The sequence below is a fragment of the Homo sapiens genome, chromosome 6, assembly GCF_000001405.40.
Source record: "Homo sapiens chromosome 6, GRCh38.p14 Primary Assembly".
Taxonomy (NCBI): Eukaryota; Metazoa; Chordata; class Mammalia; order Primates; family Hominidae; genus Homo; species Homo sapiens.
The window spans coordinates 47,191,810-47,335,988 of record NC_000006.12 but is presented as its reverse complement, the minus strand read 5'-3'; the positions used below and the strand labels follow the sequence as shown (position 1 = coordinate 47,335,988).

General features: G+C 40.9%; 1 protein-coding gene across 1 annotated transcript, besides 11 other annotated features; it reads left to right on the top strand.

The window, feature by feature from the left end:
- Nucleotides 25,822-26,116: an enhancer, noted in NCBI's record as "tiled region #4111; K562 Activating DNase matched - State 4:PromP". NCBI's record gives its function as "activates a minimal TATA promoter and a strong SV40 promoter by Sharpr-MPRA in K562 cells {active_cell/tissue: K562}" and the evidence as "EXISTENCE:reporter gene assay evidence [ECO:0000049][PMID:27701403]".
- Nucleotides 26,068-26,247: an enhancer, noted in NCBI's record as "active region_24659". NCBI's record gives its function as "activates an Ori minimal core promoter by ATAC-STARR-seq in GM12878 lymphoblastoid cells {active_cell/tissue: GM12878}" and the evidence as "EXISTENCE:reporter gene assay evidence [ECO:0000049][PMID:35858748]".
- On the top strand, nucleotides 26,084-104,457 carry TNFRSF21 (TNF receptor superfamily member 21). Its single transcript, NM_014452.5, has 6 exons — nucleotides 26,084-26,573; nucleotides 49,394-50,045; nucleotides 51,557-52,051; nucleotides 82,468-82,733; nucleotides 101,091-101,319; nucleotides 102,995-104,457. The coding sequence occupies exons 1-6, from the start codon at nucleotides 26,478-26,480 to the stop codon at nucleotides 103,222-103,224; spliced, it is 1,968 nt and encodes a 655-aa protein (NP_055267.1). The 5' UTR covers nucleotides 26,084-26,477; the 3' UTR covers nucleotides 103,225-104,457.
- Nucleotides 26,388-26,617: a silencer, noted in NCBI's record as "silent region_17274". NCBI's record gives its function as "represses an Ori minimal core promoter by ATAC-STARR-seq in GM12878 lymphoblastoid cells {active_cell/tissue: GM12878}" and the evidence as "EXISTENCE:reporter gene assay evidence [ECO:0000049][PMID:35858748]".
- Nucleotides 26,388-27,133: a biological region, named in NCBI's record as "H3K27ac hESC enhancer GRCh37_chr6:47276592-47277314".
- Nucleotides 26,411-27,133: an enhancer, noted in NCBI's record as "H3K27ac hESC enhancer chr6:47276592-47277314 (GRCh37/hg19 assembly coordinates)". NCBI's record gives its function as "activates a minimal SCP1, AML or CMV promoter by ChIP-STARR-seq in naive H9 embryonic stem cells {active_cell/tissue: H9 hESC(naive)}" and the evidence as "EXISTENCE:reporter gene assay evidence [ECO:0000049][PMID:30033119]".
- Nucleotides 33,753-33,852: an enhancer, noted in NCBI's record as "active region_24658". NCBI's record gives its function as "activates an Ori minimal core promoter by ATAC-STARR-seq in GM12878 lymphoblastoid cells {active_cell/tissue: GM12878}" and the evidence as "EXISTENCE:reporter gene assay evidence [ECO:0000049][PMID:35858748]".
- Nucleotides 49,555-50,754: an enhancer, noted in NCBI's record as "MED14-independent group 3 enhancer chr6:47252971-47254170 (GRCh37/hg19 assembly coordinates)". NCBI's record gives its function as "activates an origin of replication core promoter dependent on BRD2, BRD4, P300/CBP and CDK7 cofactors, and independent of MED14, by STARR-seq in HCT116 cells {active_cell/tissue: HCT116}" and the evidence as "EXISTENCE:reporter gene assay evidence [ECO:0000049][PMID:35650434]".
- Nucleotides 92,949-93,178: an enhancer, noted in NCBI's record as "active region_24657". NCBI's record gives its function as "activates an Ori minimal core promoter by ATAC-STARR-seq in GM12878 lymphoblastoid cells {active_cell/tissue: GM12878}" and the evidence as "EXISTENCE:reporter gene assay evidence [ECO:0000049][PMID:35858748]".
- Nucleotides 93,399-93,528: an enhancer, noted in NCBI's record as "active region_24656". NCBI's record gives its function as "activates an Ori minimal core promoter by ATAC-STARR-seq in GM12878 lymphoblastoid cells {active_cell/tissue: GM12878}" and the evidence as "EXISTENCE:reporter gene assay evidence [ECO:0000049][PMID:35858748]".
- Nucleotides 121,570-121,770: a silencer, noted in NCBI's record as "peak5831 fragment used in MPRA reporter construct". NCBI's record gives its function as "represses an SCP1 promoter by STARR-seq MPRAs in K562 erythroleukemia cells {active_cell/tissue: K562}" and the evidence as "EXISTENCE:reporter gene assay evidence [ECO:0000049][PMID:32103011]".
- Nucleotides 132,431-132,530: an enhancer, noted in NCBI's record as "active region_24655". NCBI's record gives its function as "activates an Ori minimal core promoter by ATAC-STARR-seq in GM12878 lymphoblastoid cells {active_cell/tissue: GM12878}" and the evidence as "EXISTENCE:reporter gene assay evidence [ECO:0000049][PMID:35858748]".

Sequence of the window (144,179 nt, the reverse complement as noted above, 5' to 3'; positions counted from 1 at the left end):
AATGTGTGTGGGGATTTTTTTTCTCACACACCAAAAGCAATTTTCCAGTGAACACTGTTAAAGCAAACTAAATATGGGCTGAGAAGGACTCCGTAATTTTATATTTGAGACCTGGTGGATGAACTGTAACCTTATTAAGATAAGCAGACAAGTTGAAAACCTAACTTAGGACTATGTGCCTGTAACAATAGCTGAGTCTTGGCCAATCCCAGAGGCCATATTTCAACCACTCGTAGACTGCTAAGTGTTCAAACTGTGTTCAAATAAAGCAAACACCAATCTGTAACCAATCCAGCTGTTTCCGTACCTCACTTCTGATTTCTGTATGTCACTTCCCTTTTTTGTTTGTAAATTTGTTCTGACCACGAGGCACGCTTGTAGTCTCTCTGAATCTGCTGAGTCTGAGGGCTGTCCTATTCGCGAATCATTCATTGCTCAATTAAACTCCTTTAAATTTAATTCAGCTGAAGTTTTTCTTTTAACACCAGCAACTGGGTGTCCTATAATTTAATTCAATAATGACACTATCTACCTGGAATTAGAGTCAGATTCCACAGGTTAAGGGCTCAGTCCCACAAAACTGCCCTCCAACTTCAGATGCCCATCACAATTAGTAGGTCACCTATACTTGTGACCAAACAGCTGTAAATCAGAATTCCTCCTCCTTGAGTTTGATTAATTTGCTAGAGAGGCTTACAGAACTCAGGGAAACAACCTACTTAATCTACGCATTTATTATAAACGATATTACAAAAGATACAGATGAAGAGCCAGATGGAAGAGATGCATACATAGGGCAAGGCGTGTGGGAAGGGACACAGAGCTTCCAGGCCATTTCTGGGTAGGAGTCTCTACCTATTCAGCCACCTGGAAGCTCTCTATACCATGGTCCCTTTGGATTTATATTGAAGCTTCATTACATAGGTGTAATTGATTACATTTCTGGTCATCGAGGATCCATTTAACCTTCAGCCCCTCTTGCGTTCTCTGAGATCAGGGAATGGGGCTTAAAGTTTCAGCCTTTAGTCATATGGTTGGTTCCCCTGGCAAACAGCCTCCATCCTGAGGCTATCCAGAAGCCCACCGAAAGTTGCCTCACTAGAACAAAAGATGCTCTTATTACCCAGGAAGTTCTAAAGGATTTAGGAGCTCTGTGTCAGACACTCGTATCACTCAGGAAATTACAAAGGTTTTAGATGCTCTGTGTCAGGAACTAGGGTCAAAGACCAAATATTAGAACAAAAGATTCTCCTAGCATCTCTATCTACAAGATAGAGCACTTCTATCAAAGCAGGAACAGAGACCAAATACATGTTTCTAACTAGATTGTGGTATTGCAAGTACCTTACCTTGGGGGAAGCTATCACTTCTCAAGATCACAGTCTTTGTATAGGACAAAGTTACCTTCCCATGAGAGTTGAAATGATCCATCCCTTCCCAAGCCCCAGTATCTGAGTCACCACCATGTAATAGGATCTTTTAGAGGATTTGCTTTTTCCTCTTATATTTGAAAAACAATTTTGCTTCCTTCTCCATTGTCTGGTTCTGTTTACATCTTATATTTTTGCCTTTTTATATAATTCACATTCTTGGCATTTGGGGTGGTAAGGAGTTCACAAGTATAGGAGGGGTCAGGGAGGAGGAGGGGTGAGAGAAGAGGGAGGAGCTTGGACAAAGAAGCTGAGAGCATAAGATCAAAAGAAGAGTAAAGAAACAAAATAGAAAAAAGAAGGGGCAGTCTGATCCCTGGGAAATCAGCTCTCACACCATTGCTGTCCATGGGAGTGGGACTCCTTGACTCCTGCCTGCTGTAGCTAAAATGACAGAGGGCTGGGGGGCTCATATTTGAGGATACGAAGGGTAAAAATGAGCCTCATGTTTTAAATGCAGTCATTAAAATGGTTAACATTAAGGACTAAAAAGGCAAAACCCAATGTTAACAATAACAATAATAAAGATAATATATAACTTTTTTTAATGGATCTCATCACTCTGGTGTTTTTTTTTTATTATTATACTTTAAGTTCTAGGGTACATGTGCACAACGTGCAGGTTTGATACATAGGTATACATGTGCCATGTTGGTTTGCTGCACCCATAAACTCGTCATTTACATTAGGTATTTCTCCTAACGTTATCCCTTCTGAGGCCCCCAAACCCTGACAGGCCCCGGTGTGTGATGTTCCCCACCCTGTGTCCAAGTGTTCCCATTGGTCAATCCCCACCTATGAGCGAGAACACGCAGTGTTTGGTTTTCTGTTCCTGTGTTAGTTTGCTGAGAATGATGGTTTCCAGCTTCATCCATGTCCCTGCAAAGGACGTGAACTCATACTTTTTTATGCCTGCATAGTATTCCATGGTGTATATGTACCACATTTTCTTAGTCCAGTCTAACATTGATGGGCATTTGGGTTGGTTCCAAGTCTTTGCTCTTGTGAATAGTGCTGCAATAAACATACATGTGCATGTCTTTACAGTAGCATGACTTATAATCCTTTGGGTATATACCCAGTAATGTGATTGCTGGGTCAAATGGTATTTCTAGCTCTAGATCCTTGAGGAATCACCACACCGTCTTCCACAATGGTTGAACTAATTTACACTCCCACCAACAGTGTAAAAGCATTCCTATTTTTCCACATCCTCTTCAGCATCTGTTGTTTCCTGACTTTTTAATGATTGCCCTTCTAACTGGCATGAGATGGTATCTCATTTTGGTTTTGATTTGCATTTCTCTGATGACCAGTGATAATGAGCATTTTGTCATGTGTCTGTTGGCTGCATAAATGTGTTCTTTTGAGAAGTGTCTGTTCATATCTTTGCCCACTTTTTGATGGGGTTGTTTTTTTCTTGTAAATTTGTTTGAATTCTTTGTAGATTCTGGATATTAGCCCTTTGTCAGATGGGTAGATTGCAAAAACTTTCTCCCATTCTATAGGTTGCCTGTTCACTTTGATGGTAGTTTCTTTTGCTGTGCAGAAGCTCTTTAGTTTAATTAGATCCCATTTGCCAATTTTGGCTTTTGTTGCATTGTTTTTGGTGTTTTAGTCATGAAGTCTTTGCCTGTGCCTATGTCCTGAATGGTATTGCCTAGGTTTTCTTCTAGGGTTCTTATGGTTTTAGGTCTAACATTTTAAGTCTTTAATCCATGTTGAATTAATTTTTATATAAGGTGTAAGGAAGGGATCCAGTTTCAGCTTTCCACATATGGCTAGCCAGTTTTCCCAGCACCATTTATTAAATAGGGAATCCTTTCCCCATTGCTTGTTTTTGTCAGGTTTGTCAAAGATCAGATGGTTGTAGATGTGTGGTGTTATTTCTGAGGCCTCTGTTCTGTTCCATTGGTCTATATATCTGTTTTGGTACCAGTACCATGCTGTTTTGGTTACTATACCCTTGTAGTATAGTTTGAAGTCAGGTAGCGTGATTTCTCCAGCTTTGTTCTTTTGACTTAGGATTGTCTTGGCAATGTGGGCTCTTTTTTGGTTCCATATGAACTTTAAAGCAGTTTTTTCCAGTTCTGTGAAGAAAGTCATTGGTAGCTTGATGGGGATGGCATTGAATCGATAAATTACCTTGGGCAGTAGGGCCATTTTCATGATATTGATTCTTCCTATCCATGAACATGGAATGTTCTTCCATTTATTTGTGTCCTCTTTTATTTTGTTGAGCAGTGTTTGTAGTTCTCCCTGAAGAGGTCCTTCACATCCCTTGTAAGTTGGATTCCTAGGTATTTTATTTTCTTTGTAGCAATTGTGAATGGGAGTTCACTCATGATTTGGCTCTCTGTTTGTCTGTTATTGGTGTATAGGAATGCTTGTGATTTTTGCACATTGATTTTGTTTCCTGAGACTTTGCTGAAGTTGCTTATCAGCTTAAGGAGATTTGGGGCTGAGATGATAGGGTTTTCTAAATATACAATCATGTCATCTGCAAACAGGGACAATTTGACTTCCTCTTTTCCTAATTGAATACCCTTTATTTCTTTCTCTTGCCTGAGTGCCCTGGCCAGAACTTCCAACACTATGTTGAATAGGAGTGGCAAAAGAGAGCATCCTTGTCTTGTGCCAGTTTTCAAAGGGAATGCTTCCAGTTTTTGCCCATTCAGTATGATATTGGCTGTGGGTTTGTGATAAATAGCTCTTACTATTTTGAGATACGTTCCATCAATACCTAGTTTATTGAGAGTTTTTAGCATGAAAGGTTGTTGGAATTTGTTGAAGGCCTTTTCTGCATCTATTGAGATAATCATGTGGTTTTTGTTGTTGGTTCTGTTTATGTGATGGATTATGTTTATTGATTTGCCTATGTTGAACCAGGCTTGCATCCCAGGAATAAAGCTGACTTGATTGTGATGGATAAGCTTTTTGATGTGCTGCTGGATTTGGTTTGCCAGTATTTTACTGAGGATTTTCACATCAATGTTCATCAGGGATATTGGTCTAAAATTCTCTTTTTTTGTTGTGTCTCTGCCAGGCTTTGGTATCAGGATGATGCTGGCCTCATAAAATGAGTTAGGGAGGATTCCCTCTTTTTCTATTGATTGGAATAGTTTCAGAAGGAATGTTACCAGCTCCTCTTTGTACCTCTGGTAGAATTCGGCTGTGAATCTGTCTCGTCCTGGACTTTTTTTGGTTGGTAGGCTATTAATTACTGCCTCAATTTCAGAGCCTGTTATTGGTCTATTCAGAGATTCAATTTCTCCCTGGTTTAGTCTTGCGAGGGTGTACGTGTCCAGGAATTTATCCATTTCTTCTAGATTTTCTAATTTATTTGCGTAGAGGTGTTTATAGTATTCTCTGATGGTAGTTTGTATTTCTGTGGGATCGGTGGTGATATCCCCTTTATCATTTTTTATTGCATCTATTTGATCCTTCTCTCTTTTTTATTAGTCTTGCTAGTGGTGTATCAATTTTATTGATCTTTTCAAAAAACCAGCTCCTGGATTCATGGATTTTTGACGGATTTTTTTGTTTCTCTATCTCTTTCAGTTCTGCTCTGATCTTAGTTATTCCTTGCCTTCTGCTAGTTTTTGAATTTGTTTGCCCTTGCTTCTCTAGTTCTTTTAATTGTGATGTTAGGGTGTTGATTTTAGATCTTTCCTGCTTTCTCATGTGGTCATTTAGTACTATAAATTTCCCTCTACACACTGCTTCAAATGTGTCCCAGAGATTTTGGTACGTTGTGTCTTTGTTCTCATTGGTTTCAAAGAACATCTTTATTTCTGCCTTCATTTTGTTATTTACCTAGTAGTCATTCAGGAGCAGGTTGTTCAGTTTCCATGTAGTTGTGTGGTTTTGAGTGAGTTTCTTAATCCTGAGGTCTAATTTGATTGCACTGTGGTCTGAGAGACAGTTTGTTGTGATTTCTGTTCTTTTATATTTGCTGAGGAGTGCTTTACTTCCAATTATGTGGTCAATTTTAGAATAAGTGCAACGTGGTGCTGAGAAGAATGTATATTCTGTTGATTTGGGGTGGAGAGTTCTGTAGATGTCTATTAGTTCTGCTTGTTGCAGAACTGAGTTCAAGCCCTGGATATCCTTGTTAACCTTCTGTCTTATTGATCTGTCTAATATTGACAGTGGGATGTTATAGTCTCCCATTATTATTGTGTGGGAGTCCAAGTCTCTTTGTAGGTCTGTAAGGACTTGCTTTATGAATCTGGGTGGTCCTTTATTGGGTGTATGTATATTTAGGATATTTGGCTCTTCTTGTTGAATTGATCCCTTTATCATTATGTAATGGCCTTCTTTGTCTCTTTTGATCTTTGTTGGTTTAAAGTCTGTTTTATCAGACACTAGGACAGCAACCTCTGTTTTTCTTTTTGCTTTCCATTTGCTTGGTAGATCTTCCTCCATCCCCTTATTTTGAGCCTATGTGTGTGTCTGCAAGTGAGATAGGTCTCCCGAATACAGCACAACAATGGGTCTTGACTCTTTATCCAATTTGCCAGTCTGTGTCTTTTAATTGGGGCATTTAGCCCATTTCCATTTAAGGTTAATATTGTTATTGTGAATTTGATCCATCATTGTGATGTTAACTGGTTATTTTGCCCATTAATTGATGCAGTTTCTTCATAGGATCAATGGTCTTCGCAATTTGGCGCGTTTTTGCAGTGGCTGGTTGTTTCTTTTCATGTTTAGTGCTTCCTTCAGGAGCTCTTGTAAGGCAGGCCTGGTGGTGACAAAATCTCTCAGCATTTGCTTGTCTGTAAAGGATTTTATTTCTCCTTCACTTATGAAGCTTAATTTGGCTGGATAGGAAATTCTGGGTTGAAAATTCTTTTCTTTAATAATGTTGAATAAGAATGTTGAATATTGGCCCCCACTCTCTTCTGGCTTGTAGGGTTTCTACCAAGAGATCCGCTGTTAGTCTGATGGGCTTCCCTTTGTTGGTAACCTGACCTTTCTCTCTGGCTGTGCTTAACATTTTTCCTTCATTTCAACCTTGATGAATCTGACAATTATGTGCCTTGGGGTTGCTCTTCTTGAGGAGTATCTTTCTGGTCTCTGTATTTCCTGAATTTGAGTGTTGGCCTGCCTTGCTAGGTTGAAGAAGTTCTCCTGGATAATATCCTGAAGAGTATTTTCCAACTTGGTTCCATTCTCCCCATCACTTTCAGGTACACCAATCAAACGTAGATTTGGTCTTTTCACATAGTCCCATATTTCTTGGAGACTTTGCTCATTTCTTTTTACTCTTTTTTCTCTAACCTTGTCATCTCGCTTTATTTCATTAATTTGATCTTCAATCACCGATGGCCTTTCTTCCACTTGATCGAATTGGCTATTAAAGCTTGTGCATGCATCACGAAGTTCTCATGCCATGGTTTTCAGCTCCATCAGGTCATTTAAGGTCTTCTCTACACTGTTTATTCTAGATAGCCATTCGTCTAACCTTTTTTCAAGGTTTTTAGCTTCCTTGTGATGGTTCAAACATGCTCCTTTAGCTTGGAGAAGTTTGTTATTACCTACCTTCTGAAGCCTACTTCTGTCAACTCGTCAAAGTCATTCTCTGTCCTGCTTTATTCCATTGCTGGCGAGGAGCTTTGATCCTTTGGAGGAGAAGAGGCACTCTGGTTTTTAGAATTTTCAGCTTTTCTGCTCTGGTTTCTCCCCATCTTTGTGGTTTTACCTACCTTTGGTCTTTCATGTTGGTGACCTACAGATGTGGTTTTGGTGTAGATTTCCTTTTTGTTGATGTTGATGCTATTCCATTTTGTTTTTTAGTTTTCCTTCTAACAGTCATGTCCCTCAGCTTCAGGTCTGTTGGAGTTTGCTGGAGGTCCACTCCAGACCCTATTTGCCTTGGTATCAGCAGTGGAGGTTGCAGAACGGCAAATATTGCAGAACAGCAAATACTGCTGCCTGATCCTTCTGCTGGAAGCTTCAGCCCAGAGGGGCACCTGCCTATATGAGGTGTCTGTTGGCCCCTACTGGGAGTTGTCTCCCAGTTAGGCTACACGGGGTTCAGGGACCCACTTGAGTAGGCAGTCTGTCCTTTCTCAGAGCTCAAACAGCATGCTGGGAGAACCACTGCTCTCTTCAGAGCTGTCAGACAGGGACGTTTAAGTTTGCAGAAGTGGTCTGCTGCCTTTTGTTCAGCTATGCCCTGCCCATTGAGGTGGAGTCTATAGAGGCAGTAGGCCTTGCTTAGCCACAGTGCCTCCACCCAGTTCGAGCTTCCCAGCCACTTTGTTTACCTACTCAAGCTTCAGCAATGACAGACACCTCTCCCCAAGCCAGGCTGCTGCCTCACAGTTTGATCTCAGACTGCTGCACTAGCAGTGAGCAAGGCTTCATGGGCATGGGACCCACCGAGTCAGGCATGGGGGAGAATCTCCTTTTCTGCCGGTTGCTAAGACCTTGGGAAAAGTGCAGTGTTTGGGCAGAATTGTCCCATTTTTCCAGGTACAGTCTGTCACAGCTTTCCTTGGCTAGGAAAGGGAAATCCCCTGACCCCTTGTGCTTCCCGGGTGAGTTGATGCCCTGCCCTGATTCAGCTTGCCCTCAGTGGGCTGCACCCACTGTCCAATCAGTCCCAATGAGATGAACCAGTTACCTCAGTTGGAAATGCAGAAATCACCATCTTCTGTGTCGATCATGCTGGGAGCTGCAGACAAGAGCTGTTCCTATTCGGCCATCTTGGGACCAATTGACCCACTCTGGTGTATTTTTAAAAAACAGTATAAGGCCAGGCACAGTGGCTCATACTTGTAATCCCAGTACTTTGGGAGATCGAGGCAGAAGGATCACTTGAGGCCAGGAGTTCAAGACCAGCCTGGGCAACATAGGGAGTCTGCATCTCTGCAAAAAATTTTAAAAATTAGCTGAGCATGGTGGCTCACGCCTGTGGTCTCACCTACTGTGGAGGCTGAAGTGGGAGTATTGCTTGGGCCCAGGAGTTTGAGGCTGAAATGAGCTGTGATTGAGCCACTGCACTCCAGCGTGGGCAGCAGAGCAAGACCCTGACTCAAAACAAAAACAAAAACAAACAAAGAAATGAAGGGTACAAATTTGCCAGCTAGGCAGACCTGGGTTCAAGTTTTTTTCCTTTTAAAAATTTATTTATTTATTTGTAGAGGCAGGGTCTCAATATGTTGACCAGACTGGTTTTCCACTCCTGGCCTCAAGTGATCCCCACACCTTGGCCTCCCAAAGTGCTAGGATTAGAGATTTGAGCCACTGCACTGAGGCTTACATATATTTATTATTAAATGACAGATAAAATTGTATGTATTTGTATTTACAACATATTTTGAAGTATGTATGTATATATATGTATATATATGTGTGTATATGTATGTGTATATATATATATTTATACACACACACACACACACATATATATATACACAGTGGAATGACTAAATCCAGCTAATGAACATGCATGACCTCACAAAGCTGTATTTTTGTGAAGAGAATACATTCACACTCAGCATTTTTCAGGAGTACCATATATTAATAACTGTAGTCATTGCGTTGTACAATTGATCTCTTGAACTTGTTCCTCCTATCTAAATGAAATTTTGTATTCTTTTACCAACATTCTCCAACCCACCCTCCCCGACAACCCAAGGCCCTGGTAACTTCTATAACTTTCTACTCATATGAGATCAACTGTTTTAGGTTCCACATATGGGTGAGATCATGCCGTATTTGTCTTTCTGGGCCTGATTTATTTACCATAATGTCCTCCAGCTTCATTTATGTTGCTGCAAATGATAAGATTTTCTTCTTTTTTATGGCTGAATAGTTTTCCATTATATGTATTTACCACATTTTCTTTATGCATTCATCCACTGATGGACACTTAGGTTGATTCCATATCTTGGCTACTGTGAATGATGCTGCAGTAAACATGGGAGGGCAGACATCTCTTCAACACACTAATTTCATTTCCTTTGGATATATACCCAGTAGTGGCATTGCTGGCTCATATAGTCATTCTATTTTTAATTTTTTAGGAAACCTCCATGCTGTTTTCCATAATGACTGTGCTAATTTACATTCCCACCAGCAGTGTGCAAGGTCTTCCTTCCCCCACAGCCTGGACAACATTTGTAATCTTTTGTCTTTTTTATGCTAGCCCTTCTAACAGGTGTAAACTGATGTCTCACTGCAGTTTTAATTTGCATTTTTCTGATGATATGTGATGTTGAGTATTTTTTTCATATAGCTGCTGGTCATTTGTATGTTTTAAGAAATGTCTGTTAAGATCTATTTGACCATTTTTAAATCAGTTGTTTGTTTTCTTGCTATTGAGTTGTTTGATTTTCTTAGATATTTTGGATATAAACCCTTATCAGATGCATAGTTTACAAATATTTTCTCCTTTTCTGTAGGTTGTTTCTTCACTCTGTTGATTGTTTCCTTGGCTGTGCAGAAGCTTTTTAGCTTGATATATCCCAATTGTCTATTTTTGCTTTTGTTGCCTTTACTTTTGAGGTCACATCCAAAAAGCTGTCACTCAGACCAATGTCATGAAAGTTTTCCCCTATGTTTTCTTCTAATAGTTACATAATTTCAGGTCTTACATTTAAATGTTTCATCCATTTGAGTCTATTTTTCCATATGATATGAGATAATAATCTAATTTTATTCTTCTGCATGTGGATATTCAATTTTCCCAACCCCATTTATTGAAAAGAGTGTTCTTTCCCCCTTGTGTGTTCTTGGTGCCTTTGTCAAAAATCAGTTGCCTGTAAATACATGGATTTATTTTTGGGCTCTCTATCCTGTTTCATTGGTCTCTGTGCCTGTTCTTGTGCCAATACCCTGCTCTTTTCATTACTATCTCTTTGTAGTGTAATTTTGAAGTCAGGTAGTGTGATGTTTCCAGCTTAGTTCTTTCTGTTCAAGATTGCTTTGGCTATTTGGGATCTTTCGTGGTTCTGTATGAATTTTAGGACTTTTTTTTGCTCTTTTAGAGAAGAAAGTCTTTGGTATTTTGAGAGGGATTGCACAGAATCTGTAGAATGCTTTGGGTAGTGCAGACATTTTAACAATATTAATTCTTCCAGTCCATAGAATATATTTTCATTTATTTATATCTTCTTCAATTTCTTTTATCAAGGTTTTATAGTTTTCAGTGTAGAGATCTTCAACCTCTTTTGTTCAACTATTCATAACTTTTCTTGTAGCTATCATAAATGGGATTGTTTTCTTGTTTTTTTTTTTTCAGGCAGTTTGCTGTTGGTGTGTAGAAATGTTGTATGTTGATTTCATATACTGCAACTTTACTGAATTCATTTATTGGTTTTAACTTTTTAATGGTGTCCTTAAAATTTTCTATATATAAGATCATGTCATCTGCAAGTGGGGCAATTTAAGTTCTTCCTTTCTAATTTGGATGCCTTTTATTTCTTTGTTTTACTTAATTGCTCTGGCCAGGACCTCCAGTACTAAGTTGAACAGAACTGGCAAGAGTGGGCCGGGCATGGTGGCTCACACCTGTCATCCCAGTACTTTGGGAGGCCAAGGCGGATGGATCATGAGGTCAGGAGATCGAGACAATCCTGGTTAACGCAGTGAAACCCCGTCTCTACTGAAAATACAAAAAATTAGCCGGACGTGGTGGCGGACGCCTGTAGTCCCAGCTACTTGGGAGGCTGAGGCAGGAGAATGGCATGAACCCAGGAGGCAGAGCTTGCAGGAAGCCGAGATCGCGCCACTGCACTCCAGCCTGGGCGACAGAGTGAGACCCTGTCTCAAACAAACAAACAAACAAACAAACAAACAAAAAAACTGGCAAGAGTGGGTATCTTTGTCTTATACTGGATCTCAGAGGAAATGCTTTCAACTTTTCCTAACTGAGTATAGTATTAGCTATGGATTTGTCATAAATGGCCTTTGTTTTTTTGAGGTACATTTCATCTATACCTAATTTGTTGAGAGTTTTTATCATAAAAGGGTGCTGAATTTTATCAAATGCCTTTCCTGCATCTATTGAAATGATCATACGGTTTTAGTCCTTCATCCTGTTAATGTGATGTATCACATTTGTTGACTTACATATGTTGAACCCTTCTTGAATCCCTGGGATGAATCCCACTTGTTCATTACATTTTTATTACTTAAATGACTCTGGATCCGTTTTTTTTTTTTTTATTGCTAATAAAGCTGTTTCTCTGTTCATTTGTCAGAGGCTTTAACTGCTCCCTTACCAATTACAAAAGCTGACAATATTGCTCAAGAGAGTAGGTATAGTACCTGTTTACCCACAGGATCTTCTACAATAACCAACAACCAACAATCTATTACTGTGAGGCAGTTCTCTGCATGTTAGTTAAAGAGATGAGCTATACAAAGCCACAAGACTTAGGTTCAAATTTTGTCCCCATCAGTGCCTTACGTTTGTCACAAAATCTCTTTAGGCCTCAATTTGCCCATCTACAAAATGGGAATGATAATACTAATAACACATATTGCAAAAGTGTGCTGTGTGGATCAAATGAGATAATGTATGTAAAGGACTTATATGGTGCCTGGTACATAGTAAATGTTTCATACATGCTGTGATTAGTAGTACTTCAAACTATAGCATCATAAAGCTTTTCCTAACTCTCATCATAAATGGAGTCAGATTTCTTCATTTGGAGTTAGCAAAAGGGAAAAACTACTCCTTTGTTTTGCAAAATGTCTAATTGAAAGGCAACGTCCATGATATCAAGACAAAGGAAGCCAAGGAACTCTGTATAACAAAGTAAAACTTTCTTCTCTAGCATATGAAGGTTTTTCTATGCAAAGTAATTTGGAATTTTCTTGGGACAGATCCCAGAAAGGTTTGGGGAAGTCCTGGATGCTGAGAAGAAGAAAGATGTAAGGAAGAATTCTATAGAGAGGGCAGGCTGGAGAAAAACTGTGAGAATCTTCAGGAGAGAGAAGGTTGTTTCTTCCAGACTCTCTTTATCAGGCAGATGGTTCTCAGAATAACGGCATCTAATCTAACTTTCTGTCGAGCCTGTGGTCTTAACCACTAGACTGCAGAGCCTCCCTCTGCTGGAAATCCAACTTCTTTTTTAGGCTTTCCCAGGTGGTCTCTCAGTTGAAATGAATCCTTACTTCATGTACACTGGTATTGCACTATTTGCATCTCATAAAATACTTAATTATTCAATCATTCTACAAATCTGTATTGCATAATCTCTGTACCAGGCTCTATGCTAGACATTCATTACAGAACATGAAAATATAAACATATTTATATACACGGCTGTCTTCCCAATATTTTTGCCAGTACCCAAAGGTAGAATTTACCTTTATACACCTTTGTATGGCACACATTGCATAGCAAGTCCTCAATAAATGTTTACTGAATTGAATGGAATCAATAATAGAGAAATATTAAAGAGAGAAATATTAAAATGAGTTTTGCTTGATAATTCCAACTGATAGAGATTCCACACAGAGAAAATGGAATAAACAAAATCATTTAGTAGAAAAATGCAAGGTATTCTCTGGGGACAATGAGATATTCATGTTTTCTGTAGCTGAGAGTGGTGGATGATGAGTTTGAAGCTATATTGTGAAGAGCCTTGAATGCTACATTGATAATTTCATACATAGTTTTTCAATCAATGGGGAGCTATTGAGGGTTCTTGAGCACTGTGAGAAATAATCAAGTCCATTACTTAGGAAGATTAATTTAGCCATGGTGTTTAAGTATCTTAGAGGAGAGGGACTAGTGAGAAGTAGCCCAGGTATAAAGCTAACGAATTTAGCTAAGCAACATTGTTAAAAATTTCAATGAGTTTGTTGCTAGAAAGAAATGGAAAGGCATATAAAGATATGAGTCTTTGTTAAAATACGGGTCTTAGCAGCAGAGTAGAGGTAGGAGGTACGAGAAAGCAAAGAAAAGGAGGAGTCAGACACAATTCTGGGAACCAGGCCTATGAGTGGGGAAGAAATGTGTTGTCACTAAAAACAAACAAACAAATAAAAAAAAAAAAAACAAAAGAGAAATAGTGACTACAAAAAGAGCTGTTGGCTTATTTAGAGCTGTGGCCTTGTTAACAGGAGAAGGGCTTCAGAGATGTTGAGTTTTTTTTTTTGATGGAGTTTCGCTCTTGTTGCCCAGGCTGGAGTGCAATGGTGCAATCTCAGCTCACCGCAACCTCCGCCTCCTGGGTTCAAGCGATTCTCCTGCCTCAGCCTCCTGAGTAGTTGAGACTACAGGCATGTGCCACCACGCCTGGCTAATTTTGTATTTTTTAGTAGAGATGGGATTTCTCCATGTTGGTCAGGCTGGTCTCGAACTCCCGACTTCAGGTGATCCACCCGCCTCGGCCTCCCAAAGTGCTGGGATTACAGGCGTGAGCCACTGTTCCCGGCTGAGATGTTGAGTTTGAGGGCCATTTCCATATTGCAGAAGTGGCACTGAGCAAACCGCTAGAAATGAAAATGGGTCTTGACTGAAAGAGCCAGAGGTGAAGAGTTGAGAGTTAAAGGAATAGAAACATTGCTGAAACTGTGATAATAAATGCGTAACCATGGAGAGAAGGCATGGAGAGAAAAGAAAGGGCTGAAAAAAGAACATCAGGGGATGTCTATATTTTTAGGGAGAAAGAAAACTGAAACAAAGAATAAGGCAGAAACAAAAAGAGAAAATTAGACATCTTAAGGTAATGCTACAGCAGTGAAAGCCAATAGATGGCAATGCATACTCAAGAGGGAAGATGGATTCAGCAGCACAAATGCTGAAGGATCTGTGCAGCAGGAGCACCGGGGACATGACGGGGTGTCGGGGGTGGAGACTGTGGTTTGATGAAAGGAAAACCAAACTCAAGAGATAAGAAAACCGACTTGGAAGAAAACAGTTACTTTTTCAAAAAGTTGGTTGCTAAAAAGAAGAGGAAAGACCAAGGAGTAACTTGAAGAGGTTGCAGGGTAAAGTGTAAGGGATCTTATATTTGTTTACATGTTTGTTTATTTATTTATTTATTTGAGATGGAGTCTCCCTCTGTCACCCAGGCTGGAGTGCAGTGGCGCAATCTTGGCTTACTGCAACCTCTGCCGCCCGGGTTCAGGTGATTCTCCTGCCTCAGCCTCCTGAGTATCTTGGATACAAGGCGTGTGCCACCATGCCCAGCTAACTTTTTTGTATTTTTAGTAGAGATGGGATTTCACCGTGTTAGCCAGGATGGTCTGGTCTCCATTTCCTGGTCTTGTGATCCACCTGCCTCGGCCTCCCAAAGTGCTGGGATTACAGGCATGAGCCACCATTCCAGGCCTACTTAGACTTGTAAAGAAGGAAGTGGAGGGGAGCTTGCATTACAGAATCATGATCATCAAGATTATCTGATGAGAGTGAAAGGGCAAAGGAGGGTGGGCAGAGGAGTTGAGAAAAACAGAAAGAAGTTGGGGCAATCAACATGCACAATGCCATGAGAAGTCAAAGACAAAAGCTTGATTGTGGCTGGGTGCAGTGGTTCATGCCTGTAATCCCAGCACTTTGGGAGGCCGAGGTGGGTGGATCACTTGAGGTCAGGAGTTGGGGATTGGCCTGGCCAATATGGTGAAACCCCATCTCTACTAAAAATACAAAAATTAGCCAGGTGTGGTGGCGTGTGCCTGTAATCCCAGCTACTCTGGAGGCTGAAGCAGGAGAATTGCTTGAACCCAGGAGGCAGAGGTTGCAGTGAGCCGAGATTGTGCCATTGCACTCCAGCCTGGGTGACAGAGCGAGATTCCGTCCCAAAAAAAAAAAAAAAACTTGATTTTCACTGAGCAGTGAGGATCAAGTTCAGTTGAATAGCATGGAGTTCTGTTAGTGTAGACAAGACTTCTTTAACAAGCCTGATGGTTCACAGAGTAAGATCTGAGAAAATAAAGGCAGGGCTATGCCAAACTGGATGAACCTTTTAAGATAGGAATGGTAGGCCACAGGGAGAGGACTTGTAGCATGGCTCTGGGGCAAGTGACTTGATAATAGAAGGGATAACTAACAGGGAAAGCAGAGAGGTAGATAGATCAGAAACCATGATGAGAATACATGTCAGCCTCAGCAGGGCTGAAGGACAGAGAAAAGGGTACAGTGTTTGGTTAGATAGGAAACATCTTAGAGTGTCAAATGGCAAAGTCATGTCTTCCTTGTTTCTGCACCTTCACTTATTTTGCTTCATTGGCTCAGAAACCCAGCTGACTTCTTCCAATACAAAATTTCCCCATATTCAAGAATAACTATTCTGCGTTTCCTAAGTACACCAACCCTCAATAATCTTTTTAAAAAATCCTTCTATACATGTATAACTTGGGTCACATATCTCGGTACTAAATTATGTGTCTGTACTGTATGCTTTCATGTATGTTAATCTCATCAATCTGGTTTTGTTGAAAGCTTCTGGAAGGCAGAGACCTTGCCTGATATTCTGCTTGCAACTCTGCCTCTTAGCACAGCACTGGGCCAAAGCAAGCCCTCGGTAACTACTTGGTGATTGAGCAGATGAAAGGAGATCGGAGAGAGATAACAAGTAAAAAGGGTGGAGATGCCAATGACTTGATAACTCCTGAACTGGACAGACAACTCCTGAACAGAAGCTAATTAAATTCCATGATCCTTTTACACTTCAAAGCATCTGCTTGGACCTCACACTCACCAAATAATTCGTTCTTCAATCTACTCTTTTCCTACTTCAAACAGCTCACAATTCTCACAACCAAGAGAAATATACCACATGATCCAATTAGTATCCTAGCACTTCAGTGACAGAAAAGGATCATAAAAGATCATTTAGTCCACATTTATCATTTTTCACACTAGGAAGCTTAAAAATCCAAGCAGATACAGTGAAGTGCAGCGACTTGTCCAAAATCACACCGCTGGTTAATGCCAGAGCCAAGACCAGAAGTCAGATCTCCTGGCTATTATAACTTTTATGACATCACATTGCATCAATATCTGAGTAAGCAATTTTTCTATTCATCTTTACCCTAAATTCTAACGTGTCTGAAGAAATTTCAAACTTTCCAACCCAATGTTTCTTCTCTAATCAGAGTAGTTTATAAAAGACTGTCCCTTTCAAAAAGGGATTCCAGAAAGGAAGTTAATTTATCAAGTAAATACTAAGGGACAAGCCCTGTGCTAGAAATTTTATAGATTTTGTCTCATTTATTCCTCATATCTCCACTATGAGATAGTTTTTAACTGCATTACGAGTGAAGAGATGCAAAAAGATTAAGATACTTGCTTAAATTTACACAGTTAATAAGTAGTATAATGGAGATTTGATCCAATACCTGGTGGCTCCCCAAGCCCACTGCCTTTTGAGTAAACTGTTAAAATTTCTTTTAGCAAGAGCAGGGAATAGTGTAGAACAAGATCTATTTTCACACCAACTCTTGCAATGAGGGACAAATGATTTAAGGTTGTGAGAAAAGCTTATGGCAAAATGAAAACATTACACATGTGGGCTCCAAAGCAGATACGGAATGGGCAATTCCAGATGAGCTCTCTTTTCCACAGTGCTTTACCTTTTGCAGCTTCTTTCCTAAGAGAAGGGAAATAAATTGCCCCACTGTTCTTGGGAGTGGGACAGAGGTATCTTATCCTCAAGGGATTGGCCATCTTAGTTTTCAAATTATTTCTTTCTTATCATCCAAGAAAGAAGGAAGCTTCTGGAACTGTGCCTGCTTTGCAATTCTATCCCCATTTTATCTTATCCAAGAGTGCCATCTTTGTAGCATGTCACCATGGAGACTTGATCAAACTCATGCTCATGCACTTAATCTTGCAATCTGTTGCTGACTGGCTGATGTTCCTTGTTAGGCCAAAGAACAGCAGGTTCTTAAATGAATTCTTTTAAAGAACCAGAACTGCTGACATATGTTTAACCCAAGTCTGGTACATAGCACTTTAGTAATACACAATATTAAATCTGTTATTGTTTGGATAGCACAACTCAGGATGCTTGAATTAAGACCTGGAAAAAGAAAAGGCACATCGTGTGTGTTAACTCTTATGCTGCTTGTCAGATTTTCCAAGTTTATTTCATTCAACAAATATTTACTGAGCTAGGTAACTATCTCAAATCTCAACTATGGAGATATGAAGATAACTAAGACACGGACTTTGACCTCAAAGAGCTCAAAGTCTGGCTGGGGACACACAGAAATAAAGTAACTATAGTATAATATCATGTATGCTATAACAGAGACACATGGAACACACAAGAGGAACAACCAGTTCCAAATGGAGGTAGAGTAGGTGAAGAGAGATCATTAGGAATGGCTTCTCAGATGCGGTGCCATTTGAGTTTGATCTAAGGGTTGATTCATGGGAAGGGAAATGAAAACAACTCCCAACAAAGGCTTGGAAGCACAACAGGAAAAAAGTAGTTAAGGAACAGAATAATCAAATGGGATTAGTGTGTAGAATTTGGGGTAGGGATCCCTGGGGATTGGCAGGCAGTGGGGATGGAAAACTAAACTGGATATAGGAAGTAAAGGCTCTATGTGCCATATTGTAGCAATGCGGAGGGTTGAATCATAAGCAGTGATCAGAATATGGGTAGTTTTATTAGGACTTTGAGCTTCAAATTAAGAATAATGACGATTCTGCTGGATTTTTGGTGGGGGACGAACATGATCAGTTTTGTATTCTGAAAAGCTCATTTTCCTTAGCATATGAAGAAGAGATTTTTGCAGGACGAAGAGGTCCAGACAACACTAGAGGCAGGAAGAACAATCATGACGTTTGGGTACTCATCTAGAAAAAAGACCTAGAGCAGAAGGGATATTGTGAAGGGGCAGGGGACAAAACTGGTAGAGATAAAATTAAATTAGAATCGATTGAGATAAAATTATCAGGTCTTGGTGACACATGGAATGAGAGGGATGATGGATAATTAAGTCTTAGCCAATGAGAAGGCTTCCCAGAAGGCACATATGACAATTCAGCTTGACCAGAACTTCAGTCACATGGCCATGCATAGCACAATTGGAAGCTGGGAAATGTAGTCTTTTTTTCTGGGGAGCCATGTGATCAGTTGAAAATAGGTATACACTTATCAGCGGGATAAGGGCAATCTCTACCACCCATATCTGTATTATAGCTGCAGTATTTTAATCATCTTTTTACTTTCTCTCCTCTGGAGACTTTGAAGATGAGACTCTTCAAGGGGAGATATTGTTATCTACAGTAGCCAATAGTGCCGGGCACACAGTAGATACATAGATACTTAGTATGCATTGCAATGAAACAATCTTGCCATTGGTTTGATATATTTCTTTTTTTCTTTTCTTTTCTTTTCTTTTCTTTTCTTTTCTTTTCTTTTCTTTTCTTTTCTTTTTTCTTTTCTTTCCTTTTCCTTTTCTCCTCCCTCCCTCCCTCTCTCTCTCTCTCTCTCTTTCTTTCTTTCCTTCTTTCCTTTTTTTTTTGACAGAGTTTCACTCTTGTCACCAGGCCGGAGTGCAGTGGCGCAATCTCGGCTCACTGCAACCTCTGCCTCCCAGGTTCAAGCGATTCTCCTGCCTCAGCCTCCTGAGCAGCTGGGATTACAGCTGCTTGCCAGGATACCTGGATAATTTTTGTATTTTTAGTAGAGATGGGGTTTCACCATGTTGGCCAGGCTGCTCTCGAACTCCTGACCTTCCAAAGTGCTGGGATTACAGGAGTGAGCCACCATGCCCAGCCTTGCTTAGACATATTTCAAGTTCTTCCGTCTGAGTTTAGCTTCAGCTAATTTATGCACCTTTTCTATACTCACACCTTTTCCTGTTGGGACCAGGCCCCCAAAATCTGGTCATAAACTGGCCCCAAAACTGGCCATAAACAAAATCTCTGCAGCACTGTAACATATTCATAATGGCCCTAACGCCCAAGCTGGAAGGTTGTGGGTTTACAGGAATAAGGGCAAGGAACACCTGGCCCGCCCAGGGCGGAAAACCGCTTAAAGGCATTCTTAAGCCACAAACAATAGCATGAGCGATCTGTGCCTTAAGGACATGCTCCTGCTACAGTTAACTAGCCCAGCCTATTCCTTTAATTCGGCCCATCCCTTCATTTCCCATAAGGAATGCTTTTAGTTAATCGAATATCTATAGAAACAATGCTAATGACTGGCTTGCTGTTAATAAATATGTGGGTAAATCTCTGTTCGGGGCTCTCAGCTCTGAAGGCTGTGAGGCCCCTGATTTCCCACTTCACACCTCTATATTTCTGTGTGTGTGTCTTTAATTCCTCTAGTGCCGCTGGGTTAGGGTCTCCCCTACGGAGCTTGTCTTGGCAAGTGGCATCCATTGTGGGGGCTTGAATCCAGGTTGAAGGGTCGCTGGAATGATGGTTGGAATGGAAAACTGAAAATGGAGGATACCTGAGTACTCTTAAAGCAATCCCCATGGTGAGTAAGAAGGGGAGCTCAGAAGTGTCAGGGTAACAATGGGACAGGTGTGGGGTCTGGTTCGTTTCACCTTGGAACTTTTTCACACTGATGATGAGGAGGAACGAGAGTATAATGAAGTAACAGAAGAGGTTACAGACCAGGTCTATGTGCCAGCTAAAGCTAAAGCGGCAAAGGAGGGAGAGGTTCAACCCTACCTTTCTGCACCCCCTCCTTATTATTTTGAAGAAAAGACCCTCCAGATCTTTCTTTTCCAGAGGACACTGGGCAAAAAGTAGTTGCCCCAGTGACTGTTAGAGCAGCGCCTTGAGCCACCACTCTTAGTTCTATTCAGGCAGGAATTCAGCCTGACAAGAGGGTGATTTAGAGGCTTGGCAGTTCCCTGTTAGAATACACCCCCCAGATCAACAGGGAAATATTATAGCTACATTTGAGCCTTTTCCTTTTAAATTCGGGAAAGCACATTTAGTTGATTATATCAAGGCCTGTGATGGTATCGGAGGTAATCTGCATAAAGCTACTCTGCTAGCACAGGCAATGGCAGGACTGAGAGTGGATAAAGGAAATACTCTATTTCCTGGACCTTGTTTTAACTGTGGGAAGCATGGTCATACTAAAAAAGAATGTAGAAAAAATCAGTGAGTCAGGCTGCCAGATATGGGAAAAAAGAAAACTGCTGATCCTGAAATATGTCCAAATTGTAAAAAAGGAAAACACTGGGTTAATCATTGTCACTCTAAGTTTGATAAAGATGGGAACGCGATTTCGGGAAACACCATGAGGGGCCCATCCCGGGCCCAGGTCTAAACCGGGGCATTTCCAGCTCAGGCCATTCCTTCACCCCCGTACAATGTCTGTCGCCTGCCACAGCCAGTAGTGCCATGGTAGATTTATGCTGCACAAAAGCTGTGAGCCTTCTGCCTGGGGAACCCCCGCAAAAGGTCCCAACAGGAGTCTGTGGACCCTTGCCAGCAGGGACGATAGGATTACTTTTAGGAAGGTCTAGTGTAGGTTTAAAAGGGGTACAAATACATACAGGAGTCATTGATTCAGATTACAATGGGGAAATTCAAATTGTTATATCTACTTCTGTTTCCTGGAAAGCAGAGCCAGGAGAGCGCATAGTGCAGCTCCTGATTGTGCCATATGTGGGAATGGGAAAAAGTGAAATTAAATGAACAGGAGGATTTGGAAGCACAAATAAACAAGGCAAAGCAGCTTATTGGGTAAATCAAATTACTGATAGACGTCCTACCTGTGAAATAACTATTCAGGGAAAGAAATTTAAAGGCTTGGTAGATACAGGAGCAGACATGTCAATCATTTCTCTACAGCACTGGCCGTCCACGTGGCCAATTCAACCCACTCAATTTAACATGGTTGGGGTTGGTAAAGCCCCTGAAGTATATCAAAGTAGTTATATTTTGCATTGTGAAGGGCCCGATGGACAACCTGGGACTATTCAACCAATTATAACTTTCTGTACCTATAAATTTATGGGGAAGAGATTTATTACAACAATGGGGAGCACAAATTCTAATTCCAGAACAATTATATAGCCCTCAAAGTCAACATATGATTCATGAAATGGGGTATGTACCCGGAACAGGACTAGAAAAAAAAATTTGCAAGGTTTAAAAAGTTCCCGCCAAAGATTAGGATATCATTTTTGATGGCAGCCATTGTTAAGCCTCCAGAACCTATACCTTTAGAATGGTTAACAGATAAGCCAATTTGGATAGAACAATGGCCGCTAAGTAAAGAGAAACTGGAGGCTTTGGAGAAATTAGTTACTGAACAATTAGAAAATGGGCACATAGCTCCAGCATTTTCTCCTTGGAATTCTCCAGTTTTCGTAATTAAGAAAAAATCAGGTAAATGGAGAATGTTAACTGACTTCAGAGCTATCAATTCAGTTATATAACCTATGGGAGCATTACAGCCAGGATTGCCTTCTCCTGCTATAATTCCAAAAAATTGGGCTTTAATAGTCATAGATTTAAAAGATTGTTTCTTTACTATCCCTTTAGCTGAGCAAGACTGTGAACAGTTTGCATTTACAATTCCTGCAGTAAACAACATGCAGCCTGTTTTCATTGTTTTACAGATGGGTCTAGTAATGGTAAATCTTCTTATTCTGGATCAAAAGGTAAAGTTTTTCAGATGCCCTATACTTCAGTTCAAAAAGCAGAGCTTGTAGCTATAATTGAGGTATTGACTGCTTTTGATATGCCTATTAATGTGATTTCTGATTCTGTTCCTATAATTGGGGCAGAATCAGGTTTACAAAAAAATTGGGGCAGAATCAGGTTTACAAAAAAAATTGGGGCAGAATAGGTTTACAAAAACCTATTTGTAAACAGGATTGGACCCAGTTAGAAAAAATGAACGTACTTGTTTAGGAAGATTGCATTGCAGAACAGGCAGAGGTGCTGCACAACGATTCCTATGGAATCATTATTAATTCGTCCCCTAAGGGGACGTTTAGCTTGAATTGCACCTCTCAGTCTGCATGCCACGGCCACACTATGTTCAGATGATCTGAACAAAACGGTCAGATGGTAGAAATGATAAGAACTACGGCAAAAGTTCCCATTACCTGGAACCATGGTGGTATAGCAGCACCTCAGCCTCAAATGATATAGCCCGCTCTAGGAGCTTAACATAAGGAATTAAAATTAAAAGAACAAATGTTTAAAGCATCGCAGGCACACCTGACCTTAATGCCAGGAACTGGAGTGCTTGAAGGAGTTACAGACAAATTAGCAGCTAGTAACCCATTACAATGGATAAAAACACTTGGAAGCTCTGTGATTTCAATGACGTTTGTGCTTTTAATCTGTGTTGTTTGTCTTTGTATAGTCTGCAGATGTGGAACCTGACTCCTGCGAGAAGTAGCTCACCATGACAAAGCTGCCTTTGCTTTTATCGATTTGCAAATCAGAGAAGGGGGACATGTTGGGAGCAGGCCCCCCAAAATCTGGCCATATACTGGCCTCAGAACTGGCCATAAACAAAATCTCTTTTGCACTGTAACATGTTCATAATGGCCCTAACGCCCAAGCTGGAAGGTTGCAGGTTTACAGGAATGAGGGCAAGGAACACCTGGCCCACCCAGGGCGGAAAACCACTTAAAGGCATTCTTAAGCCACCAACAATAGCTTGAGCGGTCTGTGCCTTAAGGACATGCTCCTGCTGCAGTTAACTAGCCCATCCTATTCCTTTAATTCAGCCCACCCTTCGTTTCCCATAAGGGATGCTTTTAGTTAATCGAATATCTATAGAAACAATGCTAATGACTGGTTTGCTGTTAATAAATATGTGGGTAAATCCCTGTTCGGGGCTCTCAGCTCTGAAAGCTGTGAGACCCCTGATTTCCCACTTCACACCTCTATATTTCTGTGTGTGTGTCTTTAATTCCTCTAGCGCCACTGGGTTAGGGTCTCCCCAACGGAGCTGGCATTTTCCTGCCAACTTTCTGTCATTCCCTCATAGATCGGCTCAGGATGTTTGTCATGCAGCAGTCATTTCTCAAAATGTGGACAATTGTTATTTTCATTATAAAGAACATGAAATTTTACTAGACCTTCTGAAAGTGTGCAGGATAAGTTAAAAAAATAATTAAGACAAGATGGTAAATCTGGTGATTTCTTTTTTTTTTTTTTTTTTTTTTTTTGAGACGGAGTCTCGCTCTGTCGCCCAGGTCGGACTGCGGACTGCAGTGGCGCAATCTCTGGTGATTTCTTCAGTATCCAGATGTATATATCAGATTTTTAACAAGAAAGATAAAATAGAAAAAAATGAAAGGTTAGGAAAGCATTAATTGGAATGTACTAAGGACGAGGAAAGAATTAGCAATGATTTTTGAGGTTGGAAAACTAGAAAAATTGTACAACATTGGCAGAAAGAGAGAAAGTCCAAAGGTAGGATGGAGGGTGGAGATAGAGTAATTTTTATGGCAAAGATGACATTGGATTAACTCATTTAGGCCTTCCTTTAAAATTTAGCTATAATTATGATTTATCAACACATATCTCCTCTTTCCTTGGAACTTTGGGAGAAACTTCCTTATGTATCATTGAATTTTTATCCTTTCCCAGAAAACAGACATGTCTAAGTTACCACATTGAAAATGTGGCAATGAATTATTTAATGGTTGCAGCATTGTTACTTCAAAATGGAAGGCATGTATACATTTCAATTCAAAGTAATAAAATTTCACACTGCATCTAGATTCAAATTATCTATAATCTATCACTCTATAGAGGGACATGTATTTAAATGTTAGTAGTAAACAGAATTGAGTAAATTTTTTCATCTCTCAAAATGTATATTAAATTTCAACTTGATATGATCAATGGAACACCAGGAATTCATGAAGTTTCAAAGTGGTCCAAGCACAAATAAACAATTTTCTTTTAGTTTTAGGAAGACAAATAGTTGAGAAGAACTTCTTATACCTGCATAGTAACCCAGACACTAAACTCTAAAGTTGCCCAACTCTTTAGAGCAAATCAATCATATATTACCACGAAAAATGTGAGTTTGGATGCAAGGAGTAAAATGGACTAAATAAAAACGTATTTGAAGCTCCTCCTCCTCTTTAATACCTATGTAACTTCTTAAAAAAAAACAACCCAACCTTATAATAGTATTGGCCAGTCATTTGAATTTTTGAAGAAAAAATTGATACAGTTATGCATGAAAACACAGCATCTATCCCTCACTCTTTCAACTTCTGAAAATAGCTAGAGAGTGGCAAGTCCAACCATCATCCTTTCCCCAAAACTCCATAATTAATGGTAATATTTTCTAGAACTCCTTTGAATTTCACTAGAGGTTATATATTGTAGCTTTTTTCCCACTCTAACATTTATAGACAATACTGACAAATGTTTGAAATAATAGATTGGAATTAACCCTCATATTAATTTTAGCTTCTACCAAAGTGTGCATAGAGCAAAGAATCAAAGGACAACATGTTAACTAATAAAGCAAATAATTGGTACCTATGACTTAGCAAGTTACCTTTATTAGCACTGGGTGTTGGATCTTGAAACTGATAGTTTAAAAAGTGTGATTCTTTTGAAATGGGACCAAAGGAGCCTAGGATAAGCCCAGCACCATAGGGCTCCCAATTGAGGGGTGTGGACTGGATGGCTGAAGAGGTAATATCAATACAGTGTGCCATGTGCTGTCAGTACCTAGATGATGGATAACACGATACCAGAAATGGTGGCCACAGTCAGGAGACTCGGCCTTCCCCCAGGTGAAACAAAGAAAAGGATAACAGCTGCTCTCTTACATTCAGAAGTGTGTGAGATACCAACATCCACGAGAATATTCCAGTTCTCCTTCTGAAGCAGAATACTACCTATTCTACCACCCACATCCTGACAAGGCCTTTGGAAATCAACTCAAAAATTTTTAGCATTATTTTTTGGGGGAAGGGTGATTAAAAAAAATCTCAGGGATAATCCGATTCAAAACTCTTGATTTTTAAATTAGGAAAATGCATCTTTTGATACATTTCAAGGAGTTCAAAAGTCCCTCCAAGACCATCCATGGACCCAACACCAATGACTCTGGGTTTTAAATCCTTTTAGTTTGGATTTCCTTAATTGCATTCATAAGCCCATATTAAAATTAAAATATAAAAAATTAAAATCTTTGCCCCATATTAAAATCACCCTGAAAACTTAAAAAACAAACAAACAACAACAACAACAAACCTCAATGCCCAGACCAGATCCTGTCCTGTTCCAATTAAATCAGAGTCTCTAGAGGTGGGACCCAAGAATCAATATATATGTTTTGAACTCTCCAGGTGATTCCACAGGGCAGCAAAGTTTGAGAAGCAACACACAGGTCTCCTTTTTCGTCACGCAGTTGATCTAAGTGCTCTGTGGTCTATTCACCATCGCTCTCTGATTTAATCATCGTGTCCGAAACAATGGAAAGGCGTATGTAGCTGAAATAATTTAGTTGGAATTATCTCGGAAAAAATAAGTAAAGTTAGATCAGGAGTGAGATGCTTTCTCAGCGCTTTCCCTGGGTCAACAGGCGCGTGCAATTTCCTCAGCGAACGCCAAGGGGCACCCTCTCCCTCCCCGCTCTACCTGGAACGCCTTCGCCTTTCCAACCGCACAAAGAGCCCGGCCTCCTCCCGGGTGACATCACAAAGGGCCGGTCCCCCGCCCCTTCGGCGCCACCACGTGTGTCCCTGCGCCCGGTGGCCACCGACTCAGTCCCTCGCCGACCAGTCTGGGCAGCGGAGGAGGGTGGTTGGCAGTGGCTGGAAGCTTCGCTATGGGAAGTCGTTCCTTTGCTCTCTCGCGCCCAGTCCTCCTCCCTGGTTCTCCTCAGCCGCTGTCGGAGGAGAGCACCCGGAGACGCGGGCTGCAGTCGCGGCGGCTTCTCCCCGCCTGGGCGGCCGCGCCGCTGGGCAGGTGCTGAGCGCCCCTAGAGCCTCCCTTGCCGCCTCCCTCCTCTGCCCGGCCGCAGCAGTGCACATGGGGTGTTGGAGGTAGATGGGCTCCCGGCCCGGGAGGCGGCGGTGGATGCGGCGCTGGGCAGAAGCAGCCGCCGATTCCAGCTGCCCCGCGCGCCCCGGGCGCCCCTGCGAGTCCCCGGTTCAGCCATGGGGACCTCTCCGAGCAGCAGCACCGCCCTCGCCTCCTGCAGCCGCATCGCCCGCCGAGCCACAGCCACGATGATCGCGGGCTCCCTTCTCCTGGTGAGCGCTTGCGTGGACCGGGGGTGGCGGCGGCGCCGGAGCAGAAGGAACCGCTCTCCGGGAGCCGGGCGGGTCACCGGGCCGGGGCTTAGGGAGGCGCGGGGCCCGGCCGACTGGGTTACGGGCACTGAGGGGTTTCCAAGGGAAGGCAACACACCAGAGGGCCTCGACTAGGTTATTTGGGGGAATCTCAGGGCTCAGCCGGGGCTGGGGAATGAAGACGAATTGTTTTCCTTGCAGTCTGGCTTTGCTGGAGGAGACGCTAGAGGTAGCCGCCCAGCTTCTGCGCATTTGAGGGCTTTTCCCCCTACTCGGCCTACCTCGCGCTCCCCACGCCCGCAGCCACAGCCCCCCACCCATCGGCCACTGCCCCTCTGCGTGGTGTGGGGCCTCGCCGCGGTGTGGGGCTCCCACGGCCGGCCGAGGCCGGCGCTTTGTTGCAGCTGCAATGTCATGTCGGGATGCTACCGCAGTGGAAGACAGTGGTACCGGTGCGCGCCGGACACCGGAGACCTCCGGGTGCTGTCGCGCGGTGCATTCCCGAGCAGGGCGCAAGCCGCCCCCTCCTCAATCCCTTTACCCTCTCTCTTCCCTCTTGGCTCGGGTGGGGTCTCAGGTTCTGTATGCCGAAATATCACCCTTAGACCCACTCTCCGGCGCCTCCAAAGCGCCGGCTTCCAGCCAGCCAGCGCGCCGGCACTGGAATGGGGGGAGGGGGAAGGAGATGTGTGTGAAGGAAGATGAATTTTCTACAGTCTTTCCGATCCCTCGTTTACCTGTGGCTAGGCAGGTGACCCTGCAGGGTGGTGCAGTCTCCCTCATCGTCTAAGCTGCATCCACATCTCGGGTCAATCATCTTGACCAAAAACTTACCCTCAACTTCCCCCAAATTCCCTCCCTTTATTTCCAAATATTGGGGTGAAGGGGCAAGTTAGGTGGAAGAAAATTTGAGATCAAACCCTTGAGCTTCCCTTGCCTATCTTTTATCACTGCAGGAGGGATGGAAATTCTTAGCTAAAAACCGAACAAAAAAACCCCCAAGAAACAAGAGCTTGTTTTCACGACAGGGCTGTGTAAGGGAAAAGCAGGCTTGCTGTCTCCTTCCCCAAAAGGGCTTAACGCCTGGCCAGCCAAGAACTGCTTAGATCTCAGGACATTGCAGTTGCTATGGCCTGGGAATTCATCCTACAGACACTCTGGTTCCTTGTGTGTGTGTTTTAAGAGGAAGAGAGAGACTAAATAAAAGTTTGTTACTGTTAGCATTTATAATGAGGCAAGTCCCAGTCTCCCTTCAGAAACTCTTTTCTGCCCACTTATTAATGGCATGGCCAAGGTTTATATCTTTGAAACAAGTGAAACAAGTGTGGTGGATGGTAAGCAGTAGTCGGGGAGTCTCTTGGGACAATGAACCTGGATTGACAGTCTTGGTGTGGAGAGAAACACATCTAGGTCCATGGGAACACTGATCCTAGTTCAGTGGAGTGAGAACTATCATCATTTCCTTTTTCACAGCTTTAGATCCACTACTATCCACTACTATGTTTCAGGTGCTTCTAACACATCTGATTATTATATGCCTCACAGAGTCCATTCCCAGATTAAATCTTAAGTCATTGTGCAATACTCCATTTATTTTACCTTTTAGCATGAGGTAGGTAATTAAACAAAGGTCTTGATGTAATCAAATGGTAGGTTGCCTTAACTAACTGAGAAAGGGCCCAGCTCCTTTTCTTGAATCATCAGGCTAGGCACCCTGGCTTATGCCTGTAATCCCAGCGTTTTGGGCGGCCAGGGTGGGAGGATTGCTTGAGTCCAGGAGTTCGAGATTTGCCTGGGCAACATAGTGAGACCCCATCTCTACAAGAAATTAGGTGGGTGTGGCGGTGGTGTGCGCCTGTATGCCCAGCAACTCAGGAGGCTGAGGTGGGAGGATGGCTTGAGCCCAGGATGTTGAGGCTGCAGTGAGCTGTGACCATGCCACGGCACTCCAGCTTGAGTGACAGAGTGAGACCCTGTCTCCAAAACCAAAATAAAAAATAAGTCATCAAACTCAACCTACCCTAAAAATTGTGCACTGGATTTGCAACTAAAGACCTGACAATTTAAGTTTGGCTACTTTGAAAAAGATAAAATTTATAATGGGGCTTAGGAGCAGTCTCAAGTTGATAACCAATACAGGATTCCTTATTCTTCTGCTAGCTATGCTAAAAAGACTTCAGGTAAATTCATGAAATGGCATGAGGTTCAGCCCTTCATCCTGAAGGGTGACTGGAGGGTGTGCCAGGAATCAGTAGAGACTATGTTATAATCCCCATCCAGGGTGGGGAGGAAATGCCTTTTGTCTTTCACATTCTTATTCTGCATGCCCAAGTCCACAGCACAGGCTTTGTTAATGTATAAAATGATGATCTCATGATACTGTTCCAAGAAGTATTTATCCCATTGGGATCCTTGGCCATGTGAACATAACGGACATCAGGTACTGGAGCCTGGGTACACGTGGCAGGGTACTCAGAACACTACTGGGGGAGGTGGGCAAGTTAGTGGCCTGCCCACGTATTACAGTTAGATTAAAAAGTAATAATCCCAGTAAAATGTTCTATTTATTATGTCTTTTAATGCTCTTCTTTCAAATATCTCCCTTTTTGTGTGATAATATTTATTGTCATCATTTTTGTGTTATGACTTTTTGTTTGTCATGACCGGCTAACTGCATGAAAAATAGCTTACTATAAGCTTATAAAAATACAAATATATAGGTACACAATATGATATAATATATACACATGTATATAGCAATTGTATATGTATAGAGAGAGCAATTGCTACATGCCAGGTGCTTTGTATACAGTATCTCATTTATTCATAGCATCTTTGTGAAGCAGGTGATATTGTCTCCTTTTTATAGTTGAGAAAATGGAAGCTCCCAGAACTTCATTGGTTTGTCCCAGGCCACACAGCTTGCACGTGATATTGCTGGGGCCAGAACCCAGGACTGCCTGGCTCTTCAGCTCATGTCCTCCCTTAGCCCTGTGCCACACTGCGTGTTTCACAAGTCCAAATTGCTTGATAATGAAATGTAACAACAGAGAAGGCTCACTGGGGAAAAGTTAAGAAGGTGGTTTGGTTTGTTACAGAACGTGAATGAGAATTACAGGAATGCCTTTGGAAGGAAGTATTCTTGCTGCTTGCACTTCTATTTCTGATGAGTGTCTGCATGATAATAGAAAGTAAAACATACACTGAAAGACAAGAGCTGGGTTCAAAAGTCTGGGGCTCAGGTGGACAAAACATTCTTGTTGCTCGACACCCAGTAAGTCTAGTGTGCATGATTGTGCTTTGTCTTCAGAATCTAAGCTTACCTTCCACCATCTTGACTTTACCAATTGTACTATTCTGCCTGAGACACTTACCCTTGCTATATCATATCTCTGTAAGGCAGAGACAAGATCCATGAGAGCTTTAGGTTTGTGCCAGTGATAAGGAATGCTCTAGAATGGCTTGCCCAGAGTGACACTACTTAGTCAGAGATGCCCCTTGCCCTCGGGGAGCTCGCTTTAACTGCATAGGTAGGATTTTGGCAGTGAGGCCCTCAGAAGAGAAGGGAGCCATAATTGGTAAAGATATGAGGTCTGAAGTTTTAGAAAACTCTTTTGCAAGCATTATGAATTCCAGATAGAGGGCTATTTGCTGTTATAGCCTGTCCAGCTGTGCGTTTGCCTAGAAAGTGCCAAGTAATAGTGTTTTTCTCTGTTACTGAAACTAGACATGTAGCTTAGTGCTACCTCCTGACCATCATTTATCAAAGTACATTACCTCGTACATTGGCAATTCACTTTGGCTGTTTGGGCAGGTGTGGAGTGGTCTGGTGGGGGCTGAAGTTCTGAATCATGTCAAGACTTGGTGGCAAATTCGAGCAGAACTTTAAATTAGAGCTGATATTATATCCAAAAGATTTTCTCTCTCCTATATATCTTAGCTCTACAATCCTAGAATGTGAAAGCTGGAAGGGAGCATAAAAAATACTGATTTAACACCCTGTATTTTTTGGTTGAGAGAAAAAAAAATACTCTACTGGGGAAGTGACTGCTTTTTCATGTTTACAAATGAAACTGCATCGAGCACCCTTTCTAAGTGAGGCACTATTCTGGGCAGTGGGAACCCAGGGATGAATTGGGATTTGGATCTTGCCATGAAGGTACAATTCGTATGGTATATAAAATGAGCATGGCCATCACCAGTGCTGGTTGGGTTTTACTCGCTCATGTGGAATCACTGGATGAATGTAGTATACTTACCTTAATACACAAAATATGATTGATGTTAAAATCTTTAAAATACCTGAAGTAACTTTGGCTCTTAGTCTGAGAATAAGAGAAAAAAAAGACTTTCAAATCTGAGAATGACATACGTTAGCCTCAGTAGAGAAAGCAACTTCTAATCAGAGGAATGGGGAGCGCAGAACCTGTGCTGGAATGCAGGAGTCCTGACCGACCCCATGAGTTATCATTACAGTCAAAATGTGTATAATGGAATTGAGCTCTGTCATCTGAACTGTTTCTGAAGGCATATGTTTGAATCTTCCCCAAGTCCAGTACAAAACAAACACACCTCTAGTGTAAATAAACTACACAAGTAAATCAAATCAGCAATAAAAAAAATTCCTCGTAAATGGGATTTAAGGACTACCTTAAGTTGGGAAGGGAAAAAAGGGAGGCTTGAAAAGGCATATATCCACCAAATTCCTGCATGACATATTTTAGTGTGGCTAAATGTAGACAAAGTCTATCAAGCAGGATATAGTAAGCACAGTTAATGCTGTATATTCTGGGGCAGTTTGAAGACAGTCCTTTTCTCCAGGTATGCTATTATTGGGTCAGAACAAATAGGTGGGAGCTTCTGGGCTGGCTCTGGCAGGTGGTCTTTGTCCTTTCTTCATTGTAGACCAGAATGTGGAGACATCACACTTTAACTTTGCAGGCAACTATATCCACGAAGATGAGAGGTGAAGCCTCTTTGGAGGCTGCATAGACAGTTTGCAAATTAATTTTGTGTTCAGCTGGTCCTTCATAAAGCATGTAAACTCTAATTGCCTTAAATAAACATCTTTTTTTTTTTTTTGGTTTTTTTTTGGTGACACGAAATGATCCGGTGCATTATCAGATCATTACTATTCAGGGGCTGGTATGAATTGAGTGACTTTTCCTTGTGCTTATTTTCCAGAAAGCACTAATATTCTGTTGGCTTTCTTTCCCCAAGCAGGCCTGGCAAATTCCGGTGATGCCAGGTCACCAGCAACTTCTTGGCAAACTCAGGTGCTTCTCTTCTGTGACAAGAAGAGCCCAGGTTATCTCAGAGCTTTGGGCATGTGTCCAGTGATCACTTGGAGCTGACTCAGTGTGGACCATTAGGCAAAGATATGTCTGTTTGACAGAATGACAATGGGAGCCATAATAGGAATCAATTTGGTTCCCAAAGTTGGATCCTCATTTAGCATTAGCAGAAGGCTGGGCCTTGTGGCTGTAGCAGCAACAGCTGCTGAGCTTTGATTATTTAGGATAGGGGCGAGATCATGAATAAATACTGGCCTTGCCCCAGTGTTTGTGTTTGTCAAATACCAAAAAATAAAATGGGAATCCTAAATTGGCTTGCATGCTGCCACCCAGCTTTCTTACCACCTTCATTTCTAGCCTGAATCCAAGAGGAGAGGAGCTTGGGTAGAGGTTATAACCCAGGAGGAACCTGGCAGATATCAGTGAGTACAGGCAGGACTGAGGGCTATACAGAGGTGGGGTTCACTGATACTTAGGCTGTTGACTCAAAGCAATAGTAAGCAATAGTGATCTCAGTGAGATCAGTGAGCAGTAGTGATCTCACTGTTCTTGAGAGGTGCTAAAGGCCACCAGAAGATTTTCTTGTCAGTATCCTGGCTTTGGAGATGACAGATGTGTGCAGTGGTGGGAAAGTTGCGCTCAGAGAGACCTCAGGCAGGTGTGGGACTGAGCAGGGTGTGGGTGGGGATCAGAACATTGCCCTGTGGCTTCATATTTAAAAATTATGCCTAAGACTTTGTGCTACACAAAAATAAAAACAAGAAAACTAAGGGGGGCACTTAGTAAGCTAAGTCATAGCAAGGCTCATTATCTAATCTTTATATACTTTTCTATTTGTTCGTCTCCTGTCAGTACTGCTGTGTGGCTCTGTTGCTTGGTGCCCTTGCAAATCTATCTGTTTTGGGAAAAGGAACATGAGCTTAATGGATTTAGGAGAGTGGAGAGGAGTGAGTCCATGAGTCCAGGAATCAAATGAGAGCAGCTGTGGATTCAATAGGGCTTCAGCTCTGAAAGCCCAGAGGGGAGGAATAAGCAAGTGGGTGTTAATATTAATCATTGATATTGCTATCACTGCCTCTTATTTATTGAGTACTTATCTTTGACATTGTGTTGAATACCTTCTGCAAATGATCTCAGTACATGTGACAAGTCTTTGAGGTAGTAGCATTAGCCCCATTTTACAGATAAGGGAATGGAGTTTGAGAAATCTTATGGTCATGCAGTTGGCAACTGCTGGAGAGAGGGTTTAAATCTAGGTCAGTGTGGCTTTGTGCACACTGCTTTTTCTGCAAGTTGTTGGTAGGAGAGAGGTCACCTTAATTTACCAGAATTTTGTTTTCTGTAAAGAGAATGACTTTACCCAAGAGTTGAACATTCTCTTTCCAGAAATTTAATGAGCAGTTCTGCTCCACGATGGTGCTTGGAAGTTTAGCTAAAACTGCTGGTTATAAACTGAGAGCAACCTGTGTGTGGATTGAAAGGGAAGGGTGTGCAGTCATTGGTAAGCATTTTCCTATGGTGTGACTCTGACGGGCAAGGGTGCCATCGCTAAGATGGAAAGATACTCCTGCAAATTGAAATGTTATAAATAGGGAATGGATCCTTTGCTTTCCTGCTACTTGGGTCATTTTGAAAAATATTTGTTTAGTGAATAACGGTGTGACATGGGTTCTGCTTAGCAATGTAGTTTCAACTCACTTATCCTGAGAACTTGAGGACCTTTTAGGGTTTTCTTTGCTGTCAGCCTAGTTATTTGTATAGGGTAAGTGCACGGGCTTGTACCATCTGTTGTTAGTATTTCCTTTTTTCACTTTTCATTTCAGGTCTCTTAGAAACTGGTTTAACTCCGTGATTTGAGGGGTGTCAGAGGTCATGTGTTTGTGTGTGGTTTATCATACTGACTGGTAGCACTCGCTTAAGTAAGCTTTTAAACATCGCTTCGTAGGTTGTAGAGACTGAGTAAACTAGGAAAAGGCAAAGGGTGAGAGGAAATTATTTAATCATTTGTCCTGGAAAACAGGTTGGAATTCTGGTCTCCCAAATAACCTTTGGGACAAGACCATTGTTTGATTTCATCCTATACACGGCCAGGTCAGCTTGCCCAGGATTAGGAGAGGTGGGGGTGTTGGGAAGGAAGAAAGAGATTCCAAGGCAAATGGTAACAGGTCCCCAGAATAATTTAGCTGGATATTTTTGTTAATCCGTTTTGCGATGCTATAAAGGAATACCCAAGACTGGGTCATTTATAAAGAAAAGAGGTTTATTTCACTCATGGTTCTGCAGGCTGTACAAGAAGCATGGATTTAGCATCTGTTTGGCTTCTAGTAAGGCCTCAGGAAGCTTTTAGTCATGGCAGAACGGAAGGGCGGCTGGTGTGTCACATGGTGAGAGAGGGAGCAAGAGAGAGGGAAGGAAGTGCTAGGCTCTTTAAGCAACCAGCTCTGGTAGGAATTAACAGAGAACTCAGTTATCACCAATGGGACAATGCCAAGCCGTTCATGACAGATCCACCTCATGACCCAAACACCTCCCGTAAGACTCCACCTCCAACATTGTGGATCACATGTCAGCATGAGATTTGGAGAGGACATACATCCTAACTATATCATGATTCAATCTTTGCTATTCTTTTATGTGTAGAAGTCCATGACTCCTCTCTCCTCTTGGGTTTAAACCTTGCAGACCTGGTCAAGGAAAAATAACAAAATAGACAAGGTTTGTGTGTGTTTCCTCATTTGAAAAGCTCAGGGCTAATATTGTTTTTCAGCTTCTCAAAGACAATATGCTCTTCATCATTGTGTTTCTGGCTCAATGTCCTGACACATAACAGTTAAGGAATAAATGATTAATGAGTTTCAGAAGGATCTTGATTTAAACTAACTGTTCATTCATTCTAGTCAAGTTAGAGGGTAGTTGGAGCTAGCATTACATCTCAGTACTTTGAACAACAACTGAAGGATAGATGAGTTATTAAGAAAGAACAATTTAAACTTATGTAAGTTGTCAGACTAGAAGAACCTAGTGGGTGTAGAATTCTCTTTATGTGTCATTTCAATTCAATTCCCTTTGTTTATAGTATTTATGTATAGTTAAAACTAATGTGTATGTACCTGCTTGTGTTCTGCTTTTCTTAGTGCAGCTATTTTCTGTTATCTTACAGAGATATATTTATATTTTATCCGTTTAATAAAATTTATGGGGCATCTATTAAATGTCAGGCATTGCTAGACTTTGGGTATATGATATGAAAAACTATTCATGGGCTTTCCTTCTTGGACGTCGTAAAAGGGGTGATGCTTAATGAGAACCAGCCTTTTAAAGAACAGAAGGAAGAGTATGCCAGGAGGAAGGAACAGTATGTGGGATGGCCCAGAGGGAGGAAACAGCCTACATGTTCAGAGAATAGAAAGATTACGGTGGTTGCTGCTCAGTGAATGGGGACAACGGATCGAGCTTGAAAAGGCAGGCAGGGGCCATATCATACAGGATCCTTTAAGGGATCAGGACATCACTCAGAGTGCAGTGGGAAGCAGGGTAATACTATGACTTGAATGCAATTAAAAAAAATAAAAACTCACTGGCAGCTCTGTGGAGAATGGATTAGAGAAGGGGAGCATAGAAGCTGGAGGCCAGTTAGCACATTTTACAGTAATTCAGGGCAGAGATGATGGTGCTAGAGCAGTGACAATGAAGATGGGGATTACTAGATAGAAATTTTGGAGAGATTTGCTGATGGCGAGATAGGAAGGAGCAGGTGATATTGAAAGCAGTGATCAAGGTTGATTCCTAGGTTCCCACATTGAGCAGTCTATGGTGGTCTGATTACTTTGAAAGGGAAGGCTTGGGGAGCAGTGGGTGAAACTGAGAGGCCTTAAGTTTGGATGCGTGTTGAGTAATTTTGAGGTGCCTGTGATTCACGTCAGTTCAAGCCTTTATGGCTGCCACTTTTTAATAGCTCTATCCCCTCCAGTCGGCACTGTGTTGAGCCATTCTATTGTTGTTGGATGCTTGGCTTGCTGTCTCTTTGGTCTTCCACTGCAAGCAGCACTAATGAAGTTGTCTCTGTATAAACCAATTGCTCTTTTTCCTTTTTGGTTGTTTCCCCAAGGTGTGTTCCTCAAAGTGGAATTGCTGGGTCAAAGGAAATAAATGAACAGTTTTATGGCTTTTGCTGCACATTGCCAGATTGTAGTCCAGAAGAACTGAATTTGCCAGACTGTAGTCCAGAAGAACTGAATTAATTTAGAATGCCACCAGCCACCTATAAATGTGCTTTCTAGCCCACAAGCCTGCCAATATTGGAGTTTATAATTTTAATTTATTTATGCTGCTTTAATATAGATATGTCAGGGTCCTTGGGTGCAAATTTGAATTTCAATAGCTCCTAGGGATATCAAACATTTATCCATAGGATGATCACCTTTGTAATTATGTACTCATGTAGCCCTCTGTCATAACTATTGAGAAGGAGTTATGTTAGCCACATTTGCATGAATTCTTTATATACATTTTTAGTTTTATTTTACATTCTACTTGTAATATTATTATATTTAATAACATAAAAGTTGAGATTTATGTTTTTATTTTTGAGACAGAGTCTCGCTCTGTCCCCCAGGCTGGTGTGTAGGTGGCGTGATCTCAGCTCACTGCAACCTCTTCCTCCCAGGTTCAAGCGATTTTCCTCCCTCAGCCTCCTGAGTAGCTGGGATTACAGCGTGCACCACCCTGCCTGGCTAATTTTTGTATTTTTAGTAGAGGCGGGGTTTCACCATGTTGGCCATGTTGGCTGGTCTCAAACTCCTGACCTCAAGTGATCCTCCTGCCTCGGCCTCCCAAAGTGTTGGGATTACAGGTGTGAGCCACTGCACCCAGCCGAGATTTATATTTTTAAACCTTTTTCTTTGTGTCTGAGAATATTTTGTGTCTGAAAATATTTTCATTTTGTTGGTGCTGTTCATTTTAACAGAAATTGATCTCTTTGCAATGAACTATTCTGATAACTTTGAATTTTCTATGTGATGTTTTAAATATTGGGTTTGTTGACTTTTCGGACTTTAGTGTCATATTTGTGGTAAGAACTACATTAGTATGTTCTGCAAGATAGTAATACTCATTGCATGAGTAAAGCGTTTTATGGTCAAATATGTTTGCGGAGTGCTAGGTTCAACTAAGTCACCATTTCTGGCAGCTGTCCTGCAGGGCCTGCTGGAGCCCTCAGTAGGTTAATATTGATTGTGCCTTTCTGAGAGAAGATTCTAATCAGGAGCACTTTCTAAACTTTTAGACCAGGGGCTGGTAAACTTTGTCTGTGAAAGGCCAGATAGTATATATCTTCAGCTTTATGGGTCATGTGGTTTCTGCTCTAACTACTTAATTCTGTGTTTGAATGGTGAGAGCAGCCCTAGGCAATACCTAAGAGGTTGGGTGTGGCTGTGTTCCAATAAAGCTTTATTTGTGGACACTACAATTTGATTGTCATATAATTGTTATATGTCACAAAATATGATTATTTGTTTGATTTTTTAAAAACTATTTAAAATGTAAAAACCATTCTTAGCTTGTGAGCAATACAGAAACAGGCAGGTGCTGGAGCTTACTCACTCTTTTTAAATTTTTATTTATTTATTTTAATTTGGGACAGGGTCTTGCTCTGTCACCCAGGCTGTAGTTCAGTCATGTGATCGCAGCTCACTGTAGCCTCAACCTCCTGGGCTCGAGTGATCCTCCTACCTCACTCAGCCTCCTGAGTAGCTGGAACACCACTATACCTGATTCCTTTTTTTTTTTTTTTTTTTTTTAATTTTTTGTAGTGACAGGGTCTGCCTATGTTGCCAGACTGGTCTCAAGCTCCTGGGCTCAAGCAATCCTCTCTCCTTGCCCTCCCATGCTCACTCTTTTAAGACCGTAGAATCATTAATATCTCATGGGACTAGATCAGGGAAACTCACTGTGGGAAATGCTTACTTAAATTCTGCCCTAGTTATCTAATGTACTTATTAATAGTAAATCCCTTCTGCTCTCTTGTGTTTTCTCATTTGCTATATACCAAGTTTTTATTTTAAATGTTTTGAAAATGCTAGTGGGCCCATGTTTCTCTTTTAACTCTTTACTGTGCAGTCTGTATTTTTTGTTTCTTTGTTTGCTCTAAGTCCGGGATGGTTTGTTTCAGGATTATAGCTTTTAAAAATCTGAAGTCTTTGATACACTTCTCAGGAATTGAATACTTGCATTTTAATTGGGGTGTTTTAAAAGATTGTCTTGGCCAGGTGCGGTGGCTTACATCTGTGATGCCAGCATTTTGGGAGGCCGAGGCAGGCGGATCACTTGAGGCCAGGAGTTCAAGACCAGCCTGGTCAATATGGTGAAGTCCCGTCTCTACTAAAAATATAAAAGTTAGCTGGATATGGTGGCACACGCCTGTAATCCCAGCTACTGGGGAGGCTGAGGCACTCGAATTGCATGAACCCAGGAGGGAGAAGTTGCAGTGAGCCCAGATCGTGCCACTGCAATCCAGCCTGGGTGACAGAGCGAGACTTCGTCTCAAAAAACTCAAAAAAAAAAAAAAAAAAAAAGTAAAAAGAGAAAGGATTTTCCATCACTCGTTAGAAAATTTGAAAAATAAAAGTAAAAAACTAAAAGATTGTTAAAATATAGTACATTGTTAAGTTGGCGGGAGTGATAATTAAGATAACATTTATGGAATGCTTACTATGTGTCAGACACGTTTTGCCTGCTTTATCTGTATTAACAATTAATTCTCAAAACAGTCTTTGAAGAGTAGGTATTGCTAATTAACTCCTTTATACTAATGAGGAGGCAGAGACACAGAAGTGAGCCATTTGCCAAGGCCACCCAGAATTAAGGATTAAAAAAAACCAACGTGTTTTTCTACTTGCACACAAGGCTCAACACAACACCTTTGACACCAAATTCTCCAGCAGACATCAACTGAGTGCCCTCTAGTTCAATTCAGTTCTGACCTATCTACCCGGAAGTAGTGTCGGATCCCACAGTTTAAAGACTCAGTCACAGGGGACTGCCCCCAATATCTGATGTCAAGCATAAGCCGCAGGTTATTTTGCCTGTGCTTCGGCCTGACCGACTGTAAATCAAGGTTCCCACAACCCCTTCCTCAGGTTTTATTAATCTGCAAGAGCGGCTCACAGAACTCAGGGAAACACTTTACTTACTCAGCCTCCTGAGTAGCTGGGACTACAGGCGTGTACCACCACACCCAGCCCCAGTTTCTTGATAAAAGATATAATAAAGGATACAAATGAACAGCCAGATGGAGGAAATGCATAGGGCAAGGTGTGTGGGAAGGGGCATGGAGCTTCCATGCCCATCCCCATCCTCCAGGAATCTCCAGGTGTTCAGCTGTCCAGAAGCTCTCCAAACCCCAGTCCTTTTGGGCTTTTATGGAGACTTCATTACTTAGACATGATTGATTATATCACTGGCCATTGGTGATCAGCTCAACGTTCAGCCCTTCTCCCCTTCCCTGAGGTTGGAGGTGGGGTTGAAAGTCCCAACCCTTCCATCATACCTTGGTCTTTCTTATGACCAGCCCCTATCCAGAAGCTACCTAGCAGCCCCCAGCCGACAATCATCTCATTAGCATACAAAAGACACTATTGTGGCTGGAGATTTTAAGGTTTTAGGAATTGTGCACCAGAAACCAGGGACAGAGACCAAATATATATATTTATTATATCACAGTATCACACCTAGCTAGCACCTGGTAGATCTGGGCTGCTCGGCACACTATAGACTAAAATATTAATAGGTTTTGTTTATGCGTGCTTTTATGCTGGAGTTGCTGCACTGGCCAGAGTCATTGGTTTTGCCTTGGTTCACATGCTTTTCTTTAAATCCTTAGTGAGCACAGAGTAACATTCCTTCTGCATCTTTCCTCCTGTCTTTCATGGAATGCCAATTCACTTACTGCTTAGTGACTAAATAAATGGGTAGCCTACTCTTGGCTTCTTCATGTATGCAGAAGTCTTAGAAATAGTTATTTCTAAGGACACGGAAGGAGATGAGGTTCTGTGGCCCCAGGACTGAGTGCTGCTGAGTGTACACGCTCCTGCATTGCAGGTTCCAGGGAAAACAGCACCTGAGTTAAGTCTCACATGGCTTTTCCTTTTTCCAGTGTCCCCTGAGCTTGCCTCCTTCCAGTCCTGCAGTCAGCACATTCTAGCCTTGGCATCCTCTATATTCACCAGCTTTAAAAATGGTCCCTGCTTTTGCCTTAGCAACAGAAGACTTTTTTTTTTTTAAATCAGAGAGGATAGTAGGAAATGCAAGAGTTGACCAACATAACTGGGAACAGTTCTGTCTGTGATTTGTGGAAGCTCTGTCCTTGAAGCTTTCCTCTTTGTGCATTCCTTTTTCCCTGCTTCAAATCTACAGAATTCTAAACAGCCAGTGTCTTGATATTACACATTTAATGTGATGCTCAAAATAAAATGATCAGAAATTCTGGAAGGTCCATCTCTGCCTGGGTTTTGCCTTTAGATCATCTGTTATCATGTTTTAGATTCACCATCTCAGGAATAACTTGGTTGCATTATCATCTCTACGGTAACGGGCTTCCTCTTCAAAATATTAGTTTTATGCAGCATTGAAAAATTCTACAACAAACTCATAGGCAGTCTCTCTGCCTGCCCTTTATGAATAGAAAAAAAGTTTATTTCCGCCTTGACTTTGCTCATTTTCCGCTAAAAATTAGAATTTGATAGGGAACAAGAATGACAAAAATACGTTGTTTGAAGGATGAGGTCATGGAGTAAGAATTGTTAAGGAATAAATAGGCATCAACATTCTGACATGTCTTTGCAAATCTGAGTGCTTCTTGTCCTTAGTCAGGCCCATCTCTGTGTCCGAGAATAGAAGTGACAACAAGAGAGGTGTGGTGTGGCTCACCAGGGTGAATGCTGAGACCCAGGGAGTTTTTACTGTTGGTTATTTAGAGCTACCTCCTCCCTCTTTTGAAATTTGTGTTGTTCTGGGTTTACCTTTTAATCATTCAGTAGGCATTTATAGTGCTTATAAATCCTGTACAGTTTGGGATATTTGCCACATTTATCCATTGTTGGTGAAATAAATGTCTTGGATAAATGAAATTTTCCACATAACTAAAGTTTAAACTAGGATGGTGCATAGATAAGTTCTGGAGGATAATCTTATTATGCTGCTTATAATTCTAATCACCAAGTTAGTATCATCTTTTTTTAAAGAAATAAGAGGGGAGGCTGGGCACAGTGGCTCATGCCTATAATTCCAGCACTTTTGAGGTCTGAGGTGGCAGGAATGCTTGAGGCCAGGAGTTTGAGATCAGCCTGGGCAACATAGTGAGAACCCCTGGCCCCCCTCAAAAAAAAAAGAAAGAAATGAGGAGGGAATTTTTTAACTCTTTGATACATTTGCTTGTCACCTTAAGCACCCTGCAGAGTGTAATTCTTGTAAGCCATTTGTAGTTCTGTTAAAACAGAGTGATGTCCTCAGGGTCTTTGGAGATGAAATGAAGTATCTGCCCTTGTACTGAAGGGTATAAGGCCAGACTGCTTTATCTCTTGAGTTATTGTGGCTACATTGTGGAGGCTTTGGGTTTTCTCCTGCTCGCTTTTAAACCTGTGCGCAGCCGGGCGCGTTGGCTCACGCCTGTAATCCCAGCACTTTGGAAGGCTGAGGCAGGCGGATCACGAGGTCAGGAGATGGAGACCATCCTGGCCAACATGGTGAAACCCTGTCTCTACTAAAATACAAAAAATTAGCCGGGCATGGTGGCGTGCCCCTGTAGTCCCAGCTACTCAGGAGGCTGAGGCAGGGGAATTGCTTGAACCCAGGAGGCGGAGGTTGCAGTGAGCTGAGATCATACCACTGCACCCCAGCCTGGCGACAGAGCAAGACTCCATCTCAAAACAAAACAAAACAAAACAAAAAACCTGTGCACTCATCTTTAGCAACCTCCTCTACCACCACTTCTAATATGTTGGTTCTAATTATTTATGGTCTGTAAGTCCATTCATTCATTTATTCAACTAACACTTGTCAGACATTACCATGAGTTGGGTCCTTGAGGGCATGGATAGCACCAGTAAGTGAAATAGACCTGATCCTTGTCCACATGGAGCTTGTGATCCACAGGGGAAGACATGCTAAACAGAAAAATGGGTAAATACAGTATTGTGGTAGCCATACTGGGGGAAAAAATGGGAATGAGGGGATCTTGTGAAACCTGTTTTTATTAGTGGAGAGGTGGTCAGGGATGGCATTCCAGAGAAAGTCCTATCTTTGTTAAAGACTTTGCCTTTCATCCTAAGTCATGTGGGAAGTGATTGAGAGTTTTAAGCAGAGGATGAAAGGATGAGATTTGGAGTGTGAGTTGGAGTGGGTGTCAAGAAAGGAAGCCAATATCTCAGTACTCGTTGCTAAACTTTCAGAGGTCTGACGATTCTTGTGAGTGAGCTTCTGCTCTCTGTATTTTTTGACATTTCTTTTGACTGCCCTGTGCAGGTGTTGACAGACTTTCTCTGTAAAAGGCTGGATAGTATATTATCCAGCATGTAGTATATATAGTGTATTCTATAAAGGGCTGGATAATATTTTAAGTTTGCAGGCCATAAGGTGTCTTTTGGAACTATCCAACTCTGCCGCTGTAGCATGAAAGCAGCCATAGTCAATACCTACATGAAGGGCTGAATTCCAATAAACGTGTTTATAAAAACAATTGGAATGTGGGATTTAGTTTGCTGACCCCTGGCTTGGAGAATGCTTTGCTTCTTATTCCCACGATCTTCATTATTGAGGTAGTTGTGCAAGGGAGGAAATGCAATCTATGTGGTCGTCCCTGGCCTTGAGCTGCTTATAATCATTATGGGAAGATAAGTATATACACTTAAGTGGCCATCAGCAAACATCACAAGACAATATGTAATTAGGCACCAATATGATGAACAGAAACAGGAAATATGATGAAGAGTTCACTCATCTACTTGGAATCTGGGTGTCTGGGAATAGTTTTAAAGGCTTTACAGGGAAGGTGGAGCTTGACAGAAATAATTGTAAACACTTAGAGGGTTAGAGGTGAACACAACCTAGTCCAACTTGCAAATTTTAGTGATGCAGTGTTAGAAGATGAACAAAAGCAAATCACAGAACGCTATGTATGGACAGTCCCCTTTGGATATGTAAGACAAAACAAAACAAAAATCAATGGGAACAGCCAATTTAAGGTGTGCATGCATATATGTATGTATTATGTGTGAATGCTCAGAAAAGGGTCTGGAAAGATGTGCACCAAAATTCACAGTGAGTCTCTCTGGGAATGAGTGGATTTGAGCAGAGACTTAAATGTTTTACTTTATAGTTCCTAATTGTTAGAATTATTACATGAATGTTTATTTTCATCATAAAAAATACTAATTAATACAGGGCAACATTAAAACAATTAAAAGTACCAGATTGGTTAAGAGGCTGAGAGAGTGGTGCAGAAGTGCGATTGGGCAGTCTCCAAAATGTGTCTCAGAATCAGAGAAGATTAGAGCCCTTAGTTCAGGGTGTCCAAAACTTGGATGGGCATCAGAATCACTTGGAAAGCTTAAAAATAAAATGAACCAAAGCTAAAACCAAATAAATTCCTGGCCCCACTGCAGACCCACAGTGATCCAGATGATGGGGCTGGGGTGTGATTTTTTTTTTTTAAAGCTTCCCAGGTAATTTTGATGCTGCCTTTGAGACCCGAGGCTTTGGTGAGCCTCCGATCTAGTTTATCCAACTCTGTACAAGTGAAGGAATTAAGGATCTTGACCAGGTAGGACTCGGCGTCAGATATTCTGGCTCCCACTCTCTTGCACTTTTCAATGACTGTGTCCCCTGATTCAGGTGTTTTCCTAGCATTAGCTTTGGGTGGCATCTCACCTTGTTGTTGTGTTATACAGAAACTATTCTTAAATGCCACTTTTGAATGGGGTCCACCTCACCCCCATTACTCATTGTTTCACTCCCAGATCATCACTGGGAATGATTTCTACAGTGTTTTAATTTTCTTAGAAATCAGAGGGCTGCCACCAGGCGAGTGGGAAAAGCCCTAGTTTTAGATCATGAGTTGACTAAAAGGCCCTAGGAAAATGGATTTTCTCAGGTGCCATCTGAGTCTCTGTAAAGAGAAAGGGATGTTGCCAACTCTTCCTCTCAGCAGGGTTTCACTCAGGCGAAAGAGGCCATGGAGCAGTCCCTCCAGCTTTGTAGCACAGATTGGGTTAACTGTTTACTTCAGAATTGGAAGAGGCCTTCGAAGTCCCTCTAGTTCAGTGATTTTCAGACTTGTTTTAGGAAAAATCCCTCCTGCAAATGAATTCTTACTTGGAAAGCCATTAGCAAATTGGTAAAGTGGAGATGCTTGGTTTAGGCAGAGATGGGGGGCTTGGAGCCTACCTCCCATCCCTCCCTGGTCCAAGGAGCATCCTGAGAGCTGTGTTCTGTCCAGTGCTCTCTTAAGTCCTATTTGAAAACCACTGATTTCTTCCTCTTTCCCCTTCTGTAAGTAATCATTCACCAAATTCAGCTGACCTGAGCCCTCAAATCTGTCACCGTCTCTCCATTTCCGCATCCGCCACCCTAGTCTGAGTCACCACCACCTTCCATGTTGGTTTTTCACCCTCTAACTGGGTTTTCTTGTCTACTCTCCCGCATACCCCTTTCACCCTCTGCTCTGAAGCAGACAGCTTTTTGATTCACAGGTGCAATTATATGCCTTCTCCCCCAACCTATCATGTAAACATTTAATGACTTCTCATTGCATTTTGAATTAAGATCAGCACATGGAGACTCTTCAGATGTAACTGTGGCCACTCTGTTGCATCTTGAGATAGAGCCACAAGCTTTTTAGTTCCTGTGCTGAGCTTCCTTCTGCTTCACACTTTTGATCTGGTGTTCCCTCTGCCTAACCCTCTTTCACTGCTTCTTGCCTGGAGTTAATTTCTGCCTCTCCATCCTTAAGAGTGGTGACAAAATGTTTCTCTAACTTCCCTGAGCTAGGAAGCACCTGTTCAATTCCCTCTCATAGGATTCTGTATTTCTCTTTCTCAGCAGTGATTTCAATTCTAATTGAGTAATTACTGGTGTATTCTTTTTTTGTTCATCCCAGCCTAGAATGTAAACTTCATAAGGGCTGGAATAGAGTTCTCAAGATTCTATCCTCAGCCCATGGCATGCTGTCTTGCACACACCTATTAGGTCTTCAATAATTATTTGTCCAGTGAATTCATAGTGTCTAGTTTTTGCTAAATCTCATTTCTAGTGTTCAGCCTGGGCCCGACTGTGGAGGGATCATTGTTTGTTGGCTCTGCTTGCGGGAGCTGGAATTGTCTCTTGTTGTATGAGGTAATTTAAAGGTCCTTTTTTAGAGACACATTGTCTAAAGTGGGTTACCCAGTATGAAACAGTTTAAACAGGGCCGAGTTTTGCTTTAATTAGAAACTTGATCTGTTATTCCAAATGAACAAAGAGCTCTAAAATCCACTTACAGTCTGAGAAAGAGTGTTGGGGCTGTGGGGTTTGGAGGTGGGTTTTATGTATAGCTAGGAAAACCTTTTTTGGTTTTACTTTAGATTTAGAAGTGCATATTTCGGGGGAAGTATAGAAAGCTGTAGGAAGCCTACCCCAACTCCACACCCAAATCCACACATACTTGCTATTCATGACCTCCTGTGCTCATTCTGCAGAGCCACCCTTGTGAGTGTGTGTGTGGGTGTGTCTGACTGCCCATCCTCCCACACAGGTAGGGAGGCTGACTTAGATCACACAGCACATCAGAGTGATATTCATCGCCGACCACCGCTCCCTGCCCAGATCTTGGGTTCAGTTCTCTTCTTTCTTAATTGAAGTGTAACAACCTGCCACTTGGGTTACTAATACAGCTTTCAAACTTTCAGAACACTGTAGCTGTCTAAAACTGCTTTTGCATGTAGACATGCCACGAAGTACAGAGCAGAGCCACTTTTGCAACCTCTTGGGTTGGGTGTTTAGTAGGGAGATAGGGTCTAATCCTGTCGTTGATACTCTTTTGTTTCTTTTTCTTTTTTTTGAGATGGAGTCTCACTCTGTCGCCCAGGGTGGAGTAAAGTGGCGCAATCTCGGCTCACTGCAACCTCCGCCTCCCAGGCTCAAGCAATTCTCCCACCTCTGCCTCCCAAGTAGCTGGGATTACAGGCATGCTCCACCACATCTGGCTAATTTTTGTATTTTTAGTAGAGACGGGATTTCACCATGTTGACCAAGCTGGTCTTGAACTCCTGACCTCAAATGACCTGCCCACCTTGGCCTTCCAAAGTTCTGGGATTACAGGCATGAGCCACCGTGCCCGGCTGGTATTCTTGACAAATGTAACTTGGGTTCCACAGGATGGGTCCTTTTATCCAGTGCATCCGCTGTGCTCAGAAAAAGGTGTCTGAGGCTTATTTTCAAATAGAAGGAACAAGAAAATGAAAGGTAAAGTCAGAAGGGATAAGGGAAGACATTACAGAATTTATCATCAAGCAGGAGGTTTTTTCCAGGTTCTAAGATGAGGTTAAGTTTCTTAACAAAAGAATCAACAACTGTCCTTTTTTTGTTGGGGGAGGGTCTCGACAGAAAAAATGAATATACCCTCATAAGCTGAAAATTTGTTTTCTGTATTGTTATTTAACTAGATAGGCAGCTCTGGGACAGGGGAAGGGACTTCAGGGAAATACTTTTGATTCAAATAGTTAAATTTTGGGGTAGGAGAGAATTGAACCTTGAATTAAGTGTCAAGGTGCTAAAAAGACAGAAACTCTGATCACTGTGAAAAAAATTCTTGATTTATTCTCTTAGTCACTGGTATAGCAGCCAATTTAGAAGGAATTTGCCCTGCTGAGTAGCTGGTAGTTTGAGGCAGCCATTATTTCCTTGACACATAAACTTTGTGCATTTCATAAAGGATAGTGAAAACTGTTGGAACTTTTCAATATTCATTAATGCAGAAAAACTTTCTCTTAATATTCTTATTCTCCCCCAGTCTCTTCTCAGAAGGACCTCAGGATTTAGTCCCATGAATATAATTTCCTTTCCCCTAAGTGCCTGTTGATTCCCTCTTGCTGGGTCTAGCTTTGTGCTTCCTCTCCTGGGTGGCTGCAGGCCCATGCTTTCGTAGCTATGGTCTTCAAAGGCTGAGCAAACAGGGTGTGAATCTGAAAGCATCAACTCTGTTGTTTAAAGCACATTACAAAAATGCCAAGGGCCCGCCTCTGTTTTGACAAATAAATAAAAGTTTAGCTTCATGTAGGCAAAGCGTCTGAAAAAATCAGGCCATGACTGTCAGGTAATGCCAAGCAGGCAATCTGGTGCATGGAACTGGCAGCTTGAATGCATGCCTTCCTGGTTCCCAGTTGCCTTGTCCTAGCATCATGAAATGGCAGCTTAACATTGGGGTTGGGGAAAGGAAGAGAACTATTCAGCAAGTTATTTTCTTTTTCTTTTTTTTTTTTATGTTTGTTTCTACCGCTTTATTTTTATTTATTTATTTACTTAGAGACACTAAAAAGGGTATACAGATTTTATGTGTACAGCTCAACGATCTGTGACAAAGCAAACACACTCCAGTAACCAGCATCCAGATCAAGTTACGGAGCGTTGCCAACACCCTAGAACTCACCCCTCATGCCCTCCTCTAATCACTGTACCTTCTCTCCACTCTCCAAAGCAGTGTAACACAGAGATTAGCTCTGTTTTCAAACAAGCAGTTGGAATGATACAATGTGTACATTTTGTGCCTGACTTCCTTTACTCAACATTACGTTTGTAAGATTTATCCATGTTACTATGTGGAGCTGTATTAGTTCATTTTCATTGTTGTATAATGCATTATATGACCAAATGACAATTATTTATCCTTTCTGCCAACAAACGTGTGCTGTTTCCACCTTGGGAATGTTTTAAATAGTTTTGCTATAAGCGTTGTTGCATACCTTCTGGTGCACATATATACACATTTCCATTAGGCATGTGTGTATATACTAGGAGTAGGATTTCTGGGTCATAGCGTATACATTTTCAACTTCTGTAAAGAGTACCAACCAGCTTTCAAAGTGTGTGTTGCAATTTATGCCTTTATCAGAAATGTATGAGAATTCCAGTTGCTTCTCATACTCACCAAGACTTAATTTTATCAGATAGTCTTTTTAACTTTAGCCATTCTGGAGTATATAGTACTATTTCAATATGGTTTTAATATGCATTTCCTTAATTAATAATGAAGTTTTACGTTTTTGTCCTTTATTGGCTATTTGAATATTCACTTTTATAAAATGCCTGCTCAAGTTTTTCACCCATTTTTATCTTGTGTTGATTTTCTAGGAGTCCTTTACATATTCTGTCCACAACCCCTTTGTCAGTTATAAGAGTAGCATACATGACTTGAGCCACAAAATATGTGTATAAATTTGAAATGTAAATTTCAACTGATTTCTTACAGGTTTAGTTACCATTTCAGTTTTATAGTATAGAACTAAGCTAAACAAAGTATTTTACAAATCTGTGATAAATAATTCTTAAATAGAAAGAGTACATTTTTTATTAAAATACATCTTCTAAAGACAAGAACAGGGCAAGTTTTTTTTTTAATTAGCTCCCTTATCCTTAAATGAATAAAATACCCAATGTTAAAAAGTCAGCAAGTTATTTTCCTGTTGCATTTGGATTTTGACTAGTATACAATTTTTCTTTTCTTTTTTTTTTTTTTTTTTTTTTTTTTTGAGAAAGAGTTTCACTCTTGTCACCCAGGCTGGAGTGCAATGGTTTGATCTTGGCTCATTGCAACCTCCACCTCCTGGGTTCAAGCGATTATCATGCCTCAGTCTCCTGAGTAGCTGGGATTACAGGCATGCACCACCAAGCCTAGTTAATTTCTTATTTTTCGTAGAGATGGGGTTTTACCATGTCAGCCAGGCTGGTCTCGAACACCTGACCTCAGGTGATCTGCGTGCCTTAGCCTCTAAAAATGCAGGTGTGCAAAAATTACAGATGTGATGTAAGGCAAATTTTGCAAATTGCAAATTTTGCAAATGCAAAAATTACAGGTGTGAGCCAGTGCGCCCAGCCATATATAACATTTTAAATCTCAGCTACAAAGTGTTTTCACATACATATTCTCAACTGATTTTTATAATCAATTTGAGATGCATTGTCAGTTTCATTTTACAAATGGAAAAAAAGGAAGCTGAGGCAAAGGTCAGGCAGTGAAACCAAAGCATCACAGCCAGTAGATCAAGCTGTAGGGTGGGATCCAAGTCTTCGTTTCTCTCGTTCTACTGTGTTGCAGCATGCTGTCAAGAGGATGCAGTCCTGGTCGGATCTTTAACAGGAATGATGATGGTGGTGCTGGAATTGTTGGCCCTTTTTCTGCTCTGCTCCTATGTAACATCTTCTTGGTTTTTGTTCCTTTCCCTCCCCTTCTGTTTCTTTCAGCTTGGATTCCTTAGCACCACCACAGCTCAGCCAGAACAGAAGGCCTCGAATCTCATTGGCACATACCGCCATGTTGACCGTGCCACCGGCCAGGTGCTAACCTGTGACAAGTGTCCAGCAGGAACCTATGTCTCTGAGCATTGTACCAACACAAGCCTGCGCGTCTGCAGCAGTTGCCCTGTGGGGACCTTTACCAGGCATGAGAATGGCATAGAGAAATGCCATGACTGTAGTCAGCCATGCCCATGGCCAATGATTGAGAAATTACCTTGTGCTGCCTTGACTGACCGAGAATGCACTTGCCCACCTGGCATGTTCCAGTCTAACGCTACCTGTGCCCCCCATACGGTGTGTCCTGTGGGTTGGGGTGTGCGGAAGAAAGGGACAGAGACTGAGGATGTGCGGTGTAAGCAGTGTGCTCGGGGTACCTTCTCAGATGTGCCTTCTAGTGTGATGAAATGCAAAGCATACACAGACTGTCTGAGTCAGAACCTGGTGGTGATCAAGCCGGGGACCAAGGAGACAGACAACGTCTGTGGCACACTCCCGTCCTTCTCCAGCTCCACCTCACCTTCCCCTGGCACAGCCATCTTTCCACGCCCTGAGCACATGGAAACCCATGAAGTCCCTTCCTCCACTTATGTTCCCAAAGGTAACTTAACCTCATGAATTATTTATTTGAGGAAGGCTTTGAGCCCAGTGGAGGTACCAAGAGTGGGCTTATACCAAAGATGTTTTCTCCATTTCGTGTATTCCAAAGTCACCCCTTGGAGAGAGGCCTTCATATGGTGGCTAATTAAATCTGGCTTTTTTGGACTTAATAGAAACATGTAGACTCAGAATTTTTCTGTTAGGGGAGATCAGATATCTAAAAACTAGGTCACATCAAGCTATAAAATATGAACCAAGAGAAACAAGGACAGCGTGTGACCTTATGTAAGTTACTTAACCTCTTCAGGCCTCAGTTTCAAACTTGTCAAACAAATGAATAATTTAGATGTTTAAGGTTCCTTCCAGATCAAAAGTTTTCCAACATGGAGTCAGTCCCAGGTAGACATAGCCAGGAGCAGAGAAGAGGGAGAAAGGAAGAAAATACCATTACATCCGGAAGCGAGAGATGAATTTTGAATCCAGGTGGGGCAAAGAATGGGTAGGAAAGTTAGAAGCTCAGGAAATAAGCAAATTTGTATCAGATTGAAGGTAACTAGCACTCATGTCTGGAAAATAATAACTTTATTTTTTCCAAATGATTTTAACTTTACTCCTTATATCAATTATTCAAGTTTTCCATCAGAACCTCAAGCAGAATATAAAATTTATCCTTTATTTTCAAATCCTTTTTGATTTAATGTAATTTTCATGAGATGATGACCAACTTGAGTTGTTCCTCCTAGTGTCCTCTCATGCATGATTACATTTAGCCTTCATGATAAGCCTGTGAAGACAGCCATCTTACAATTGCCAGTTGAAATGAAGAAACAGCCTCCAAGAGCTCAGATGGCCACTCTAGCTTTGCTTAGGCCAAGTCCTGTCTCTTGGGACTCAAAATTCCCATCTCTCATACTTCTTAATGAAAATTACTTATGGAGGCTTCTCTGAGAGAAGTCTGCTAAGCTGCCAGCCCAAATCTTGTTTAATCTTTTGATAACAGATGCTCTTATTTGCTGACCTGTCCTACCAAGTCTTTCACCAGTCAAATTTGCATTTGAATTCTTTTTTTTATCTTAGTCATATTCTCAGTTTTACCACTGCATCATAAAATAGTCAAAAGGTGGGAGAAGGAGGATGGACAAAATAATTAAATTTGAACTGGTTCTCTGAAAACTCAAAATAAGAATTGATTAGATCTCTGCACATATATGTGCCTGCTCAATATGTGAAGTACAGGAGAAGCTGCTGTCAAGCTCAGCTGTTGGATCCTTAAGGTTGCCCTTGGTTTTGGTGTAAGAATGTGAGTTTAGTGGTTCAGTTCCATTTTTGCCTTCCACATGAAGGTGCCATTAGGGTCTTTATGAAAATGTGCAACACAATTTATTCTTAAGCCCCAAGGGTCATCTTATCTTTGATTATCTGGCCTAGCTTGGAGATGACCAGGGAAAGGAGGGAATGTATAGATCCCCAAATATGGAAAAGCTCTTCCCCCCTCCTTACTCTTTTTTCTAGGCATGAACTCAACAGAATCCAACTCTTCTGCCTCTGTTAGACCAAAGGTACTGAGTAGCATCCAGGAAGGGACAGTCCCTGACAACACAAGCTCAGCAAGGGGGAAGGAAGACGTGAACAAGACCCTCCCAAACCTTCAGGTAGTCAACCACCAGCAAGGCCCCCACCACAGACACATCCTGAAGCTGCTGCCGTCCATGGAGGCCACTGGGGGCGAGAAGTCCAGCACGCCCATCAAGGGCCCCAAGAGGGGACATCCTAGACAGAACCTACACAAGCATTTTGACATCAATGAGCATTTGCCCTGGATGATTGTGCTTTTCCTGCTGCTGGTGCTTGTGGTGATTGTGGTGTGCAGTATCCGGAAAAGCTCGAGGACTCTGAAAAAGGGGCCCCGGCAGGATCCCAGTGCCATTGTGGAAAAGGCAGGGCTGAAGAAATCCATGACTCCAACCCAGAACCGGGAGAAATGGATCTACTACTGCAATGGCCATGGTGAGCCTTCTCTCTTCTCTCCTTGCTCACAGATCTCTCTACCACTTTTTCCCTAGTCCCTGTTTTCTGAAGGAATGGGAATGCGTAGTTTGTGGAATCTCCTTTGTAGACCAAACACTACTTGATCTAGTCGTGTTATAGAAAAAGAGATTGACCGTCTCATTAGAAGTAATGCATTCAGAGAGAATAATCTCTCTTCCTCCTTTTCCCCTGGTACCTTTAAAACAGAAGAATGTTGTGGAATCAGAGACCTGATTGACTCCTAGGGACTTTGTTTGACCTTGTCATTTAACAAATGAGAAATTTGAGTTTAGAGAGGTTTGGCAACATTGATCCAAACAAGAGGCTAGTTGTTTTTGAGGACAGATGGGACGAGACTCCTGACTGTTGGAGCACTTGCTTTTGCTATACGATTAGGCTGTGAAGCAAATGAAGGGGACAAAACCCAACTTGTCATAAGTTTGCCATTTTCAGTCAGAACCTTGCTTTTAGATTCCTAACAATTTCGTCACATATATATTTTCCCCACTTAAATTTTAGGATCCCATGTCTATCAGGAGGGTAGGATGGTCTTTTGGATTGTAGACCCCAGAAGCATAATATGTCGGTCATCATCTGAGCCTCAGCATTACATCTCTTTCCTGGTAGTCAGCATGTGTTGAATACAGGCTGGAATATTTTGGCCTTTCCTCTTTTGAGGGCAAAAAATAGCTTATAGAACTTGTCCCAGAGCTAAGTTTGATCTGAAGACTGCAGTTTTCAGACTGTGCAGTAACTTCTCTTTCTTTAAATCCTAAATGAAACTTCAGCCCAGTTTTGATAACCCCATTCAGGTGTGTCCTCTCCCCTCAAAGAGAAAGGGGTATATCTATTTTTCTAAAAAGCAGTTTGGCTTTTTGGGGTCTTACAAATATTTATACCATTTGGCGTGGCAATTCCATTCTTGTGAATATATCATAAAGGTATAATCAGAAACACTGAAACAAAGATATAAGCACAAAGATCTTAAACTTTTAACCCAACATCATGTCTCATAGAAATTGAAAATAACAGAAGGACAGTTTTAGGGAAAAACTAAGTAAATTATGGTATATTCATAGAATGGAATATTATGTTGACATTCAAGATTTTATGAAGTTTTTGATTTTAGCCAGGAAAGTGTTTATACTAGGTTAAAGGAAAAAAACAAACACCAAACTACATACTTTGTAGAATATAATCCCAACTCTCATTAAACTTGAGAATAAGACTGAATGGAAATATGCCAAAGTGACAATTTTTTTTCCCCAGTGTGGTGGGATTTATGTGTGGGTTTCTTTTTTCTTTATTAGTTTTCTGTACTTTCCCCAAGTTGTCTGTACTAAGTACATGCCACTTCTATAACGAAACGTTTAGAAAAAGTTAAAAAAGTCTTGCAACTCATTTTGCTTCCCCTTATTGATTTGTGTAAATCAAGTTTGTCCATCCCATGACCCAGGACAGCTTTGGCTTTGAATGCAGCCCGACACAAATTCATAAACTTTCTGAGGGTTTTTTTTTTTTATTTTTTTTTTGAGACAGAATTTAGCTCTTGTTGCTCAGGCTGGAGTGCAATGGTGTGATCTCAGCTCACCACAACTTCACCTCCCAGGTTCAAGCGATTCTCCTGCCTCAGCCTCCTGAGTAGCTGGGATTACAGGCATGTACCACCATGCCCAGCTAATTTTGTATTTTTACTAGAGATGGGGTTTCTCCATGTTGGTCAGGCTGGTCTTGAACTCCCAACCTCAGGTGATCCGCCCGCCTCGGCCTCCCAAAGTGCTGGGATTACAGGTGTGAGCCACCTTGCCCAGCGTTTTTTGTTTGTTTTTTTAGCTTATCAGCTATTATTGGTGTATTTTATGTGGCCCAAGACGATTCTTCTTCCAGTGTGGCTCAGGGAAGCCAAAAGATTGGACACCTATGATGTAGATGGTCAAAAGTCAAGTGAAAGTCGGGCAGAGGCAAACATCCTATTTGGGTCTTATCAGACTAAGCCTGCATAAACTTGAATAAGACAACTATTTACTGGAAGCCTGTCTGGGGAAAGCTTCAATTCCCCCTTCTTTTTAATTAAAAAAAAAAAAATCTTTTTATTTGTACATAATTCCAAACTTTTGAAAAGTTGCAGCAACAGTACAAAGAATACCTACATACCTGTGCCCACATTTATCTATTATTAACATATTGCTCTTTTGCTTTGTCATTTGCTCTCTCTACGTAAAAAATACACCTATTGGCCCAGGCGTGGTGGCTCATGCCTGTAATCCCAGCACTTTGGGAGGCCGAGGCATGCAGATCAACTGAGGTCAGGAGTTTGAGACCCGCCTGGCCAACATGGCGAAACCTCGTATCTACTAAAAATACAGTAATTAGCCAGGTATGGTGGCACACGCCTATAGTCCCAGTTTTTCGGGAGGCTAGGGCAGGAGAATCACTTGAACCTGGGAGGCGGAGGTTGCAGTGAGCCAGGATCGTGCCGCTGCACTCCGGCCTGGGCCACAGAGTGAGACTTCATCTCAAAAAAAAAAAAAATCACATATAGATTTTATATTGTAAAATATGTATTATAGAATAGCTTATTATATATTATATAACATGTAATATATAATATATAATTATGTGCATATATACACATACATACATGGAAAAAATAATTTTTCTTAATTATTTTATGGCCTTTTATCCCCTGATACTTTAGCATGTATTTCCTGACAATAAGACTGTTCTCTTCAGAAAACATACTACAGTTTTCAACCTTAATAAATTTAGCAGGGTTACAATCCTTTGCCTTTCATTTGCCAATATTGTATGTTGACCCAATAAGGCCCTTGGTAGATAATATACTTTTTTTTCTCTAGTGTAGGATCCAGTCTAGGATCAGAATTGCATTAAACTGCCCTGTAAGTGCCTAGTCAGGATATTTGTTCTGTTGCAGATTTACCCAATTAGTAGAAAACCATGTGAACATCCTGATAGATAATTAAATATCTGGAACTGTCCTCTCATTATTCACTTTATTACAAAAGCAACTCCATTCCTTTAGTAGTTGCATTTATAGATTATGGTCAGCTACATTTTTAAACTCTCTTTTGCAGTCTGGTTTTTAAAATTCTTGAGAACACAGCAAGTTGTAGAGTAAAAACTGGTCCAGCAGCAGAAAGCAATTTAATATAATGACCTTAGACGTTCTTATGACCATGGTAACCTTATAAACTACTATGCCTGTGTCCTTAAAACAATATCCTATTTTGTAAAAATAATGGAAGTGCCAAATCAAACAAAGCCTGATCCTACTCGTCTGTGAAAGCAGTACCACAGCAATATGCTTTTCAAACTAAATTACAGTAGTTTCATTGAGGCATAACTATCTCTTCCAATAGTTTAGGCTTGTTCCTCAGATTTTTGCATTGGGATATTTATATTTAAGGTGTTTTTCTAAGGAAAGTCTTTTCTTTCCAAATTGCTAGTCTCAAACATGCAACCGGGTAAAATCCTATTACAAAGAGAGGTTCTGTTTAGTAAAGCTATTCCAGGTGCTCAGAGAGGCCTCTAGAAACAGGGCTTTGTTGGTCTGATTGCATTGAGTTCTGGCCAGCAGATAATCCCGTATAATAAGATCTTTTCCTGGTCCTTGTCTATTTCACACTGAATTGTTCATGAGGATAAGGTGGGAGGGAAATGGCTTAGCCTTGGGTTGTTTTCTATCAGAGGTCTTCTAAAACCTCACTTATCCCTGCCTACCCTCAGTAGAACAAGCCATGCTCCTGGATGCCATATACATCCTCCAAACTTTGAAGCTAGGCCATTGGTTTCTGTCTTTCTTGCGAACAAAAACCTCTTTTATTATTCAGCTCTACTCATCCATCTTTGTCTACCATGGACTTATAGTTTTTAAAGCTGAACTCCAGAAAGCTACAATCCTACTTTCATGGAGTCCTAGTATTGGAAACATAAGAGGAGGCCTCGCATGGCTAGGAGATGGAAGAATAAAGGTGCTGTGGTATTTTGTACTCTTTCTTCCTTTCTGAAGTCAGAGCAATTTTATGTTTGGTAAATGTTGGTATATGTTTGGGGACTGGACTGTGATTTCACGTAATGTATCTATTTCAGCAACAGGAATTGGAAGTATCTTCAGAATGTTTACATATAAAAATATAGTTAAGAGGTTGAAGTGTCAGCCAGATAAGAATATTGTTAATACTCAATTTGTCATGCTTTTATCGTTTTCTGAAAATGTATTTCTTTTTGTTGTATAACCTCAATGTAATGGGGTAAGTGGAGGGGGAGGGTCCAAAAATTTCAATTTAATTAAAAATTAAGGATTTATGTGGATTCACATTAATTGAGAGGTTACGTGGAAAACATTTTTTTATTTGATCTGTTTTGTCACAAAAGAACAAAAGTAAAGATAGTAGAATTTAATCCCTATACAATTGGCCATACATTGCACTGAGAAAAGTCACCAATGATCTGCAAACAGCCACTTTGTTCATTTCCTTAGAGCTATGGAGGCTACAAAACTGTATTCCAGTCCCAATTGAAAAACAGGGTAGCTGAGAACAGAAACCAATTGCTGTTTGCTCATTGCAGTTTCTAATTTGTGCCGTTACTATTTCCCTTTTCCTTCTTTCTTCCTCTCCTTCCTCCCTTCCCTACTTTCCTATTATCCTTCTCTCCCCCATTCTTCCTCCCTCTTTAACTATTTGCAAAAAGTAGGAAGTCTTGTTCTCAGCAACTAGTGGGCCTAGAAATTTAGAGGGGAAGTTTGAAAAGCAGGTGAGGAGTAGGAATTGCCCTGAAAGTACTTATGGATGAAGAAGCTCTGCAAAGTGACAATAGGAACAAAACATCGGCAGTTTCTGGCTTGGATCATATTTCCTTTTTCCTTCAGACTGTGAAGAAAAGTGAGGGAAAAAAGGTGAGAGACAAAGGAATTGGGTATACCTCGTTTAAACCTGCTCAGTTTCTCTGCTCTGCCTTGAGGAGACACTGTAGTAAGCATTTGATAGAGACAGTGATCCCACTTCACGTAGTTACCTGAGGCACATGCCATAGATAGGCAGCATCTCCTTTAAATCAACTGCAACAGGGATTACGAAATCAGTTGGGGCAGGCATTATTTCTCAAGCAGATTGTTTTGTATCCTCTACAGCAAAAGGGCAAAGGTCTTATTCTGTAGAACTGGATTCTAAGATGCAATTTCTTCATTCCTTTAGCTCTCGCCATCTGTCACTGTTTAACTCTTTGTGGCTATGTGGTTTGTCTCCCCACATAGCTTCTAAGTTCTTAGAGAGAAGACATTGGGTCTTACTGTATGTCCCCTGTGCCTGGAATAGGGCTTGAGGAGGGGTGGTCCAGAGCTGAGCTAGCACATATGGTAACCACTAGCCTCATGAGCTATTTAATTTAAAACTAAGATTAACTGAAGTTAAAAATTCAGTTCCTCAGTTGCACCAGCCACATCTTAAGTACTCAGTAGCCGCACATAGCTTGTGGTTACCATATTGGATAGGACAGATAAAGGACATTGCCATCATCATACAAAGTTCTCTTGGATAGCACTGGTGTAAAGCATCCATAAACTAAGTAATCTACATATGCTTTTAAAGGCCAGATTGTTTTAAAGACATTGGATTGGTTTTTTTCTTGTTGATTTATACTGATGTTGGTGTTAGGGATTTAAACATAGAGACCTTCAGGTGGGTTCTTTATACTAAATTGCCATAGATGGTAAGAATTATTTTTCAGAGCTAAAGGAAGCTTCCATAATAGCACTGCTTTAAAATATGCAAAAACTGACTAGGAAAAGATTGCTGACATCCCTCATCTGATTTGCTTATTTCAAAGTGAAACACATCAGCCCATGGACACTGGAGAGCAGGGTGATGCCAAGAGAGAGAACCCTGCTAATTCAAAGGCCAAGGCAGCTTCGTAAATGCTTAGGTGCTCGTGTTTAACTAGTGTGGAAATGGATTAACCTTGTGCGTGGCGTTAGCAGACAAGCATGAGATGCTTGTAGGAGTAATGTGGTTGGGCTGAAGTGGGAGTGAGGGAGGCACAGGAGATGAAGCTTTTGGGTAAGAAAGAAGCATCATAGACTAGAAATTCATAAACCTGGGTTCTAAAATTCTGGATTTGCCATTTCCTAGTCATGGACTCTCAGTTAAAACCTTTTACTTCTCTGGGCCTCTGTTTATAATGTTAGAAAATTTTAAAAAATGCATTAGAATATGCAGTTAGGAACAAAGACTCTGGAGTCTGGTTTCCCTTTGCTTACCAGCTGCGTGAGCCAGGGCAAGTTACTTAACCACTCTGTGCTTTAGTTTCTTCATGTGTAATACAGGGATACTAATAGTACACAGGCTGTAGTGAGGATTACATACATGAGTGTGTGCCCAGTGCTTGGGACATTGCTGGCCACATGGTCCACAGTTCACAAGTGATAGCAGTGATGAGGACGAGGGTGCAAACGCTGGAGATGATGCAGAGGATGGATCATCATCATCCTCACCACTGACATCATCACCTCCTTCCTCTCTGGCAGTCTCAGTTTGTTTCCCGATTAAGTCACAGAAATGACCACTAGCAAGAAAGAAACATTCTCCTTTAAAATACTATACTTAGGGGTTGGGCGCAGTGGCTCACGCCTGTAATCCCAGCACTTTGGAGGCCGAGGCAGGCCGATCATTTGAGGTCAGTAGTTCAAGACCAGCCTGGCCAACTTGGCGAAACTCTGTCTCTACTAAAAATATAAAATTAACCAGGCGTGGTGGCGGGCGCCTGTAATCCCAGGTACTCAGGAGGCTGAGGCTGGGGAATCACTGGAACTCAGGAGGCAGAGGTTGCAGTGAGCCAAGATCGTGCCACTGTACTTCAGCCTGGGCAACAAGAGAAAAACTCCATCTCAAAAAAACAAAACAAAACAAAACAAAACCAAAAAAACTGTACTTAGGTAGGAGCAACACTGCCACCTTAAAGGAGCTTATTAGGAAGATGGGTTTCCCTCCATACCAGATATGATTATTAGCTTAATTAATTTACACATGTAGGCAGTGCTCTCTCAAATGGGCAGAGCCTCTGAGATCATCAAGCAAGACTCTTCAGTGGCTTTAGACTTGGATATAAATCTATGCTGTCCAAAACAATATTTTCCCTAAGCTATCTATACCATGGGTCAGCAAGTTAGGAGATATTTTAAGAGAATCTAGGAGATATTTTAGGATTATAGGCTGCAACTACTCCACTCTGTTTGAAAGTGTAGTAGTGTGAAAGTGGCCAGAGACACCATGTAAATTATGGGTGTGGCTGTGTTCCAACAAAGCTTTATTTGCAAGAACAGGTGGTTTGTCCTGCAGGTTGTCGCCTACCAGCATCTGGTCTATGCCATAGACTTGTCATCTCTTAGCAGCTTCTTCTCTTTCACCTTCTGCTGGCTTGCACAGCTTGGATAAACAGTTTGATTCTTGGAGGCTTTCTCGAATTTCAACAGTTCGAGCTCAGTTTTTCCTCTAGCAGTAACTATTTCTAAGTCTGCTGAAGGGGTAAGTAACAAAGGAGAACCATCAGCTATGAGTGGGAGCAAAAAAGGTGGCAGCTGTCCTTGTATTTTCTCTTAAAAATTGTTCTATGCTTCCTCCATCTCCTAACAGATGTCGGCTTTCACCAGGAGACTCCATCTTATGTATGGGTCCACCTCACAGGTGTACCTGCCATGTACCTGCTACAACTCATCTCTTTGCCAAACTGGAGCCATAGAGAAGAGAGGAGGGGGTCTGGGAGAGCTCAGGTTCAAATCCATTCAGCTACTAAAAGGCTGGATGATCTCAGGCAAGGCACTTTCTCTCTTTGGATCTCATCTTTCTTTGTAAAATCAGGAGACTTGAACCCATCACAGAAGGGCCACCAGATTTTGATCAGTGTGACAATTTATCTGTGCCTTACCTGAGTGTGCCTACTGTCTTCCTGGTGTCTATCAGGAAAAACACTGGCCTGAGGGGTCCTGCAATGTGCTGTAGGGTGGAGAACACTGCGCTGCCAGTCAGAGGGAAGAGGCCAGGCTCAATGCCAACCTCATGCCACTGAAGGATTGTGTGCTCACTGCAACATGAAAGAGCTTTCCCCCAGGCTTTTGAACGTGTGAGGGCAGGTTAGTGAAAATTTCTATTTAAATTAGGTCACAGGGTTGGGGGAAAACCAAGAGAATGTGTAATAACTCTGTGTGCTTTTAGGGAGAATGTGAGACATTTTTTTTTCTTTTTTTAAAATTACACTTTAAGCACTAGGGTACATGTGCACAACATGCAGATTTGATACATAGGTATACATGTGCCATGTTGGTTTGCTGCACCTATCAACTCATCATTTACATTAGGTATTTCTGCTAATGCTATCCTTCCCCGAGTCCGCCACCCCCCAACAGGCCCCGGTGGGTGATGTTCCCCACCCTGTGTCCAAGTAATCTCGTTGTTCAGTTCCCACCTATGAGTGAGAACATGCGGTGTTTGGTTTTCTGTCCTTGTGATAGTTTGCTGAGAATGATGGTTTCCAACTTCATCCATGTCCCTGTAAAGGACATGAACTCATCTTTTTTATGGCTGCATAGTATTCCATGGTGTATATGTGCCACATTTTTTTAATCCAGTCTATCATTGATGGACATTTGGGTTTTTTCCAGGTCTTTGCTATTGTGAATAGTGCTGCAATAAACATATGTGTGCATGTATCTTTATAGTAGCATGATTTATAATCCTTTGGGTGTATAACCAGTAATGGGATTGCTGGGTCAAATGATAATTCTAGTTCTAGATCCTTGAGGAATCGCCACACTGTCTTCCACAATGGTTGAACTAATTTACACTCCCACATTAGGAGTGGGAATATAGGAACATAAAAGCATTCCTATTTCTCCACATCCTCTCCAGTATCTGTTGTTTCCTGACTTTTTAATGATTGCCATTCTAACTGGAGTAAGATGGTATCTCATTGTGGTTTTGATTTGCATTTCTCTGATGACCAGTGATGATGAGCATTTTTTCATGTGTCTGTTGGCTGCATAGATGTCTTCTTTTGAGAAGTGTCTGTTCATATCCTTTGCCCACTTTTTGATGGGGTTGTTTGTTTTTTTCTTGTAAATTTGTTTCAGTTCTTTGTAGATTCTGGTTATTAGCCCTTTGTCTGATGGGTAGACTGCAAAAATTTTCTCCCATTCCGTAGGCTGCCTGTTCACTCTGATGATAGTTTCTTTTGCTGTGCAGAAGCTCTTTAGTTTAATTAGATCCCATTTGTCAATTTTGGCTTTTGTTGCCATTGCTTTTGGTGTTTTAGTCATGAAGTCCTTGCCCATGCCTATGTCCTGAATGGTATTGCCTAGGTTTTCTTCTAGAGTTTTTATGGTTTTAGGTCTAACATTAAATCTTTAATCCATGTTGAATTAATTTTTGTATAAGGTGTAAGGAAGGGATCCAGTTTCAGCTTTCTACATGTGGCTAGCCAGTTTTCCCAACACCATTTATTAAATAGGGAATCCTTTCCCCATTTCTTGTTTTTGTCAGGTTTGTCAAAGATCAGGTGGTTATAGATGTGTGTGGTGTTATTTCTGAGGCCTGTGTTCTGTTCCATTGGTCTATATATCTGTTTTGGTACCAGTACCATGCTATTTTGGTTACTATAGCCTTGTAGTATAGTTTGAAGTCAGGTAGCGTGATGCCTCCAGCTTTGTTCTTTTTGCTTAGGATTGTCTTGGCAATGCAGGCCCTTTTTTTGGTCCCATATGAACTTTAAAGTAGTTTTTTCCAATTCCGTGAAGAAAATCATTGGTAGCTTGATGGGGATGGCATTGAATCTATAAATTACTTTGGGCAGTATGGCCATTTTCACAATATTCATTCTTCCTATCCATGAGCATGGAATATTCTTCCAGTTATTTGTGTCCTCTTATTTCGTTGAGCAGTGTTTGTAGTTCTCCTTGAAGAGGTCCCTCACATCCCTTGTAAGTTGGATTCCTAGGTATTTTATTTTCTTTATAGCAATTGTGAATGGAAGTTCACTCATGATTTGGCTCTCATTTGTCTGTTAATGGTGTATAGGAATGCTTGTGATTTTTGCACATTGATTTTATATCCTCAGCTTAAGGAGATTTGGGGCTGAGATGATGGGATTTTCTAAATATATGGTCATGTCATCTGCAAACAGGGACAATTTGACTTCCTCATTTCGTAATTGAATACCCTTTATTTCTTTCTCTTGCCTGATTGCCCTGGCCAGAACTTCCAACTTTATGGTGAATAGGAGTGGTGAGAGAGGGCATCCTTGTCTTGTGCCATTTTTCAAAGGGAAAGTTTCCAGTTTTTGCCCATTCAGTATGATGTTGGCTGTGGGTTTGTCATCAATAGCACTTATTATTTTGAGATACATTCCATCAATACCTAGTTTATTGAGATTTTTTAGCATGAAGCGCTGTTGAATTTTGTCGAAGGCCTTTTCTGCATCTATTGAGATAATGTTGTTTTTGTCGTTGGTTCTGTTTATGTGATGGATTACATTTATTGATTTGCATATGTTGAACCAGCCTTGCATCCCAGGGATGAAGCTGACTTGATCATGGTGAATAAGCTTTTTGATGTACTGCTGGATTTGGTTTGCAAGTATTTTATTGAGGATTTTCCCATTGATGTTCATCAGGGATATTGGTCTAAAATTCTCTTTTTTTGTTGTGTCTCTGCCAGGCCTTGGTATCAAGATGATGCTGGCCTCATAAAATGAGTTAGGGAGGATTCCCTTTTTTTCTGTTGATTGGAATAGTTTCAGAAGGAATGGTACCAGCTCCTCTTTGTACTTCTGGTAGAATTTGGCTGTGAATCCATCTGGTCCTGGACATTTTTTGGTGGGTAGGCTATTAATTATTGCCTCAATTTCAGAGCCTGTTATTGGTCTATTCAGAGATTCAACTTCCTCCTGGTTTAATCTTAGGAGGGTGTATGTGTCCAGGAATCTATCCATTTCTTCTAGATTTTCTAATTTATTTGCATAGAGGTGTTTATAGTATTCTCTGATGGTAGTTTGTATTTCTGTGGGATCGGTGGTGATATCCCTTTTATCATTTTTTATTGCATCAATTTGATTCTTCTCTCTTCTTCTTTATTAGTCTTGCTAATGGTCTACCAATTTTATTGATCTTCTCAAAAAACCAGCTCCTGGATTCATTGATTTTTTGAAGGGTTCTTTGTGTCTTTATCTCTTTCAGTTCTGCTCTGATTTTGCTTTTTTCTTGCCTTCTGCTAGCTTTTGAATGTGTTTGCTCTTGCTTCTCTAGTTCTTTTAATTGTGATGTTAGGGTGTTGATTTTAGATCTTTCCTGCTTTCTCATGTGGGTGTTTAGTGCTATAAATTTCCCTCTACACACTGCTTTAAATGTGTCCCAGAGATTCTGGTACGTTGTGTCTTTGTTCTCATTGGTTTCAAAGAACATCTTTATTTCTGCCTTCATTTTGTTATTTACCCAGTAGTCATTCAGGGGCAGGTTATTCAGTTTCCATGTAGTTGTGTGGTTTTGAGTGAGTTTCTTAATCCTGAGTTCTAATTTAATTGCACTGTGGTCTGAGAGACAGTTTGTTGTGATTTCTGTTCTTTTATATTTGCTGAGGAGTGCTTTACTTCCAATTATATGGTCAATTTTAGAAAAAGTGTGATGTGGTGCTGAGAAGAATGTATATTCTGTTGATTTGGGGTGCAGAGTTCTGTAGATGTCTATTAGGTCTGCTTGTTGTAGAGCTGAGTTCAAGTCTGGATATCCTTGTTACCCTTCTGTTTCGTTGATCTGTCTAATACTGACAATGGGGTGTTAAAGTCTCCCATTATTATTGTGTGGGAGTCTAAGTCTGTTTGTATGTCTCTAAGGACTTGCTTTATGAATCTGGGTGCTCCTGTATTTGGTGCATATATATTAAGGATAGTTAGCTTTTCTTGTCAAATTGATCCCTTTACCATTATGTAATGGCCTTCTTTGTCTCTTTTGATCTTTGTTGGTTTAAAGTCTGTTTTATCAGAGACTAGGATTGCAACCCCTACTTTTTTTTTGCTTTCCATTTGCTTGATAGATCTTCCTCCATCCCCTTATTTTGAGCCTATGTGTGTGTGTGCGTGTGAGATGGGTCTCCTGAATACAGCACAACAATGGGTCTTGACTCTTTATCCAATTTGCCAGTCTGTGTCTTTTAATTGGGGCATTTAGCCCAATTACATTTAAGGTTAATATTGTTATGTGTGAGTTTGATCTTGTCATTATGATGTTTGCTGGTTATTTTGCCCGTTAATTGATGCAGTTTCTTCATAGCATCGACAGTCTTCACAGTTTGGCATGTTTTTGCAGTGGCTGATACTGGTTGTTTCTCTGCATGTTTTGTGCTTCCTTCAGGAGCTCTTGTAAGGCAGGCCTGGTGGTGACAAAATCTCTCAGCATTTGCTTGTCTGTAAAGGATTTTATTTCTCCTTCACTTATGAAGCTTAGTTTGGCTGGATATGATATTCTGGATTGAAAATTATTTTCTTTAAGAATGTTAAATATTGTCCCCCACTCTCTTCTGGCTTATAGGGTTTCTGCCAAAAGATCCACTGTTAGTCTGATGGGCTTCCCTTTGTGGGTAACCTGACCTTTCTCTCTGGCTCCCCTTAACACTTTTTCCTTTATTTCAACCTTGGTGAATCTGACAATTATGTGTCTTGAGGTTGCTCTTCTCGAGGAGTATCTTTGTGGTCTCTGTATTTCCTGAATTTGAATGTTGGCCTGCCTTGGTAGGTTGGGGAAGTTCTCCTGGATAATATTCTGAAGAGTGTTTTCCAACTTGGTTCCATTCTCCCCATCACTTTCAGGTACACTAATCAAATGTAGATTTGGTCTTTTCACATAGTCCCATATTTCTTGGAGGCTCTGTTTGTTTCTTTTTACTCTTTTTTCTCTAACCTTGTCATCTCGCTTTATTTCATTAATTTGATCTTCAATCACTGATACCCTATTTTCCACTTGATCAAATCAGCTATTGAAGCTTGTGCATGTGTCTCGAAGTTCTCGTGCCATGGTTTTCAGCTCCATCAGGTCATTTAAGGTCTTCTCTACACTGTTTATTCTAGTTAGCCATTAGTCTAACTTTTTTTTCAAGGTTTTTAGCTTCCTTGCGATAGGTTCAAACATGCTCCTTTAGCTCGGAGAAGTTTGTTATTACTGATCTTCTGAAGCCTACTTCTGTCAACTCCTCAAAGTCATTCTCCTTTCAGCTTTGTTCCATTGCTGGCAAAGAGCTGTGATCCTTTGGAGGAGAAGATGCGCTCTGATTTTTAGAATTTTCAGCTTTTCTGCTCTGATTTCTCCCCATCTTTGTGGTTTTATCTACCTTTGGTCTTTGATGTTGGTGACCTACAGATGGGGTTTTGGTGTAGATGACCTTTTTGTTTATGTTGATGCTATTCATTTCTGTTTGTTAGTTTTCCTTCTAACAGTCAGGTCCCTCAGCTGCAGGTCTGTTGGATTTTGCTGGAGGTCCACTCCAGACCTTGTTCGCCTGGGTATCACCAGTGGATGTTGCAGAACGGCAAATATTGCAGAACAGCAAATATTGCTGCTTGATCCTTCCTCTGGAAGCTTCATCCGGGAGGGGCAGCTGCCTTTATGAGGTGTCTGTTGGCCCCTGTTGGGAGGTGAGTCCCAGTTAGGCTATACGGGGGTCAGGGACCCACTTGAGGAGGCAGTCTGTCCCTTCTCAGAGCTCATACGCCATGCTGGGAGAACCACTGCTCTCTTTAGAGCTGTCAGACAGGGACATAACTCTCCCCAGTAAAAACTTTCTTAAGTTATGTGTTTACCACAGATCAGTGCATCTTTGTAATTTGTTGGGACTATGTGCTTAAGTTTTACAAGATAATCTAAAAGTGATACTTGTGAATGGAGAAAACTGTCGCTCATATACGGGTAGAGGCTGGGGTTATAGAAATAATTTATTTCACTTCTAGAAAGGCAATGTCCAAGTCTGGTTTCACATGCAGGTTATAGGCTAAGTGCTCTGCTGGGAAGAAGGTGGCTTTCCAGGGGCCCAGGCAGCGCTCTTGTCCACAGGGTATATCTTTAGCCATGACAACCACAAATTTCTTCCTTTAAAAATGCTTATGAGAGATATTAAATTAGAGAGGCATTATTCTCTGTCTTAGATGATATTTCTCCCTCTTTGTTCTGCTGTTTGGTACATTATCTCTTGGTTGAGAGTTATTGTTATCCATATGTTGCATTATTTGCCTAAAGAGAAGCTAAATGGTCAGTCTGCCCAATTCTGAATTAGTTGGAATTTGGCTAAAGCAGGGAAATACATTATATGAAGTAAACATGCTATCCTATTCTGAAATGAGGGAAGTTTGGGATAAGTTTGTAACCAGGTTCACCCTTAAGGAATCTCAAGGCAAAGGAAAAACTAGAAAATAATCTTTACAAAGACTTGTTATTCAGCTGCTTAACTTGTGATGTTTTTATTTAATTATATATATTTGAACACCATGTTCAAGGCACTGTTCCAGGACTAGGGCTTACTAGGCTTTAGTAATATAGTGTTTGTTTTCATTTTATTTTTTGGAAAATTTACAAATTGGAGAGCAATAAAGATCATGGGCAATGTGTGTATGTGTGTGTGTGTGTGTTTGTGTGTGTGTGTTTGTGTCTGTGTGTGTCTGTGTGTGTGTGTTTGTGTGTAAGTCACGGTTAGAGGAGATTCACTTAGTCCAGTCCTCTCATTATACAGAAGATGAAGCTGAGGCACAGGAAGGAAGGGTGACTTGCCCAAAGTCACATGGCCAGTAGGGTTAGAGGGAAGCCAAGGCCTGGCTCTCTAATTCTCGAGACAGTGCTCTTTATATTTGACATGTTGCTTTCCTGGTCAAAGGACTGCAGGGTTCTTCTGCTCAGTACAGAGGACATTCTGGTTTGTAAACAATTACTCAAGTTTCTTGAATGAGAAAACACACAGGCGATTGCAAAAACCTAGAAGATAAATAAGGATATTGGAGACTGAGGTTTGGGGAAGCAAAGGAATGAAGGAACATAGCCCTTTGGCCCTTATCAGGGGCATAGGGTAGATGAGGTGGGGATGGAAGGCATGTCTCAGAGCCTGACCTGCTGTCTCTCCCTGGATAGCCTGGATGACACCGGTAATGGTTCCTAGATGATAATCAAGACAGAAGGGGAAGCGGTATGTGTCTACCTTTTTATGAGTATCTTTTACTTGGATGATTTCAGGCTGGGGGAGGTGAAAGAACTGGCTGTGAGATAAATTAGGAGATCTTGGCTCCAGGTGAAAGCAACTTAAAGAAATCTTAAAATCTTTCAACACAAATGAAACCTTCCCACCTTTGCCTTGAAGAGACAAAGGTGTTCTTCTTTATGCCTCCTTTCCTTGAACCCTCTTAGAGACTTGAGCACCTTTCTAGCTGCTTTTGACATTCTCTGACTTTAACTCAGTTTTACTTGAAAATGTTCTTGTCCAGGATAAATCTATATGAAAGCTCCTCTAGGAGAGCCTTATTATTGGTGAGGGAAGGGAGAGAAGTAATACTTCCTGTTTACTGAATGCTTATGATGTTCCAGGCACTGTTCTATGGAATTTATGTATATTTTCTTGTTGAATTCTCAGAATAACCTTATGATGTCAGGATCGTGCCAATTTTACACATTAGGAGCAGTGGCACAGAAAGATAAAGTAATTTGACTAAGGCCACACCACGAGTCAGTGGGGAGCCTGGACTGGCTCTCAGGCATGTGGCCTTGGATCCTGAGCTGGGAACTAGTGCATACACTGCATCTCACTCTTACCCTTCCATCCTTTGGAGAAGGAGGAGTGGAGGTGTGGACAGATGCTTGAAACCTAGACCATCACAAATATACTGTTGCAACATATTTCTCCTCAATTTCTACTTGTTTCCCTTTCTAGGACCCCATGATGAGGAGTGGGGGTTGATGGAGAGACATATTCAAGATATTTATATTCAAAGAAGCAATCAAGATTCAGAAAGATGGGGTTGATAATTTTTACTTCACCCTGGGAGGCAGCATAGTGCAGTGAAAGGTGAGGGCTCATGCGTCAGATATACCTGGGTTTTGAATATCAGTCCTGTCTATGCCATGGTGCCAGGCCTGTGTCTCACCTGTAATGTGGATATGACTCCTATCTCATGGGATGTCTATGCAGATTGAATGATATAATATGTAACATTGATAAAATTACCAGCTTGGTTGCCCCTTTTTCTTTCCCACAAGGCCAGGGAGATGAGCCATACTGGAGCATTCATGGAGAGCTGGAGTGAGGCGGAGGGACATTATATCTGATTTTCAACTCAAGTAGAAATCCGTCTAGGGTCAAAATGTATGAGTCACATAGGCCAGAAGAAGTGGTTGCAGAGGCAACAACTGCACTAGGAACTTTGACTATAAAATGCCTTAAAGATTGACCAGTACAAGAAGAGTAGAAAAGAAAATCAGAGTGTGAGGCCAGGTGCGGTGACTCACGCCTATAATCTCAGCACTTTGGGAGGCTGAGGCGGGCTGATCACTTGAGGTCAGGAGTTCGAGACCAGCCTGGCCAACATGGTGAAACCCCGTCTCTACTAAAAAATACAAAAATTAGCTGGGCGTAGTGGTGCGTGCCTGTAGTCCCAGCTACTCAGGAGGCTGAGGCAGGAGAATCACTGGAACCTGGGAGGCAGAGGTTACAGTGAGCCGAGATCTCACCACTGCACTCCAGCCTGGGTGACAGAGTGAGACTCTGTCTCAAAAACAAAAACAAAAAAAAAAAAGAAAAAAGAAAATCAGACTGTGGCATGGGTAGTCTGACTCTAACAATATTAGAGGCTGGAAGGAAGGAAATTTACTCACACAGGTCTGCTCTTGTAGGGTGGGGAGCACCTGCTAAGTTGATAGGGTGAAGCCTTGGGAGGTGAAAGAAGGGAATATTCTGTGTACAAGTGAAAAAGCAAACCTGCTTATTGGGAGATGTGTGGAGTGAGGCAACTTTGGCTCGGGAGGGAAGCTGTGCAGAGGGAAGGACCCTGTGGGCCTGATTTTACTCCCCGTAATGATAAAGGTCTTGGATTCAAATATTTATAATGTCTCTTTTCATCTTAAAATCCTTTCCTTCGGAGATGCAAAAACTGAAACTTGCAGTTGAAAACAACCTACAACCAACCCCTTCTGTATTTTAGGATTGAAATTCAAATACTAAGTTAAAGTACAGACCAGCTGGCTTGGTGGTCGAACCTCTTATTAGCATAACTTTGATGTCCCAGTTTGAATGTAAAGACTGTTCTTTGGGGAAATAACGCTGCTTAACAAACAAGACATAATTTGCTTAGCATATTTATTTATATATTGAACTAAGTTATATTTTAGGACTTGAGTTTCTGGTGATAACATTTTTTATTTCTTCCATTCTATCCCTTATCCACAATGTACTACTCAAGCAAAGCAAATCATAACATCATCCTTCTTTCCCTAGCAAGCCAGCAAAAATGGTTTTACTCAACAACAGCCCAGTTCAGAGTTCTAAGTTCTTATGAATCCCAACAACAGGCTTAGAAAAAAAATGTTTCCTTCCTTCCCCAAGTGTGATTCCTCTTTTAGGATTGGTCAAATGTGGGAGAATTTGTCTTTATTGGGGGTCGTGAACAAAACCCATCTCCCAGACTCTCAACCCTGCAGACTTCTCCCTCTTTCTAGGGTAAGCAGTAAGGGCCAGTCCAATAGTGGGAGTCGATTTGCAATGCAGTGCAATCATAGGAGTGGAATTGCATGTTTCTTATACAAAGATTTCCTAGAGGTTTCAGTGGTCAGGTGACAGAAGTTGATCAACTGGAAGCTATGCTGTGGATATATTTGAACAATATTAATAAACTCTTCAATCAGGTATCAGGAATACCTTAAGAAAACTTTCATCTGAATTATTAAAACCACCATATGCAGTGTTTGGAAATGAACAAATCAAGTGTGTTAGGAGTGATATGTTACATTAGCACTTTGACACTTTGGTTTTGCTTAAAATGAATTTATGGGGTGTTTGCTACTACCGGCATAGGCAAGATCAGGAGGTGATTTGGGATGCAAAGATGACATAAAATGTGATTACTACAGTATACATTTTTAACCTTTATAGGAAAGGCTTCTTCTGCTACATTGTTTTCACATTCTACTTTTCCTTAACAAAGATTGATATGCTTCCTGAGTGCCATGTCCTGTTCTAAGTTTTTATAAGTATCAACTTCATTTTCATAACCCTATACAGAAGGCCACTATTATCCCTATTTTAGAGATGGGGAAACTGAGGTTTGAAGAGTAACTTCCCCAAGTTCACATAGCTAGGAAGTAGCAGTGCCAGGTTTTAAAGTCAGGCACTGATCTGATGCTAGACACTGTCCCTTAATGATCAGAATCTGGATTTTCCTATAAATTACTCGGTGCTAGAAAGGTCTAACCTTTTGTGGTTGATTTAAAAAAAACAAAACAAAACAAAACAAAACAAAAAAACTGTGCTCAGTCAAGAAAAAAATTATTACCTTAGCAAAGCCCAGCTTGTTCTGGAATAAAACGCCTACAAAATTGTCATCAACAGTAAATTTTCCTCTGTAGAAATCACTCAGATATCCTACTTGTTCATAAATTGCTTGAAATAGAAAAATTCTAAAGCCAGACACCCAATGGCTGAAGGCTCTACAAGGCTGTTTTAAGAAATAGAGGCTGTTTCAAGTAAGTCAGAGGTGATGGAGTCCTTCTAATCTGAACTCCCTTCTGTTTAACTTGGTGTTTTTCTCATCACCAGACAGCAGTGGCAACAGCAGCAGCAGTTGCTGCAACCAAAGCTTTCCCTCCTTTGCCAGATAGACTTTTTGACTTAAAATTCCAGACAGTCATCCTGTCTGTCAGCCCAGATTTCCTATGGGAAGTAGACTTGAAGTGTAAACACCAGGAAGCCAGGCTGAAGGGAGCAGGTTATTCCCTTTAAGAGGCTGCTGTGTCCTAGTGTTCCAGCTATGGGCTGACAGCCGCAGTCATTTTCCAGCAGCGGGGTTGGACTGTTCTCACCCCCGCCCCCATCCCACTGCCTTTTCCACCTCTGAGTCCAGGAATGCCATTTCCACTAGACAACACCTTTCTCTTTAACCTCTTAGGGTGTTTGAGGATTATAAAGCACCCAAAACTGTTGGCAGGAGAAAAGCCTCTTATGCTTGTAGCCTAAAAAGCATTATCTCATGCACAAGGTGGCCAGAGGCATGGCCTTCGACCTTGGGAGTCAGAGACTGTGATTCTCCTCAGACCCACCCTCTAGTGACTGTTCTCTAGCCTTTAGGGTGAAGCTATTAATTAATTAATTTATTATTTTTTGAGATGGAGTCTTGCTCTGTCGCCCAGGCTGGAGTGCAGTGGCGCGATCTCAGCTCACTGCAACCTCTGCCTCCCAGGTTCAAGCGATTCTCTTGCCTCAGCTTCTTGAGTAGCTGGGACCACCATGCCTGGCTAATTTTTGTATTTTTAGTAGAGACAGGGTTTCGCCATGTCGGCCAAGCTGGTCTCAAACTCCTGACCTCAAATGATCCGCCTGCCTTGGCCTCCCAAAGTGCTGGGATTACAGGTGTGAGCCACCGCACCCGGCCTAAGGTATTTATTTTTAAAATGTATATTTCACTCCATGTTTTAACTAACAGCTTTTAAATTTAAGCTGTTTGGGATATTGAAAAGCAAATCAGCATTTCTCCCACATAGGACTCAAATACAAATAGGAAAAAAAAATCTAAAAATGTATGTCCTTGAGTCAACCTGGTCAGGTATTATGTAAGCAGATTTTGCAGAAGAAGAGGAATTTCTGGAATTCTGCTGATGTTCTTCATGAGTAACTGGTGGCTAACATGGCAATGTATGTATAGAATTGGACATATTAGGCTTATTGATGTTGTGTCAAATTTTAACAAATAGGTAAATTCAAATTTATAAGTATAAAAAACCTCTTAACTATATTTCACCAAATCTGACACACAATTAATTGTGAGACATACCACTCTTTTATATACCACTAAGTAGAGAAAGGAAATAATGCAACCAAACTATGAAAAGACATTGATTAAAATATACATTCAGGTGTCTTAGAATTAGTAAATATGGTGATCTTTCAGCTGCAGTCTCACCTTTTTTCCATAGAGTGTGACAACATGATTCTAATGCCACTGTTCAGTTCTCAGTTTTCCTCTGCTTGGCCTATTGGCAGCAATCGACACTGTTGCCTCCCTTTTCCTTGAAACACTTTCTTCCCTTTGCCTCCAAAATACCACATTGTCCTGGTTTTCCTCCTCCATCTTGGGCTGTTTCTTCTCTGTTTCCATGGCGGGTTCCTCCTCATTTTCCTGACCTCTAAACAGTGGAGAGCTCCAGGATTCAGTGCTTGCACCTCTTTTCAATGTACACACTCTCTCTCCCTTGGTGACCCACGACTTTAAATACCATCTATCTGCTGGTAATTCCCAAGTGCATATTCCAGCCTGGACCTTTTACCTGCACTCACGATAGAAATATGCTCCTGCCTGCTTGGCAGACCCAGATGTTTAACAGGCACCTCATGCTTAAGATGTCTAACACCAAATTACAAACCATACCTCCACATCAATTGCCCATCACAGAAAGTGGTCCCCTGTCTTCCACTTGCTCAGGATGAAACCTTAGCATCCTTGATTCCTTTATTACATTCTCACCCCTTATTTGGCTCATTAGTAAATCCTGTCTGTCAGCTCTACCTTCAAAATACATGGAGAAGTCCACCACCTCCCATCACCTCCATGGCCACCACTTTGGCCCAGACCCCTATCACCTCCTTGCTGGATTACTGCTGTGGCCTCTAACTGGTTGCTCCATTTTTATCTGTGCTCCCTTCAGTTTATTCTTGGCACAACAGCTGGAATGATACTGTTTAAATGTAAAGTCAGATTGTGTCATTTCTCTCCCCAAGGTCTCCCGTGACTTTTTATTGAATGCATAGTAGCAGCTTAAAGGCCGGATGTGATCTGCACTCTCCTGACTCCAATTTTTTCTCTCTCTGCGACTCCTCTTGGTCCCTCTCCCTGGCCCACTTGCTCCAGCCATGCCAGCCTTCCTGCTCCTCCTTGTCCATGCCAATACCCTTCCTGCCATTGCACCTGCTGCTCCCTTTGCCCAGAACCCTCTTTCCACAGATAATCTGCACAGCTTTCTCCATTAGGGGCTTGATGCTACCTCTGTGAGGCTTCTCTTAGATGTGGCAGCCTCATCACCTCCTACCCTATCCTCTTTACCTGCTTTATTTTTCTCCTTAGCTCTCCTCCCTATCTAACACAGTTTATGTTTTATTACTTCCCCCCAATGGAATGTAACCTTCACAAAGAAAGGGATTTTGTTTCACTTGGCATTTGTTCACTGCCATATCTCCTGTACCTAGAAAAGTGTCTGGCACAAAGTAGACGCTCAGTAAATTTTTGTTGAATGAATAAGTTAACAGCTTCAGACATTTGAGATAGCTTCAAAAACAGACTAAGATAAGCAGGAAGGAGGGATGTTTTTGTTTTGTTTTTTGCCCAGTGGAATGAAATAAAAGATTATCCATTTTCCTCACAGTATCAGTGATATTTCTTCCATTTGGAAAATTGTCTACTGTTTTGATAGTTTATCGTTGGAAAACATGTTGTCCATTTACTTCAAGAGATCTTTGCACGGTGTTTTTTGTTTTTTTTCTTTCTCTTTCTTAGTAGTCCCCAAGGTTCATCTGAGCTTACGGTTATTGTCTATTAAACCTTCAACTAGATAGTGATAAATTCTGCTTCAGAAATAATTTTTTGCAGCTAAAGTAAAATCTAAACAGATCTTCTAACTTTTACACCTCAGTTAGGGAAGGACTATTTTTAACCTGGGGCATACAAAGTTCCTAGCACTAATAAAGCAGTTTCCTGTGTAGTGGATGCACTGGAAGTTACTGCTGTTGGTATACAAATTTTTAACCATGCTATCGTATACTGGTTACTATGAAACACAGGTACATGTGGGTATGTTGCTTTTAGGAGCACTTACTCTGTTATTAGGCTGGAGAGACCACAGCTTGGACAGCTGATCCCAGCAGAAGGATTTTGCTGCAGTGGGAGAATCTGGGAGAACTTTCCTGCTTATGAGCTCTGGCCACTAAAGTGGACGTAGTGGATCACTCTAAATGGGAAGAGGGCACTGGCAGAGGGAGAGGCCCTTGTACAAGAACAGGGTCCCTGGGAGCCCAGGTTTCACCCAGTGGTGAGCATAGGACACCATAGAACTGTTGTCCTTTCTTCTCATTATTATAGAGGCTAGAGATCTGGCAGGGCCACAAGGCTAGGGTGTGTGTGGGCCTGGGGCCACTCAGGTTCTCAGTGGCTTAGGTTACAGAAGCTAATGAGATGACGAATGGTGAGGAGGGTCAGTCAAGAGGGCAGGGATGACAAAAAAAGACTCTCATTCATTTATCCAAAGATATTTGTGGTATTCCTCTGACAGGTGCTGGGGATGCTGCTAGTCAAAGCAGTGTGGTCTTGGGCTTGGCCTCAAAGGCATCTTGGAGGACAAGACCATTGTATGTGGAACATCAATTCCAGTAATGCTAAAGCCAGGCTTTTATTCCAATTTCTGACTTTGACATATGTTGCTTTGTATAGTTGCTGTATGTGCTGTGGCCATCTCTGTCCCTGTATCTGCAGCTTGTAAGGTTATGGACACAGTGCGTGCCTGTTAGGAGCATGTCTTTTAGGGAGGTTTGGGGGGGTGTTAGAAGGGAGGCTGTCTTGAGTTCATGTCTCCCGTCTTCCATGTGTACATCTCAGGAGACTGCTGTGTGTTGAGAAACTGGCACAGGGATAACTGTGGAGTTGTCTGTCCTGGGAGGAGGTTGTGTATTAATTGCCTCCCTGGGAATTTTCTCATTATTTGTCCCTTTACACTCTCTTTCTAGAAGAATAATGAGAACTGACATTACATGTAACAAGATGTGTTGGGGGTGATTGAATCTTTTTATATGATGAGTTTGATACCATCAAAAAGTTTATAAACCTGTCTCTTAGATGCACCCATTCTGCACGAAGCCTGATTGTGCAGCATGAAACTGAGTGCTATGTTGTATAGTTCCAGGCAGCCTTTGCTTCCTCCAGCTTTGTCTTCACTGTCCTTTATACCTCATCCAAGGAGGGCTTTGATATGGGTTCTCATTGATGACATTCATTCCAGATATTTATCTCCAAAAGGAAAACAGCCTTCACATTTTCTCTAATTATAAAGGTCAATTTGGGTTTTTATTAAAAGAGAAGGAACCCATTTTTGCATCCTGAAGCTGATATTCAGCTTTTAAAAAATGAGCTTCAAATTAGGATTGTCCCCCAGATAATATGTAATTCAAGGTTTTATGATGCACTGGAAATTGCCATTTCTTCCATAATAACCCAGTTTATCAGCTCATACCTCAGTTCTTGAGCTCTCCTGCTGGGGATCAAGTCAGTACCAGCTCACTTGGAAGAACCCATTGAGTACTGCTGTGATGCCCTGCATGTGGCAGAGGCGGTAGCAGCAGCATTTTTCCTTCCACATAAACCCTCCTGTGGATGACTTCAGCCATCTCCTAACATGTACGTGTGAGGTTCCAAGAAACACAGGAAGCCGGGAGTCTGGTGCTTGGCTTCATTGTTCAGCACCAATAATCCCAGTGCTAAAACCTGTGTTTGTACAGAACTCTTCCCATCTTTTAGGTTCATTGGCCCAATGACACTTGTCCAAGCAGAAATGGAGGGGCAGGGGAAGCAGAGCCGAATTGTACTGATATGCCACCCTAGGAGTCTTTAATACTTGATCGCATAAATCTCCTTAACCACTCTACCAGATAAGAGGGGGTGTTTCTATTTTACTTAAGTGAAAAGTGAAATCTGAGAGGTTGCCACTTGCTCAGGGTCATGCAACTAACAAGTCACAAATCTGGAGTTTGAAACCATATCTTGTGACTACTACCAATGATCTTCCCACTACCTGATCCTTCCCATCCTCATGCTTTTCTCCAGGGGCCAGGGCCACCTTCTCAGATAGTTCCTAACTAGTACAGCCTCGGATGTATAGGGCTTGACTCCTTTGATGACCTCCTCAGAAACTTCATCCATTCTCCAGAGCTCCAGGATCTGGCACCACGGGAAAAGGCAATGTTGGCAGGGCACAGTGGCTCACACCCGTAATCCCAGCATTTTGGGAAGCCTAGGAAGGTGGATCACTTGAGGCCAGGAGTTCAAGACCAGTCTGGCCAACATGATGAAACCCCTTCTCTACTAAAAATACAAAAATTAGCTGGGCCTGGTGGTGCACACATGTAGTTCTAGCTACTCGGGAGCCTGAGGCCGGAGAATCTCTTGAACCCAGGAGGTGGAGGTTGCAGTGAGCCAAGATTGCACCACTGCACTCCAGTCCAGCCTGGGTGACTGAGTGAGACTCCGTCTCAAAAAAAAAAAAAGGCAATGTGATGTTCTGTGCCCCTGTCTATCAGCCCTTCAGTGGGTTGAGGGTTGTGTTACTTTTCAATGTAAGGAAAAAGACACTTGGCATCACATCCAGTTAAACAATTTAGATCAATTCAACACATAGCTACTGTCACCAATCTTGACAAAAACCCTGGGAACTCCGATGGGGCAGATGACTGGGCATCCTGCCAAGCAGAGAGGTGGTCTCCATGTCACTTACTGTCATTTCACATTGAGGTTAATAATTGGGGTGGGAACTTTCATTGTCTTCTGAGTGTGGTTTCTTTTCTTTTAATGAAATGCTTTTCTAAATCTTTATGCTATTTGACAGTCCTACCCAAGGTCTCTTTAAATTGCTGTAATTGCAGGGGCTGGTGAACTACAGCCCGTGGGCCATATCCAGCCTACTTTTTTTGTAAGTCGAGTTTTATTAGAACACAGCCACATTCATTTGTGGTGTTGGTGGCTGCTTTCATGCTCCAACAGAGCTGAGGAGTCATGACAGAGACTGTATGGTTTTCAAAGCCTCAAATATTTACTGCTGTCCTTACAGGAAAAGTTTGCTGACTTCTTTCATTCTCTCTCTTTTTCTCTTTCTTTTAGGGTATCATAGATTTAAAGAAAGGAAATAAAGGATGCAGTGGCTCACTCCTATAGTCCCAGCACTTTGGGAAGCTGAGGTGGGCAGATCACTTGAGGTCAGGAGTTTGAGATCAGCCTGGCCAACATGGCAAAACCCCGTCTCTACTAAAAATACAAAAATTAGCCGGGCATGGTGAACACCTGTAGTCCCAGGTACTAGGGAGGCTGAGTTGGGAGAATCTCTTGAACCTAGGAGGCAGAGGCTGCAGTGAGCTGAGATCACAAGAAAAGAAATAAAGTCCCTGGGGAAACTGTTCCAGTGTCTATTAGGTGGTGCAAAAGTTACTGTGGTCTTTGCCATTTTGGTGACCAAAAAAAAAAAAAAAACCACAATTACTTTTATTTTTTTCTTTTTTTTGAGACAGTTTTACTCTGTTGCTTAGGCTGGGGTGCGGTGGTACAATCCTGGCTCACTGCAACCTCTGTCTCTCAGGTTCAAGTGATTCTCCTGCCTCAGCCTCCTGAGTAGCTGGGATTACAGGTGTGCACCACCACGCCTCGCTAATTTTTTGTATTTTTAGTAGAGACAGGGTTTCGCTATGTTGGCCAGGCTGGTTATGAACTCCTGGGTCAAGGGATCCACTCACCTCAGCCTCCCAAAGAATTACAGGCATAAGCCACCCGTCCAGCCCATGATTACTTTTGCACCAACATATGCTTGGTCAGTAATAACAGACCAGGAGGCAGCACACACACTGTGGCCAGCCTTGAGTGCGTTCATCCTAGGCTGGATGGCCATGCCTGAGGAGAATAATTCCAGCAAATAATAATGTTCCTCCACTGCATCACATTCCCTATTAACCACAATTGAGGCATCACTAACTGGGTGGGTGACCTTGCACTAGTCACCAACCCCAACATGCGATTTCCTTGCCAACAAAATTGAACACTTAACCATGTGTATTTATGAAGTATTTATAAACACATCTTATATATGTGTATGTTATATAGATAGTTTAAAAAGGAATAGTAAAATAAATCTCAAATAAAAGTAATAACATGAAAAGAAAACCCATTTCTCCACTGTCCAGCCTAGGAAACAGAACTTTATGAATACCTTTGAAATCCCTTCTGTGCTCCTTCCCCCTCCCCAAAGAGGTAACTATCTCAATTTGGCAAATCGTCCTCCTGCTTTTCTCTGTAGTTGATTGTTTTCTTTTGACTAACACTTTTTCCTACACAAGGAAGGCATTCAAAGCCCCAGTCTGGTCTCCTCACTGGGGTTTTGTGATAATGTGCTAGACTAAAAGGTTGGTATCCCCTGAGGGAGTCATTGATTTATCTTTGATTTATCAACTCCACGGTGGGAGAGGACAGCAGTGAAGAACATTGGCGACCCCAGCCAGTTCATGGAGTTGACTCCATGTTTTCATAGTAGAGAATCTAGCTGAGAGAGAGAACAAGATGAAACCTGATTTGTAGGCCTTAAATTTAGCTTCCAGTCCATTTTAGTTTAGGGAAATTTCATTGTATCTATTCTTTGTGGGTTTTTTTTTCTTTTTTTCTTTATTTTGTGGCTTAAAAAAAGGATAAATACAGTACTGGGTTTTGGAAGGAGGGGTTGTTAAACTTAAACCTTTTAAACTCTGTAATTACTTCGTAAAGGCCGTGTATTTGCATCTGAAATGCATTGAGCCTTAAGTTTAGTCCTCTGTGTATGGAGCTTTCATAATGATGGGAACACTTCCAAAAATAAAGTAACTCTATAGAAAATGTTAATCAGCTTATCCGCAGTGACCCTAGTGAGTTTCTCCATTGTACACATGAGGAAATGGACATGACAGTTAGAGGTTTGCCCAAAGCCACTGTCATCGGCATTATGAAGATTTAAGCAATGGTCCTACTTACCAGAAAACATGGTCATGTTTTCATGTAAGACACTGTGGACCTTAGTCAAATTGATCTAAATTAAGATTCAGGGACTAACAAGACTTTTGGTGTTTGGAAGAGTCTACCACATCAATCACAAAGAGCTGGCTTATTCCTTAAAGTTACCTGCAGGGTTTAAAATCAGTTATGGGTTTTCTGAGGAGTCTATTTGCTTGAAATCAAAAGCTCTGTATCTGACTAAACATTGCTCGGAAAACTGAAAAGGACTTGGTTCAAGTAACTTCACACTGCCAGGGAAAACTGTGTGAGAAGTACAGTAATGACTCAATTTGTGGCATCCTTTTTAAATTTTTTGTGGCATTCTACTTTTTTTGAGATAGAGTCTCCCTCTCTCACCCAGGCTGGAGTGCAGTTGTGTAATCTTGGCTCACTGCAACCTCCCCTCTGGGGCTCAAGCAATCCTCCCACCTCAGTCTCCCAAGTAGCTGGGAATATAGGCCTATGCCACCACACCCAGCTAATTTTTGTATTTTTTGTAGAAATGGGTTTTCACCATGTTGCCCAGGCTGGTCTCAAACTCCTGGACTCAAGCGATCCACCTGCCTCAACCTCCCAAAGTGCTGCATTACAGGTGTGAGCCACCCTGCCCATCCATTCTACTTTTATAGTTGACAGGAAAACAGCCTTCTACTAGGAACTGATTTTTGAAAACCATTTTCAGTGGATTGGTGCAGAATGTGTATACAGTCTTCCACATCATCTGCCTCAATAGGATTGCCTGGCAAAGTAAGAATGCGTGTTGAGGAGCCACAGCGTCCTTCGTTTTTACAGAAACTTTTATAATTATTATTGTTTTTATTAGCAATAATTGATAGCTCATTTTATAAATATTTTCCTGAACAACTGATGGGTGCAAAAAATATTTTTATTTTTTTTCTAGGAAACCTTTGATTGAGAAATCAGAACAGTAAACCCCTCTTTATTCTTCTCTTTTCCTTTCTCTCCTAAGCCTCACTTGGGAATGTGACCCTATTTTTTTTTATTGAGTAGTAAATATTTTTTAAGATATTGTTAACTATAACAGCTATGTTATCAGGGCAGGTGAGCGTGACCTCATTCAAAGACATGATATTGGCCAGGCATGGTGGCTCACGCCTGTAATCCCAGCACTTTGGGAGGCCAAGGCAGGCAGATCACCTGAGGTCAGGAGTTTGAGACCAGCCTGGCCAACACTGATGAAACCTCATCTCTACTAAAAATACAAAAATTAGCTGGGTGTGGTGGTGGGTGTCTGTAATCCCAGCTACTTGGGAGGGTGAGGCAGGAGAATCCCTTGAACTCGAGAGGTTAAGGTTGCAGTGAGCCGAGATGGCACCATTGCACTCCAGCCTAGCTGACAAGAGCAAAACTTCATCTCAAAAAAACAAAAAAAAAAACCAAAGACATGACATTGATTCAGAGGACTCACTCACCCGTTGTAGTAAAATACCAGGGCCCTTACTATAAGGGTGATATATGCATCCCACATGTAAATCCTGGCAAAGCCAATGTGTAATTGCAGAGAGAAGACGCCATAAACAGAGAGACACCAAAGTGAGCTACTCAGGGAGAGCCTCCCCTCACGAACGGTTGGTGCCAGGTGCTTATCCTGAGTTTTTGGATCTTGAGATTTGATTTTTGCATTTCACCAATTTCATCATCACCATTTCATCTGTTCATCAGATCTGGGGACCACAGATGCACACTCACTGGGTTTTCAAGTGACTGCTGAGCCAGGATGATAATATATTGAATCATTGGGGACAGCTGTCTGTCAGACTAACCAGCCATAGTCATTATAAGCCAAGGCATTTCCTTCATCTTGGAAGGTACCATCGATACTGTCACATTTCATAGTGGTTACACATACAGGATTTGAATTACAAAACTGGTGAGTTGGGTTCAATAACCAACTCACCTACCTTTGTGATACTGGGCCAGTAGCCTAACTTTTCTAAGTGTATTTTTTTTCTTACCTGTGTAATTGGAATATTAATGCCTTATAAAGATGTTCAGTGAGCTAATGCCTTAACATAATACCTGGAAGATAATAGCTATTGTTATTATACAGTCATTTTGGCTGCTGTCTTCATTATAACTATGCAAGCCAAGTTGGAAGACTGAATAATGAATTAGAAAATTGCTTGTTGAACATGAATTTGAGCACAACTTAGGTGTTCTTCAGGAATGCTTCTATTGGCCTGGAACAGCTGGGCACACTGTTAGTTGATATAAAGGACACCATTCCCAGAATTTGAAAACCTTTTACCTAGACAGTTCTGGGTAAAGTCCATTACAGTTTTAATTTGCAGCTTCCCTTTTTCTAAATGTCATGAAGTCACCATGTTTTTAGATGGGAGCCTCTAACTTACTTGGTTACTATTGTATTTAGTACAGTAGTCCTCCCTTATCCACAGTTTAGCTTTCCAAGGTTTCAGTTGCCTGTGGTCCACTGTGGTCCGAAAATACTAAATGGGAAATTCCAGAAATAAACAATTCATAAGTTTTAGATTATGCACTATTCTGAGTAATGCGATCAAATCTCACATTCCCGTACCATCCTGCTCTGTCCTGCTGGGGAAGGGAATCATCCCTTTGTCCACCATATCCATGCTGGAGACCTCACCTGCCTGTGAGTCACTTAGTAGCCGTCTAGGTTATCAGATTGACTGTCTCAGTACTGGTACCACAGTGCCTGTGTTCAAGTCACCCTTATTTTACTTAATATTGGCCCAAAGCTCGAGAGGAGTGATGCTGATAATTTGGATATGCCAGCGGCCATAAAGTGCTTCCTTTAAGTGAAAACATGAAAGTTCCCCACTTAATAAGAAAAGTCAATTGTATGCTGAGGTTGCTAAGATCTACAAGAAGAAGGAATCTTCTATCCATACATTGTGAAGAAGGAAAAAGAAATTCATGCGTAGTATGTATAGGGCTCTGTACCATCCATGGCTTCAAGGCATCCACTGGGGATCTTGGAACTTATCCACCCCTCTCCTTCAACAAGGGTGTATTACTATAGTAACAGAGGAATCACCGTGAATACCTTATTTGGGTTTGGCTTTCGAAACATCTTTTTGGGTCTGATTTATTATAATTCCATGATCATTCCTTCTTCTGGTTCCACACTCAGGAAGTGAAATTTGTATGAGGGTACCAGCTAGTCCACAAGATGAGCTGCTTGTGCCAAGTGCTTAAGGGAGGCAATGCATTCCTTTGACATACAGCGATAGGAAAGCGTGCCTCTTCTAGTTCATTCATTAAAGCAGAGCTGCCTTATGTAAGAAGCTTCCCTTACAAGCCCTCATTTGTTTTTTATTTTTTCTCTGGTGTAGGTATCGATATCCTGAAGCTTGTAGCAGCCCAAGTGGGAAGCCAGTGGAAAGATATCTATCAGTTTCTTTGCAATGCCAGTGAGAGGGAGGTTGCTGCTTTCTCCAATGGGTACACAGCCGACCACGAGCGGGCCTACGCAGCTCTGCAGCACTGGACCATCCGGGGCCCCGAGGCCAGCCTCGCCCAGCTAATTAGCGCCCTGCGCCAGCACCGGAGAAACGATGTTGTGGAGAAGATTCGTGGGCTGATGGAAGACACCACCCAGGTAATGGAGCCCTTGTTGTGTGTCATTACCACCGACCTATTGCCCCTATGCTTCAAATTTTATCAGTTGTATGGGAACAAAGAAAAATAACATATTCGGTGGATAGGCACACACACACACACACGCATACGCCTGCACACACACACACACACCCTACCTTCTAGGACGGGGGTTCTCAGTGGCCGTCTATTAGAATCATCTAGAAAACTTTAAAAAAAAATACTGATGCTCAGACCCTACCTGCAGACCAGTCACATCAGAATCTCCAGGGGGCAGAGCGTGAATCGGTATTTGTAAAAGCTCTCTTTGTTACTCCATTTACAATCCATTTTGCATGACACACTTTGAACAAAACCAAGAAAAAATACTTTTTACTACACCGCCTCTCCTCCAGAGGGTGTTTTTGTGATGTGGCTTATGAAGGCAGCATTCTTGCCTCCTGAGGATGCAGGTGGTGCTAGCGGCAGTTGATGACAGAACTGATTCTCCTCCTTGGGTTGTTCCGTGGAGCACATCAGATGGGAACTGAGGGGACCCAGGAGTGTGATTTCTTTATAGCTAATAAGCCCTGGCTTTGGAGCCAGACAGCGCTGGATTTGAATCCTGGCTCTGGTACATATTAGCTTAGGTGATGAAGGGTAAGTTACTTCAACTTTCCTTGCCTCTGTTATTCACATTTTCAAGTCTGCTATATAAGATTAAGATGAGAAATAAAGCATATAAAATGCCTGACTCATTGAAAGTGTTCTACAAGTGGTAGTTACGACCATGATGTAACTCATTTTACTTAGCCTTTCTTTAATTGTATGTACTTCCCTGAAAGGCCATGAATAAAGTTCAGATTTGGATATTGAATCATATTTTCCACAGACTTCAATTCAGGTTTCAGAACATATTCCCAAAGTAAAGAAAATGCTGCCACTAAGACTAGATAAAACCCACTTAAGATTTAAAGGGCCGGTCTGTGTTATTATTCCAGTGGTCCAAATTTGTTACCTAAAAGAGCTAGGTAGAGATTTTTTATGACATCAATTCAGTTTACTATCATTCTATATCACATTTTGTGTATCAAAGTATTTCATTTTGCATACTTTATACTTACGTTTAAGTATACTTTATGTACTTAAGAAGTCCAAATGCTTTTATCTTTTTATACTGATAGCGCAGTAATTCTTGACAATTGATGTAATCATTTATCAGGTGAATCTTTTATCCAAGTAACTGGATAATAACAATTTATAGGTGCTAATTGACTTTGAAGGTGGTCTTTTAAAGCTCTGGCATATTTTTAACTTCTTTGAAGTGTGGAATTTCAGAAAAAAATACTTATTAATAGACCCAAGTGATAAACATTCAGAGGCATACACCAGTGTCTTATGACTTTCTAAGAAATAATTTAGGTGTGAAATATTATTCACAAGTAAAACTAGGCTTTAAGTAGCTGGATTTGGGGGAAAGTGAGGGAGATGTTAACCCTCCAATTAAGTAAAATGGCGGCAGTTTGAATACAGGGAGTTTAGAGGCAAAGCATTGCCACGCATTCTTAGAGACTGGCTTTAAGGAGAGAGCTGGAAGACAAGCCTAAGGCTCAAAGAAGGATTTAGATACGTGAGAATAAGTCGCCTAATGTCCTTGATGATGCCTAAAAGAAAGATAACATATGACTGATGCAAGGTTAGGATTTGGTTAACCCAAACCTGTGGTGGGCCCATGGAAAAATAAGAAGGTGAGAGTGCATGTCAAAAAGAGTGATTCATAATAAAATCATTAGGTCAACGAATGAGAGAACAAAGCAGCTTCTTCCTAAGTGCCAAACTCTTGTACACCTTAATTATTTCCTTCCCCTTATCTCTTCTATAATACCAAAAGATTCTAATAGTAGCTATTTTTTGTTGTTTATTTTTTGAGAACAGTAATGTCAAAGCACTCTACAACTTTCTCGTTGGTTCTGCTATAGCCTTTGAGTTATGATGGAGGCTGAGAAGGCAATATTAAATTTTTGATTTCACATTTCAACAATATACATCAATGTCTAGCAGCGTTTTGGATCCAGCTCTAACTCTAATTTTAATAGCCAATGAACATGGATTTTTGGCTGCCAGTTCTTATTACAGGTTGAGTATCCTTTATCTGATATGCTTGGGACTGGAAGTGTTTTAGATTTTGGATTTTTTCAGACTTTGGAATATTTGCATATACATAATAAGATAGTTTGGGGATAGGTCCCAAATCTAAACATGAAATTCATTTATGTTTCACATATACCTTACATACATAGCCTGAAGGTAATTTTATACAAAATTAGAAAAAGTGTATGCATGAAGCAAAGTTTGTGTTAAGTACTCATGTGTGGAATTTTCCACTTGTGGCATTATGTTGGTGCTCAAAAAGTTTTGGATTTTGAATTTTTGGATTAGGGATGCTCAAGTGGTAATTGCACAGTATGTTACTCTCTGTCCATTGTTTATTTCTGAAATTTGTCCCATCTAACAAGTGAATCAGAAGGCAGGGGGCTTAATTGAGACTCCTTATTCTCATCCTGTGATGGGCTTGTACTCCCTGTGTATGGTGGTACTGCTGGGGATTTGGGGCTTTGCCCCAGGAGTTATTGGACTCTTAATGGGTAAAAATGACTATTTTTTTTCAATGGTCAATGTTTTTTCTCTTCATAAGCCTGAAAGTGCCTATGTTATGTTCCACTAAAAGGATTAGCCCTGGTGTGGCTTTTTGTTGCCTCTGTCAAGAACAGCCGGTTCATTATTAACCATGGTGGCCTATTAGCCATTTTTAAATTAAACCCATTCAGAGTCTGACTCTTTCTTTATCTGAGGTATGAGCTGTATTTTTCAGCACTCTCTTCTTTCAAGTTCAATATCTAAACTGAACCCAGCCTTCCAGAATCATAGCTATTCTTCCCTTCTGGGACATGAGCATTTGGAATAAGCAGCAAAACAGTGGGATAATAGTTGTAAGTTATTGCAATTTTACCAAAGCTATTAAAAAACAAAACACTGCCCTAATACAGCATTCCAGTTTGTATGTTATCTCTTTTCCCATCCTTTTACTTTGATTTTTTTCTCTGTCTTTATTTAAAAAATGTCTCTTATAAGAAGCATATATTTCAGATTTTTTTCTTAAATCTAGTCTGATAGCTTTTGATAATTAGAGAATTTCAGTGTGTTTACATTTTTATGTAATTATATAATTGCTTTTTAAATGTAATTTTTAAAATGTAATTACTCAAATATTTGGGTTTAAATCTACCACATCTTTGTTTTCAATTTGTCCTCTCGTCTTTTTTTATTTTTTTCTCTCTCCATCTTTTCTTGCTTTCTCTTGGAATAATCAAGTATTTTTTTCTTATTCCATTTTTCCTCATCTGTTAGCTTGTTAATTTCACATTTTTTACTTCACTTTTAAGGGATACCCAAGGGATTACAACACACATGCTTAATTATGAGATATAGGCAATAAATGTGTACTTTTTACCATTTTACAGATACTACAACCTTAGAAGACTTTAATCCTATTTATCCTCCTCTTATACTTCGCTTTTGTTTTCATGAATTTTAATGTTACACTTTTAATACTGCTAAAAGGCAGAGTTATTACAGTTTTACACAGTCAGGAGTCACACAGATTTATCTGCATATTGATCTTTTCCATTCTTAACATTCTTAATACCTTCCTCCTGGAGCTTCAACTTCTACCTGAGAAAATTTTTCTTTTGCCTAAAGAATACTTCTATGTGTAGGTTTCCAGCAGTAAACTCTGTTTTTCTTGGTCTGAAAAGTGCCTATTTATAAATAAATAAATTGCATTATTTCACCTTAGTTTTTGAAGGATAGCTGGAAATAAAATTCTAGCTTGCCAGTTATTTTCCTTTAGTCCTTTAATGCCTGGATTTAAGTTTCCCCTGCTAACCAGCAAACGAGAGGATGTGATTTTATTTTTAAATCTATATGACATAACACATTTTGTGCACAGTATTATAACAGGCACTTTGGGCAATGCAAAGATGAGTAAGACAAAGTCAATGCCATCAAGGAAGCTTACAGTTGGATGGAAGGAAGAAGTTTACACATACTTATATAATCTGAAGGAGTAAATCCAAGAGGTTGGGAGGAGGAATGTGCTGGATCGCCATCTAACCAGCCAGTAAGGCTCCGATTAGAACATCAGTATGGAGACGTGTGCCGGGTTAAATCCCTGTCCTGGCAACATAGTCATTTTAGGGACCCTGAGTAAATTACTTGGCCTCTCTGCCTCAGTTTCTTCATGAGACAATAGGAACAACATGCGTGCCTGTCCTATGGGTTACTCTGAGAATGAGGTGAGTGTGACCCACTGTAAGCATTTGTCAGATGTTGACTATTAATAGTTGCAATTATTTCCAGGCTCTGGAGGCAAGAGAGATGGAAGAATGTTCCTAACTAGCTAAAACTCATACACATAATGGGTCTTTTAGATGCTGAATACTGAGGGTCACTTAGTGTTGGGTGGGGATGTTCACCCAATTCCAGGACTGCTGAAAGCAGGTGGCCGAGCAGGAAGTGCTATCTGGGTTCAGTGCCCCAGAGCTGGAAATCCCAGCTAACTGTAGCTATGTGTTGCTTACTGCCTGAGCACATGTTCCTAGGCTGGCTGGAATGTTTTCTCTAGCAAGGGAGATAATGGTCTGCTTCCTCAATAGCTGTCAGAGAAACAAAATTGAGCAAGTGAATTTCTGGTTTTCCTTATGATTTGGTTTTCTATGTTTTTTTTTCACTCCCCCCTTTTATTTTAGAGCCTTTGTATGTGCAGAGAGACTTAACCAGTGCACTCTTTCCCTGCGCCTTGGCTAGGGTGGGAGGAAAGGAGTCTGTTTCTTCTCCTTAGGAAACCCTGGGCAAACAATTTCTCTAACTCTGAGATTTTTCCATTTAAAATGGGAATTACAGAACCTGCCCTTCACACTCTGAGTGGTTATCAAAATTAATTTTGATAATCAAATTACTGGGGGCCATACTAGAGTGAGATATTAAAGTGATGCTTTGCAGCTAGGTTCAGAAGTATTATATCTGTGGTTAGAGTTTCAGCATCCCTTCATTGCTTCATGAGAGAAAGGGGTGGAAAAAGAAATTTTATAGATACTTAAAAAATGATGGTATTAAAAACAACCACAACAATTTAAAATAATATAAATTGTTACTTTAGCTGTCTGCTTTGATCAGAGATTCACAAATGTAAAGGACTGATGTTAACCAGGAAGCGGAGTGGAGAATCAATGCTCTACTTCTTATCTCTCCTTCCATAAGATTAAGCAGATTAAAACTACACTATAATTTCACAACCAGTGGACCCACCGCCAATGTTTTGTGGTGGTTGTTGTTGATTTCTATATAATAGAATTAATTATTCTTTGTTAGGATATTTTAGTCCTTTCCAGAACCACATAGGGGACCTATGTCTCAGGAACAGAGCATTTGTGCACTTAGGCACTCTCTCTCTCTCTACTATAGTAGACTCTGTGTTGGATCCTGGATGGCTTTGCTCTGTGTAATCAACTCAGAGAATCCCAACAGCTAGAGAAGTACTGGGCCTTCTATTTTGGTGAGAGCAGCACTCCTGCCTCTGCTGCAGAGGGAACTACAGTTACTGATTTTTTGCTTACCAGCTGCAGGATGCAGCTGTCCTTATCTACGGGTCTGACTGAGACCAGCTATTTTCAGAAATTTAATACAGTGAGGACGAGTTGAAGCAAATACCAGCTGTACATTAACTGTTGACTTTTTGGCTATTCAAATTAGTCTTTGTCATTAATTTTCCAATTTGTCATCTCTTAGAAATTAGGGATCTTGTCCTAAGACCTGAGGACCTAAGGTAACAGCTAAACTTGCATGTATCTAGCAGCTGCCCTCTGCTGTGTTACTGCAGCATGGAGGGTTATTTAAGGTCAAGTTACTTAATTCATGGGGTGTGACTGCAGGCTCTGGGGAACTTCTGGGGTGGTGAGGAGAAGAGGACATTATAAAGGGATTGCTGACACACATAGAACCAGGAACATTTAGTGATGCTTGTGTTTAAAGTTGTCATTGCGCACAAAGGAGCAATGTTTATAAATAGGCTTTAGATTTTTAATGACATTTCAGGCTGTTCTATTTATTATCATAGTCCAAAGTTTCATTCAGTTAGTTGACAACCTTTTGTCAAACACCAGCTGTGAGCCTGGTACTGGATAAAGAAGAAAAGTGGTCAATGCCTTTCAATAACTCACTTGTGGTGATGGAGACACGTGTGCAAATAATTATAATTCAGTGGGATAAGCAAATGTTATAATAGAAGTGTGCATGAGGAATTATAAGCATCAGGGTGAAGAAGTACTCAACCTGCCAAAAAAATACATAGAAAGCTAGAGCAGATATATATTTGTCCATTTGAAAGTCACTTAAAAAAATCAGACTAGTTTTTTTTCAAGACTATATTTTGGTCTTCTTTCCTGAAACTTTCACATTTGGTTTCTGCCTAGGAAGCCCCACCTGCTTTTTCATATTAAGGGCTTCTCAAATCTTTGACTCTGCAAAGAACGTCTGTTTTACTTACATCCTTGTTTTGCTCAGTAGCAAGCTTTTTAGAAACCCTTAACTGTTCTGTAATATTTAAGGTATAGAAATAAGGTTTTAATATCCCAGTTCATGTCACGTGCTAGATATTGAACTTTGAATCTCCAGGAACTACTAGAAGGAACTGACAAATTCAAGAATTTGACTTTGTCTCTCTGAATTGGGTTTGAATTTTGCTTTTGCCACTCACTATGTGACCTTGGGCAAGTCCTATACAGTCTCCAAGCTTTGTAAGTGCTTTGTAAAGATCTTGCTGAGAAATAGAGGTGAGTGTAAATGCCCAGTCCTGCACTTGACATAGAGCAGGGGGCTCAGTAAATCTTAGCAACTATTTTCTGTGTTGGAATTTGAATTCTACATTGTCCTTTTTTTGACTTGACAGCAAATGCATTATGTTTTCAGTAAATGCACATTAAGTTGAAATCAGCATTTGCTAAATATCTGTTGTGTCCCAAACACTGTCTGGGTGCTCTATAGCTGGTTTATTTAGCAAGCTTCATGGTCCTGAGAAGTATAGGTGGGTATATTCTCATTAAGATAGTGATATGGTTTGGGTCTGTGTCCCTGCCCAAACCTCATGTTGAATTGTAATTCCCAATGTTGGAGGTGGGGCCTGGTGGGAGGTGACTGGATCATGTGGGCAGATTTCCTGCTTTGGCACTGTTCTTGCAATAGAGTTCTCACGAGATCTGATTGTGTGAAAGCATGTGGCACCTCCCCCTATCACCACTGCTCTGACCATGTAAGACATGCCTGCTTCCCCTTTGCCTTCTGCCATGATTATAAGTTTCCTGAAGCCTCCCCAGTCATGCTTCCTATACAGCTTGCAGAACCGTGAGCATATGAAACCTCATTTCTTTATAAATTATCCAACTTCAGGTATTTCTTTATAGCAGTATGAAAACTGACTAATACAGATATATTACTATATTTCATTGAATCCCATGTCAATTGTAAGATATACCATTGTCATTATGTATTACTGAGAAAGAAAATACTGTTAATTATAATTGTAAGAGACACCTCTATTTCAGAGATGTTAAAATGTGAAAAAAATATGCATCATAGAATTTTAATAAATATAGTAGTTGAGCTTGCTGTATGCAGATCGTAAGGAGAAAAGTCTAGGAAACAGATTCTTGGGGTCTTTATATTAATATACACTCCCTGCCCAACACACACACACACACACACAAACACACACACACACACACACACACACACACTTCTTCTTAGTATTGCCTTTAAGGTTGAGATAATTCAACACAGACAATTTATTTAATAGATTATCAGAGCACCCATTATGTATTGAGCCCTGTACCAGGCACTGAGATACTAAATGAAACAAAACAAAACACAAAGCAGAATCATCCCTTAGGATGCTGACAGTTTTATAGGAGGGATAGATATGTGAGCCAGACTTGAGAATATATTCTGTGAAGCTGCTATACAGAGGGATGGAAGTGGGCTTTAATTTTTTTCTGAGACAGAGTGTCTCACCATTCAGAAAAGGCTGGGTCTGTTAGTGGATGACATTTCCCACCCCTTTAATCTACACCCTTCCTGGCTTTCTCAAAAAGTGCATTGGGAGGAAATCAGAATCAATACTGTGAAAAGAAGCTTATTTTCTCCATCAATTACCAGTGCAGGAGAGCACATTTTCACTTTTTCTTTTTAAAGGCAAAACACCGATTTGGATAAAGTTGAATAGCTTCCAGCTTTGGCCTAGCTTCTCCACTCTGTGTTTGTGAAAGTGTCCCTTATTCTGTTATAACCCAAGTGTCAATAACAGGTACACTTGCTGATGAGGAATTGCATCATGGTCAGCAGTAGGTTTTATTTTATATCAGTTAATTTCGAGGTTTTCATCACTTATTTTTCACCATTTCCTTGGGAGAGACTAATGTCATTCCTGGTTTTTTAATAAACAATTGCCACAGAGGAAACTTTGATCGATCTACAGTTGGACTTTCACAGGACAGGCTGAAATTAAATGCCCAACAACTAAAATGACTTATCACCAAAAAAGTACTAGAAAAAAAACTTGGGGGAAATGTTTTGTTTTTATAATCACAACAGTAGAGAATAACATAAAGCACAGAAGCCGTACAAGAACAATGCAACTACTTAACAATAAATACACAAGCCAGAAAACACCGTATACAAATCAAAAGACAAAATAATCACAGGTTGAAATTGTTTGAAACATAGGGTTCAGTTTCTTGAAAAATAAGGAGTTTTTACAAATTAAGAAAAAAAATGTGCAGTCTTGTGAACAAGACAGTTCACAGAGAAGGAAATACTGAAGCCTTTTTTTTTTTTTTTTTTTTGAGACGGAGTCTTGCTGTGTCGCCCAGGCTGGCGTGCAGTGGCGCCATCTCGGGTCACTGCAAGCTCCCCCTCCCGGGTTCACGCCATTCTCCTGCCTCTGCCTCCCGAGTAGCTGGGAATACAGGTCCCCGCCACCACGCCTGGCTAATTTTTTTTGTATTTTTTAGTAGAGATGGGGTTTCACCGTGTTAGCCAGGATGGTCTCTATCTCCTGACCTTGTGATCCGCCCGCCTCGGCCTCCCGAAGTGCTGGGATTACAGGTGTGAGCCACCGCGCCCAGCCTGAAGACTTTTTAAACATGCAGATTTTTAACCTCTCAGGCTGGCATGGAGACCTATAATTCCACATCTAGGAAGATATCTTACACATGTTCACATGCATTCAGAATGATGCAAGTACACATATATTCATTGTAGTGTCATGTGTAATAGCAAAAGAGTGAGGAGATCTACAAATGCCCTTCACTAGAGGACTGGTTATCTAAGTTATTGAACATCTGTACAATGGAACAGCATGCACTTGTCAGAAGAAGTGAGTCAGCTCTTCATGTGCTAACCTCAAGAAGGGTTAAACGAAAAAAGGCCAGGTGAAGAATAGTATGTAGGATGGGGCACAGTGGCTCACACCTATAATCTCAGCACTTTGGGAGGCCAAGGTGGGCAGATCACTTGAAGTTAGGAGTTTGAGAACAGCCTGGCCAACATGGTGAAACCCCATCTCTACTAAAACTACAAAAATCATCTGGGCCTGGTGGTGCATGCCTGTAATCCCAGCTAGTCAGGAGGCTAAGGCACGAAAATCAATTGAATACAGGATATGGAGGCTGCAGTGAGCCGAGATTGCACCACTGCACTCCAGCCTGGGAGACACGAAAAAAACAAAACCAAAAAAACAACAGTATGTACATTGTGCCACCATATTGCAAAAATATATACATATATATACACACACACACAGTATATACATAGATGTTAAAAATTGTTTTAAAAAATAAGGGGGGTGGAGAACATATATACTTATTTATTGGTATAAGTATAGACTGTCTCTATCTCTGGAAGAGTATATTGTGACTTGGTAACAGTAGTTACCACCACGGAGGGAAACTGAGTTGCCGAGACTTGGAAGTCAGAGGTTAAGGTCAAAGGTTAACTTAGACTTGTAGACCATATGCATTGTAATTCTAATGGCATGAATCTAATTAATGGACTTATTATGCAATGCTAATTTAATCAGATTTGATGAGTTCAAAAAGCCCGAGTCATAAAGATGAACTTAAGCCTTCTTACTTCAAGGTCTTGAGTTTCCTACGAAATTACTTTCCATCCTCCACAGTGTCTTATGGCAAGCTTTAAAAAGGTTTGCGAAACTTTTTCTCATGGATAGAATTATCGAAAGGCTTTTTTGTGGGAAAGATTTTCCAATAGAAGTTTAGGGAAACCTAAGGAATTTCCAATGGAGCATGATCTCCTCATGTTCCGATGGTGCTGAGCTCTTAAAAGTCTTGGCAATATTTTCAAACGTGAGTGGGCTCCAGCTCTGAACCAAGAGAACCCACTTATTCACTGTCCTCACTTCCTCTTTTTGAGAAAGCTAATCAGTGAGTCAGCTCAGGGCTGCAACACCACTACCGTTGATGTCAGCAGCCTGGACAGCCTGCAGACACCCGTGCCGGTAGCGGGGCGGGGCTGCCCCCCCTTTTCCCTCCCTCCGGAGCCAGCTGGTTCTTACCAGCTTTGGCAGCTTTGTGCAGCACTATTTGTTGTGGCTTTTCTCCTGTACATACAGGAAAGGCACAGCTCTCTTGCTTAGGGCAAGGATTGGCTATTGACACTTTGACTTAAATGGGGGTGGATTTATAGACTTTGGGGCTCAATTTTGAAATTAACTCTTAGAAATGATGAGAATTCTAAGACGAGGTATATACAGAAAATTATAGCCAACTACCTTGATTTGAGTTTGGGGTATTTAAGCGAGAAACCCACCGTGACCAGCTAACCTAGTCTAACTTCATAGGCCTTAAGTAAGGTTGCAGTTGAAACAAAACCTTTTCATTATTCTGTGCTTGAACAGATCTGGGGTGAGTGGGAGTGTTTTTTAAAATAATTCCCCAGTGGTTTTGGCATTTTTTTGGCCAGGTTAATCCTGAGATTCCCCTGATGGTGGGTGAGTTTGTTCTGCAGGCTCTGCATTGGCTCCCAGCTTAAGGTTCACTCACCTATGCCATCTCTGTGGTCTGGCTTGGGGGTTCCCAAGGAAGCTGAGCAGAACATCTTGGTGTTGTGCTCCTGTTCTTTCTTCCATCCCATGACATCCAGTGATCCCAGGGAGCTCTAGACAGCAGATGGCCCTCGCTGTCCACTTGGCAATTGACAATTTAGATTTAAGTGTTGGTGCTGTTCCCTACTTATGCAATGGAAGCACCTCCTTGCTTCATGTACTAAAGTCTGGGCTGTGCAGGAGAAGAAGAAAGAAGGAAAGAAAACAAGAGGTTTTAACTCAACAATTAGAAGCCCAGGAAAAGTTTGGGGAATTTTTCTCTTAAAGTTACTTGACTCTTGGCCCTTCTCTTTAATTTTTTAAAATAATGTTTTAAGAGAAGACTTACGAAGCAAAGAAAATTTGGAAGCACATTACAACAAATAATAAATCTACCATCTAGATTCAATTGTTATTCACATTTTGGCATATTTGCTTTATCTATGTATGTATACGTTTCCAGTCCATATTCCCATTTCGAAGACTTTCTCTAAATTTCTTATAACTGATAATCCTTCTTTCAAGCATTTAGAAATCAGCATTTTTCCATTTGCCTCTTAAGATTTTTGTTTGCAAAAAAAAAATTGGGTACATTTGGGTTCTGCTTGCCAAGACCCCTTACTCTGGATTGAATTGAACAAGAATTCACACTCAGAAGAATAATTTTAAAATCATTGTCTCTCATCATCTGAAACTTTTTTTTTAGGGTGATGTATTTGTTTTTATTTTTTAAGGGAGAAATCATTATATACAAGTATTTTACAGTGTCCGAACTTAGGAATTGAATAGATTCAGATAAATTGTTTTGTGATGAGGCTGGTAACCTCATTATATGAACCCTTATTTATATCTGAAATCCTGGAACCACATAGATTTGAATAAGAAAGCATTTCTTATTATCTGAATTCCTCTTCTCTAAAGACCACATAGATTCAGATATCAAGAAATACTTTTCTGGCAAAGAAAATATGCCTTTTTTTCCTCCCAGAGCCCATCTTATATGCCTGTATAGGCCTATAGAAGGTCTTGAAATCTAATTTGATTTTGATTATGTGGGCAGCTGGGAGAGCAGGGGAAACAGGCTTGAGATAATATCATAATTCTTAAATAGTTGTAATTTTATATTTATTCGCGACTAGAATTCCTTTGAGATAAACCTTTAGTAGAAATTGAATTTGTTTGTTTGTTTTTTTAACCAGCCACTTGTCTGTTGGGATCTGAAATATTTTCAATAGAAAACAAAGTTATTGGCTACAGTTGAGGTATCTGGTATTCACAGAATCTCTCATATTTATCTTAGCGCAGTCATCCAGCTGGAGTGTAAGTCTGCCATTGAGTCCCAGGTACTTGCAGATCTCAACCTCTACCCACTTCACTCTAGCGGAGGGGCTCGGGCAATGCCCTGTGGTCATGTGATCGCTTGTAATCAGTTTACAGGGTTTGTCAATTTTCTCTAAATGCTGTGGGGTCCAGACAGGGAAGTGACATGGCAGCAAAGAGGGTAACTTTGAAACTAGACAGACCTGGTCTTGAATCCTGGTTCTATGGCTTGGGGCAAGTTATTACCTCTTAGAGCCTCAGTTTCCTCATCTGTAAAATGGGGCTGATACAACTTCCTTAGCAGCAAACGAATCACAGATATTTTCTGCTGAATCACCTAGCACAGTATTGGCAATGGCTTATTTCTTCAGGTCTCTTTTTGTTACCTCATATGGAAAAGCAGTAAGTTTCAGTTAGATTTAGCAAATGGGCTTTTAAAAACCATTATTAAAGTGAGAGATTTTCACAAATGTAACATAGAACTCTTCCTTCTTTCTAAGTGTTGAATGAGGTCTGGAGGGAAAATTAAATCAAAACAGCGACTTTACTGTAAGGAGCTTTCTGCTGGGGACTATCAGGCATATCTAGTTATATTAGGGAAAAGGGGCCTGGTGGTATTGAACTGGGTAGTGTCAGGAGCCAAGGGGTTAAATGGAACCATTTTAGCAGGCTGGCAAAGAGCATCCAGGCTGGGCAATTAATGCTTCATTTCAGGGGGTCGCTGATGCATCAAAGTCATTAATTAGTTTTATGAAAACAGATTGTGCAACCACAGGGAGATTGTAATTGGGTAGTAATTGAAAATAACTTTGTGGTAAACTTTCGTTGAGCAGGTAGTTCAGGTGGGGGTAACTTGGAAGGGGAAAGAGAATTGGAGTGGGGGATTAGGGCATGAGGAGAATGAAATAGCAACAGTAAGACAAGCAATAAATAAGACATAATTTGAATGAAAGGAACACAGAAGTGACCTGGTCTAACCTATTTAGGTTAGAAGTGAGACCACAGGTCTGATGAGGGAAGTGGTTTTCCTAGTGCCACACAGCTAGTTAGTGTTATGTCTTCTCTCTTTTCTTGCAATGCTTTTTCCAGGATTTTCATGACTTTGATTTTTAGGAGCTGACTATGGGGAACATGAAGTACATGCCACACAGATGGCAGTTGAGGCTGGAGTTCTCGCCTATTCCTGCTCTCAGAGTCTACCCAAGAATGCTGCCAGATCTTGCTGCCTCGAAATCTTATTTCATTTATCTACCACCCTTGTCATGAATAAAATTTGGAAGGATTTTCCTTTACCATCCATGGCTCTGCCATCCCCGGGGCTAGGGGAATACTGCAACCTCCACCAGTGTGTCATCTCAGGAAAGGTCAGTCAACAGGGAAGTGATTTTTCAGTTTGATATTAGAAGTGGAGAATTATTTTTGGGCTTCAGTTTCCTTTTTTTTTTTTTTTTTTTTTTTTTGAGATGGAGTCTTGCTCTGTTGCCCAGGCTGGAGTGCAGGGGCGTGATCTCGCCTCACTGCAACCTCCGCCTCCCCAGTTCAAGCAATCCTCCTGCCTCAGCCTCCTGAGCAGCTGGGATTACAGGCATGTGCCACCATGCCCGGCTAATTTTTGTAGTTTTAGTAGAGACAGGGTTTCGCTATGTTGACCAGGCTGGTCTTGAACTCCTGACCTACAGTGATCTGCCCATTTGGCCTCCCAAAGTGTTGGGATTACAGGTGTAAGCCACTGCGCCCAGCCTCAGTTTCCCATTTTGATTTGGTTAAGCATCCAGAGTGGGTACTTCAGTTTTTTAGAAGTCTGCTTGGTGCAGGAATGTAGGGTTGGCAAGGACACAGCTGGAAATGGGGAAAGGCAATGATGACAGTCATGGTTCATTGTGGTACAATCCAGATACAAGTTAAATCATTATTCTCATAAACACTGCTACCAAACTCAGTAGCCCAGAGATGTTCAGATTCCCAAAGCAGTAGTCTGTTTACCTAATCCATTTGGATGGTTCCTTGTACTCAGTGGTAGAGGTGCTCGGAAAGGAAAATTGTCAGCAGCAGAGCTTTAGGTGTGACTCAGCCTTGAGTGAGTTGAACCATTTATCTTTCTTCCCTTATCAGTTTGGACTAATAAGTATCTGGAAGGACTAAGTGTGTTTGCATGGAAACTAATCAGAAGGACATTTGGAACTTGTTTGGCTGAAAGAAATGCCATGCTCTTGAAGTTCACAAAATAGAATTGTTCTCTTTTGGGCTGCTTTGGGAGCCCCCTACCATTTTGGTCTATTTACTGTCCCCACCTCATTTCTCACATGAGTCTTCCAAGTTAGGATTATGTCATGGCAGTAGGCAAAAAGAACTGTAGTTTTCAAGTTTCTCCAAAGGAGCTTCAAATAAGTGACAGATACATTGCCTTTACAGGCCACGTTTTCTTAATATCTGCCTTATTGAAATAAGCTGGGGCATGTATGAATGCCGTGTCCACAAACATTTCACAAAAGTATAGAGAGGAGCTCAGCCACATTGATAATCTTCCTGTTACCCTGTTTCTTGGCTACCTATATAAATAAGAGCTGCTACAGCCACAACATTTTCAAGGTAGCAGAAGGAAAATATACTTATCGGTAGTGACTGCTTTTAAAAACAACATTTATTGATTTTCTAGCTGTCAAAGTTAATATATCTTTTTTTCTTTCTTTTTTTTTGAGACAGAGTCTCACTCCGTCGTCCAGGCTGGAGGGCAGTGGCACGATCTTGGCTCACTGCAACCTCCACCTCCCTGGTTCAAGCGATTCTCCTGCCTCAGACTCCCAAGTAGTTGGGATTACAGGCGCCTGCCACCACGCCTGGCTCATTTTTGTATTTTTAGTGGAGACAGGGTTTCACCATGTTGCCCAGGCTTGTCTTGAACTCCTGACCTCAAGTGACCCACCCACCTTGGCCTCCCAAAGTGCTAGTATTATAGGTCAACTGGTTATGGTCAACTGAAATGGGAGGATGTATGTATAAAATATTAAATGGAACAAAAAAAAATAGGTGTGAGTCACCGTGCCCAGCCTAATATATCTTTACAGAGAATTTGGAAAACTCAAAGAACCTTAGGAAATAAATTATTTTATTTTATAAGTATCTTGGTAAGTTTATGCTCAAAGTTTTTATAAGAGGATCCTCTTCTCTGGAAATATGGCTTTCTTGTTTAGAGTATTTGTTTTCTCTTTAGTATCTAAATCTTATTGTAGGTGTTCTTCATTGGCTATAAACTCAGAATACTGAACCATAAACTTTCAGAATTAATAAAACAAGGAATTAATTTATTTCACATATTCCGATGACTCACTGTTCTGATTAGAAAGCAGAAGTAACACAATGCCTAGTACGGTAGCAGTACTGCAAACCGGCTTTGATGGATATTGTATATATTATGGTAAAGCACGGAAAGAAATTTCTATGAGCATTTTTTTTTCTTTTGGGAAAAAGTGAAAACAACTTTAGATGAAGTCAAAATGCAACCAGCTACGGTTGCACAAAGTGAGAGATACTTATAGTTAGTAACTGAGTAGATTTTCTGGAAAGATGATTTTTAAATGGTCTCTGGCTTTAGTGATGCTTGTTAGCTCTGCTGTGATGCTAATAGCATTTGTAGGGGCATTTTCATATTCACCTGACTCATTGTTAATTACAGGAGAGCATCAGTTCAGCATTCTGTCTTTCCAATTATGTCGGAAATCATGTGCTTAAGTTTTACTAATAGGACCTTTTGGTGAAATCGGGGGGGGAAATTAAACATTTCAAGTTTTCAAATGAATTTAGGAAACAGGTGAGTGGACTTTTTGCTCATTGGCATGTGATTTGTGGGTGGAAATTTCCTTTTAAGCAAGAACAGTGTACTATATTGACTGACCATGTCTTCCAAGGTATTGTCCCTGAGAACCAGGATGTAGACAAGTGTTCTTAGTCTAACTGAGTGAATTAAAAAAGTGTGTTGGCGTGAATGGCCATGTGCATTTTCAAGGAGGAGGGGCATGCGCCAGGGCCTATGGAATTAACATTTTACAAGCATATACGTAACATTTGTCTGTAGGTCAGAAAGGGACTGCTAGGTGTGCATGTTTCCCAAGTCTGAAACTTGCCCTGGAAGCAGCAGCAGGGTGTGGGTGGTGGTTCAGAGGAAAAACGCTGTTGGAACATTAGACATGTGCAGTAATCAGTTATCTTCACAATCTGCAATCAGTTGCAAGAATTTCTCAGGCCTTAAAATTTGTAAAAGAAGCAGTTGTGTTTGCTTTGTGCCTTATATAACTATCCCACGTAATACTTTGAAATATCAATGTCTTCGTTGAAAAGCTTGAAAACATTTTACTTGAAGTGTGTGAGTGAAGGGATGAGGATTCTAAGGAGTGGTGATTAACAGCTTGGGGAGAGTGCCCATCATTCCCTGAACCCTGCTCTGTGTGATCTGGCCAGCTGGCTCCCAGGTTTTTTTATCCATGCCGGAAGAGCCAATAAAAAGATAAAGTCAATTACTAGGAGAGGCCACAAGTGCCTGCCAGAGTTCTGATGTATTTTCTCAAATGAAAGGGCCAAATAGAGATGTCAAGCAGGCCTGAGTTGAGCACTGGCTTTCTGCCAGTAGCTGTGTGCCCTCTTTGGGCCGCAGTCACTTTACTGGTAAAATGAAGTCACATCACCTATCACTTCCCCTTCTCTCCACTGCACACCCCCAGTACAAGCCATAGTCATACTGTATGTAGCCACTGTAGGAGCGTCCTAACTGCTCTCCCTACTTTGAATCTTGCCTCCCTAAAATCCATTCTCTACCCACCAGCCAGAGTGGTGGTGAAGCTCACCATCTTTATCTGAAACCATCTTGTGTGTTTGTTATTGTCTCTCTGACCTCCCCACTCCAGAATGCAATCTTCACAGTCTCTGTTCTATCCTTTTGGTCATTACTCTCCTCCTAGCCACTGACACCTCTCATTTTCTCCTGTTCTCATTCTTAATTTTAGCAGTTTTTTTCCTGAGCTAGTTTGAAATGGGAGTCAGAAAACCTGGGGTCTAGTTTTAGTTCTGTGACTTCCTTGTTGGCCCTTAGTTAAGAAAGTCACTTCACTTCTCCAGGCCCCAGTTTCCTTCCCTGTGAAGCTGAGTGTAAGAGTCAGCAAGCACTGCAGTAACAAAGGACCGCAGACTGCATGGCTTAAACAACAGAAATTGGTCTTCTCACAATTCTGGAGCCTCAGAAGGCCAAGACCAAGGTGTCTTCTGAGGTCTCTCTCTTGGCTTGCAGATGGCTGCCTTATCACCATGTCTTCACTGTGTCTTCCCTCTGTGTGCGTCTGTGTCCTCATCGCTTCTTTTTATTAAAGACACCAGTTATATCGGAGTGTAGCCAACCCTAAAGACCTCATTTTACTGTAATTACCTCTTTAAAGGCCCTCTCTCACAGTAGTCGCATTCTGAAGTACTGGGGGTCAGGGCTTCAACATGGAGGTGGCATAATTCATTCAGCTCATAATACTAAATTATATCTAAGACTCCTTTCAGCTCTACAAAATTATATTTTAAATCGGGGATCTTTCTCCTTACACCCATGTTCCCTTCTACTCCCCTGAGATAATAGCTTGGTTCATATGCCTCCCCGTTTTTAGTACTCATGCATATCCTCACTGTATTTTTGAAGGGTTTAAAAGTCTGTGTATGTGTCTAGCAATCATATAAATAAGTTAAGGTCAACTGAAGTGGGAGGATGTATATATAAAATGTTAAATGGAACAAAAAAAATAGCCTCTGAGGAGGGATTTTAATTTTACTGTTTTTTTTTCTATATATAATAAAAAAAAATTTTCCCTCCTACAGCTGGAAACTGACAAACTAGCTCTCCCGATGAGCCCCAGCCCGCTTAGCCCGAGCCCCATCCCCAGCCCCAACGCGAAACTTGAGAATTCCGCTCTCCTGACGGTGGAGCCTTCCCCACAGGACAAGAACAAGGGCTTCTTCGTGGATGAGTCGGAGCCCCTTCTCCGCTGTGACTCTACATCCAGCGGCTCCTCCGCGCTGAGCAGGAACGGTTCCTTTATTACCAAAGGTACGGGCATCGCAGCAGACCTCACACACGCACTTAAACCCCCCAAAGAGCCCCTGGGATTCGTCCCTCCCCGTCCACAGTCCAGTTGTAGCTGAGAGTTGAGTCATCTGAATTACCTGCCCAGGAAGACCAGTCCAAAACTTCAAGATACGCTGGCCCGAGAGTAACCTCGCCATTGGCTGGCGAAGACACGCCTCCAAAATCTTTGCAGCTCGCACTGCCCGGTGGAGAGCTATCGGCCACCCTTTATCCTCATGATGCTATCAAATGTGTGTTTCGGGGAAGGCCTGATAAAATGTAGTCTGGCAAGATTTTTGAAAATTATTTACCAAGCTTGCTGTATCCAAAGATTTAAAGTTGAACTTATCTTGAGAGTCAGAAGTACAGGTTTTAGGCCGTGCGCAGCAGCTCACGCCTGTAATCCGAGCACTTTGGAAGGCCGAGGTGGGCGGATCACTTGAAGCCAGGAGTTAGAGATGAGCCTGGCCAACATGGTGAAACCCCATCTCTACTAAAAAAAAAGAAAAATTAGCCCGCTGTAGTTCCAGCTACTCAGAGGCTGAGGCAAAAGAATCACTTGAACCTGAGACGCGGAGGCTGCAGTGAGCTGAGATTGTGCCACTGTACTCCAGACTGGGTGACAAGAGCAAAACTTTGTCCCAAAAAAAAGAAAACTACAGGTTTTAGTGACTTAAAAATACCCTAAAATTCACTTTGTTAAACTACATTGCAAATACCAATATTTTAAACATTATGGATTGGTAGTTTTGGCAAAGAATTTGCAACTTTTAATTTTTAATATCGGGGTAGGGAATTAGCATACACTATTTATGACAGTTTTTAAAGAAATTTTCTAGTTTTGGGTAATTCCAGTTATATTTTAGTGAAAGGGTTATATTTGATATTTTACGTATTTATAAAATGTTATATTTACATATTTATAATTTGTGTACTTTATATATTTATATTAATCTATTTTACATTTACATAAAATATTTATATTTTAGTTTATATTTTATGTTATATAATATATTTTAGAAAAAGTGCTTTATAATAGTAATAAAAGTTATAGTTCCTCATCCCAATGTAAGGTATGACCTGAGAAGAAATCATATTTTCTTATTTATGTGCTTTTACTCTCTCAGCAGTTTAGTTCTAAAATATTACAATGTAATCAGAAAGTCACATAAGTAGACTACATTGTCTTGGAATTTTTGATCATTTGGAAAGGGGTGGGCCTATGTATATCTTAGTTTAGTAAACACATTTCAGATAGGGAAAGCAGTAAAGGTTTTTTAGTTTTTTGTTTTTGTTTCTTTGGTTTCTTTAAGTATCTCACCATTCACCTTCTGAATTCTAAAATAATTTAGAAGTTACTTAAGTCTAGGCAAATGTCACATTAATGATAACTCAGCAAGCCATTCAAGCAAGACCTTGTCTGATCTCTACCAGGCAAATCTTGTTTGCTATCTTACACGTGCAACACAAGTAAAAACTCTTGTGTTGTTTCGAATGTGCCAGAGGATCACTCACTCTCTCACTGTAATGGAGGATGGAGAATAATAGGCTGGGGGGGACATAGATGTCTCTCTCTCTAGGACCCTGCTCTCCTTCCTCCAGGCCTTGCCAGTACAGTCACCTTACAGCTGTCTTTGCTTCCCTCTCTTCTCTGCAGAAAAGAAGGACACAGTGTTGCGGCAGGTACGCCTGGACCCCTGTGACTTGCAGCCTATCTTTGATGACATGCTCCACTTTCTAAATCCTGAGGAGCTGCGGGTGATTGAAGAGATTCCCCAGGCTGAGGACAAACTAGACCGGCTATTCGAAATTATTGGAGTCAAGAGCCAGGAAGCCAGCCAGACCCTCCTGGACTCTGTTTATAGCCATCTTCCTGACCTGCTGTAGAACATAGGGATACTGCATTCTGGAAATTACTCAATTTAGTGGCAGGGTGGTTTTTTAATTTTCTTCTGTTTCTGATTTTTGTTGTTTGGGGTGTGTGTGTGTGTTTGTGTGTGTGTGTGTGTGTGTGTGTGTGTGTGTGTTTAACAGAGAATATGGCCAGTGCTTGAGTTCTTTCTCCTTCTCTCTCTCTCTTTTTTTTTTAAATAACTCTTCTGGGAAGTTGGTTTATAAGCCTTTGCCAGGTGTAACTGTTGTGAAATACCCACCACTAAAGTTTTTTAAGTTCCATATTTTCTCCATTTTGCCTTCTTATGTATTTTCAAGATTATTCTGTGCACTTTAAATTTACTTAACTTACCATAAATGCAGTGTGACTTTTCCCACACACTGGATTGTGAGGCTCTTAACTTCTTAAAAGTATAATGGCATCTTGTGAATCCTATAAGCAGTCTTTATGTCTCTTAACATTCACACCTACTTTTTAAAAACAAATATTATTACTATTTTTATTATTGTTTGTCCTTTATAAATTTTCTTAAAGATTAAGAAAATTTAAGACCCCATTGAGTTACTGTAATGCAATTCAACTTTGAGTTATCTTTTAAATATGTCTTGTATAGTTCATATTCATGGCTGAAACTTGACCACACTATTGCTGATTGTATGGTTTTCACCTGGACACCGTGTAGAATGCTTGATTACTTGTACTCTTCTTATGCTAATATGCTCTGGGCTGGAGAAATGAAATCCTCAAGCCATCAGGATTTGCTATTTAAGTGGCTTGACAACTGGGCCACCAAAGAACTTGAACTTCACCTTTTAGGATTTGAGCTGTTCTGGAACACATTGCTGCACTTTGGAAAGTCAAAATCAAGTGCCAGTGGCGCCCTTTCCATAGAGAATTTGCCCAGCTTTGCTTTAAAAGATGTCTTGTTTTTTATATACACATAATCAATAGGTCCAATCTGCTCTCAAGGCCTTGGTCCTGGTGGGATTCCTTCACCAATTACTTTAATTAAAAATGGCTGCAACTGTAAGAACCCTTGTCTGATATATTTGCAACTATGCTCCCATTTACAAATGTACCTTCTAATGCTCAGTTGCCAGGTTCCAATGCAAAGGTGGCGTGGACTCCCTTTGTGTGGGTGGGGTTTGTGGGTAGTGGTGAAGGACCGATATCAGAAAAATGCCTTCAAGTGTACTAATTTATTAATAAACATTAGGTGTTTGTTACTTAAGTAGTCCGAGTATATTTAATCGTTGAATTTCTTGCTTTGTACATGTCCTCTAGTTGTGACTCTTTGATTAGTCTTTTGCAAAAGTATGTGTGCTCTAAAAACCTCAGCTATTCTAATCTGTAAATCGTGGAAATTAGCAAAGATTTCAGGCAGGGCATCCACTTCCATTTTCTCACTGAAAGAGGAACTTAAAATTGCTAAGGTCTGGTTGTTGGAATTCTGTAGAGCCACAGTTCCCAAGCAAAGGGAGACATGCAATGAATATGATATGATATATGATATGCTATAATGTATTCTACAATTCTATAGATTTGTGTTTGGAAAGGTACCTGGAGGTTCGTAGGGAAGGACTTTAGTGAAAACTACCAAGCACTTCCTAGTCTTTTGGATTAAGTCTGAGAATTCAGTTTTTGAGATTGTCCTTATTATAGGAAATGGGTAGATACCTCATTGTTCCTGAATAAGTTCAGAGGGCTCTCATGGTCTTGAGGCAGGGTGAGATCTCATGTTGATAGAATATATTGTAGCATATCATATATCATATCATATTCATTGCATGTTTCCCTTTGCTTGGGAACCGTGGCTCTACAGAATTCCAACAACCAGAACCTTAGCAATTTTAAGTTCCTCTTTCAGTGAGAAACTGGAAGTGGATGCCCTGCCCGAACATTTGGACACCCACGTCAGCGACATTAAAGGGTTTTTCTGGTTTCATCCACTTCCACATGGTTGGTTTCTAGAGAACTATCCTGGTATTTAATTACACTGGTTCTTACACCAGGTTTCCCCGCCTTTTGTCAATAAAAGACAGGAACTCTTATCAGGAAGGAAAGCAAACTAGAATGGGTCACAGATGGTAGTGGAGGAGACAGCGTTTGCATTTCAGAGGATCTCAGAACTGCCACTAATTTCATGTGGGGGTAGAAAACACAAAGAATGAATGGTTATTATGATTAAGTTTGTGGGTTATTTGTACCTTGTGTCTTGGGATGCTTTCGTTAATAACTCACATTTACACAGGTTTATACTTTGCAAAGTGATTTTTGTATTACCTTATTGAATCCTCACAACTATAAGGTAGGTACTATTATTGTGTCCATTTTATAGATTTAAAAACAGGCTTATAAAGGCTAAAGAACTTGTGTAAGGCCTATAGCAAAGTTGTAGAGATCAGACTTGAATCCATGTCTTCTGACTGTCTGAATCCAAGACTGACTGTTCCATGTATTTAGGACCAGTGACCGGAAATTCCTTGTTGGCTGAAATAGTGGGCAGAGATCACAGTGATGAAATTTATTTGTCAGTCAGTACTTGTGAAAATATTGGAATGAGGTGACATCTGTTGATGATCCATAGGGAAGGAACATAGGAGATGTGGTTAAATGAAAGCTTAATATTGAACTAACATGATATATAGCTTTTCTAAAAAGAATGGAACCTCCAGCCGCATTATTAAAAAATCAGAAGTTCTGATCAGAGCCGATGATAGTGTCATTTGTATACTGTGTGGCACACTTTAGAGCTTTCCTCTAGCTTTGGCCTGTCTTACTGTGAGGAGTATGGCTGAAGTGAAAGGTTTCCAGTGTGTCGTGGGGACATAGGGGGATACCAGGAAGAGTAAGAAACAGAATCAGGAGCAACTGTTGGCAAATCTAAGCCTGACAATGAAGACCAGGCAACAGGAGAAAGATTAGCTTCAGTTATTTGAAGGGCTAAGGAAGAGATGATGTATTTTTCTCTAGAGGATAATATACTTTCCTCTAGGCTGATGTAGGCTAAGTGCAATTAGACTGAGCTGCTTTTCAAATAAGAGAATGAGTCCTGCTCTGGGAAAAAGTTGGGCCTGCATCAGTGGTTCTCAAACTTTCATGTAAATAAGAATCATCTGGGAATAAGCAGTCAATTAAAAAGGCAGATTCGGAGAGAATTCAATTCAGGTTTGTGGTGAATTCCAGAATGAGTTTCCTACACTTACAGAAAGTGCTTTAGATCCTTGCCACTGTGGATGAGGACCGGCAGTATCCATAATACTAGGAAGCATTGTGTTAGGAATGCAGAATTTGAGGCCACTGTGTTGTGCTCCCTAAACTTGAATATGCAACTGAAACACCTGGGTATCTTAAAGGCAGATTCGGTTTTAATTGTTCTGTGGGACTGGGCTGAGGCTGCATTTCTTTCTTTCTTTCTTTCTTTTTTATTTTTTTTGAGACGGAGTCTCTCACTCTGGAGTGCAGTGGCAACGATCTCGGCTCATTGCAACCTCCGCCTCCCAGGTTCAAGCAATTCTGCCTCAGCCTCCCAAGTAGCTGGGACTACAGGCACCCGCCACCACATCTGGCTACTTTTTTTTGTATTTTTAGTAGAGACGGGGTTTCCCTATGTTGGCCAGGCTGGGCTCGAACTCCTGACCTTGTGATTCGCCCGTCTCGGCCTCCCAAAGTGCTGGGATTACAGGCGTGAGCCACCATGCCCAGCCTGAGGCTGCATTTCTAACAAGCTCCTGGGTGATGTGGATGCTCCCGGTCATGAGATAACACTGGGTAGCCTGAAACAGGCCAATTATGCCTCAGTTTCATGCAAAGGGTAGCACTAATATGGGAGATTATACCACTTCCATGTGAGAGAAGTAAACAAATTCTGATGACCCAACGAGATTTCTAGAACCAGACAATCTTGGGCAAATTCTACAGTAGTGGGTCTTAATTCTGACTACACATTGAAATCAGCGGGAAAACTTTGAGAGACCCAATGCCCAGGCCATATGCAAGATCAACAATGTCAGAATCACAGGAGATAGGACTCAGGCAGCAGCACTTTTTTTTAAATTTTAAATTTTAAATTTTTTTTTATTTGGGGGGAAGCTTTAAAAAAAGGTTTACTTTAGGTTCAGGGGTCCATGTGCAGGTTGTATGTATATATATGTGTGTGTGTGTGTGTGTGTGTGTGTGTGTGTGTAAACTTGTCACAGGAGTTTATTGTACAGATTATTTTGTCACCCAAATATTATACTAAGCCTAGTATCTAATAGTTATTTTTTTCTGATGCTCTCCCCTGGCCACCATCCAACCTCAAATAGGCCCCAATGTCTTGTTCCCCTCTTTGTGTCCATGTGTTCTCATCATTTAACTTCCACTTATAAGTGAGAACATGCAGTGTTTGGCTTTCTGTTCCTGCATTAGTTTACAAAGGATGATGGCCTCCAGCTCCATCCGTGTTCCTGCAAAGGACATGATCTCATCCTTTTTTATGGCTGTATAGTATTCCATGGTACCACATTCCGTATGTACCACATTTTCTTTATCCAGTTTACCATACGTGGACATTTAGTTGATTCCATGTCTTTGCTACTGTGAGTAGTGCTGCAATGAACATATGCATGCATGTGTCTTTATGGTAGAATGGTTTATATTCCTTTGGGCATATACCCAGTAATGGGATTGAGCAGCATTTTTTAAAGCTCTCCAGGAGATCCCAGTGTATAGTCAGCTTGGAGAACGATGTATTTAAAGCTTAGGAACAGAGACTTTCTCAAGCCTCACCCAAGATCTGATGAACAAACCTTCCAGGGAGTTAACCTGAAGATCTGTAATTGAAAAGTGATTTTGCTATAGCCAGTCCTACTTGACTCTGCATGTTTGCTTTAGGACCCATAACCTTACAGTAAGATTTATGTGATTATGCTAAGAATTGATACACACCAAGCACTAATGAGGCAACACCTTAAAGCTCAATTGCATGGATGAACCTACCTGCAAGTACAGTAATCAATTCTTCATGGTTTTTAGCATAATGTATAGGGTATTATTAGTCAAGAATATTTGGGAAATGATGTTATTCTGATTTAAGTTACTATATTTATATTTGATAGAATGCCAATTTTCAAAGAGATACAGTGAGATATAATGAGTGATAAAACTGCCCTGACTATGTTAGAGTCTCAGACTGCCCCATTTGGAGCAGCAATCTCGTACAATACTGCAGATGTAACAGGTACCTATGCTGGTCTTTGACTTAAGAAAAAAGATGTGATCTCTTGTTGAGCAGAACTGAGGTCCTTACCTTGGAAGGAGCTTCGGACATCACCTGGAGAACCCTGCGGTTTTCTGGTAGGGGAGCTAGACTCACATCTGCTAGTTAGTGGTGGAGCCTGGTCACCCTAGCACCTGTCAGCACTCTTTTATGATTCCAATCTATCTCTTTTTGCTTCTTTTCTTACTACCTTTCTTGAAAGTAAGTAGAAAATGAGATCCACTCATCTGAGTAAGGATTGAGTTTTAAAAAGGCTTTTATCGTACTGGACTTTGAAGTAGCTGTTTACATGAAACACATTTGGATTTTGGAGTCTCGGATTTCCAATATAGATATTCATAGAATAGCTTGCCAGGATTCATAAGAAACATGCCAATGGGCGCCTCTAGGAAGAAAAATGGGCTAGCAAGGAGGTAGGAGGCAAAGAAGGACACGTTCTTGTCATGATTTGTTCTTTTGAGCATTTTGAGTAGTACATCATTTGTATATATTATTGAATTCAAAAAGTTGTAAATAAAAACTGTAGAATGTTTCTATGGCATCCAGGAAATGTGCACTTGATGGTAAGAGTCATATGCTCTAGACTTAAAATGCTAGCAATAGCTTTGTGAGGAGCGTTTTGCTAAAATCTGCAAAGGGAATCAGCCTCTTGCCCTGCTCTCCAGGAGAAGTGGCCACCTTCCCCATCCCTCCACAACCTCTTTATGAGAATTTGACATCCTTTTCTTGGGCTTAGATCACAAACACAAAAGTAATACAAAGTTCAAATGGAGAGAATTCAAAGTTCGAAATTTAGGGAGATGGGGCAGAGTAGCTAATTTCTGGCCAAAACATCTTTTTATATTTCTTAGCACAGAAATCTCTCATAATCAGGCCGGGCACAGTGGCTCATGCCTGTAATCCCAGCGCTTTGGGAGGCCGAGGCAGGTGCATCACCTGAGGTGACCAACATGGAAAAACCTTCTCTCTACTAAAAATACAAAATTAGCTGGGCCTGGTGGCTCATGCCTGTAATCCCAGCTACTTGGGAGGCTGAGGTGGGAGAATCGCTTGAACCTGGGAGGTAGGAGGTTGCGGTGAGCCTAGATCATGCCATTGCACTCCAGCCTGGACAACAAGTGTGAAACTCTGTCTAAAAAAAAAAAAAAAAGACATCTCTCATAATCAATGTCTCTGTGAGGAAAAATATCAAAGATTTCTTAAGGATCCTTCAGCAGTTCATCTCTCCAAAGGAGATACTTCTGTTCTGCACTGGCACTGTCTCATTGTCACTCATCTACTGCTTTATCCACAGCAACATGCCAAACAGGGAATCTCATGGGGAAGGAGAAGGCAGAAAGGCAGCTCATTTCCAAGAATCCTATGACAATTGTTTCTCACTGCTTCCAGAAACTTCGAACAGCCAATTTCACAGCATTGTTTTTTTTTTTGTTGTTGTTGCTGTTTAAATACAGTGCACTCACCCACAGAAACATTCATTTCATCACTCCACTCATCTATCCATGAAATATTTGAGCAACTACCAGGCACTATGTTAGAAGCTAGAAGTACAAAGAAGAATTTGATACAAGATTGTAACTACCAATGAGAACAAGGCATTAGTTCACTGCTGTATTCTCAGCATCTAGACCCATGCCTGGAACATGGTAGGTGTTCTGTCACTGCAATGTTGAATAAATAAATGAATGCATGGTCCTGGCTTCAAGAATTCACAACTTAGAAAGAGAAACAGATTTATGAACATCATCAAATGTATCCGAGTGAAGTGATAGTAATATGAAGAGAATATTAGGAAAGCCAGAAACTAAATATGAATCAAGGAAAAATATTGCAAGATCCCTACTGTAAACCTTCTTTCTTATTAATTTTAAAGAAAATTGCATCAAAAACAAAGGGCTGACAGTTGCAGTTCCATGCATTTCAAAGCTTGAGGAAGGAAGATGAAAAGGGGAAGAAAACAAAAGGAAAAATACAGGTATACAGTAGACATGATTTTATAAGCAAGGATTTTGAATCATTTATAAATTGGTTGTTCCACCATTTCCCAGGCTTATTGTTTACTATCATTACAAGACAAGACGTGAGGCCCAGTCATGCTACTCCTTTGTGCATATCACATACTCAGAGGGTAGAAAGGATATATGTCCCCTCATGGAAAGACTCTTCCTATAAAGTATTCAATGCACTTGACATTATTCACTCTTCAATCTTAACCTGAATCTTATTATGTGGGGTCTGTTATTTCCATTCTACTAATGAGGAATCTGAGGCGAAGAGAGACAGCGACTTTCCTAAAGTCACACAGCTAGTAAAGGGTATAACCAGGAAGGCTTGTTACAGAGATGAGTGAGCCAGGCATGGTGGTAAATCCTGGAGACAAAATGGCAAATAAAGTGGATCTGATTCCTGTTTTCCTAGAGCCTCTCACCTGGACTCAACTGAAATTGAATTTTGAGGTAGGCAGGCTTTTTCCTTAGTAAAAGATTTTGTTCTTTTAAATAATTTAAGACACACAAGTTTCAAAAATATCACAGTGAGTTTCTATTTCCTTCACCTAGCTTTTTATTTTAATAGTTTCTCTATTCTTCACATAGCTTTTTCTAAGAATAAATATCTTGTGTAGCCATAGACATTATCAAAATCAGAAAATTGACATTGGTACAATATTACTAACTGAAACTACAGAACATAGTTCATGTTAGTTTTTAACCTGTACTTTTTTGGGGGTGGATATGAAATGTTATCACATGTATTGGTTCACTTGGTAACCACCACCATAATCGGAATATGGAACCATTTCTTCACACAAAGAAACCTCCTTCTGCTAACTTTATATTCATACCTTACTTTCAACCGTAAACCCTGGCAACTGTGTCCATCACTATAGTTTTGTGATTTAGAGAATGTTAAATAAATGGAATCATAAAGGATATAGCCTTCTGAGATTGACCTTATTTCACTTGGCGTAATTCCCTTGAGATCGGACCACAATTGTTTTGCATATCAGTACTCCTTATTCACAATTTTGAAATTCTTCACCTGGATGGGGCTGGAGAGAACTTGATGCTTTCCCCAGAATGAAGAGTCCCAATTTATATATCAGTGTTAGGAAGAAAACAAAACAAATACTTAAGGTGAGATTTTCATGGACTTCAAAAAAAAAACAAACAACTTTTATTTTAAGTTCAGGGGTGCATGTGCAGGTTTGTTAAATAGGTAAACTTGTGTCATGGGGTATGTTGTACAGATTATTTCATCACCCACGTATTAAGCCTATTATCCATTAGTTATTTTTCCTGATCCTCTCCCTCCTCCCACCCTCCAACCTCCAATAGGCCCCAATGTGTGTTGTTCTCCTCTATGCATCCATGTGTTCTTATCATTTAGCTCCACTTATAAGTGAGAACATGTGGTATTTAGTTTTCTGTTCCTGAAATCGTTTGCTAAGGATAATGGCATCCAGTTCCATCTATGTTCCTGCAAAGGAGATTATCTTGTTCTTTGTTGTGGCTGAATAGTATTCCATGGTATACATGTACCACATTTTCTTTTTCTTTTCTTTTTTTTTTCTATTGAGATGGAGTCTCGCTCTGTTGCCCAGGCTGGAGTGCAGTGGCATGATCTTGGCTCACCGGAACCTCCGCCTCCCAGGTTCAAGTGATTCTGCTGTCGCAGTCTCCCCTGAGTAGCTGAGATTACAGGTGTGTGCCACCATGCCTGGCTAATTTTTGTATTTTTAGTAGAGATGGGGTTTCACCATTTTGCCCAGGCTGGTCTTGAACTCCTGACCTCAAGTGATCTGCCCACCTTGGCCTCCCAAAGTGCTGGGATTACAGGCATGAGCTACTGTGCCTGGCCTTTATCATAGAATGATTTATATTCCTTGGGGGATATACTCAGTTATGGTATTACTGGGTCAAATTGTATTTCTGCTTTTAGGTCTTTTAGGAATCACCACACCAATTTCTACAGTGGTTGAACTAATTTACTCCAACCAACAATGTTTAAGCATTCCTTTTTCTCCACAACCTCACCAGCATCTGTTATTTTTTGACTTTTTTAATAATAGCCATTCTGACTGGTGTGAGATGGTATTTCATTGTGGTTTTGGTTAGCACTTCTCTAATCATCAGTTATGTTGTTGAACTTTTGTTCATATGATTGTTGGCTGCATGTATGTCTTCTTTTGAAAAGGGTCTGTTCATATCCTTTGCCCACTTCATAATGGGTTTTTTTTTCCTTGTAAATTTACAAAAACAGGAGCATAGATCAATGGAACAGAAGAGAGAACCGAGAAATAAGGCCACACACCTAAGACCATCTGATCTTGGACAAAGCTGACAAAAATAAGTAATGGGGAAAAGACTCCCTATCCAGTAGATGGTGCTGGGATAACTGACTAGCCATATGCAGAAGATTGAGGCTAGACCCCTTCCCCACACCATATACAGAAATCAACTCTAGATGCTTAAACACTTAAATGTGAAACCCAAAACTATAAAAACCCTAGAAGACAACATAGGCAATACCATTTTGGACATAAGAACAGGCAAAGATTGCACGGCAAAGATAAAAAAGGTAATTGCAACAAAAGCAAAAATTGACAAATGGGATCTAATTAAACTAAAGAGCATCTATACAGCAAAGGAAACTATCAACAGAGTAAAGAGACAACCTACAGAATGGAGGAAAATGTTTGCAAACTGTGAATTTGACAAAGGTCTAATTTCCAGCATCCATAAGGAACTTGAACAAATTTCATGGACTATTTTAAAAAGTGTGTCATTAATATAAAACTATTTATATTAGCAGTATTTAATCATTAACACCTGTAAAGAAAAAGAAAAATAGAAGGTAAATGTTCTTACTGAGATAGCAGAGCTTTAAGATTCATTTTCATTTTAAGTTTTATTTTTCCAGTGTATTAACATTCAGAGGTCTGTTATACTAACATTAATTATTAATGTTTTCATTTCCATAATAGTTAAGAGCTTTTTCAAGCACTCATGTCTGTAAAAAATATTTTAAAGTTTTTTTTTGTCGTAGCAGGAAAAAAATAGAAAAATATAGTTTGTTCTTTTTAATTGCTGAGTAGTATTCCATGGTAAGATGTACCATAGTTTCCTTGACCGTTCAAACATTGAAGGACATTTGGACTGTTTCCAGTTTCTGGCTATTATAAATAAAGCTATGAACATTCGTATACAGGTTTTTGTGCAGACCTACGTTTTCATTTCTTTAGGGCAAATACACCTGAGTTTTTTGGGGTGTATGTTTCATTTCTTTAGGGTAAATACACCTGAGTTAATTGTTGGGGAGTATGGTAAGTGTATGTTTAACTTTATAATAGACTGTCAAGCTGTTTTCACAGTAGTGGTACTATTGATATGGCTCCAATGGGTGGAGGAACACCAGGGGTCTTGTCTCCAGTCTAACTGGAAAAAACGACACAGACACACATGGAGTGGTTTTAAGGAGCGGAGAGTTTAGTAGGCAAGAAAGAAGGGAGAAGAAAGAAAGAAGCTCCTCTGTATAGAGACAGAGGGAGGGGGGCTCCAAAGCTGAGAGAGGGAACCCTAAGTGCCACGGATACCAGCCAGTTTTATGAGTAGGCTGGAGGAGGTGGTGTCTGATTTGCATAGGGCTCAGGGGATTGGTTTGACCAGGCATGTCATTCACGTAGCCGGTGAAAAAGCTGGCACTCTCACCCTAGCCTTTTAATATGCAAATGCAGGGCGTAATGATGTTCCACACACGTGGGGATAGGGGGGGTTGGGCGTGTTGCTAGGATCATGTGGGGCAAGGGCAAGAAGGCCGCGGGAATTGCCATGTTTGGGTGGACCCAGTTTCTAATGTCCTGTATTTGCATATGAAAGGTTGCCAGCCTGGCTCTAAGAGCTGCTTTAAAAACGAAAACTTCCCAAGGATCCCTTTTCCTCTCTATCTGCCTAAAATAATTTCTTAATAACTACTACAACAGTATTGTATGATATAATCCCATATCGATGTATAAGAGATTCACTTGCACTGTATCCATGCTAGTCTTTGGTATTGGCAATATTCTTTATTATAGTCATTCAACTAAGAGTGTAGTGGCACGAACTTAAATTTATGAAGTTATGGGCTGGGCGCAGTGTCTCACACCTGTAATCCCAGCACTTTGGGAGGCCAAAGCTGGAGGATTGCTCGAGTCTAGGAGTTCAAGACCAGCCTGTGCAACATGGCGAAATCCTGTCTTAACTAAAAATACGAAAAATTAGCTGGGCATGGTGGTGCATGCCTGTAGTCCCAGCTACTTGGGGGGCTAAGGTTCAAGGATCCGTGAACCTGGGAGGTCGAGGTTGCAGTGAGCTGAGATTGCACCACTGTACTCCAGCCTGGGCAACCGGAGTGAGCCCTTGCCTCAAAAAATAAAAAATAAAAAAGTTATGAAGACATGCAACTAAGTAAGAATTTAAAATTGAAAAGTGCTATCTCAGCCGGGTTTGGTGGCTTACGCCTGTAATCCCAGCACTTTGAGAAGCTGAGGCAGGCGGATCACCTGAGGTCAGAAGTTTGAGACCAGACTGGCCAATATGGTAAAACCTCATCTCTACTAAAAATACAAAAAAAATCTGGGTGTGATGGTGGACTGAGGCATGAGAATCGCTTGAACCTGGAGGCAGAGGTTGCAGTGAGGTGAGATTGTGCCACCACTCCAGCCTAGGAGACAGAGCCAGACTCTGTCTCAAAAAAAAAAAGAAAGAAAAAAGAAAAGTGCTATCTCTCTGATGCTTACTTCTATTTAATTGCTACAATTTCATTCTTATTTTCTTAAAAAAATTCACTTTACATGTGTTAAGAACACTTAACATGAGTCTACTTCCTTAAAATATTAAGTGTACAGTATAGTATTGTTGACCATAGACACAATGTTGTACTGTAGGTCTCTAGAACTTATTCATCTTGCTTAACTGAACCTTTAGGCCTGTTGATTATTAATTCCCCATTTCCCCTTGGAAACAGTATTCTACTCTTTGCTTTTATGAATTTGACGTTTTAGAGTCCTCATATAAATGGAATCATGCAGTATTTGTCTTTCTGTGACTATTTCACTTATCATAATGTCCTCAAGGTTTATCCAGGTTGTCGCACATTACAGAATTTTCTTCTTTTAAGGCTGAACAATATTCCATTGTCTATATATGCATTTTCTTTGTCTATTCATCTATCGGTGGACATTTAGGTTGTTTCTATATCCTGGCTATTGTATGAATAGTGCTACAATAAATATGGGAGCACTAATATCTCTTCAAGATCCTGATTTCAATACTTTTGGATAAAGACCCAGACGTGGGATTGTTGGATTACAATAGAACAATAGAACAATAGTTCTATTTTTAATTTTTGAGGAACTTCCATACTGTTTTCTATAGGGGTTGCATCATTTTGCATTCCTATCAATAGTGTAAAAGGGTTCCAATTTCTCCACATCCTCCTCAACAATTACCTTAAATTTTCCCATACCAATCATCTTTATTTCCTTCTCCTGCCTGATTGCCCTGGCCAGAACTTCCAACACTATGTTGAATAGGAGTGGTGAGAGAGGGCATCCCTGTCTTGTGCCAGTTTTCAAAGGGAATGCTTCCAGTTTTTGCCCATTCAGTATGATATTGGCTGTGGGTTTGTCATAGATAGCTCTTATTATTTTGAGATACGTCCCATCAATTCCTAATTTATTGAGAGGTTTTAGCATGAAGGGTTGTTGAATTTTGTCAAAGGCCTTTTCTGCATCTGTTGAGATAATCATATGGTTTTTGTCATTGGTTCTGTTTATATGCTGGATTACGTTTATTGATTTGTGTATGTTGAACCAGCCTTGCATCCCAGGGATGAAGCCCACTTGATCATGGTGGATAAGCTTTTGATGTGCTGCTGGATTCGGTTTGCAAATATTTTATTGAGGATTTTTGCATCGATGTTCATCAGGGATATTGGTCTAAAGTTGTCTTTTTTTGTTGTGTCTCTGCCATGCTTTGGTATCAGGATGATGCTGGCCTCATAAAATGAGTTATGGAGGATTCCCTCTTTTTCTATTGATTGGAATAGTTTCAGAAGGAATGGTACCAGCTCCTCCTTGTACCTCTGGTAGAGTTAGGCTGTGAATCCATCTGGTTGTGGACTTTTTTTGGTTGGTAAGCTATTAATTATTGCCTCAATTTCAGAGCCTGTTATTGGTCTATTCAGAGATTCAACTGCTTCCTGGTTTAGTCTTGGGAGGGTGTATGTGTCCAGGAATCTATCCATTTCTTCTAGATTTTCTAGTTTATTTGCGTAGAGATGTTTCTAATATTCTCTGATGGTAGTTTGTATTTCTGTGGGATCGGTGGTGATATCCCCTTTATCATTTTTTATTGCATCTATTTGATTCTTCTCTCTTTTCTTCTTTATTAGTCTTGCTAGCGGTCTATCAATTTCGTTGATCTTTTCAAAAAACCAGCTCCTGGATTCATTGATTTTTTGAAGGGTTTTTTGTGTCTCTATTTCCTTCAATTCTGCTCTAATCTTAGTTATTTCTTGCCTTCTGCCAGCTTTTGAATGTATTTGCTCTTGATTCTCCAGTTCTTTCAATTGTGATGTTAGGGTGTCAATTTTAGATCTTTCCTGTTTTCTGTTGTGGGCATTTAGTGCTATAAATTTCCCTCTACACACTGCTTCAAATGTGTCCCAGAGATTCTGGTATGTTGTGTCTTTGTTCTCGTTGGTTTCAAAGAACATCTTTATTTCTGCCTTCATTTTGTTATGTACCCAGTAGTCATTCAGGAGCAAGTTGTCCAGGGCAATCAGGCAGGAGAAGGAAATAAAGGGTATTCAATTAGGAAAAGAGGAAGTCAAATTGTCCCTGTTTGCAGATGACATGATTGTATATCTAGAAAACTTCATCGTCTCAGCCCAAAATCTCCTTAAGCTGATAGGCAACTTCAGCAAAGTCTCAATATACAAAATAAATGTGCAAAAATCACAAGCATTCTTATACACCAATAACAGACAAACAGAGAGCCAAATCATGAGTGAACTCCCATTCACAATTGCTTCAAAGAGAATAAAATACCTAGGAATCCAACTTACAAGGGACGTGAAGGACCTCTTCAAGGAGAACTACAAACCACTGCTCAGTGAAATAAAAGAGGATGCAAACAAATGGAAGAACATTCCATGCTCATGGGTAGGAAGAATCAATATCGTGAAAATGGCCATACTGCCCAAAGTAATTTATGGATTCAATGCCATCCCCATCAAGCTACCAATGACTTTCTTCACAGAATTGGAAAAAGCTACTTTAAAGTTCATATGGAACCAAAAAAGAGCCCACATCGCCAAGTCAATCCTAAGCCAAAAGAACAAAGCTGGAGGCATCACGCTACCTGACTTCAAACTATACTACAAGGCGACAGTAACCAAAACAGCATGGTACTGGTACCAAAGCAGAGATATAGACCAATAGAACAGAACAGAGCCCTCAGAAATAATGCCACATATCTACAACCATCTGATCTTTGACAAACCTGACAAAAACAAGAAATGGGGAAACAATTCCCTATTTAATAAATGGTGCTGGGAAAACTGGCTAGCCATATGTAGAAAGCTGAAACTGGATCCCTTCCTTACACCTTATACAAAAATTAATTCAAGATGTATTAAAGACTTAAATGTTAGACCTAAAACCATAAAAACCCTGGAAGAAAACCTCGGCAATACCATTCAGGACATAGGCATAGGCAAGGACTTCATGTCTAAAACACCAAAAGCAATGGTAACAAAAGACAAAATTGACAAATGGGATCTAATTAAACTAAAGAGCTTCTGTACAGCAAAAGAAACTACCATCAGAGTGAACAAGCAACCTACAGAATGGGAGAAAATTTTTGCAATCTACACATCTGACAAAGGGCTAATATCCAGAATCTACAATGAACTCAAATAAATTTACAAGAAAAAAACAAATAACCCCATCAAAAAGTAGGCAAAGGATATGAACAGACACTTCTCAAAAGAAGACATTTATGCAGCCAAAAGACACATGAAAAAATGCTCATCATCACTGGCCATCAGAGAAATGCAAATCAAAATCACAATGAGATACCATCTCATACCAGTTAAAATGGCAATCATTAAAAAGTCAGGAAACAACAGGTGCTGGAGAGGATGTGGAGAAATAGGAACACTTTTACACTGTTGGTGGGACTGTAGACTAGTTCAACCATTGTGGAAGTCAGTGTGGTGATTCCTCAGGGATCTAGAGCTAGAAATACCATTTGACCCAGCAATCCCATTACTGGGTATATACCCAAAGGATTACAAATCATGCTGCTATAAAGACATATGCACACGTATGATTATTGTGGCACTATTCACAATAGGAAAGACTTGGAACCAAGCCAAATGTCCAACAATGATAGACTGGATTAAGAAAATGTGGCACATATACACCATGGAATACTATGCAGCCATAAAATATGATGAGTTCATGTCCTTTGTAGGGACATGGATGAAGTTGGAAACCATCATTCTCAGCAAACTATCACAAGGACAAAAAGCTAAACACCGCATGTTCTCACTCATAGGTGGGAACTGAACAATGAGAACACATAGACACAGGAAGGGGGAACATCACACACCAGCGCCTGTTGTGGGGTCGGGGGAGAGGGGAGGGATAGCATTAGGAGCTATACCTAATGTTAAATGATGAGTTAATGGGTGCAGCACACCAACATGGCACATGTGTACGTATGTAACTAACCTGCACGTTGTGCACATGTACCCTAAAACTTAAAGTGTAATAAAACAAAAGACATTTAAAAAAATCATCTTTACAGATGCAAAGTGATATTTCCTTGTGGTTTTGATTTGCATTTTTCTGATGATTAATGACATTGAACATCTTTTCATATACCTGTTGACCATTTGTATGTCTTTAGAGAAATGCCTCTTCGAGTCTTTAGCCCATTTTTAAATTGGGATATTAGTATTTTTGCTCTTGAGTAGTAGTAATTCCTTATATATTTTGAAAATATATATTTTGAAAAACTCCTTCTTGGATAAATGGTTTGCAAATATTTTCTTCCAATCTATAATTTGCCCTTTCACAATGTTGATGGTTTTCTTTGTTCTGCAGAAGCTTTTTAGTTTGATGTAGTCCTACTTATCTATTTTTGCTTTTGTTGCCTGTGCTTCTGGTGTCATATCTATGCAATGAATGCCAAGAACAATGACAAGGGGATTTTTCCCTGTATTTTCTTTGTTTTTCTTCAACTTTAATTTTAATTTCCATGGTACATGTGCAGGATGTCCAGTTTTGTTACATAGATAAATGTGTGTCATGGTGGTTTGCTGCACAGATTAATCCATCACCTAGGTGTTAAGCCCAGCATCCATTAGCTAGTCTTCCTGATGTCTTTCTCTCTCCCCTGCCAACAGGCCTCAGTGCATGTTGTTCCCCCCATGTGTCCATGTGTTCTCATCCATCAGCTCCCACTTATAGGTGAGAACATGTGGTGTTTGGTTTTCTGTTCCTGTGTTAGTATGCTGAAGATAATGGCTTCTAGCTCCATCCATGATGATCTCCATCAGATCATGCAAAGGATATGATCTTGTTCCTTTTTATGGTTCCATAGTATTCATGGTGTATATATACCACATTTTCTTTATTCAGTCTATCATTGATTGAAATTTGGGTTAATTTCATGTTTTTGCTATTGTTAATAGTGCTGCAATGAACATATGCATGCATGTGTCTTTATAATAGAATAATTTATATTCCTTTGGGTGTATACTCAGTAATGGTATTACTGGGTCAAATGGAATTTCTGCTTTTAGGTTTTTGAGAAATCGCCATACCAATTTCCACAATAATTCAACTGATTTACACTCTCACCAACAATATGTAATCATTCCTTTTTCTCCACAACCTCACCAGCATCTGCTATTTTTTGACTTTTTAATAAAAGCCATTCTGACTGGTGTGAATGATATCTCATTGTGGTTTTGATTAGCATTTCTCTAACGATTGGTTATGTTGTTGAACTTTTGTTCATATGATTGTTTGCTGCATGTATGTCTTCTTTTGAGAAATGTCTGTTCACGTCCTTTGCCCACTTTTTAATTGGGTTGTTTGTCTTGTTCTTGTGAATTTAAGTTCCTTGTAGACTCTGGATATTAGAACTTTGTGAGAAAATTTCTTGCAGAAATTTTCTCCCATTCTGTAGGTTGTCAGTTCACTCTGATGATAGTTTATTTTTGCTGTGCAGAAGCTCTTTAGTTTAATTAGATCCCATATGTCAATTTTTGCTTTTGTTGCAATTGCTTTTGGCATTTTCATCATGACATCTTTGCTGTTGCCTATGTCCTGCATGGTATTGCCTAGGTTTTCTTCTAGCATTTCTACAGTTTTTGGTTTTACATTTATGTCTTTACTCCATCTTGAGTTAATTTTTGTATAAAGTGTAAGGAAAGGGTCCAGTTTCAATTTTCTGCATGTGGCTAGCCAGTTTTCCCAGCACCATTTAGTAAATAGAGATTCCTTTCCCCATTGCTTGTTTTTGTCAGGTTTGTTGAAGATCAGATGGTTGTAGGTGTGCAATCTTATTTCTGAGTTCTCTATTCTGTTCCATTGGTCTATATGTCTGTTTTGGTACCAGTACAATGCTGTTTTGGTTACTGTAGCCTTGTAGAGTAGTTTAAAGTTGAGTAGCGTGATGCCTCCAGCTTTGTTCTTTTTGCTTAGGACTGTCTTGGCTATATGAGCTCTCTTTTGGTTTCATATAAATTTTAAAATAGTTTTTTCTAGTTCTGTGAAGAATGTCAAGGATAATTTAATGGGAAGAGCATTGAATCTATAAATTACTTTGGGTAGTATGGCCATTTTCACGATATTGATTCTTCCTATCCATGAGCATGGAATATTTTTCCATTTGTTTGCATCCTCTCTGATTTCCTTGAGAAATGATTTGTAGTTCTCCTTGAAGAGGTCCTTCATTTCCCTTGTTAGCTGTATTCTTAGATTTTTTATTCTGTTTGTAGAAATTGCAAATGGGAATTCATTTATAATTTGGCTCTCTGCTTGTCTGTTGCTAGCGTATAGGAATGCTAGCAATTTTTGCACTTTGATTTTGTATCCTGAGACTGCTGAAGTTGCTTATCAGCTTAAGAAGGTTTTGGGCTGAGATGATGGAGTTTTCTAGATATGGGATTATGTCATCTGCAAACAAAGATAATTCGACTTTCTCTCTTCCTATTTGAATATGCTTTATTTCTTTCTCTTGCCTGATTGCCCTGGCCAGAACTTCCAATACTGTGTTGAATAGGAATGGTGAGAGGGCATCCTTGTCTTGTGCCAGTGTCCAAGGAGGATGCTTCCAGCTTTTACCCATTCATTATATTGGCTGTGGGTTTGTATATATGGCTCTTATTATTTTGAGGTATGTTCCTTCAGTATCTAGTTTATTAAGTGTTTTTAACATGAAGGGATGTTGAATTTTATCAGAGGCCTTTTCTACATCTATTGAGATAATCATGTGGTTTTTGTCTTTACTTCTGTTTATGTTATGAATTATACTTACTGATTTGCATATGTTGAACCAAACTTTCATCCTTGGGATGAAGTCAACTTGACCACGGTGGATAAGCTTTTTCGTGTGCTGCTGGATTTGGTTTGCCAGTGTTTTATTGAGGATTTTTGTATCAATGTTCATCAGGGATATTAGCCTGAAATTTTCTTTACTTGTTGTATCTCTGCCAGGTTTTGGCATCAGGATAATGCTGGCTGTATAAAATGAGTTAGGGAAGAACCTTTCCTTTTCAATTATTTGAAATGGTTTCAGTAGAAATGGAACCAGCTCCTCTTTGTACCTCTGGTAGAATTCGTCTGTAAATCCATCTGGTCCTGGTCTTTTTTTTTTTTTTTTTTTTTTGGTTGGTAGGCTATTTATTACTGCCTCAATTTCAGAACTCATTATTGGTCTATTCAGGGATTTAATTTCTTCCTGTTTCTGTCTTGGGAGGGTGTATGTGTCCAGGAATTTATCTATTTCTTCTAGATTTCTCTTGCCTAGTTTATGTGCATAGAGATGTTTATAGTATTCTCTGATGGTTTGTATTCTGTGGGGTCAGGGTGATATCCCCTTTATCATCTTTTATTGTGTCTATTTGATTCTCCTCTCTTTTCTTCTTTATTAGTCTAGCTAGTGGCCTATCTATTTTATTAATTTTTTTTTTCAAAAAAACAACTCCTGGATTTGTTGATTTTTTGAAGGTTTATTTGTGTCTCTATCTCCTTCAGTTCAGCTCTGGTTTTGGTTGTTTCTTGTCTTCTGCTAGCTTTGAGGTTTATTTGCTCTTGGTTTTCTAGTTCTTTTAGTAGTGATGTTCACTTGTCAATTAGAGATCTTTCTAGCTTTTTGATGTGGAGCATTTAGTGCTATAAATTTCCCTTTTAACACCTCTTTAGCTGCGTCCCAGATATTCTCGTACGTTGTCTCTTTGTTCTTCTTAGTTTTAAAGAACTTGATTTCTGCCATGATTTCATTATTTACCCAGGAGTCATTCAGGAGCAGGTTGTTCAATTTCCATGTAGTTATGTGGTTTTGAGTGAGTTTCTAATTTGAGTTCTAATTTGATTGTGCTGAGTCTGAGATACTGTTTGTTATGATCTCAGTTCTTTTGCATTTGCTGAGGAGTGTTTTACTTCCAATTATGCAATCAATTCTAGAGTCAGTCTATGTGGCAATGGGAAGAATGTATGTATATTCTGTTGGTTTTGGGTGGAGAGTTCTGTAGATATCTGTCAGGTCCACTTGATCCAGAGCTGAGTTCAGGTCCTGAATATGTTTGTTAATTTTCTGTCTCAATGATTTGTCTAAAATCATCAGTGGGGTGTTGAAGTTTCCCATTGTTATTGTATGGAAGTCTAAGTCTCTTTGTAGGCCTCTAAGACCTTGCTTTATGAATCTGGGTGCTCCTGTATTGGGTGCATATATATTTAGGATAGTTAGCTCTTCTTGGTGAATTGAACACTTTACCATTCCTTTCTTTGTCTTTTTGATCTTTGTTAGTTTAGGATCGCAATCCCTGCTTTTTTCTGTTTTCCATTTACTTGGTAAATTTTTCACCATTCCTTTATTTTGAGCCTATGTGTGTCTTTGCATATGAGATGGGTTTCTTGAACACAGCATACTGATGGATCTTGACTTTTTCCAGCTTGCCATTCCGTGTCTTTTAATTGGGGCATTTAGCCCATTTACATTTAAGGTTAATACTGTGATGTGATTTGATCCTGTCATTATGATGCCGGCTGGTTATTTTGCAGACTTGTTTATGTAGTTGCTTCGTAGTATCTCTAGTCTGTGTACTTCAGTGTGTTTTTGTAGTGGCTGGTAACAGTTTTTCCTTTCCATATTTAGTGCTTCCTTCAGAAGCTCTTGCAAGGCAGGCCTGGTGGTGATGAATTCCCTCAGCATTTGCTTGCCTTAAAAGGATCTTATTTCTCCTTTGCTTATGAAGCTTAGTTTGGCTGGATATGAAATTCTGGGTTGGACACTCTTTTCTTTAAGAATGTTGAATATTGTCCCCCAGTCTCTCCTGGCTTGTAGGGTTTCTGCTGAAAGGCCCATTTTTAGTCTGATGGGCTTCCCTTTGTGGGTGGTCTGGCCTTTCTTTCTGGCTACGCTTAGAGGAGTTCTGGTGGGAACTCCTCTCATTTTTTCTTTCATTTCAACTTTGGAGAATCTGATGATTATGTGTATTGGAGTTGAACTTCTCATGGAGTATCTTACTGGGTTTTGAATTTGAATGTTAGCCTGTCTTGCTAGGTTGAGAAAGTTCTCATGGATGATATTCTTTTTTTTTTTTTTTTTTTGATTCAAAGTCTCACTCTGTTGCCCAGCTTGAGTTCAGTGGTGTGATCTTGGCTCACTACAGCCTCCACCTCCAGGGTCCAAATGACTCTCCTGCCTCAGCCTCCTGAGTAGCTGGGACTACAGGCACATGCAACCTCACTGAGCTAATTGTTATATTTTCAGTAGAGATGGGGTTTCACCATGTTGGCCAGGCTGGTCTTGAACTCTTGGCCTCAAGTGGTCCACCTGCCTCGGCCTCCTAAAGTGCTAGAATAACAGGTGTAAGCTACTGCACCTGGCCTCCTGGATGATATCCTAAAGTATGTTTTCCAACTTGGTTCTGTTCTCCCCCTCTCTTTCAGGTACCCCAATCAGTAGTAGGTTCAGTCTTTTCTCATATGTTTTGTTTGTTCCTTTTCATTTTTTCTTTATCTTGTCTACCTGTCATATTTCAGAAAGATAGTCTACAATCTCTGAGATGCTTTTCTCTGCTTGGTCTATTTGGTTATTGATACTTGTGTGACTGCATTGTGAAGTTCTCGGTGTGTTTTTTAGCTTCATCAAGTCATTTATGTTCTTCTCTAAACTGGCTATTATTCTGGTTATCTGCTTCTGTAATGTTTTATCATGATTCTTAGTTTCTTTGCATTGGGTTAGAACACGCTCCTTTAGCTCAGCGAAGTTAGTTATTACCCACCTTTGGAAGCCTACTTCTGTCAATTCAGCCATCTCAGCCTCAGCCTAGTTCTGTGCCCTTGCTGGAGAGCTGTCATGATCATTTGGAGGAGAAGAGGCACTCTGGCTTTTTGAGTTTTCAGCATTTTTGTATTGATTCTTTCTCATCTTTGTGGGTTTATCTACCTTCAATCTTTAAGGTTGCCGACCTTTGAATGGGGTTTCTGTGGGGTCTTTTTTGTTGATGTTGTTCTTGTTGTTGCTTTCTATTCTGTTTTTCTTTTAACTGTCAGGCCCCCCTTCTGTAGAGCTGCTGTGGTTTGCTGGGGGTCCACTCCAGATCCTAATCGTCTCAGTCCCTCCCACACCTGGAGGTATCACCACTGAAGGCTGAAAAACAGCAAAGATGGCAGCCAGCTCCTTCCTCTGTAAGCTTTGTCCCGGGGGATTGATCTAATGAGGGCCCAAATGCTCCTTTAGGAGGTGTCTGGAGACCCCTGTTGGGAGGTCTCACTCAGTCAGGAGGAACAAGATCAGGGACCATCTGAAAGAAGCAGTCTGGCTGCCCCTTGGCAGAGCAGGTGCACTGTGCTGGTGGGAACTCCTCTCATCCACACTGCCCATATTCTCCAGAGCCAGCAGGCAAGAAAGGTTAAGTCCACTGAACCACAGAGACCATGGCCGCCCCTGCCCCCAGGGGCTCTGTCCCGGGGAGATTAGGGTTTTGTCAGTAAAATCCTGGCCGGAGTTGCTGAAATTCATGCACGGAGGCTCCTCCCAGTGAGGAGGGATGGATTGGGTTCCCACATAAAGAAGCAGTCTGGCCATGAACTGCCACAGCAACTGTGCTGCACTGTGGGGAATTCCTCATGGTTTGGACTGCCCAAACTCTCCAAAGCCAGCAGGCCAGGACCCCCAACTCGAGCTGTAGAGATGGCAGCTGCCCTTCTCCCCTCGTTGGAACTCAGTTGTCTCAGGTAGTCTCCAGCCTGCTGCCACTGGCTGGCTGGAATTCCAAGCCAGTGGGTCTTAACTTGTGAGGTGCCACGGGAGTGAGTTCCACAGAATGATGTCACTTGGCTCCCTGGTTTCAGCCTCCTTCCTAGGGGAATGCACAGACTCTTGCCTCACCAGAATTCCTGGGGCCAGAGTATGCAAAAACTCCTGGGTTTCTGTGCATGCCTGAGAAGCTGCCAAGAGCCTGCACAGCTCTGGGCTTCGGACCCAAGGCCCTGGAGGTAGGGGGCAAGCTCACAAGGAGATCTTCTGATCCGAGGGTTGCAAAGATCTGTGGGAAAAGTGTGGTTTCCCGGGCAGGGTGGCACAATCACTCACTGCCTCCCTTGGCTGGAGGTGGGGACTTCCCTGGCTCCATGCCATTCCTGGGTGGGCTGTCACCCCATCCTGCTTTTTCTTGCTTTCCGTGGGTCTCATTGACTGCCTAGTCAGTCCCAATGCCAGAACCTGGATACCTCCGTTGAAGGTGCAGAATTCACTCACCATTTTCATTCTTCTCTGTGAAAGCTGCAGACCACAGCTGCTTCTAACTGGCCATCTTGGCCTGTCCCCCACTCCTAGATACCTGTATTTTCTTCTAGGAGTTTTACAGTTTAAGGTATTATGTTTAAGTCTTTAATCTATTTTGAGTTGATTTTTGTGTGTGGGTGTAAAATAAGGACCAATTTCATTCTCATATTTAGAGATGTCTTGACCAACATGCTTTTTTAGGTTCTGACAGAGGGAAATTTCCCTGTTCAAGTGGGTCCAGGTCAGTGTCAAAGTATGGAGCTGAAATCACTGAAAGGCGTTCTGGGAAAGTTTTGGTGAGATGTTTAGAGTGTTCTACATGAAAAACTTCAGTAGGCCAATACATTTGAAAAAAGCTACGTACTCTGACCCCTTCCACCTTCCTTGAATATTATTATGCTCATTAGTAGCATATTAATGGACTCAAAAAGTCCTGTCGTGAAGGACTTTGCTGTCCTGTCATCTGCTTGACATTATTTAGCACAGCATTTCCCAAATTCACATGATTATGACATACACACTTCCTAACAAATATATACTTTACAATTAATCAGTTTGTTTTTTTACAAAGGCCTATTATCTCATGGAATAGTTATTTTCTTCAGAACAGAGTCCAGGTGACACTGAGCTACATCATAACATTGAAATAAGCTGGATTTGGGATAGAAGTCCTGGGCCCACAGCAGCTATTTGTTAAAGCCAGGAAGGTCAGAGTATATTCAAGCTAAATATCAGAGTAAGGTAATACCCCAGCAGCTAAGGAGGCTCTGAGAGTTTCAAGGAAGCAAGAGGCATGAGACAGATACTGTTACCATGGTAGGTCAAGCTCCAGGTCAGGGACCAGTGATTGGACATATAAGAAAGAAAACTGACACCAGAGAAAAGCAATTACAAAGTGATAATGTGGTGCTGATAACGAGGCAAGGCTTTGGCAGAGCTAGAGATTTCACCTTCACTTTCTCCTTGGGCAGAAACCAAGTCTAGGGGCATAAGTGAGGCTTCAGGCCTGGCAGGGGCTGGAGCTGACTAGGGAATTGTAGGATAGTAAGCCTAGCTGGTCCATTGAGTCAATGGAGTCTGAAGGTCCACATGTGAGCCTGGCTGGAGGACACGTGGGGCAGGTTCCAGAGGGCATGTGTCCCAGGGATCTAGGACTTGTAGGTTGCAAGGATCATTTCCAAGGTCTCACAATATAACATTCAGAGGTGACTCCAGGCAGGAATAGGGTGGGATGCCAGCCAAAGCCCAGAGAACAGAATGTTAGTATCAAAAAATCTAGTAGCCTATGTTGGGCAACTAGTCCCTGACATCTGGAAATAGGAGGTAGAAACCCTAATAGTGGCAGTCTGAAGGTAGGAGTTTAAAGACAGAGATTCTAGGTTCTCAGCGCTCTCCAAACAGCTCCTCCTCTGTCTAAAATCACATCTATACCTAGAGTTGGGGCGCAATTGAGCTTACAAATGAGGGTGAGAGTTGGGTGAAATGTGAGAGTTGGGTCAAGCAAGGCAGTATAATCAAAGCCTAGAAAAACAGGTTGAAAATGAGAGAAACAGGTGAGTGAGCCCCTGACTTAAATGAGAGAACAAATGGGTGGAAATGATGTCACATCTGGATGCAGAAAAACTGGCATTGTCCTGGAACAAGGTTCTTGGTGGATCCTGAATCTAAATCTCATAAAGTGTGAAACTAGATGCCAGTATGATCAAATGCTTCCCTCCACCATTCAAACTGGTCATTAAATCATCTTCCAGAAGTTTGGGTTAAGTTTTACTTTAGAAAAACGAATGATCTATTTAGTAGCTCCAGACATCTGCGACTCAAGGACTAGAGTATTATGTAAATGGAAGGTACATTAGAGGTCATTTAATCACATTTCTCACTCCAGAGCTCTCCAGTGCATACTTCATTGCAATTGAAATTTATGACCCCTAGAACTTAAAAACATCACCCATTCAACCCTTGAGCTCTGAAACAAGTCAAGTGCAACAAATCAAGTGCAAAGTTTAGAATTTTTAACAGGCAAGCAAATGCAGGCAGTGACAATAGCCAGAATACATCATTCAGTGGCAATGATAATCTACACAACTCCAATTCAGCAGCCAGTTGGCAACTCTAAATTTCCTTTTGAGTTCTACAGATGTAGCTGAAAGTCCCAGCTACATGGTTAAACAGCTCTTGTGCCATGAACTGAACATTTCCAAGTAAGTTTCTACAGGTGCACTGCAGATACAGTCGACCTAATAAAACCAACCACCACAATAAAAATGATTATCTGCATCCCCACCCTCCCACCTTATAATTGTTTTGCCTTTATTTCATTGTACAAAGAAAAACAAATCTATAAAAAAGATAAGGTCTAGTCTAATTTCTGTTTTGAAAACATTTTCCAGGAAAATAAATGTTTGCAAACTAAATAAATATGCATGCCCTGGATTTCCCCAGCTAACATGTAAGTTCTTAATCAAGGAAAAATCTCTGGGAGAGGAAACAGTCTTTAGTTAATTATCAAAAAGATAAGCTAGTCTTGGGAGACTATGTTCTCATAGAAGATGATGTCAAAGTTGAAAAGTGCTTTGGTAAATTCAGATGCTTGGGGAGTGCATCATAGTTGTGTATCTCTATCACAGCAGAATTCCCCTCTCTCTCAGCTCTACTCAAACCATCTTCCCATGACTGCAGTCAATATTGTTATCCAAGCTCTCAACTATGCTTAATTCTACATTTTCTACCCTCCTTATTTTCTACCCCCTCTCCACTCAAATTTATTGGTCCAGTCACATGGTACATTTTTCAGTTCTCCAAATGGACCCAAATTTCCTTCACAGATCCTTGCTGGAACTGCTGCTTCTGCCTTGAATGCCCTTCCTCCATGTTCAACTGCTTGCTACCTCCTTTTTTTTAATTGGCTAATTCATTCTCATTCTGCAAGAGTTTCCTGTCACCTCTAAGTCCCCACTGGTCATCTAGATGTTCCTGTCTCATTTTTACTTTGTCTACTGTATGCCAGGAGCTGGGCCCAGTAAATACGAGATTAATAAAAGGAAGTTATTAGAAAGTGAGGGGATTGGTAAGAAAGGAAGGAAGGACATTAAGAAGGGAAGATGAGAGGAAGGTAAGCCAGATGTTATGTGGAGCACAAGAACATACAACATTAAATCCAGTAAGAAGATAATGTGGATGCTGTTAGCCAGGTGTTTCCAATTCAACTGGAGTCAATGAGGCACACCCAAGTGAGGCCCTTAAGGTCACAAGTTACAGGACAACATATACAACAATGGTAAAGAATAAACTGCATAATATAAAGTGGGGAAGCAATTAAAATGGAGAATTAGTCACTTTCTGTCCATCCTGGGAACAGAGTGTCTTGCATTCCTTTTTCCTAGGTCCCATCCCTTGTTTTAGGAAAAGTAAAATTTATGTAAAATGTATGTTTCCCTTCTCTCTTTCCTTTCTCTCTGAAATATCCTCATCAGGAAATGGTACAGTGTCTTGGATATGCTTCAGAATAATTTGAGTTTAGGTGAGGGGTGAATGGAACAAAGTTTAAAAACTTTCTAAGCTTTTTCCCTTAGAAAATCTACAAGCCTAGCTGTGAGTTGATTATTGCTGAATCTGAGTTACAGGTACACTGGGGTTTATTAAACTCCTCTAATTCTGTGTATGTTTGAAATTATTCATCATAAAAAACACAAAATAAATCATTTCAAGGACCATGAGTTCTGCTCCAGTGGAGGCCAAGGAATAGTAATTGAATGTTTATACATGGCTTCAACAAAATGTAATGCTCACATGTAATGTATCAGATACTTAACAAGGCCTAAGATATTTATGGTGATAAATGCAACTCTCCCTATGCTCCTGCTTCCCTCACCTGAAGCCTGGTTATCCTGGACCCTGAGTCAGGTCAGAGATGATTTATTTGGGGGGCAATAGTGAAGGTCCTCAATGGCCCTATAGCTGAGAAGTGGTAATAGCTTTCTCCTCTCATTGGATGCCACTGAGGGCCTCTTATATATTAAATATCCACCAAATATGAAAATACTTACCACTGGAGTGCTCTATCTCCTTTCTTGTTTTCAGGGATGTAATATTGGGATAATCAGAGTACATATCTCTTAGGATTGTTGGAGGATTAAGTGAGCTAGTATATAAAATTACCTACAATTTAGGCCAGCATAAATTTTACTATCAGTGATAGTGTCAGCACTAGCATTAGTAATAGGACTGGGGTTTGTATGGGTATTGGAGAGCTATAACGACGTTTTGAGAAAGGAGAGATTTATGTGCATTGGTAAAGAAGAAGGATTCATGGAAGAAGTGAGCCACACTTTGCTGAATAGGTAGCTTATTTTTAGACAGAGGGAGAAGACAGGACTATCTGGGTAGAAGAGCAGGGAAAGACACCACAGAGTTAGTAATGAGCACAGAGTGCAGGGGACAATAAAGAGGAAAGTGTGGAGGTGAGGGAGGAATGTAGGATGGAGAATGAGGCAGGGCTGGGCTGTGGAGGCCTAGAACAGGGCAGCAAAGTTTAGACTTGAAGCAGGAGGAAGGATGGAACCAGGGGAGTGATCTGATGAGGGAGGGGTGAGATGAAAGCATACTTCGGGAGGGTTAGGCTGGCATAAGCACAGGATGTCTTGGCCTTAGGCAAGTTCAGACAAAAAGTTGACAAGAAGTCCCTAAGGAACTGTCATATTCTGAGGTTTGGCCCTGCTTTGGACTCCAAGTTGTAGTTTTGGTGGCCTCCTTGGGAAGGCAGGAGTTTTCCAGTGGACCTAACAGTCTGTTTTTGGGTCTCATCTTACCATCAGCTTTGCTTCTAGGCTATGCTGTCACCTAACATTTATAGGTAATGTAAGCCAAAGGATTCTGCAGGCTGGGATTTTCAAAAGCACCTCCCAGAATGTGCCTAGTCTGGCTTTCCTCCCCTGCAGAGAGGAGAAAATGTGTTGCTCAATTTGGCCAGAGGCCTTTGCAGTCATATGTCCATGGCTGACCTTGGCTTCTCTTTGGCTTACCTTGTGTGCACCTCTCCACTGAGGCATCCCTCTTCTCCACCTGTTCATACATTGCACTTATTTAAACCTTCTCTACCCACCTCTGATTCCCCTGTGGAGTCTCTGAGGAGAAATTTTACTGCCAGGCCCAGTAACAAGGTTTGGAAAGACAACATGTACTGCCAAGCCCAGGATGGCAAGTTAGTGAGAAGCTGAGTCTCACTGCTCCTAGATTTTTGCATTGGCAGTGTTTTACAGTACCCAGGAAGGCTCCCAGTGGGCATGTGTGCCCCACCCCAAGGTAGTGCCTGAGTGGCTGTTCTTGCTCAGCCATAACCTGCTTCGTCCACGCTCTGCACCAGCTGCAGGCTCCACTGCTCCATTTGTGTAGTGGGTGACTTGGGATTCTTGCTGTCTAAGTCCTTTCCAGCTCCAGCCTTTTAGAATTACCCCTAGGACCTTCTCAGTCTCAGTGTGTTGGCCTAGGTGGAATCTTGACTCTAACCAGGGCCGTGGCTGCCCAGAGAGGTGCATGAAATCAATGGCCATGGAGGAGTCACTTCTGCAAACAACAGTCACACACATATACACAACCACACACGCCTGTACTTCCTGTGACTCTGACTCTGACGTCTCTCTCTTCAGAGAGGGGGAATTTGATTTACATGTTGCCCAAGAAGCTTCAGGGTACATATGACCTGTTTCCTTTTCACTAACATCATCCTGCATCTTGTTAAGGTCCTCATCTGAGACAAAACAAAGGGAAAATCTACATGGTTAACACACTCATGTCATCTCAAAGTCACGGCATATCCTGGTCCTTGTACTTTTCCCATTTCCTTGAATTGCCAGAGCTTCTCCTCTGCTTTTCTCTCTTACACATGCAGTGAAACCCAGGGTGCTCAAGGCCCTGCCATGGCCCATGATGCTGTCCCAGAGACTGCAAGTCAAACTTTCAGCTGAAAAGAAGATTTCAGTTTGGTTAGGGGAGACTGGTAACTGAAACCACAGAGAGTTTATGTGGTAAGTTCCTAGTGAGGGGAGAGACTGTCAATGCCTCATGAGCTTTCAGGAAGCTGAGGGGCTTGCTGGTTTGAAGACTTCCAGGGGGCATGCCTGCTGTGGTAGAGATGCAAAAGTTTGGAAGGATTCTGGTTAGAGGAGTGGACACTGGAGACTTCCCAAGGGAATCTGAGCCAATATGCACCTGAGAAAGAGCAGGTGCATGACAAGCCTGAACTTTCCTGTTGGAGGAAGTGTTTCATGGGCAGTTGGAGATAATGTTGGACAGAGAGAAGGAGGGCATCAATGAAGGACACTGGGGATAAGGTGAACAGTCATTGCCTGGAAAGGTGGGCCCAGGCTGCATAGGTAGCTGCTGTGGCACTTATGAGAAGCTCAGTCAAGTGTTGTAACTAGGTTATGAGTAAACCGTACTAAGGAATCCTAAAACAGCTGTGATGAAATGAGCTTTGATAAAAGATCAGTTTGTTTTTTTCAGGCAATATCTTTCTTGAGAGTTGAAGTTTACCTTCCTTTTACACCATTCTACTCTCTACAGTTGCTTAAAGTGACATTTCATGGACTTTGGACAGAAGTTCCCTGTGGGCAGAACAAGCTGCTCACAATTTCAAGGGTGTGTGTGTGTGTGTGTGTGTGTGAAAGAGAGAGAGAGAGGGAGAGAGAGAAGACATCGAGGAGGCAGAAGAAAAAGGATAGTGTAGTGTCTTACTATTGGTGCTCATTGAAAGTGTTTAATCAATGCTGCTAAATTGAACTGAAGGAGAGAGCAGAATTAAAGAGCTGTAGCAGAGCCACCATGCACCCCCTTTCTTGTTTTGTGGCCTCTTTCACCAACCAAATCCATCCCATCTAGTCACCTCTGTAAAAACAGAATGCTGGCAAAATGAGGGTGAACTGCTTGACAATTAATTTCTTTGGGATGTTTTTGCTCTTTCTTACCCTTAGGTCCTGTAGCTTTTCCTAGTCTTTGGATTCATTAACTTTGCTCTACAATACCAAGACTATTGGCAGTACCCGTCATCCTGGGTCAGCCACCTTACAAAAGCAGGGATCCTTCTGAGTAGGAGTCGTTTTGTGTTAAGTTGTCACCACTACTAAAAAGGTCATACAATGGTCTCCTGAGTTTGGGCCCACACTACCATGGTCAATGATGAGCAGAAGGTGACATATGCCACCTGTCCCAAGGAGTTGAGCTTTTACTCCTGTTAAATCAGTAACCAATTAATCGAACAAGTACTAATTGAATGTCCTTTATGCCAATAAGTATTTGGAGAAAGCCTCCCTTCCTTTGATACCCCAGGAATTTTAACTCTGACTTGAGCTTGGACTTGGCCTTGCTCTGGAATCACTTGGTTCTTCTTAACTATTTTTGTTTCTTCCTCTGAAAACCAAAGAAATATCTCTGACTTCTAAGTGCTCATGGGGCAAGTAGAGAACTTGGATAATTAAAAATCAATACAAGAAACTCTTTCCCTGATTAAGTTCTCTAATACTTTTTGGACTATATGGATATTTTCCCCCTTATTTTAAATGTACAGCTCATGTCTAGAGAAAAGAATAGAGAGCAATATAGCAATCGCCTGGGTACCCATTATTCAGTTTTTTAAAAATATCAACATTTAGCAATAGTTGCTTCGGAATTTTGCTTTTAAAAAATGGACGTTTGTATTTTAATCCCAATTATACTATGTGAGCTGGGGATAAGTTGGTTATCTCTTTCTGCTTGATATTTAACATGCAGTGAAGGGTAGGGCTTTATTGAGGGGAAAGTGGCAAAAATTCCAGATTCTACTACAGAAGAATTGTGAAATATGCTTGGTAGAAATTCCAAAACATTTAAAACTGGAGCTTATAAGTTGTACTAATCAAACAGAATGAAAGTAGATCTTAATTTTGTCAACTACAAAAATTTTTAAATTCAACTACAAAAAGTTTTTTTCTACAAAAATTTTCAACTATGAAACATTTTTTAAAGGTTTTGGAAATCCACCCACAACATAATAGTTTATCCATCATTATAACTATTGTTGTTGCCCTCTTTAAATCAGCCTTTTCCAAATGATCATTGGGTGTTTAGAATTTAAGAATATGACTTATTCCTTTGGTTGTAGTCCCTAGAAACCCAAAAGTTCAATGTTACTTTTTCTAGTTTGGCTTGGTTTAACAATTGCCTAGTGTTCTTTGAAAAGAGAGCAGTGCGTGAATAGATAACTCAGCTTCATTAATGAGTTGCTACTTGAGGACTCTGAGCTTAAAAGTTGAGTTGTTTCACTTGGATCACAGAGTTGATTTGCAGAGTATTCATTCACATATATTGAATTAACCAATCTGATAATGATTTATAGAATTTAGAATATGGAAAGCATGTGAATCATAGTGGAAATACTTAGATAAGTTAAAAATGACTAGCAAATCCTAAGATTTTCCATTTCCATTATAGATACGATTAACAATCATTGTCTCTAAGGACAAAGATTATGTAATGTGCTTAAATCCATGCAAGACCAAGAGTAGTCAGTTAAATTCAATTTGATTCACAACAGTGCCCAATGCACTTAGTTGGAAACTATGAGATGTTTAAAAATGACTAATATGTAGCTAGTTCATTGTCATCAAGTTGTGTAGTCAGGCAGACAGGTCTGTACAACTAAAAAGATTAAAAGGTAGCAAGAAGAAAGTGCTATAACAGGCACAGAAATAAGATGTCATGCAATCAGTCAAATGGGAACAGTTTGCTAATTCAGCAAAGATTTATGTGGCAAGTACGGAACAGTACATTCTAACCACCAGGAATGCAGGAAAGCTTAGGATATGATGGTATTTTATTTGGTCTCAAAGAATGGCTAGGATTTCACTAGAAAGAGAAATTGGGTGTGAAGGGTGTAGGCAAGATAGTGAAAGAAGCAAGAAAGGAGGAAAATGGTCCAGAATGAGCAAATAGTGTAAAGATACAGTGTTTTAAAAAGATACCTGTGCTCGCATCTTTATCACAGCACTATTCAGAATAGCAAAGACATAGAATCAACCCAGGTTCTCATCAGTGATGGATTAGATAAAGAAAATATGGTGGATTGGAGAAAGAAAATTCCAACACCACGAAATATTACACAGTCATAAAAAAAAAAAGAATGAAATCATGTCCTTTGCAGCAACATGGATGCAGCTGGGGGCCATTATCCTAAGTGAATTAATTCAGAAAACCAGATGTCACCTCTTCTCACTTATAAGTGGAACCTAAACATTGAGTCCACACAGACACAAAGATGGGAACAAGAGACACTGGGGACTACTAGAGTGGGGAAGGAGGGAGTGGGGTAAGATTTGAAAAACTACCCATTGAATATTATGTTCATTATTTGGTGACAAATCAATGGAAGCCTAAATCTCAGCATTATGCAATCTATCCATAACAAACCTGCACATGGACCCCCTGAATCTGAAAAAATAATGATATGTTTTAAATTTCCATGATTTGTCTACAGTTCCAGTCTCCAGTGCCTCAGAGTCCATTTGCTTCTCTCAACACTGTGACCTAGCCTTTGTTCACATCACTGACTCAAAGGGCTTTTAGTGCAGTCATTAGTGATTTCTCCACTGTTGAATCCAATGGACACTCTTTGCTCTCATCTTATTTGACCTCTTGGCAACATTGACACTGTGGTCCACTCTTGCCTTCTCATACAGTCTCATCCCTTGGCTTCTGCAACACCTTGTTTTTCCTTCTTTTTCTCTGATCTCTATTCTCAGTTCCCTTTTCTCTTTAAATCCCTTCTTGCCCCCAGTCTTCAGGCATATATTTTCCCATCTTGATAGCCCAGTCCTTGCCACACTATACTTGTATAATCCTTTTTTAACCCTCATGTATCAGCTCAATTATTATTTCCCTCAGGATGCCTTTCCTACCTCCTACTCCCCAAACCTTGCTCCTAACCATTTAGGAGCCTTTCATTGAGTGCCCATAGTACCTAGCTATCTTCTGAGATTAGTACTTGCCATACTTTACTTCCATTGCTTGTAACATCTAAATCTAAATACAGATACCAGGTTTGAGTCTTAGGAAGATGACTCCAAGAGGAGCATGAAGGATGAATTGGAGGGCCATGAAAACTGGAGTGCAGAAAATGATAGGAGGAAATTTTATTTATTTGATTGTAATGAGAGGGCTAGAGATGCAGACGGAGAAGAAGGCAGAAAGAAATCCATTTAAAAGGTGCCATTATAAGGTCTGATGACCCATCAGATGGAAGAAAGGTCTTGTGGGGTACAAAAGAGGGAGCAATTAATACCCAGTGTTCTGTTGTGAGCACATGGATTTGTTTTTGTTCCACTAAATAAATTAGGAAAGATATGGGTTCTGGAGTCAGATGGGCCTGAAGACCAATCTCATTTTTGTTGAACTAGCCATTAATTTTTAGCTAAGTTATGTGACCAGGCTGAGGTTTGATATCGTTCCCCTATAAAATAGGATTGATAAAATCAACCTTGCAGAGTTGTGAGGATTGAAATGAGGTCAAGTAAGAAACACTCCTCGCGCAGGGCCTGACACACACACACCAGCAGGCACTCAGTGAATTAAGATGATGATGGTTTGAGGTCTGAAGATGCTAAATTCCAGATCCCTACAGAACATCCCTGTAAACAAATTAGCTACCCAAGTAGACAAAAGCCATCTTCGACCGTGTCTCTTCCAGCACTTATCAAGATCTAGATTTTCAACATCGAAGCCCTCAAAACATTATCTTAATTTACTGTCTTACACCTTAGAATCTGGGACTATTGTTTTGTTAAAACTCCAGGGCTTACATGGATTCATTGACAAGTGAGGTGCCACTTAGATTTGAACAAGTGGAGATTGGCGAAAGGTCAGGAGCAGTAGTGAAGGGCTAGTACCTAAAGAGTGTGATTCAATAAATAGAAGGCATGCTCCTATCTGTAGGTAAGACTCAAGGTGACGCATTAGCCTTTTCAGCAGCTGTTTCCTCCTTGGCCAGGACTTAACAGAGCAGCAAGATCTTGGCACACATTAAAAATCTCACCCCAAGAAGTTTCACGAAACACTCTCTTTAGTTTGGGTGGATAAAGGAAAAGCAGGCAGAATGCTTCATGTCAATGAATAGGATTGTTGCTATTCTTCTCCTGATGCGTAGAAAGTTTCCAAACTCAGAGTGAGCCCTGTTGGTTGAAGAAACCACTAACTTCAAAAGCAGTCCATCATGGTCTTTCAGCAACGTGGCATTTGTTGAACTGAATTTGGGTGACTTTAAGGGCTCTATTTCCAGTTCACACTCAGGGGCAGGTCCTTGATTTTAAACAAAGAGAGTTGAAACTCTTCTGCAATCTGTAGACTGCCTAGTTAATCAGATAACATCTTCTGAGACAGAATCAAAAGGGAAGTTTCCGAGGGAATTTCAAAGTTATACCATAAATAGCTGAGGAGACTGTAGCTGGTCTAAACTTTTCTTTGATTCCTAGCTCTAATGTGGCCTTTTGGATACACACCAGCTATTTCTCTGATTTATTTCTGAACTACAAAGAGGGTCTTCAACACCTGAGTTCTGAAAAAGAGAAAGTGAAAGTGATGTATGCTCTTTATAGCACTGAGGAGCTAGATTTCAACATATAATGAATTGAACCTTTTTCTTTTTTTTGACTATCAACAACATACACTATAAAGCCAAATCAATACTAATCAACAATACTTAATTATGACTAGGTTCAAATAGAGACCCAGCTGACCATTTTTAGACATTTATAACAAACTGTCATTTCATGCATGTCATCCCATTTAATTATATTAATTTTCACAACAAATTAGTGAATGAGGTATTACTAGTCTCATTCTAAAAATGAAGAAACTGAGTTTCAAGGTCACTTAGCTAATATCTTACTCTAACTGTAACCACCAGATTTTTTTTAAAGAAGAATACTGTTTTTATATAGTAAATAGTAGCCATGAATCAATGCAGAAAAATTTACAAATAAGATATTTTAAAACTTATAAATTAAGGGTAATGAGATAGACTATAAACTACTTGAGGTCACAGGCTATGTCTTACTTTGCTTTTTAGCCCCAGATCTCAATATGAAGGGAGATGTAATAAATGTTTGTGGAACAACATGCATGAATAATAATAATTTTGGGGGCCTTGCATAAATGTATAACCTTGCATGAAATAATAGAATTCCAGAACTGGAAGAGATTTTAGAAGCATCTACATGAGTGGTTCCCAAACTTTAGCATGTAGCATCAGAATTCTCTAAAGGGTTTGTTAAAACACAGATAGCTAGGCCCCAGCCTGAGTTCACAACCCTGGTTCCACCAATTATTAGATGGGTGAAGTAGAATAAAACACTTGTCTCAGTCTCATTTTTCTTATAAACAAAATGGAGATGCTAATAATGTCACCATGTTACAGACTTTTTTTGTAAGGATTCAATGGCCTGAGAAACTCAATTCAATCATCCTGAGAGTTCCTGGTTCAGAAAGTCTGAAATGGGCTTTTGAATCTGCATTTTTAGTAAATTTCCACATGAAGCTGATGCTGCTGGTTCAGGGACCACACTTTAAAAATCACTAACCTGCAACAACTATAACTAACATTTATTAAGGGCTTATGACATGCCAGGCACTATGCTAAAGTACATTGCCTGCATTAAGTCATTCAATCATTACAATAAGTCTGTAAAATGGTGATATTATTAGCATCCCCATTTTATTTATAAGAAGAATGAGACATAGAGAAGTGTTTTATCCAACTTTGCCCATCTAATAACTGGTGGAACCAGGATTGTGAACTCAGGAAGTCTGATGCTAGATCCAGCACTTTTACATTATACTATAGCATTTCAAGGAGTGAACTGCTTCTTGTGTCAACCCTGATACGGGAATGAAGGCTCACAAGAAGTGATTGCCCAAAGTCAGGCCATGAATTGGGAGAAGAGTATGTGAACAAGGACACAAGCTTCCTAATTCAGCATCTTTTAAGCTGCTGCCTTCTCTTGGCATAGAGCACTAGTAGGAGTGGGGGAGGGCTCTAATCCTTCTTCCGATTTGAATCTAATCAGTTTGAGTGTCACTGAGTGTCACAGACGTCCTTATGATGTGCTGACATCCTAATAGTTTCCTTTATTTACATATTATTTCATCTGAGGAAGGGAGGTGGTGATGACCTGGGAGACAGAATAGAAAGTGTGATGAGTCGTGAGGTTGGACGCTCAGTCCCAGAAAAGAAAGGGGTCGGACTGCTGAGTGGCTAAAGAGTGGGTGGAAGGAAATGTGTCCATGTGTCTTGGTAAGCCCTTAGTTATATCTCAACCAATACGTAGAAAATCTAGCTCTGAGCTGGGTGCAGTAGCCCACACCTGTAATTCTAGCACTTGGGAGACTGAGGCGGGCTCATCACTTGAGGTCAGGAGTTTGAGATCGGCCTGGCCAACATGGTGAAACTCCGTCTCTACTGAAAATATAAAAATTAACTGGGCATGGTGGTGCACACCTGTAGTCTCAGCTACTCGGGAGGCCTAGGCAAGAGAATCACTTGAACCCGGGAGGCAGAGGTTGCAGTGAGCCGAGATCATGCTACTGCACTACAGCCTGGGTGACAGAGCAAGACTCTGTCTGAAAAAACAAAAGAAAAGAAAAGAAAATCTAATTCTGAGAGACTTTAGGTAATTGTATTCCCACTCTGAGGTATCTGAGGGACTCTGGGAAGAAAATTGGAGGATGTGTCATTAGCAGAAGCATGGACCTGGGAGGGCCCATAAAGTCATAGGTTCAGTCTCCCAGATACTAGCTATCCTTAAATATGCTATATCCTTTGCCCCAGAATGTGCCCCTGCCCTGGGCCAGCTGTTGGAAAAATATTTACAGACACAGCACACTGCAGTGGGAAAAGCATGGGCCTCAAGCCAAGTCTCTCCTCGCCACTGACAGCTGCATGAACTTAACCAGAGCCATCATCTTACAGAGCTGGCTTCCTCATCTATAAAAGGGGGTATGGTAAGCAGAATAATGACCCTTTCCCCCCTAACATGTTTACATCTTAATTCCTGGAATCTGTAACCATGTGACCTCAAACGGCAAAAAGGGATTTGCAGATGTGATTTAGGACCTTAAGAGGGGAGCGTATCCTGGATTATATAGGTGGATCCAGTGGAATCTCAAGGGTCCTTTTGAGGGAACAGAAGAGTCAGAGTCAGAGAAGGAGATGTGACGATGGAAACAGAAGTCAAAATGATGCTGTTGCTGGCTTTGAGGATGGAAAGTTGATGGAAACATGAGTTTAGGAATGCAGTGGCCTCTGTAACCTGGAAAAGGCAAGGAACTGATTCTTCCCTAGGGCCTCCAGAAGGAGTACAGCCCTGCCAGTACCTTGGTTTTAGCCCCTTGAGACCCATTTCAGACTTATTCCCAGAACTCTAAGATGATATATGTTTGTGTCCATTTAAGCCACTAAAAATGTGGCAATTTGTTACAGTCGCAATAGGAAACTAATATATGAGGCGAATAACAAAGTCCTTGTCTATCTCTTAGGGCTGCTGGGAGAGTCAAATGACATCCTTTATGTGGTGACACTTTAAAAACTGGAACCCACTATCCAAATATAAGGCACTATCATTACTGGCATTACAGTGACTACCTGAGAGAGGAAACAGGGACAGATAAGCACAGTGGTATACTAGTAGATGTTTAATAACCAGCTCTTGGGAGGAGGATGGGTTGGGGGGACTCTGATTTGTAACATTTGCTTATTTCCAGGGAGTAAATACTTCCACCATGGCCCATTTCAAGCTACAACATGAAGTCACTGAAGCGGGAGGTAGTAAAAGACACACACAATCAACTCTCACCACCTCAAGGCAGCTCCAACACACCAGGGCATAAGCACAAATTCAGCCCCGCCACCAAACAAGCAAGCATGGCGCATTTGCTTTCTGGTGGTCTTTCACTACAACCCTCACACAGGAAGGCTAGAACCTTACTGTGAGTCCAGATGTACTATCAGGGAACAACCCTGTCTCAGAATCTGCACTGGGTTCCAGATTTTAATTTTCTGAATGGGATCATATGGTTATTCTCTTCCTTTAATAAGGATGTGTCAAGAGGAAATGGAACCCTTCTCTAGCCTCAAGAGGAATTTGAATTTGGTTGAAAAAGGAATCTCTTAAATTCAGGACTGTCCCGACCAAGTTCCTATAAAAATAATTTTTCCGGCCTGGGAGATAAGGTCTTTTGAAATATGGCTCCTCGCTTAAGTTGGCACAGAGTTCCATCTGACAAATACAAATTGGACACCTCCTATATTCCAGTGCTGGGCTCATGAAAAGATGTAACAACAACAATCAGACGTGGTCCCTGTCCTCAAGGAGCTCACAGTACAGTCCTGTGTTTCTTAGATCCCCGTTCCTCGTGTCTCACACTTAGGTCTTCTGCAAAATCATGTACCACCTATGCTTATAGTTAATTCATATTTTTAAGTTAAAAATTTTAAAGTACCATAATTGGATTTGGCTGGATATAAAAGAAACCCTACTTTAGTGGCTTAACCAAACTAGGGGGTGTTTTTCATGTAATAAAGAGGCTATGGTTAGGAAGCAGCCTCTTTCTTCCTTCCAGCTCTGCCACCCTTAGCGTCTTAATGGTCCAAGATGGCTGTACTTCATCCAACCATTTCACCTTATTTTCATGCTGAAGACAGAGGACAGAGAAGAATCAAAGAGAAAAAGGCACCTGCCCATGGTGGGATCCTTTTTATTGGGAAAACAATAGTTTTCCCCAAATTCCGATCCAGTAGACTTTTGTTTATATCTCGTTGGCCAGAACTGGGTCACACAGCCACCATAGCTACAACAGAGTCTAGGGACATGAATATTTTTAACTGGGAAATTGCTTCCTGAACCAAACTGAGGTTCTGTGAATGAAGTAAGAAGCTAACTTAGCAACTAGTAATAGCTGTCACAATCTCTCTCTACTCAGTCGAACTTGAGAAACATCTGTAAACCTATGTCATTACTGGGCCACCTCCCTTTTTATATACATATATATATATTTTTGAGATGGAGTCTCACTCTGCCACCCAGGCTGAAGTTCAGTGGCATAATCATGGCTCAATGCAGCCTCCACCTCCTGAGCTCAAGCAATTCTTTCACCTTAGCCTCCCAAGTAGCTGGTACTACAGGCATGTACCACCATACCTGGCTAATTTTTCAAAATTTTTAGTAGAGACAAAGTCTCATTATGTTGCCCAGGCTGCTCTCGAACCCCTGAGCTCAAGTGGTCCTCCCAACTCAGCCTCCCAAAGTGCTGGGATTACAGGCATGAGCCACTGCACCCAGCCATATGTTTTCTAATACATGTTAAAATACAAAACAAAATTGAAATGTAAAATTCTATGGAGAGTTTAAATATCAGATCTTGTAAACTCTGACTGTCACTGCCAGTGATTTTCTGGATTACTTTATGGGGCTGTAGAATTTGCTGAAATCTCTTCTTTGGCAAAGGGCTAGCTCAGGTTCCAGACAAAAGGTGGTCTCCAAGAGCATGTGGCAAAAACTGGCTCTTAACTGCTCTTAGGGAGCAGGCATTTAAAGAAATTTTTAAAATCAAGGTATTTGCAATAGGTATTTATTTACAATAAAATGCACACTAAGTGCACAGTTTGATGAGTTTTAACTTATGTATCTCATCTGAAACTAATGCCCCAATCAAGATATAGACCATATAGACTTTTTTTTTTTTTTTTTTTGAGACCAAGTCTCGCTCTATCACCTAGGCTGGAGTGCAGTATTGCAATCTGGGCCCACTGCAACCTCCGCCCCCCGGTTCAAGCGATTCTCCTGCTTCAGCCTCCTGCATAGCTGGGATTACAGGCACAAGCCACCACAGCCAGCTAATTTTTATATTTTCAGTAGAGATGGGGATTCACCATGTTGCCCAAGCTGCTCTCGAACTCCTGGGCTCAAGCGATCCACCCGCCTTGGTCTCCCAAAGTGCTGGAATTACAAGCGTGAGCCACCACGCTCAGTCAAGATACAGACCATTTCTATCATTCTAGAAAATTACTTTGTGTACCTTCCCATTCCCAGTCGACCTCCCCTCCACTCTGGGGTAACAATTATTCTAATTTCTATCTCCTTAAATTAGTTTTGCCAAACTAATATCTTTGGTCTGCATTCAGCATGATTGAGATAAGTGAATTTAACATCAGAATTACAGAAACAATTTGTCACTTTTCAAAAGTATGTAGTTCTTTTTTTAATTTTATTTTATTATTAGTATAATACTTTAAGTTTTAGGGTACATGTGCACAATGTTCAGGTTTGTTACATATGTATACATGTGCCATGTTGCTGTACTGCACCCATTAACTCGTCATTTAGCATTAGGTATATCTCCTAATGGTATCCCTCCCCCACCCCCCACCCCACAACAATCCCTGGAGTGTGATGTTCCCCTTCCTGTGTCCATGTGTTCTCATTGTTCAATTCCCACCTACGAGTGAGAACATGCGGTGTTTGGTTTTTCGTCCTTGCGATAGTTTGCTGAGAATAATGATTTCCAGTTTCATCCATGTCCCTACAAAGGACATGAA

Bases quoted from the DNA above. Each gene is read 5' to 3' on its own strand.
- TNFRSF21 (NM_014452.5), top strand. From the start codon at position 26,478: ATGGGGACCTCTCCGAGCAGCAGCACCGCCCTCGCCTCCTGCAGCCGC. The intron at 26,574-49,393 runs GTGAGCGCTTGC...TGTTTCTTTCAG, and splicing joins TCGCGGGCTCCCTTCTCCTG to CTTGGATTCCTTAGCACCAC. The intron at 52,052-82,467 runs GTGAGCCTTCTC...TCTCTGGTGTAG, and splicing joins CTACTACTGCAATGGCCATG to GTATCGATATCCTGAAGCTT.